At 38.4% G+C, this 144,179-nt stretch overlaps 1 protein-coding gene across 1 annotated transcript; it reads right to left on the bottom strand.

The window, feature by feature from the left end:
- Window positions 1-57,156: 57,156 nt before the first annotated feature.
- On the bottom strand, window positions 57,157-136,723 carry INSC (INSC spindle orientation adaptor protein). Its single transcript, XM_010225545.2, has 12 exons — window positions 136,640-136,723; window positions 113,846-114,191; window positions 113,327-113,379; window positions 111,493-111,616; window positions 108,913-109,026; window positions 100,604-100,729; window positions 74,311-74,482; window positions 72,417-72,595; window positions 62,359-62,425; window positions 58,929-59,084; window positions 58,384-58,460; window positions 57,157-57,285 (listed from the first exon to the last, which is right to left on the bottom strand). The coding sequence occupies exons 1-12, from the start codon at window positions 136,690-136,692 to the stop codon at window positions 57,157-57,159; spliced, it is 1,596 nt and encodes a 531-aa protein (XP_010223847.1). The 5' UTR covers window positions 136,693-136,723.
- Window positions 136,724-144,179: the final 7,456 nt, after the last annotated feature.

Below are 144,179 nucleotides of genomic sequence, written 5' to 3'. Positions count from 1 at the left end.
ATAGACAGACAGTCTCTGTCCATCAAGGAAAAACCAACAACTTTCACTGCACATCCAAAATGAAGCTTTAAATAGAAATTCAAAGAAAAGTAACTAAATTTATCAATATTCTTAACTTTAGCCACAAAAAAAGTTGCATGAACAAGCAAGAATATGCAGGATAACAGATCCCTTCAAATTAATGATCCTCAATTGTTGAAATTATTTTCCTATTAAGATTATTGGTGTTGAAACATCTAGACAGTTCAAACAGCTTTCGAAACTGCGAGTCCTCTGTGAAGAGCCATGGTGCACTCACCGTACCTCTCAAAGGCATGGAGAAGGAAGAAGCAGGCTTATTTAAGTGTTATTTTTAAACTTAAATTCAATAACTTAAATAGCAGGCTTATTTAAGTGTTATTTTGACAAAAAGAGAGACTGCAGACTACAGGGTAACAATTATTAAGAAATTCTTGAGAAACTAGTTGATGTAGATAAACACTTTGAACCCTGCTATTATGTAATATATAAATCCTGGCCTGTGTTATGACCAGCATCTAGGCTGTGATAGTGCTTGGCTTACGCCTAGTCAAAATTCATTACAGAATGAAGTGAGAGATAATATAAACAATTCAAATGATAGTATAAGATGTGTCAGTCATTTGACAGTTTTAGAAAAAGGCAGTCACAACTCACTGCTGGGAGATATTAATTAATGTTCAAGGGCTACAAGGAATGAGGATATTCCAGAGTTAGCATCTTTTGGACAGATAAAACTTCTGTAGAAAAGCCTATAGGTAGCACAATACTTCCTTGGACATTTATTTATACTTATCAGATGCTAGTTCACTGAAAATAATATCAGCCAGTAATTTGCATTCTATTACCCATGTAATTAAGACTGAATTTTGTATAAATGTATAAGCAATGCATCATAAACAATCCTTGTTGTCTTTAATGTTCACTCTCCTCCTCTCTGACAGCAAATCTAATCTCCTTTTCTAAAAACGCTAAACTAATTTCACCATTCCTGTAGGAAAGGGGCTGATGCACTTTTTTGAGGCCTCAGAAATTTGTCCTTGCAAAGTTCCCTTCACCACCAAGCTAACAGAGCCTTCTGTCAAAGGAGCCTTTAGGAAACCCTCCTGATTAAGCAGCAGAACTGTGCGATGTTCCTCACTTGTGATCTAATGATCTCACCAACATTGTAGCCTCACGCCTCACAAAGACAGAAATCTGCCCCTACCAGAAGAGTATATACAGTAACCCCAAGAAATTACATAACAGAGAAGTAAGGAGAGTTTCAAGACAAAATGAAAATCCACTTGCTGAGACTCTACTCAGCTTTCCAAGCTAAGGCTTGGAAAAGGCTAAGGTATGAAGTGTGGCCAGAACACAGGCTCTTTGGCATGGACTGAATGTAACGCTCCAGATTATTCTCTAGGCAATCTCTGAAATGTTTTATTTCATGTCTGGCTCTTGGTTGCACCTTTCCGTTTTGGAGAGCTCCCTGCTCCATGGCTTTTTTTGCCCAGAGCAGCCCATTTCCCGTAAGATGCATCTCAGATGGGCTGGGCGGAGGACCTGGCACGGGCAGCACACACGCCGACACCTCGCCTCCAGCCACTAGCCCAAGCTGGGTGGCCTTTGCCCTGGCAGCTCTTCTACGTTACGCATATTCCTCTGCGCTGCAAAAATGGCAACACCCAAGAAAACGCAGTGGCTAGGCTAGAAATAAGCCTTGTTACAAATTGCTCTTCCCCAGGGAGCACACCCTCGCTGCCAGCTTGTTTGCTCCAAGGCAGCAAACCTTGTTCCCCTGGAGCCCCAGGAGGTGTGTGTGTGTCCTCGGGGCCTGCCAGCCTCCCGATGCACGGAGTACAGCCCTGGGCCCTGGCCCCACACGGCTCTCCCGCCAGCCGGCCACGGTGCATGGCCCAGCGCCGCATCCCGTCCTCTGCAAGTCCTGTCCTCCGCAGCTGGGATGCATTTCCCACCACCTGCCTTCCTGAACAGTCTGGCCCACCACAGCCCAAAAACATGATCCTCCCTCCTTAGCCCAGGGACGAGGAGTTTCATACAGGAAAGGAAGGAAAAGAGGTGACTGCACATGCTTTTTCAGAAGCAGGTTAGGGAATACGAGCAGGGCAGGACTCAGCAAGGCCAGAGAACTTGGACAATGAGCAGAAATCAGGTAAGAACCCGGTAACAACAAGGATTCACTGACAGGGACACGGAATGACAGAGGGCACTGTAGCAATTTTAGCATTTAGTAAATAATTAATTGCACTACAGGGAAGAACGGCGCAAGAGAAACATTTTCCTGCAACAAGAGAGCTAACAAAATAGTTTAAGCTGCTTAAAAATAATTAATACATAACAAAAATCAATCCAGCAGGGCCTTTAGACTGCATGCCTTGCATTAACATGTCACATAATGCAATCATTTTGAGATCAGACCTGCATTTCAAAACTTAAATACTTACTACTGCACTCTCCGCTTGTAGAGACTACTATCATCCGATAGTCTAATGATAACATGAAAACGGATGTACAAAAGAACCATGCAATAATTTAAGGTGGAAGGTTGCCTGGTCCAAACACTCCACCAGAAGCGGCCCTCCAGCTCAGCTCTGAACTGATCCTCTCAGCCTTTGGTCCAGCCAGTTTTCCACCCACCTTAGAGTTTATCCGTTTGGTCCGTATCTCAATAAAACATAGATAAACCATTAAAAATAGAAATACATGTATAAATCAGAACCATTTCAAAACAGATTTGTCATCTTCAGGTCAAAGGAATATAAGGCACTCCTGCTAGAAGGAGGGAGAGCGAGCAGGGAGAAGGGGCAGCAGCCTGGGAGATCCTGCAATGGGGCACAGCCTTCTTCCTGTGCCAGGGCCACTGTCAGGAGCTGCTGCCGCTGCCACCCATGAGCAGTAACCACCGAGCAACATCCAGTGCCTCCAAAACAGCGGCCAGGCCCGGTCTTCTGGGGACCTGCTTGGAAATGAAGGGCAGGAGGGCTGTTTTGCTTCCTTGTCAACTGTTTCCTGTACTATGACTGCAGTCAACCTGGATATTATTCTTGGTTCAGCTTTCCAGCCAAGAAATCTCTCATTGCTCTAATATAAAACCTGAATGCATGTCAAACAAGTTCTCAAAATCTACCAGAAAAAGTGGACATCAAAATGGTGATGTGCACAAACTTTGGTTTCTTCTTTAAAGTGTATATTTAAAAATATGTTTCTATGGTTTTCCAGCTAAAACAACAGTAGTTTCTTCTTGTGACTTAGAAGAATTGTACCATTTGGGCAGATTCTTAAAATAACCAAAGCACTTGAATATATTGATCCTCCCTTTATTCCCCACAGATATTAGTTATTGCAGTGTTTGGGGCCAACCGAAAAATGTGCTTTCAGTCATTTGCCATTGAAAGCTTAAATTCTGCTTTCTAAGACATACACCAGTGGCTTTTTTTCCTTTAAGGAAAAGCATTAGAGCTCTTCCATGTCCCTGTTGTGAAATTTGTGTGCTTCTGCTTCACTTCTCAATCCAACTTAACATGTACATCTGTCCTGCTTTAGCAGTCGGTAGCTTTACTAAACAGAGAAAATAAGAGAGTAATAAATGATACTTGGTTTTAAAATAAGCTTAAGATGTGACAAAGAATACATTCTCTTCAAAGCTCAAAAGACATCCTTTCATAGCCACTCTTGACAGACCACAGAGGATGGCATCTAGGCATCTTTTAAACAAGAGGTTGTAGATGCCAACTTTATTTCTCAAGTGGCTAAGCCAGATGTATTAACTCAAATGGAACAAGAGAGAAAGATGCCTTTCCTGTCCCAACAAGCCTATTATCATGAGGGCCTGTGAATATTATGTGTTCAATGTTCTATGTGAAAGAATGAACAGTAAAAGCTTTCAAAATGAAGTCAGCTGTAAACGCACACTAGTTTTTGAACTTAAGATGAAAGCTCCCCTGAAAGTTGGCCTTTTAAAAAGTTAGAGAACAACAGTCGGAAAATGAAGGCACTGGTGAAATAAATTTGTATTTTTCTAAAAGCAGATTTAAAGATGAATACTTCATAATTACAGACCGGATTTTTCTGTATTTCCAGTTAGACTCATCTGATTTTTAAGAACGATTATGTGCAGATCACTCCTGCTGTAAATTTTATATGCTTCAAAAAATAAGGACCAGTCTCAACTCTAACAGCATTATCTTGAATTTCAAAATGTGATTTTTTTTCCCCAAAAGTACATGTTTTTTAAATCAGCATTTAATACAAAACCTTAGAAAAGGATTAAATTGCTAGTTTCACAGCTTCGACAGTTGAAACATTAACTGAACACACAAAGAAAATTTCCAAAATGTATTCCAGTTGAAATAAATTACCTTATTCACAGTAGTTATTCCAAAGCAAAGTGCTTTTGTTTCAGGGCTGCAGTTGGTGCTAAATGACACGCCACTCCACATTTTTGCAAAACCTACCTAGCACCATGCTCCCGGGGTGGGTAGGCCTAGGCCTTCCAGGCTACACCTGGAAGATACTGAGAAACAAATTTAGACCCACATTTTGTTATTTCTGCCAGGTCTATGATTCTTAAACGCATGTCATGCCTTCTTCTGCGGAGGAGGGTGCTCCGCAAGCAGGGCCAGAACTAGGCTGGCCAGAAACCAACCAGTGTGTCAAAACTGGCTCTTGTCCCAGACCCTGTTTCAGCTCTACAAGAGTCCAAGTCAAGCTGATGATTTCTACCTCCTCCATCCCCTGCAGAGATACTGGGAAGGGCAGAGCTTAATGCTGATGCCCACCCCTCGCTGCTGCAGTAAGAGCATTTGTTGCCTGCTCCTTCCCACCTTCCCCACCTGGCAGGAGCAGGAAGCCCCTGCTCTTCCCGCAGCAGTGCTCACCCCTAAACAGGGGCCTAAGCTCAGTTTGGGGTTGGTACCGCAGAGAAGTTGTGAGCTGATGCTGAGCACTCCTCCTCATGCATGGACAACTGAGGCTTGACTATTGCTGGAGCGTGTTACCCGGTAAATCTATAAAACAGAGGATCTTCCCAGCTGGACCCTAGGACTAGTTCTAGCTTCCTGTGTATGATGGGTGAATTACTGTATTTTCTCACCAGTGATAAATAATGCAGTTCTTACTGAGGCAAAACATACCCTAGGTCAAGTTTTTCCTCCTCAATTATCCTGGCAGCCTGGAGTAAATGGAAATACACCAGAGTCAAAGTGGACTGTAATAAAGTCAATGGCATTTTATCAGATACCATAGCTAGAGGCAGAATATGATCCAACATGTACATTTTGAATAGAATTCTTTTAGAAACCCTTCACAGAAATAAAACAAAAACAGTTTATTTTCCTTGATAATATTCAATCCATGCAGTACAACTCACAAGGGGCCAATAAATGATTCTTACTGGAAACTTCGAAAAATCATTGCAAAAGAAAACATTTATACAAGTTTATGAAGGCTTCTGAAGTATGGTTGATATGTTGAGTCCAAAAGGACTGTAAAGTATTAGGATATTACACAGAGAAATTCTGATGGTTCTTACTCTGTTTACATTGAATGCAGTTTAGTTTGCTTTTTGCATATGGGAAAAGTTAATTCTATATCGAACAATGTTTTGATTCCACTCTAGTGAATTTCTTATAGAAACACAAAAGACTAGTTGGGTTACTAACATGAGCAATAAAAATAGTTCCCACTTTATAATATGAAGATAGACATATGTATTTGTAACAGAAAAATAAATTTGGTGGAAAAGATATAAAATTGAGATCTTGCCAAACAGTTTTGGAGAAAGGACAAGTAGCTCTGAATACTCACCCCAAACTCTTTTTTTCACTCTAATATTTATACCAAAAGTATTTATCTTAGATCATTTTTGGTTTAAATTTGCTACTGAAGATAATTTAAATTTATTTTGGAATTATGGTGGGGTTGTAGCAGGATTTTAATGAAGATGTGATGCATCTCAGGGCAGGTTTTAATCAAGATTGGAGCCAAGTTTGCTAAGTTCATGAACCTTACAGAAAAGCTGGGTCAAGTCTAGAATGAACCCAGATTCATCTATAACACTGTACTGAAAGTACAAGTATCTTCAGAAAGTCTGAAAATTAAGTAATACCTTCACTATAGTAAATCAACAAGACATCCTCCCATGGAATAACTGATCTAAGAGTAATGATCTACAAAGATTCTAAGTGTTCTTTGACAGAGAGAATTCCAAGAGACAGGCCTGCAGAACAGAGACGGGTCTTCATTCAAGGCCTTCATTTAGGCTACTAAACACATCTCCTTTGCTTTGCAGCTATCAATTACCTCTGCAAGTAAAACATTTTTATAAACACTAGGCCAGATAATTCACATCATTCCAGCAATAATTGATCTTAATCACTGCATACCAGCAGACCAGTCTGGATACCATCTAGGGTTTCATTGAAATATTTGTATAAATCATCTTCATGAAGTCCCTTCAGGCACTTGTTGAGAATGTAGTACCCAAGATACAACAAATCTTATTCAACTGATAGGCAAGAAGCAGCAACTGACACCATTCAGCGTGTTTATAACTCTGAATTAGCCACAACATCTCTCTTCCAGAAAACTGGGTACATTAAAGTAGGCGGCCATGGAAACTAGTAGCAGCATAGAAACCATGGAAGGGAATTAAGAATGTGTTGGCTGGAGATATTATTGGGAAATGTAAAATATATGGAGGAATGCTAGAATAGTATAGATTAATCATGGGAAATTGAAGGAAATCATCACTGTTTATGCAGTCATAGAAACACTTTCTCCTTTTTTTCCATCTTCTTTCAAGGTTTCAAAGATTGACCACGGCTAGAAGGAAGATATTAGGTAAAAGTGGACAGCTCGTGGACAACACAGAACACTTATTTCCTACACAGATGACCCAGTGTAAGCGACCCAGTAAATTAAAAACCTCTGCTATTCAGAAATTTGCATTAAATCAACAAATAGTTGCTTTTCCCCTCAGATTCTGTATGGTGATCGCGCCTTTAATCACTTTTGCCTGTATGCCTTATCTGCTCTGGGTCTAGAGCAGCTTCTGGGGGCATGGAGAATGTAGGCACTTCATGCAATAGCAGCAACAAATGCTAAGAATTGGAACTTTATCTGTCATTGTACAGGTCTCATAGCACGCATGTCCTCACATAGCCTTGAATGTTATTGCAGAATAAAAGCTCATATGTGTGAAGTACGAAAATTAGAACATACAGACTTACCCAGAATGTTCTCAGAACAGGGATCTCCCATGGAAATTGGACCATGTTGTATAGTTTAACCTCCGCAGTTTGCAGTAATTTTTCCAATAACCTTATACTGCAACTGTTTCTGTCAAAAGTACTGTCCTCTGTTATGCATCAGTGTCTTTACAAACAAAGGCTGCAGAGCACCTCTTTTCATTCCTCCAAATGCAACACAGGTCTGCAACACTCTGAGCTGGAAAAAAAAAAAAAAAGGGGGCAATACTTTTAATATTTTTGAGACAATTCTTTCTGTGTGTCCCTTAAACTACTTAAATAAAAGGGGATGAACATTATCCTGGCAAATACAGACAGTATTAGACATAGACATGTCGTAGTATCACCTCTGCAGAACAGAAGGATAGCTCATCTCCCAGCTAGTAACACCTGTACATCTCTGGGGAAGGCCAGAGCACTGAGCAATCCTTCTTGTCATCTGCACTGCAAACTCCAGTCAAGCCCATAGTATTTTGCAAACATTACAAAAAAACTGGCTGTGGACATAAAAAGCTGCAGGACCTGACTGAGGCTACTGATTACAAGAGCTGGATTTTTGCAAAAATCTCTTCCTCTGCATCCTGTGCTTACTGTGGTGGACTATCCTGCCAGAGGGAGAGAAGCTCTTCTTTTAGACTGGAGTTTCTGGTGTCTGCTCAGATGAGCCACTTCAGTTACCATCTGGCAGATGGGCCAGCTCAGCTGTAGGCAGCTCGGTTGGACCACTGGGAACTTGCAGAAATGTCGCTGTGGCTTAGAATGAAACATACCCAACATCGAGATCCACACCTGTGATTTGCACGAACCCAGTAACCTGCCCAGCCACATGCATCTTGTTCCTACAAGGGGGAAAGCAGGGGGAAGACCTCAGGTTAGAAATGTGCTGGGAAAGCCATGGCCACACACTCTACCTCTGTCATCAGTTTCATCTGATAAAGCTGGTGTCACAAGAAAAAAATGTAGAAAACAATTCCCCTTCAAAATATAAAATTTAGATGAACCTTGACATTTCTAGACCAAACTCAAACTCCAAGTAATACCATATAAGCAAATGGAGTCGCTGTTAGGAAACACAAAAGCCACTAAAGCCACACGAGTCGAGAGGCCCCTTAGTCTTTTGGGCACTTACAACACACGTCCCACAGCTTGGACGTAGCTTCCACGGCTCGATGAAGTACACACAGATACCATTGTGATTTTCTATAAAATGCTGGCTGGTAGCAAGGAAATGCAAATATTCTTTAGTGCTGCGAGATCCAGATTCACGGAGTGCTGTTGTTGCTGAATTGTTTGAAAAGACATATGGCATCCCAAGTGTAACAGATAGTTGAATCTCAAGGGGCAACCATTGTTCATTCATCTGGACCAAGTGACATTCTTTATGCAAGAATAATTCCTGATTAAAGGGTGAGTTTTAATGGAAACTAATTAGGCAACCTCTTTAGCCTGGGCATAATGATCAAATGAGCTGTCACACAGTACCTGATACAATGATCTCACTTGGTACAAGATTTTATTCCTTAGCAATTACACTCCCACGTTGCACTGCATGTGTTTATTGCCTGGAGCACACATGTCAAATTAAAGAGCAGCTTATGCACCTGATATTTAATTATTGCCTAGCACTACAGACAACCGGGAAATGTCAAAGCGAGCAGTCCTGCACTGGAGCAACTAAAACTGATATCTTCTTTGGTAACGAAAAAAATAGAGGTAAAATATGTATGGACGATTCAGTTGTCTTGCAATTCACAGTAACAAAAAAATGGCCTCCCAAACCTTAAATAATTTACCATTATGCTGAATGCAGAGAATTCTGTCAAAGCAGAAGAGTATGGGAAACGGGTACAACAGCTCACAAGACTATTTTTATTAGATGCATCTTTACACGTTTAAAGTGTTTACAAGAAAATGGTAGGATTTGAGCTGTTTTATACCAACTTGAAATACCAAAGGAATCACTTATTTATTCAGGTATGGACTAATACACAGGTGTTAAAAGAAACATTCATTTCTACAACTCTGTTATCCCGCAGTTAACCTAAAATCATCCTTAGCTTACTGGAAACTTTCCTAAATTCCTTCATAGTAAAATCACCTCCTTAATCCTAGTTGTAATAAGGCTGAAATGAAAAGCCAGCAATACTAAAAAAGATGTAAGCAAAGTGTTTCCAGCAAATTGAGACATGCTAATCAAAAAGGAAAGTTTTATGGCTGCGACAGAGGTGATGACAGTAAGGTGAGGAAAAATCCATACTGCCCCAAGTTTTGACTGCAATTTTAATAAAGAAAAAATGTGCACAATACAAAAGAGTTTCTCTTAGTCATTGATCTGTAATGGAACACCCAAATAGAGATCTGATGGTATCCTGTGGCTAAGAAAGTTGTGTGTGTATCTTGGACCATTCTGCTCGAAATAAAGGAATCTAATTACCCGTAATCTTAATTGCACAGTCTAATACTAAAAAGGCTTAATAAGAGTGCTTTTGTATTTACAAAACTGCACAGCTTGTGAAAGAACCCTCAAAACATTTGGCAGGAATCCCAGCCGAGGTATGACTGACTGGAACCTCTAATGACTACAACATGTAAACAAGTGTTTTGTTTCGACTGATAATCATTAACTTCCAGTGTCAGAGTTATCCCACAAGGTTTTGTTCATTGCTTCACCAGCCTGCTTTACAAAGGCATCTGGTGCTAAGGGAAAGAGAGAAAAAAAAAAGTGCAGAGTGCTATACAGTGTTGTCACTCTTAAACTAAAGTGGCAGTAGGCAAATGAAAGGGTCATGAGGTAAATGCTTCTAACAAGGAGCAAGCTGCTGTGATAATTCCCACCATTCTTTGATGGTCCCTCTTACTGTGTGACTTAGTGACATAATGTGCTAGACCTCCTGGTTATTTTATTTTATTTTTTAATGAAGAAAGGTAATTTGAAACTGAATCTCTCCAAATTATTGTTTCGTGCTTTGGTGGCTTTTAAAATTAAACACACACACAAAAAGGGAATTTGCTTTCCCTAACTACTGCAGTACTGAAGCAATCTGCATCTGACGAGCCAGACTGAAAAAAAAGACAGAGGAACAGAGCAATACTCTCACAGAAGGACAAATGTGGCATTATAACAGACAGTAAGGATGTCAGAAATTACACAGACAGCTTTGGCTACCTCAGCTTTACAAAGGTGCTCACAATAGCAGTGATTTTACAAGTGAAACTCCAATGGTTAAATCCTCAGCTCGGGTAAATCTGCTAAAACAGAGACACGCAGCTTTCTGGCCATTCATTTATTTCAGTAATAAAGTAGTTATTGTTCAAATCATTTCATGTAGACACACTGGAGAAGTTGTAAAACATTATATCCATTATGCTCATCACTGTTTGGTGAAACCTTACAAGCTATAAAGGAAAACTTCAGTAGCCCATATTTACATTCTTAACATTTTCTTAGCTCAAGAAGTGCAACTACTTCAGTAATTTTTAATCATGCCATTGTAGATAGCCTGCCTTTTGAGCGTCTAGTGAAAAAGCAGGAGTAGCTTAAGACTTCATATCAGTACTTCTGTGGCCACCTGTACATAAAAGGTCAGCTGTAAACTCCATTTTATTATTGATACCACTGAGACTGTTTTCAAAGGTTTACACATTTCATGCCCTGGTAGGATCTTGCCTGTATAACAAGCATTTCCTGATCTCTTTTAGTAGAGCAGTGCAAAGTACCACGAATAGCTCTCATGACCGCATGAAGGAATTTATGCGGGCAGCCCTCAAACAGCTTTGATATAATACCCGGCAGAATTAGGTAGGAGCTGCATATCCGCCTGGTTAAATTTATTTTAAAACATTTGGCAAAGCAAGTTTGCAATTGTTTAATTTTCATTATAACTGCCGCCTCACAAGTAATGAGCCCTCGTCACAGTGTTTTATATAAAAGCACATTATGCCTTTACACAGCACACACAAATGGGCAGTGATTATTAACAATGTTAAAATGTCAGTAGAACCAAACCAGCATAACGGCACACATTTAGCTGCTATAAAAGCTGCAAATGCCTGCTACATTGTGTTAAAAGGAAGCATCTTTAAAAGGCACTTACCAATAGAGGAAAAGAAATATTTTTTATGAGGAATAGAAATTTGGATGAAATGCCCATCAAAATTGTCTTCATGAAAAGCATTACACAGAAGAATCAGTAAGTTCACTGCTGCTGCTAGTGGTATTCTTAGCTTTAGGATTAGAGACAAACTGCTTCATAAATAGATTTTGTTTTTACCTTTGACTAAAAAAAAAAAAAAAATGTTTTCTTGCTGTCCCAGGACTCCCATGCTTTGATATGTCCTATGCAAACATTCTCGAAGTAAAACTTGGGCAAGTCCAAATATGCACACTGGCCACTGATTTTACAGGCTGAAAAGAAGAAATTCACTTCTAAGTGAAAGTCTAGCAAAGAAAAAAATAAGGTTTGTAGAGCGTAACCACTATCTAAATCATTACCTAAATATTACCTAAATTAGTATCTAAATATTTTAGAGGCTTTTAGCCTCAAAATGTCAGTCACAGTATCATTTTAGATACAAGTAGGTCCTTACTCTTTTTCGATGAGGGGAAAATTAACATGATAAGAAGTTTGAATCACATAGGACTCATTTTATTTTGTTGTCACTATTCCCTTACAGCTTTCCTCCAAAGCCAATCTTGTGATTTTTAAATTATTCAACTCATTTAAAAGTGTTTTTTATTATTAAAAAAATTGAAATTATCAATTTTGAGGGAAGCATAAAACATAATCTAAAATATTAAACTTGTTGCATGATCACATGCTGCATGTTATTTCATACATTAATAAAAGGTGTTCAAGAGCAAAGGGGTTGCGAATAGTATTTTTTTTTCCTAAGGATATGTTTTTGTAAGAGAAAGCTTCAACTCCCATATTGAAAATGAAAATATACAAACATGTGAAATTGAGCATTTTCTTAGGCTGTCCTAGCCCGTTTAATCAGTGGTCAATGATATTTTAGAATTTCTTTTTATTCTCAACTACTACAATTTTATTTTACAGATAGTAGCCTATTCAGATGCAATATACTCCATAAACATTTGTACCTCTATTTCATTACTCACTGTTCTCATTTCTTTATGGCTATTTTAAACCAAATATTTGAGATACAGAAGAATAAATTTGTATTATTAATACAACACATTTAAAACAGGCAGACAGGAAAAATATTAAATTCGACTTTAAAACAGTAACATTTTATTCCCCTGATTGGATGCTGAATTGTATACTGAGTTCAGATAGTAGGTAAATTACTCTTCTTTAAATGTGCATTAAGCAGTTTTTTTTTTTTTTTTTTTTTTTAACATGGAAATCTATCATTGCTCTCCAGTCAGCTTTAACACTTAGCAGGTTTGTAATAAATACACAAGCAACAAAAGCTTCAGCATTAGCAGAGATGTTAAGAGAGCAATTAATTAAGCCACATTAGTACAACGTGATCAAAAACGAGGCATCAGTATCCTCGGGGCAAAAACACATTTCAGGTCAAACTTTACAAATACACACACGCATGTGTGTACGAATATAAATGCTACACACACAAAAATACAGAACATAGATCCTTATTTTAAGTATTAAAAAGCATCAAAGTAACTATTTTCAGTAGCTGCTTAGTTTATTTGCACTGTAAATTATTTGAGATCAGCTTTTAAAGCTCCTTTGATTTTTGATATGCACAAAAAGAAACCATTGTCTAACACTGCGTATGCCGAGTGCCTGGCACCACCCAATGGCAGCCATCAGAAATGCAGATGGCAGTTCACAGAGATGGAAAATTTCTCATCAGCTAGGAAGCAGTTTTCCAAAGATTATGTTCCAGTATTCCTTTCCTCAGAAAGTCACTTTATTATAAATTGTAAATAACTGTTTCTTTCCCTTCTGAGAGAAGCTGCTAAGAAGTAGCCTGGTATTGCAGCTCTCAGCTTGCTCTTCATCACCTTCTTTATGAAGGCTGGTCTTCTAATCACACCCTCAAAATGAGACAATCGGTTCGCGTTTACTCAAAACACTGCAGGAGGGTCAGCAGCACTTGGGCTTGTCCTTTTTTTGTTTCAATGTACACATATGGAACTGGAAAAAAAGAACTGGTGAAGCGTGCTCTTTAAAGCACAGCTTGCTTGCAAGAAGCTTTGCAGGGTCCTGAATGTACTGAACTTACCACTTCCTAGGATTTTACGGATTACTAGTGGCACAACCATATAGTGCCAGTGAACTCCACAAACCAGAGAGGTGTGACAGGGAAAATTAAGCCTCAAGCACCATCAACTAAAGTCTTATGGTGGTCTTATTTATTTTCAGGTAAATGCACCTTTCTAAGGTAAATAAAGTAAACAACAATACATGAAGTTTACTTTCACCTGCGTTATCTAGTTTTATTTAAATCTATTATGCCTTGCCCATATACTTCCATTCTTTCCATGTACTTCGGTGGTGAATGACCTAGGGAGCCACAGCTTGTAATACTGGATATTCCTGTCCCTAAGGATAAGACAATGATGGCAGGACAAATATGAGTTAGGTTACACATATTCCTGCCATAATTATCAATATGGTTATATGCGTCTTTATGACAAAAGCTGCGATCCTTAGGTTTGAGACTCAACAGTGCAGGTCAAATGAAGGCAAAACAGCCTGTTCTTAGAGACACTGTTTTGCATGCTTGAGTGCTATGGAAGGAAGGATTTACACGAGTATTTTTGCACAGTTGAACACTGAAGATCAAAGCCCAGATTCTGGAGCAGATGTCCATACAAGCAAATGGATTCTGCAGAGGATTTCACAGTCAGGCAAGCACAGAACACCTGAGGTTATGAGAATGACAACTTCATTTCCAGAAAAGCTTCCCCAGGAGAGATTCAACACCCTTCAACAAACTAAGCCACACAGAACAGGTGAGAAGTTACCACACGTACTTTAGAAACACAATGCAGGGACACAGGGATTCAATCATTTTCAGTGGATCAAATAACAAGTCTGAGTCATCTTGTCTTACTCACTAAAACATCCTTCCTTCCTTTTTATTTTAATTTTCCAGGCAATAACCATGTTAATGACAGAGAATTCAGTGGGAGAATGGAAAAGGCATAGAACATACTCCTGAGATGGTAAAATCTCAACTCCGAAGGCATTATTTGTCAAAAATTCCACGTCTTTAAAAGGAAAAGAAAATTAAAAGCAACAGCAAAGCTTGCAGCACTAAATATAATAGTACAATTTATATGTTATTTTCACAAGTATAAGCTGTTTTCTAAGGACAAGACAAAATAATCAACCCTATAGAAACAGCTTGAGTAGTCTAAATATGTCCCAGTTAAAATTGTTAATGAAGCTGCAGAGTGAATGCAAATCTACAAGTCCCAGAGCTGGTGTAGCACCATGTAATTTCTAAGTAACAGTGCCTGAGAAGTCCCCTAGCAGCACACCACAATCTCTGCTAAAGTACTGCGTACCCTCGTAGCACATTAGTGGTCTACACAGTGGCATTCAATCAGTTTCTTTAATCTGAGAAGTGCCTTTTTACTTGGTGTGGAATCTAACTCTACTGGGGGATTTGAACTGAGGCCCTTGGATCCAAAAACAGCAACATTACTAAGGCAAGTGAAGGCAAATCTCCCATACCTTTTAGCTATAGTCTTAAGAGGCCTGTAAAAACAGTGAGTCTCTCCCTTGAAGGAATACTAGTTATAAAGGGTAAAACATTCAGCTGAGTTTAACAGGAATGAGTGGAAAAAAAATCAAAAACAGGAAAAAGGGATGCTAAATTATAGAGGAACAGTAGCATGTATGTTGTATTCATTCCAGGTTGAAGTTCATGAGGAATTAAATCCTGGCAGAGCCTGAATGCTTTCAGCTGCCACCGGGCTAAATCCTCCCATCTTTAACATTTCCGTCTCTAATAGCCAAACTGCCAGTGATCTCCCAGATCTTTTTCCCCCCATTCAGAAGATCTTAAGTACTAAAATGAGAGGGAAACTCAAAAGGATTATTCTCAATCATTGACAGAAGTTTCTCAGTGCATCTTTTCCCCTTAGAGGGGCACAAAAATCAGACACATCAGAGAAAGCAAGCTAAGTGGAGAACAAATATTTCTAATGAAGAATAGTGGTAGAGATCGCTTCTTTTCCCACTTGGTAGCAGGTTGGAAGCTCTGAGCCCTTACAAGCACCTTCCTCTAGAGACTGCCGCATCCACCACTTCTGCTCCTCACCCCCTTGCTCTGTAGTTGGAGGTGAGATCACCAGCTCCGAACTCCAACACACCAGGCTGACGGGAAGGCAAAAGGCTTTCCCGGGGTTTTTGGCTCAAGACCTCTAACTTTCTGGGATGATGCCAACGTGCAGCTCTTTGTGCTTGTTGGCTCAGCAGCCCTAACAGACTGAACTAAAGCCAGGTCTCTAAAGGACAGTTACTCATTTATGCACAATGAGCACCCAGGCCCACAACGACTAAGTCAAATCTAGCACTTCCGTGTCAGATTCTGTTTTTGAGTAAACACTAAATGCATAGCACAGAGCACAGGTCTCCCAGACATTTCTGAGCACGTCAACAAAAAGCACGTGCTCATACAGGAAAAGAAGGCCTTGCCCTCACCTGACATGACAGGGCCAGCGCTGCCTGCGGCTGCTCTCCTCCTGCATTGCACTGGCTACAGCAAAGTGTTGCAATGCATGGCTCTCCACGAGACACGGAGGTTTGGAGAAGCGAGTTCATACAATGTCAGCAGCAGGGCTCTTCAAAACACCTCTGGAAAAGCTGCAGGATAAAATGGGAGCATTTGGATTTGTAATTTATGTGGTAATAGAAAACATTAATTCTACAGCCACATGCAGCCACATGCACAGCCTTCCCAAAGCTTGATGGGCACTAGGTGATTTTGGCAACATTGGTGACAAGGCTTACCATGGAGAGCTGGGTGACTAGGAGTTGAGTGTAAAGAAATTCTATAGACTAACATCCACCCTTAAGCCATCATGCAGCGAGGAGGTCAAACATGCAGCTGTCACTCTGAAGGCCATGTTTATGTTATGCTGTTTAAAAACAGATATGTCTAAAAACAGTTTTAAAGCTCTATCATAAAAGAAATACTGGCACAGAAGATGTCATGAAACCACTATCTGCCTAATAACTTACCTTAAAAAGCAACACTAAAGTAGTGAAAAAAAGCCAATGAAAATGGGAACCCAAGAATAAATTACATAGCATAAGGGGTTTCATCATTTCAGTTAATTTTTGTGTTCATTATTCGTCTTCATCTACTAATAAAAGGCTTTAATCTCTATACTTCAATTCCAAATCTCTGTGAATGCCAATTTAATACATTTTATTTACCCTGTATTTTTAAAAATGTGGTAATTAAAATAATCTGTTTTACACTTATTAAAAATAAATTATTGCATATTTTAATGTTTTTCTTCCCTGCAACTTTTTCTTAATTAGTTATTTAAACTGCATTGAAAATCCCAAGTCAATACATTTCAATATTCATTTTTCTATTTCAATTTTTCAAACAAGAAGAGAAGTTCCCCTCTTTAAGCTGAAAATTCAATTAAAAAAACAGATTAAATACTCATTGGTGCTATTTTACATCGTTCACAGAGGGTTGTTCTTTTCTTTTTTTCAATATTTATTAATGACGACTATCTTGCATGTACCCATTATCCTACATCTGTTAGCATCTTTCATCTGGAAAGATCTCAAAGAGCTCTGACAAATGGACACTTTTGCAACAGTGACGAGGGACTGATTCACCACTCAGAACCAACCCTCGCTGGACCAAAATATCTTTCAACTGTTTCAAAGTCCATAGACATGTTATGAAAACAAGCAGAAAGCGCCTTAACTAGCGCTAGCAGAGTCTACTACAGCGTGGCCCCTTCCCCTCTTGCTTCTATTGGATCCCAAGGTAAAATCCATAAAATAAATGAATAGGCAGAGTTGATTGGGATAGTACAACTATTAGCCCTTGCAACCCTACGTAAATGATGAGTAAATCGCACACTCCCAAATTGGAAGATGCTGGCCACAATTCACTGAACTAGCAGCACATACTTTGAACAACACTTCTGTCTTACTGTGGGACGAGCGCAGCCACAGGGCCCACCCATGGGCTACCTCAGGACTGCAAAAGAGAGAGACTCCCATGTGGTGGTTGCTGCCCACGGGCACCGCCACCGCTCGGCTCGCACACCACGGCTACCACCACCGCCACGGCCACGGCCACCACCACGGCCACCGCCACGGCCACCGCCACGGCCACACATGGAGCAGTTGAGTGCAGCAAAGCAGCACGAGCCGCACCAGCTGACACAGCACACTGCACAATCCCTATCACTGTCACACCATGAAGACGACTAGAAGAAAATTCATCTTGGCGAAAAATTAAAATGAATACCTCACAAAATAGCCATAAGGTTTTCAGTAATTTTATGGCAGGGTTGATTTTTTAATGCTCTTAAATTCACGTAAGGATGGATGAATGGCTAACATAGGAAGAGGGAAAGTTTTACTAGCATATATACAAAAGGTTAAGAAGTATAAATATGTGTGCCAGGTAGAAAATAACTTAATCTGAATAAGGTTCCACAATTAATTTAAGATGAAACCTTTCTGCAGTTAGGGAAAATATCACAGCAGGGGGCTACATATTCAAAGTGCTCTGGTTCTGATGCATCCTTCCCAAGTTTGACATGCACTTGTCAAGTAACTTCACAATTTTATACAGAAGGGACCTTCTCTAAAAAGCTGAAATAGGCCCCTATCAGACTGAAAATATTAGCAGCTCCTCATGTAAATATTATCAAAAACAGATTCCTAAGGAAATTCGTCCCTTGGTGTAGTTTTTATCCCTGTAACCTTCCTTTACTCCCTTCACATGAAATGTGACTAGTATCTGAAAGAGGAAGCAACAGTCCCAAGTCCACTTTAAAAACGCAGAGATAACACAGTAGGTGCACAGTACCCTGCATAAACATGCCAGGGCAAACCTATGTCAAACTGACATCTGAAGTTTCTGTCCCTTGAACATCACGAACGTGCTCTTCAGATGGGCAAGAACAGGAAAATTAGATCTATGCAACAATGAATACCTTGTTAGGAGTGAAAAAGGACTGTAGTCTAACCTCCCCAAAACTCATTTCCATCCCCTAGCAAATCCTATTTAATTTTGAACACACAGTACAGATGCTTCCTGATTCCAAGTGCTAAAGGTAAAAGAGGGCAGCAGAAGAGCATTGGTTAAATGCTGTCAGCATTTGACTAGGATACTCCTGGGCAATTTGCTGTAACTATACACCGCAGTAAGTTCAGACAAAAGATAAAATTTATAATGAGTTTATGATATTGCCCCATAATTGATACAATTTCCCAGGCTTTCACCCTGCTATTACCTCCCCTAAATGCATCAAATTCATGTTTACTTCTACAGTTTTTCTATATGGTTCAAGTCAAGATGTATCTACAAAGAGTAGGTTATATCCACAAAATATACTCTTAATCCTGGGAGTAAACATACTCTAATCCTGAGAGCGTGCCCAAAGCAGTATTTACTGCATGATCAACGTGAAGACTCTCCCAATAATAGTGGGTTTATCTTGAACACAATAATCTGGAAAGTATGGCAGAAAAAAGCTGGTTTGTACAAAAAAGATCAGAATTTTAATGTAATGCACCTTAACATAGCTGAAGATCTGAATTTTAGCACTCTTTCTGCACTCTTTCTGCACCCCACTGTTCTCTCTACTAATTCTATACATTTTGACAACACCGCGATGGGAGTAGACACCTGCAGATCTCAATGCCAAATCAAACCAAATATATTAGCTATCATCATAATGTCTTTATGCATGGGGGTGGGGTACACATGTGCATACAGCTACTCTGTACACTGTATGCAAATTCTCATTCTATAGAAATTATATTGCTGCAAAGTAGAGCGAAAGCTTTACACTAAGGTTACTTCCCTGTGGGAATACTGCATGAAAAGGCTTTTTATTTTTAAAGATAAATTACATTTTTTGTATAATTGAGTCACACTTTTCATGTAGCACTCAGCCTAGGGATGTCTGCAAGAGAAAAGAACAATATCTTACTAAATCCCTGTTAGGATCATTAAATTTAGATCACAAAACTGTCGCAGGCATGCAATTCCAAACATGTCACTGAAACAAAAGGAACAACAACAAAAATGACAAGCTTCTCTTACGTTATTTTCCCTCTTTACAAAGATGTTTAAGGTAGCAAAGTGTTAATGAATTCAGTACAATGTATCATGCATTGTGTTAGAACTTTCATATTGTTGAAAAATTGTCATATTTGGTTAGGCAGCTGCATGGAGAAAAAAAGCTCTGACAATACCTAATTGAGTCTATTTTTACTGTCTTTCAGATAACATTGTTAGAATTATGTACAGTACATATTTTGTATTTTTAGTTTCGTGTTCCCTTCCTCCCGCTCTTCAAAGCCCTTCACTACAACAGTGTTTCACTATTGCTCATATAAATCCAGGTCATTTTCATATAAAGAGAGTGAGTCCTACTCTGTAATATTGAAATGGAGCTGCAGGCTGTTATGTAAACCACTATTAATAACAGAGTATTCAGGACACGTGCCTCTTAAAGGCGGCTTCTTGCTTAGAACCAGCGCTGGGACACAAAAGCTGAGCTCTGTGTCCTGCTTTGTCTTACACAAACTTGAGCTAAACATTACATCCCCTTCCAGCAAAATGGGAATCACAAGAACATTTTTGTCTTTCTGGCTCTTGAAACCACAGACACTGCAAAGCAAGGCCCTTTCCCAAAGGCGGGGGAGCGCCTGCCTGGTGCTCCCCCACCTAGGGCTCTGGATCAGATTTCAGCCCGCAGCACCCAGAAAAGCCGTGTGCTGCAAGCACGCTGGGGCGACACGGCACGGGCACCAGGCTCCCGGGGCAATCGCAGTGAACATTTACTGAGGGGAACTAGAAGTGTTTCACGGACAAGGTGAAGAAGATAACGATAAGTTAAGATGACTTTCAAGGTGAGACATCAGCCACCTCACAAACATTACCCACACTGCTCCACTTGCTGCTGCTTCTTGAGTTACTGCCTATCACAAGCACTATCAATAAGCTTCTCCAGAAAAAAACAAAGAAAAAATGTCTCCTTTCCATTTTAAAAAATGTATTTTAAGTCTGGGTGCTTGGCCGCATTCACACAGAAGGGGAGAAAAACTTGCACTGCAAAGTGAAAAAGTGGGGAAAAAAAAAAGTTTTCTTCTCCTTCCCCACTTCATTTTAACAATAGAAAGCTTGCCTGTTCAGAAGAGGAATGTGGTGAGAAAAGCAAGACACGGTTTCACAGGAGACTGATGAATGAAAATACAAATTCCCTATCCCCACTCCTGTTCTCTTACCCTCCAAATCAGAGTCTTCTATAAAAACAGATTTCTACTTTTAACATCTCCCACACAACACCAAAGACCCACATTATATGAATTTCGTACTGAAATACTGTTTTGAGTGACTGTAAGCTTGCGGGTACCCAGGGGACAGTAATTATTAGGAGAACAGGAGTGGGAAAAAAAAAAAAAAAGGGATGAAAACTCAACTTTGGAAGCATGGCAATCTCAGGGAAGAGTGGCTGGGATCTCATGAGGAACTGTACCTGTGAAACCTAAAAGCCAGAGCGGAATTAGCCATTCTGGGTGACCTGCTCAAAACAGTTCTTACAGAAGCTTTAACAGCAGAAGAACTTCAAACCATTATGAAATGCAGCCGCAGACACCGGTAACAAATGCATGAGTTAGTAGGGCTGCTCCTCTGTTACAGATGCCCAGAGGCTATGGTCAGGCATCCAGGATACGAAAATGGATATACCATATAATCAAGACCATAATGCCCATGGCATTCACTTCCATTTAGCCTGCAGGCTTCTGAAAGCACAGGGAAAAGTCTAGTCGATTACGGGCACGGGCATTATATATGTGCTGCCAAAGAGAGCAAACTTCTCTAATATGATAACACCATTTTTCATTTTTCATGAGTTCCCTGATTCACCGTGCGTAACATATCGGTCTGAACAGATGGATTTGTGAATCGATTAGCTTGTGTGCAAACTCTCTTCCGTTATTAAAAATCAGTAAAATTTCCATGTGTGGATCTACACAAAGACTAAAACGGGTGTATCACCACAATAACTGTAATACAGACTGTCACCATATCTCTCTGCCTGTTATTGGTAGAGATGAGGACTCAGTTACACATGAAAAGTTTTTTTAATAACAAATTCCATCTGCTTAACTACTACTATTTATTGTCTAGAGCTATATGATAAGTGTGAATGTAAATATTCTTACTGATGTAAATGAAGGAAAATGTTTTTGGATCATTAGTTCTCCTGTTTATAGCCAAGATAATTTTCATAGTGGTTCTACAAGACACACCCTACCACAGTAAAGTCACAGAAGTAGGATTCTTTTCTCTGAAATAGATTTTTTGTGACAAATGTTGAAGAAAATACATTGCACTAGACACACCTTCATCTGCCCTGGCATGCTCCACATGTGTGGTCCTTACAACTGAATAGCAATAATGGCCCAAATCTTAAGTTGGTGAATAAATTTCTATCCTGTCAGCCCCATATCATCCTTCACTTTGAGAAATAACTTCAATTAAAATTAGCAGTGACTGATTACAGAATCTGTTTTCTCAAGTCAAAATAAAAAGTGAAAAAATCACAGTAAAGATCCAAGGACATTTGTAAAGTTTGTAAAGATCAAAGTTTCAAAGAAGTATCTGTAACTGAGTTTGAAGATCCATCACATTCCCTGTGCATATTTCAGAAAGCTAGATGGTAGGAAATCAAACACGTACTGGAAAGCAAACTCAATTTTAAACCATTAGAAACAAAGTTGAACAACATAAGCCATTGAGCAATCCATCTTGTAAATGAGGAAAAACTAAGCCTCCTATATGGTTTGAGGCTTTATCAAATTTATACCCTTACTATTTCAAATTATGCAACTGCTGCAAGATCTCCCTCTCTCTTTTGCAAAGTCTAATACAAAACTTCCTTTAAGTGAGGCAGTTAGCTTGCCTTTGGAGCCAAATCTTTTCCCTGCACCCGTTTAAGAACTGTGATTTTATAGGCTAGCTTTGCTTGCAAAGACATGGCTGTGTCACAAAGGGCCATCACTCCTGCTAGCTAGGTTAGTGGGTGAGCTGCAGTAGAATAAAAACATTATCCTGGCAAGCTGAGGGAAAGGACTATATCTGGCAGTTCCATCTGATGACTAAAACATGTACTTCACATTTTGACCCTGACTTATTTTCTCTGTCCCTTTGTGCCTAACAGCCCAATACAACCAAGCAAGCTGCTTTTCCTGTTTTTGCCCTTCCTTCTCATCACCTACCTTGCTTCCCATTTTACTTCTTCTCTTCACCCTCTGCATACACCACGTTTGTTCACCTTCCTCTTTGCGAAACACTACCTTGCCGGGGCCTCATCTCACTTGCCACGCTTCCCTACTGCACTTTCCTCTGCAGGGTCAGCCCCACAGGACCAGGTCCTCCTTCCTTGAGCCTCTCATCCCTACGCATCACGCAAAGGTGCTCTGCAGCAGGAGGGCTGCAAACCTGACACGCGCCTTTTATCACACACATGCACCACGCACAGCAACAAGTGCCCCTCCGAGTTGCCATCTGCTCCCCTCTACATACAGGCTCAGAGTAATCACAGCTGTGGGGGGCTCCTCTCTTTTCCCAGGCGAATGAGAAGCCTGCAGGCTTGCTCCTGCAGGCCGCTTCCCTCCCTGCTAGGATGGAAGAGGGAGTCATCGCTGTTTTTACCCACCACAGATTCACGGGCTGTGAGCCACAGAAGAACTCCAGCTGTGCTCTCTAACTGAGATTTTCATGGTCCTTGGCATCCCCTTGCTGGCGGCCTCACTCACGTTCAGGAAGAAGCACTGGATCCAGGGCCTGCTTCTACACCGAGAATGATTTCCAACCTGCTGATTCTGTGAGAGTTCAGGAACGTGCACAACAAAAAAAGCAAGAGACTTCCATACAGGATAGCCCCAGAAAGGATGAAGAACCAATACCTGATCATGTATCCCACTGTGCGCCCACTGAGTCTGAGCTGCCTTTAGGCTCACGCCACCTAGACTGAGGCCCCCAAAGACCATTGACCAAATGCCAATAATTTTGATTGTTTTCCCATTTCACAATTCCTCCTCTCACATTGCCACTTTTGAGACACAGGTCAAACTAGAGATTACACAAAACAGGGCCCATCTCTTCTCTCCATGTCCCTGAGGCCATACAGGTTGCTTCTGCCCTCTTTGAAGAGAGACCCTCTGCTAAAGAACAAAATAAGCGTCTTCCCATTTCCTGATTGCAGGACCCTAAAGGTTTTGAAGCAGCATCTTTGCCTTTCAAGATGAAAAGGTTGGAAGAAAGAGCATAAATAAAATTTTTTAAAAAAGAAGAAAAGGAGGGAATTGGGCTAACACAGAAAATGTCTTTCTGGAAGCATTCATTGGGCATTTCAGAATTGATCCACAAAACATGCTCCACTTGTGTTAGCTTTTCACATCCATTAGTGCGAGGAAGCTCTCCTTGCGCTCAGCGAAGGGCTGAACCGATAAGAGAGGAGCCTGGAGCACCATCTGTGCCCCAGCTCCTGATGTGGCCTCCCAAAGTTCACTTTCTACCACACTGAAATGAACCAGTTTGAATAAAAGGCTGGTCAGCTAGAGATCTAACTAGGGTAAATCAAAAATATATGAAGAGACCAGTCATTCATGGGGATAACTGCATACTGCACCACAGACAGCAATGGGTCTTCCCTCAAGCTTCCCCCCTCTGCCACCAGCACCCAGGCAGTTAATCAGTTCTGCAGACTAGCCCCAAAGCAGTGAGCCTGTCAAGCACTAAAAGCTGTAACTTGGCCTGAGGCTGACATTAAGGACTTCCTCTACGCCACAATCGTCCTTTCTCAGGTAGGAAAACATGGAAGGAAGCGTATGGATGATTGCTACATTCCTGATGTCACATCTGGCTGCACTCTTGGTAGCTGCACCACAAAAGGCTAACTCCAAGGGGCGCTCTGCCCGCAGGCGACCAACGGGATAAGGAGCTGCTTGACCTTTGCTTGACACCAACTCCCACCGCTCCGCCATCTGCGCAGCCAGCACCAAACCACTCGCAGAAAGGAAGTTATTTATCCTGATGATTGTCTGCAAATTCTACATTTTTAGTGTAATCTGGAAACACTGTCAAAACACTATCTACTTTTTAACTGAGAGGCCAGTTCAATGGACCTTTCGCAAGAGAGAGAATGATCAAGCCTCATCCCCACCATAGAGCAGGGCTGCTCTTCTGCTGGAATGCGAGAGCCCAGGCCTTTCCGGCCTATCTCCTGGGCAGTGACACAAAACAGTACAGGAAGGAGTAACTGTTTGACCTCCCATTTCACTGACAAGCAGTACAACAAGCACATGGGATGTTTCTCTGTACTGAGAAGAGCAGACAGATTCCTCATTTACTTAATACTGAGAGAGGCCTGAAGTATTCTGTGACTAAGGTCCCCTGCAGACCCAGGCTTTCATGAACAAACTATTTTATCACCAGGGAAAGAAGTACATTTAGCAAGCTGTTGGCCTGCGACTTTGGAAAGTCTCAGGTAACAGTCCTCTTCAGGAAGTGAGAGTTCAGATAAAAGGAAGATACAGTTCTAAAAAAGATTCACAAGCTGAACTTTTTCAGAATAAATTTCACCAAGATTTATACTTGAAGAGAACACCACTTACACCACTTTCTCCAACACTTTTACAGATGAAACATATACTTTAATTTAAAAAAATGCATATTCCCCTAACCAGAACTATGGGGGTCCTCACGACAGGAATACTGGCATACTGGATGACATACTCTTTCTCACCTTTTCTAGACCAAGGTTTTTGTGCTATGCCTATGCTGCGCCAGAGACCTTGCCCTGAGAGCAGCCTCTGCGCAGCAGCCGAGGGCACCGACCCGTCGCAGTCCACAGGGGTAACTTTCCCTATCTCAGGCTCAGATCACAATACCAGGGTGCATCAGGTCACATCCATGCATTCTGATGCATAGATTTTCACCCATAATCACCTCAAGTCTCTTGCAATACTGCTGAAGGTATTCCATGGATTTTAGTGAACTCATTTGCCACATTACTTCTATTTTCCTTTATGGCTATTCCCTTTGTTGGCCTTTAGAAACATTCATATATGATGATGAAGGATAAAATAATGTAAAACTTTTAGTTCTGGCATCTACTCATAAACCCGCTTATTTTTAATGAGAAACAACATTATAGTTCCTTGCACTATCCAAGCCCTTTCATAGAGCTTCAGTTGAGGAGCTGTTTTTGTCAGCTGAGCCACAAACCTAGGTCTAGGCTTTATTAACAGCTTGAAAAAAAAAAAAAAAAACAAAACTAGCATCCACTAAAACAAAACTATATGAATTTAAGTTTTCTTCCTAACAAATTGTGACCATGCATAATATTTTAATGCTTTGATGTTACTGCCATGAAGTATCACAGATACTCACAAAAGCACAACCACACAAGCGCCGTTTCCCCATGTCTGCATGAACTGCAATGAACATGGTACTCACCTCCTGGCTGCAATGCAATGCGACACCCTCCCACTTCTCTCTCCTCCCAAAAATAAAAGATGTGGGAACATCTCCTTGGGAAAAGGGCGGGAATCTCAAGTTCTAGCACTATTTATGCATGCCGCGATTATGCATAGTCTCTATAGCATGAAAAAGCCAACATGAAATATAACTATCTTCTGAAGATTCTGTGTGGGTTTCAAAAATCACTCTGCAGATTCCTGTGCTAGTAGGTACCCACACTGAGTTATGAATAACTCCTAACACACCATGTGCAAGGCAGCCTTTGGCACCACTTCAGGATATGCCTGGCAAGACAGAGTTTTCCTACAACTGTCATATTAGACCCAGGTAACACTTTGGAAAAGGATATTTTATATATTGAATTATCATTTAAAAAAAGCCCTAGATCTTTCCTCAATTGCCTTAAGATGCACAACTGTTGCTTTTAAGTCTGTCCATCGTTTTTCCCTAAAGTTTCCTATATCATCTACATCTGCAAGTAGAACCAGTATCAAAGGTATCGTGTTTAGTAAAAACAGGCAATGGCAGGAAAAGCTGCAAGCTGTGTGCTAATTGGCCCTAGAAAAGTTTATACTGGGGAGACCATAAGACTTCATAAAAGTTCCCTTTTGAAAAGCCAGGATGAGAATCACAGGAGAAAGACAACAGGAGATTCTCCCTACAGATTATACTACTAAGCACAAAATGCAATCACACACAAAACCTTCTGCAGTGGTGCCTCTGCTCCTGAAATGACTCGCTCTTACCTTTCCATTTCCTGTTACTAGCCATGTAGTTCATGGCTACTAAGCCATTAGTGCTTAGTGACCGGAACTGCCTGTTCTGGTGATGTCTGTGCATGTTTGCACACTTTTAAAACTTTACTGTTTTCCTGTAATCACTTGAAACAAGAGCTTGCACTGGATTCTTCAACAAATGACAGCTGGGCAGACGTGTGCCATACACCAACAACATCTGTTTCTGCAGGCCTTTTCGAACTTGCCTTTATATTTACACGTAAAATTCCTATAATTCCTTTATGCATACTTGTTTTTTTTTTCAGAAGGATCTATTTTTAACTAACATATCACAGTGATACGAAAAGTATAACTCCTTTTAAGGTTTCTTGCTTAGACAAAGTGGCAAGTCTTTGACTTGACCACAATGCTCGTTGCTTGGCCCACAAAAGCAAGGCCAAATCATAATTTTTTCAGAGCGTGGGGGAGGAGAAGAATCTAGAGCTTTAATTCACTCTTAAACCTAATGAAGAGCTCCGAAAGCTACATCTATATTTGCACTGTGTTCTCATTGGGTAGATAAGTGATGAAATAACTCCGTTTTCTTGATGCTTTCAGCTGATGGTGGACAGATTTTACATGGTTTTCTTTATGGATTTCTACTAAAAAAAAAAAAAAAAAAAAAAGGAATGAATGAGAACATTAGCCTCCATGCATTCTATACTTCATGCTATTTACTACTGGATAGCCCTGGAATATTTGCAGCTGGCTGCACTGTGTTTTGTACAATGTAGCTCTTTATCATGGTTTTTCATCAAAGAGCTGCGGTTTAGCACAGAATGAGGCAGTGCTGTATTGAAGTTGTAATGTGGCTCAGGTTACCAGATTGCATTTTTGATAATTTGGTACTAAAGTGCTCAACACAAAATAAAAATCAACGTTTAAGAAATGCAAGTGAGAAAAGCTCTATTTAGAGCCTGAATGAGCTATAACGTTATGGAGATTTTCCCTTACTTTCTATATTTGAACAAGTAGGTTTGAACAAATACGAGTGAATCTCTATTATTTTCTTTCTGGGACAAATTTTACACAAAACTTTTGCTAGCAGAAAGTCAGGGGTACGAGGACATGGGATTTGCAACCAACACAGCTGTGCTGGCAAAAGGCCCTTGCATAGATGTGGTTTTACCAGTAAATTTGAGCTTTTGCCAGAATAGCTGATTTCTCTCTTGGGAGTTAGTTTTGCCAGTACAGCTGTGGCCAGATTAGGAATGTTTCACTGGTGTTGCAGACAGCACCACCATCACCAGCTTTCAAGCACAGACATGGTCTCAGGATAACTGAGGTTTGACCACATTTGTGAGAGAGCTAATGAACAGCCAGATCATCCAACAACACAATAAAAAAATTACCTGGCTCCCCCAATACTGTTTCTCATGTCCTACAGTAGGTAAAGGAGTTCTACTTAAAATGTTGCTCTGCCTAAGCCACACAACACAGTTGATTGCCACTTCTGGTAATTGTTTTGATCAAAGCTGAGGCACATATGTGATCACATCACAACAAAGCTTCTCCCCCAAAAGATTAGGAATACTTCAGATCCTTCATGACTGTCTCTAGCTGTTTCACTCTTCCTTTTGCCACAGGATTCTTTCAACATCTTTGCAGCTTCTCTTCCCTTCCCTTCTTGTCCTCACTGCTTGCACAGAATACTGATTCCCCTGACCAGAAAAGCAGATTTCTCAGCTCTAGCTGTCAGCCAGGTCAAGTAGCCAAGCCCACCAAAGAGGCTGAATTGTTCCTCTGTCTCCCCTGTCTCCAAGGATTTCAGACACAAGCCTTACTGCTTCTGGCTCAGCTCTGTTTTCCAGCTGCTACCTACACTAACAACTGCTCTCAGCAGCGGTTCCATCACCTAGGCATGAACCTTATCCAGCAGTTCATTTCTCCTGAAGGACTTCTGCAGCATGCAACCTTTGCTATAACGCTTAGTTGCTAGCTACAGTGCTCATATACTTCCACCCACAGCCCCTTACCAGTTTTTCTTTCTGTAGCATCACAGCTTGCTGCCTGTACTTCCCTTTCCAAACAGAGTCTCTCTTTCCCCTGTGGGAAGCAGGCGCCACTGCCACAACAGCTATCACAGAGGACAGCTTCCCCTGCAAACCTAAGAGACTGCTCTGCTCGCTGCTGCTTTTGTGCTTAGACACTTCAGGATACAATTGCCTCCCCTGTCGCATTTCATCAGTACAATCCTGAAGCTGCTATTCTGCCTCAGTGTCTGCGGAACAGTATTTGATTTTTAATAACTCTTTTTCCTTTTAACTCAGAACGAAAAAAAATGCATAGTATTATTCCTGCTGGTAAGGGAGAAAGACAAAAAATGAGGGATTCACTTATATCAAAATAGGTCAAGAGAATAGAAACATGACATTTTCTACCATTGCTACTAAGAGCAGACTCCAGTGTTAATGAGAAACTGTCTTACACACCTAAGATAAAATTTCACCATCTCAAATATTTGGCAAGGAGACAACAATGACTCTGTGTTAAAATGCTGAATGTAAAACAGCAGCCTCTTTTTCCTTGAAGAACTGCTTTTCAGTGCTATGTTATTCTATTCATTTAAACGTTCGCATAACATACTGCCTTTTAAAGAATGTTAAGTTCTTGCTTGGTATTTTAAGTTGAACCCTCAGAACAACCTGTCATTTAGGGTGAGTTAGTTCTAATGATCAGAGTACTGTGAAATTACAACTCCCAGCACCCACTGGCGCTGGGGGAACATGCCTCTCTCTCACCTCAGTGTCACATGCCCGCTGAGCGATGCCCAGCTTAGCACATGGTCCAGGTAACGACAGCACAGTAGCTCCAACTGACAAACTCCAAAGGAATTCAAGCTCACACTTGGGAAAGACTCTCACTTCCTTCCAACTGCCAACCATACATTTCGTAAAGTACCCTAACAGTGCAGGCTGCAGATTTGACTTATCCTGAGCTTTGCATTTCTAAGCTATTGTCAATTTGCATCAAAAGCATAAAGTCATTTAATATACAAAAGCTTTAATGCTTCTTCCCCATCTTATAACAACATATGCCTATCTGAGTGCTAAATAAAAGCTTTCAGAACTTTAAAGTGACTTTATGAATTGTATGCACCATAAAATAAACATTAGAGTATAATAATATTCTATAATTTGGAAAACAGCAACAGAAACCAGTGAAAGACAAAAGAACAAATGCTTGAATAATCTGCTGCATGTCAGAAACATTAAATTAATTTATGCAATAATGTAAGCACAGTGATGTTAAGGTAATATGAAGGACATAAATTATACATTATTATTGTCAGTTCTAGCACTTATCTTACTGGTATGTCAAAATAAATCCTGATATGTTAATATTTATAGAAATGAACAACAAGTGTTACATCTCAGGGATTCATTTGTGATATTTTTATATATAATTTGCATTTGCACATATGGTCGTCATTGTCTTTGCTGTAATTTGAGAAGTAAGCATCATGCAATTCATTTCTAATGCATTTTACATTACCATGAAAGCACATTATGCTTCCTCCACTAACGCTTTGCAAATAGATGGCCTGCAATGATTTAGAGAGTGCATGAAACGATTCAGCAAATGCGCAACACTCTACCTGCAGTGACAATAGGCTTCTGGCGAGGGAAGTGCCTAGTTTGCTTGTGACAGATTGTCTCCACGGTGTAAGTGCATCCAGAAGTTCATGCAGTGATGCACCCCGTGCTTCTAAAAGATTTAAACCTCGGAAGTATACTCCTCCTCATTCTTTATGTTTTCACACAAAATGAGGGAACAATTTACATTCCTCCCCGTAAGATCTGAGGATCTGTATCTTTCTGCCTTTACCCCTCATTTTCATGCAACAAATCATGTTCTAGATGAAGATAAGTGGTCATAACAGAAGTTGTTTCCAGAAAAATCATGATTTTTTTCCCTTCCCCTTCCAAGAACCAAGCACCCTCACAGCTGTTGCTACCTCTGAAGCAAGAGACATATATTCTTTCTTCAGCAAGGAACTGTAATTCCTCCCCTGAGTAAGGGGAGTTAGGTTTTTGGCCATGGGCCATATCTTCTGGGGTCTGGGAACCAATGCTTCGGATAAGAAGGTAGCCACAGAGTTGATATATTGCTGAACCTACAAGTAAGGTTACTGTTTTTAATAACTCAAGACCATTTCACCATTTTCCAGAAAAGTGTGAAAATGCTTACCCTCCCTGATTCAGCAGTAAAAGAGTTGGCCTGTGCCCTGCCCTTGTGTCCTGCTTACAGAAGGACTGCCATCTCAAAATGATTTGGCTATGTCTGTATCTTTTTTCAACTGTCTGATATACAGCTGAAGTTTGTTGCCCCAGAGTTCATCTGTCAAGAGAGCCGGTGCAGAAGTTCACTTATGTATCTTTATTAATGCAGATGTGTTTTGTTTCAAAAATTCAACCAAGAATCACCAATACCAACTTCAGAGTTTTGTGTTATCTTCTGAAAGAGCTTGCTTGGACAAACAGCTTCACATTTTTCTTTTAATTCTGTACTTTAATTCTGGTTTACTTATAATCCTGTAAAAGTAAACCACCATAAGCACTGAATCCAGAGGACAAATAAGAAAATCCAAAAAATAATTAAGAACAGGTGTATCCTCCACTTGACCACTGTGCATTGTGGCCTAGTGTGCTGCAAAACTCCACTTAGCACTGCATGAGCATACAGTGAGTTACAAGAGAAAACACTGGGAGTTTTCAGAGAGCAGTTTCTCAAGAGCATACTCTAAAATTTATCCTAGTACCTAAAAGAAAAGAATGGCCTGTACAGTCCAAAATTGACAGTATAAATTATCTTATAAGCTCTTTGTTAGACATGACAACATGGAAGAAAAACCCTACTTGATTTGCTCTTTCATCAACAGAGAAAATAATACCCAACGGCTACATTTTCACTGAGTTGAAGTACAACACAGGAAACTGAAAAATTGCACAAAGGATACAATCTCTTCTCAGAGCAAAAGCATACTTGAAAGAATTGAATACTACTACAACTAGCAAGCCATCTACCTTGAAATATATATAAATAAAGTACAGTATGTGTGTCTGATTTATCACTTGCCTTTTGTTTATAACATTTTATGCTCCACAGCAGTACACGATTCTCTTCCATCATTGAAATTAAACTCTTGTCATCACTGCAGTAAAATGAAATGTTATAAAAGGCTTCTTGAAAGTTCTGGGAAAAGAGAGGAAACAGAGTTTGTGGAAGTCAGGAAAAATTATCTAGGCATGCAACTTTGCAATAGCCTTTAGTCCTTATGGAATAGCTCTTGAGTTGCCATAAATGTTATCACCTTACTGAAATCAGTGGAAGGAGAGTAACTGATACCAACAGAAGATCTGTCCCACTGACTTCAAAGGATGTGCTTACAGAGCACGTTAAGTATAAAATGTATAAACCTTTCCAACACTGGGGACTTTATTGTAAGCAGACCAAATTCTGAAGTCCTTACTTAATATTTTACACTACTCTTATTCAATAATCTCTCATTGAAATCAGTTGGGCTCTGCAATAAACAGAGTAATAAAATGCATATTCAGACTCAGATGCTACATATGAGAGTCTTGCATGTCAAAGCTGATTAACATTTATAGGCTGAATGTTGTGCTTAAAAATATTGGGAAATGGTCTTTAAAAATGTGGTGTTTGGTTTTAGATAAATTTGTATTCTGGAATTGAAATCTTTTAACTTGTGGGCTTAATTTTTTTATTTGCAATTTTTCTGATGTAATTAAGGCAGTGAAAAGAGTGAAAACAAGAGGAAAGGTCTAAATAAACATGCACAGACATAATGTCTTTTACCTAATTCTGTACAAAAATGAAAAAATAAGGAAAACAAAGGATTTTGATTAATGAGTATGTTTTCCAAATATTAATGAGTATGTTTTCCAAATATTGATCTTTTTTCAACTTTACAAAACAGAAAAGGGCAAATATTTAAAAGTTTTCCATAAATTCTTTTTCCATTTTCCGGCAACCTCTCATACATGAGTTCTTTGATTTTATATATGTTTTTTGAGCATAATTTTAGCAAAATATAAGATAATGCTAAGGGTGTTTACTTGGGTGCCCATTCTGTTTGAGCACTAATAAACCCTGCTAAGGGAAATGGGAGTATGAAGTATAAAAGGATATTGAATATTCCCTCAAATTTGTCCCTCACTTGGTCTCATTTTCACTTCTATTCTATGTATTTGTATAAACTGTGCCAAAATGCTGGAAATTTCCAATAATGCATATACAGAAAATTATAGTAACTGGCACTTGTCAAACTATAAGGGAGAAAAAATGTGCAACTTTATACTGTCCTGACTGGTCTATTCAAGATTTTGTCTCCCAAAATTTTGTCAAGTGCCAGCTATGTCTTTTCCAGACAAACAAGGTCAATGCTACTATATCTCTATCACGGCACATGCTGGAGAAGCGCTCAGGTGGCTATAAGGAAGGAACAGAATGGAGAGGGAACCAAAAGAGGTCTAATCCTCAGCAACAAACCAGGCTCCTAATTTTATCCCCCATGCCGTGTTTGTTACCCTGCCTCTACACAGGCAGGATCCAACAGAGTTCCTGCTCTGTTAATGACTCTCAAAGTGACATATCTCATCGTGAGGGTCAACAACGACATGTTTCTCAGACTTTGGGATCTATTTGCACATTTCCTGCCACATTCACCATTCTCACCTGGGGTTATGTTGAGCCAAACTGGCTTGCCATATTGCTTCATAGTCTCTTATTTACTTTTATCTCCTTTTTGACCTCTTTGGCATAAATATGTAGCATCTCAAAAGACACTGTTTAAAAAAAAAAAAAAAAAAAACTCTAAAAATATAACAGAAGTTCATCAAGAGATAATTTTATTCCAGCTAGAGAAGCAGCACTCCTAGTTCTGTGCAGTGCACCTGTAGCTCTCTCTTTCCTGTCTCTTCCCTGTCTTTCGTAGGTATCATGCTTTGGTAGTAACCACACAGCCCATAGTTTCTTAGGGTGGCATAGAGCTGAAATAGCCTGTGGGTCTTGACAGCAGCCAGGCAGGGCTGTGTATGTCAGCAGCAGCTGCTCTCTGCAAAGAATGCGTGTTATCATGCTAAACAGGGTGCATCTTTTCTGCATCAAGCTGGTAAAGCTTTGCAACTTTGTCAACCTTCTTAGCATTCAACAATTCTTTTAAACATATGACTTTTAGTAAGTTAATCCATTCATTGTCTGGAACTGTGCAAAGTGACATAAAAGCACAATGAAGCCTAATTAAACTTGTTCTGTGAAAGCTAATTTGTCAAACCCAGAAGCATAGTTCATAGATAAATGCTAATATTTGAAAGTCAAATTAAAGTTGAAAAGGTTTGTAATAACAGTTAATTAACTCTTGTTTTGTTTTCCTCTCACAAACTTGAACCAGCTGAAATATTGCTCAGTTCATCTTTAACATTTTGGACCACAAAGATAAAATTCAAAGCTTTGAGATAAGCCTTTGATGTTGGTATTCTCTACAGATTATATATTATTTTAAGATCTCTTTGTTTAAAAATTCATTTTTATTATCCCTGCATGAAATGCATGGCAATTCCCCAAATAACTAACCATCAGGGCAATTAACATCTTCGATCGACACCATATTCCTGATAATTAATACAGACTTTGTACCTCCCCTGTGATAGCTGCAAGGGTTTGATTTTTCAGAGCAACTGTTCATTTACAGAATCAGTTTCATCCTAATGAAAATGGATTGTGAAACTTTAATGAACAAGACTTTGCTGTCATAATAATAAAGACTTTGAAACAACACGAAGACCTACATAACAAGCATCTGACTATGCTCATGTTGCTACACTATATCAAACCAATTAAGCCATACAATGAATATTTACACCAGTGTTTCTCTAAACTCTATGTCATCAGGCAAATTCATAAAAGTGAGTGTAATCTTGCTTCGACAACTTCTGACATTATAACTTAATAAACTATCATCTGTAGAGCAAGATGGCTTGATCGGTCCTTCTCCCTTGGCTTAGCAAAGGTAAGCAAAAACCTGAGAAGCCAATTTACGCGCAGCACCAGCGTGTGTCTTCAGGAAGACAAGGGGCTGCTCTCTGCGTTCAGCGCTTCCTCTGCAATGGGAAGTATTTATAAAAGCAAACGACTACTGCAAAGGGCAGCCAGGAATGCTGTCTCTGCTAGGCATGTAAGGGCTTGTACCTGCAGAATATTTCATCTACTAACAGGAAAGCTACCCTGGGAGGTGTTTGCTGTTTCATCCACTAATCTCGGATTGATTTGGCTCATGTAGGATTCCCAGCCAGTGAAGAGCTAGAGGTTTTTCAGACAGGTAAGGAAAGCAAAAGAAAAGCTTGGGCTAGGTCACAGGGGCACCCCACTGCTCAGGTGCCGAGCTGCACAGGTAGACACAGCCCCCAGCTGGCCCCGTCACCTGCCTTGTCCCCACGGGCTCATCAGGAGCTCCGCACGCCTGGGCGGCCCCAGCGGGCAGGGGGCACCCGCTGTGGGGGACAGGGCCCCCCTCAGCCCTGCCAGCAGGCACGTTACCCGCCACATTCCTCGCTTCGGTCTCTCACCAGCGCGCAAAATGGAAAGGACACTTCAGGAGTTGACCAACTTAAAAAAGAATCTCTTTTGTGATAAGTAAAATCATTTGGGTACAGGATTACTTAAAATTTCAAGCTGCTAAACCAAGACATCAGCCTTCTCGCACAACCCATCTCAAAGCCTGCACAGAGGTCCCTCTAAAGTTCAGACAGGAATTTTACTCTGCCTTTAATGCCTTGACGAAAAGTCTTTCAAAGTTGTAACCTAGGCTCTCATACGCTCATCGTTTTTATTTGGCTAATTCCCCTCAGACATGGAAATGGCTGATCGTTCCCATCAAAAAAATAGCATATGGGAGGGAAAGGGTAGAATCATTAGTAAATAAATGAATGGGATGATTTTTAAAAAGAATAATTTGCTCAATCAAGAATAATTTGAACAGCATCTAAGTAGTCATGGAAAATCATAAACTATTACCCTATATAGTGCTCTGTTGACTATTAAATGTCTCCTTTTTCACACCGCTGGCCTGAATGAATAACTTGGCAGCACAAAATTAGCCAGGTGGCAAAATGTGCTTGTGTCAGCTATTGGCCAAACAAAACAGCAAAAAGCAAAGCTCATTTTGCAATGTCACATTAACCCCTTCAACACCATGGATACATATTTGCAAGTGTTAGAATTTCTGCAGAGCTTGAGGTGATGACTTTGTAACCAAAAGCTCCAACCATGATGAACACAGAGCTCACGGCAAAATGTGCCCACTACAGCTCATTTGCCACTGGCCTCTTCTGCTGTTTAGAAATACCTGGGATCGGGCCAACAGAGACGGGCCTGGTGCAGTGCAGGTGTCTGCTCCTTCTCAGCTTGTCACAGCCGCAGGTTGAGATGCTTGGGCTTGTTTTCCTGTGTGGCATCCGCTGTAATATCGAATGCACTGCTCTGTAACACCTATGTCATCTTAACAACCCAGTTTGCAAAAACTGTATTTTTAGATGCTTTTTAACAGAGTGAATCTTCATATTATCTTAATTATCATATTATCTTTATATTATCTTCATATTTTCATAATACTTACCGATTTTTCTGTTCTCATATCGCATTATCTTATGATCAGCTTAAGCTTCCTAGAGATCTTTGGGAATGGATGTAAAGGACCTGAAGGAGTAGGACAAATGTTAGAGCACCACACTTAACCATAATAAAATCCTAGTAGCTTCAGTGGAATTACCTCAGAAATTAATCTAGAGTTTTACTCGCACAGTGTTCCTACAAGTTTGTATATGACAAAAAAACATTTATCACCTTGATGTCAGTGGGATCCTTTTGATGGATTTCACAGAGCTTAGCAAGAGCTGTGAATGACATTTTTCTTTCTAGAGGTTAACACAGGGGAACAAAATATCTTCTTTTATAATTAGTGGCATTTGCCAGCTGTAGAAAATCACCTTCTCATAGAAGAACTAATAGCAGATCCCCCGAAGCTCATATTGGGCCCGTTTTTTGTTAAAAGAGAATTTATTTAACCTTAGTATGAAATATTTCCCTGAAGTACTATGGAATTTTATAAAGAAAATGAAAACAATATTTCATAGTTAAGTTGCATGTTTAATTTTTTCTTACATGAGACGTATTTTACTGATAAAACTGACCATTGCATTCACTAAAACACCAGATCAGAAAGGATATTGGCAGCTGTGTTTTGTATGAAGGAAGGTCATAGTTTTTTGGTCAGTAATACATATATGACATTCACTTTACCAGAATCTTTCACCAGATTCACTTTACCTCTGAAAATGATACCGACATAGCCAAGGATGGTGTCCTTATTTTATCCACGCCGTCTCTTTTCTACTGAGTTGCTTCATATGCTGTAGGCAAAGGACATGGGTGAATACTTTCCATTAAAAACAGCAGGAGTGGGAGGAGGGAATCACCAGTCCTGTAAGTTAATGAGATGGGGGGCTTTAAATACACTTAATAAACAGTCACTTAGGCTGAACATAATAAGTCATGGAAATTTATAAACTATTACCTACTATAGTACTTCATTGACTATTAAACATCTATTTTTCACACCACAAGTCTGAATGAATAGCTTGGCAGGAAAAAATTTGGCCAGGTGGAAAAATGTGCACAGTACAACCGATGTCAAATATTGGCCAAACAAAATAGTCCAATAGAAGCTGATTTCAAAATTCTTCTTTAACCCTTGATATCCTACAGTGAAGCATACACACTATTATTCCTGAGAAAAGTACAATGCATCAACACTGTAAGTGCACATTTTCTTAAATACGGTGGCACTCTCTATCCTGCAGACCACGTATCTGTGATCTGCACTTCTGCTGAAAGTCACAGGCTGGAAAGAGAGGTGCTGTCTCTCAGCTGAGGTGTGAAAGAAAGCCTGACATGACAAAGTTTCCACTGCAGACTATTAACCCTGGGTTTTGGACACTGCTCTAATTTGGGAACCTCAGTCACCCTTATACAAAAATAACTCCAAGAAGGAAGACTTGGGAGATTTCTAGACTATTTAAACATATACTGTTCCTTATTCACTCTTCCATGAATGAAAGGACTTGATTTATTCTTGTTCTGGTCTAAATAAACCTGGGTTTGTCCATGGATTTAAAACTACAGCATGCCTGGAGTTATATAATACAGGGAATGTCCATGAGAAAATCTCTAATCTTGTTGCTTGACCCTCTATTATCTCCTGTTGATCTCTGGAGAGACCAAGAAAACAGATTTCTAGTAGTTCATCAAACCTCATTCACTGCAAGGCTGTTTGAGCACCTCAGCGTGTCTCATGTCTGTCTGAAGAGCTCCTAGATAACACAGGGCAGAAGACAAGTAGCAGACAGTACTTCAGAAGCTATTCAAAATCTAGAGAAAAAAAAATAGAGGTTTGTATTGCATGTGACCTTCATCTGTCATCCTTTATATTTTCAGTTAGGCACAGCAGCAGAAGACAGGAACCTTGTTTTCCATTTTGTCCTCCTCTTTTGTCAGAGCAAAGGACACATCATTTTGATTCTACTCCTTACCCCAACTTCAATTTTCTTTTTTTCTCACAGGTTGAATACGTTAAAGAAACAAGCAGTTTACCACCTCTCTTTCTGACAAATCCTGGTAGCACTTTACCAGATTACATACAGAGACAGAATTAGTTTTAGGTATTGCCGAAACCAGCCATCACTGCAAACTGAACTGCGTGGCACACAGCGGGTTACACCTCCCGCCACACGCTGACTTGACACTGTGCCCGGGTGCCATTACTGGGCTCAAAATCATTGTGCCACAAGGAGGACTCGGCCCCCAACTTCCACTCCTTTCCCTCCCTAACATCCAGTCCATCCGCTTTTGGGTCCTTACTGAATACTCCCATCCAGAGATGTCCCCTTGCCATCTGCTGTTGCAGGGACACTACAGAGGTACCCCTGAAAGCACAACATCTGGTGCAGCTGTCTCAAGCGTTAGTGATGTCCTTGGGACAACAGGGACAGGAAAGGAGGGTTTAGGGCCCTAGGGCCTGTTGATACCAGACTAACTAAGAGAAGGGGACAAGGGGCACTGCTGAACTGGGCCCAACACACACAGCCAAATGAAACCGCTGAAGGAATGTGTGTAGGTTAAAAAAAAATCCCATTACCAGAGCTGGAATCAGGCCAGAACACCTTCACCAACACCTCTATTCATGAAAAAAGAAAAAAAAAAAAAAAAGTGATCCATAATGACCAGAAATGATCACAAACTCTGTTTTACGTCTCTTACAAAAGCCAGCACATTCAGCTGCATTATGTTTCCCACAGCTACACGGATAAAGGGGCAGAAAAGTCACTGATGTCTTTCCCCAATAAATTCATGATAGTGTTTGTGCTAATTTCAACAGTGCTGAGATATTTTCAAAAGGTGAATCATCAGTCCTGTTTAACCTGGAAGCGAACAGCATTTAAAACCTAAGCTGCCCCACTGCTTTCTTTTGCACAGGCAATCAGGATCTGCTTCTTTTCAGCCAATAGGTGTAAAAAGCCTGGCAGACATTAGACTGTAACACTGTTACCTGCAGAGACAGAAACAATCAGCCTCTCTGGAGGTTCATTGTCACATTCACTCCAAGGGGCAATTACCAGTCTGCTCCCAAACTCACTGGAGTCAGTGGAAAGGCCTCTGCGGGCCTCACTAGGTGTTACATTACTGGACAGGTGCACAAAGAGGGCACTTTGGATTCTTGTTTTTCACTCGTGATGAGCTATCATTTTATATGAAAATTAACTGCTTTTAAGAACTATGCCTTCATATGCATTTTTGATATACAGCTTTCCATCTCAAAAACTTCCTGCATTATACTCAAATTATCTATTAATCCACTGTTTCTTCATCACCAGAACTTTGTTCTTCATTATCATCTCTTATTAAGCTATTTTGTCCAAGTTGACCACTTTAAGTTGCAAAAGACAGACTCTGCCCCAAGCTAAACTCTGACTGCCTGGACTTGAACTACACAAGAAACTCAGAAGTCTCAGAGAATTAACAACAGCTTGTCATGTACAATAGCACAACTGAGAACCTTGCCACTGGACACTTAATGCTAAAAAGTATATATGTAAAAGCAAACAAATGCATGCCAAACTCTCTTTAATACCCACATGCACATGGCTGTTACGTGGCACTGCACTGTTCCTCATAGTACCTTCTAATTTTTGCCACCACATTATGTAAACAAATTGGCATGATTAGTAGCAGCATGTGGCACAATTAAAATCTGAAGAAATGGATATTTAGTGATCCCTGACTTTGGGACAGGTGGATTTCACCAAGGAATGAGTTTATCATTCCTGCTCTTTTTTAGGATGATAAATATATTCTAAGACACCAAGAAAAGGATGGCAACAAAGTTTACACAAAGTTATTGTCCTAGATGCCTACATAGCACTTTAAAAATAATCTCTGAGACATCACTCATTATTTCAACTAACAGGACCACTGAAGTCTGCCCCTTCATGTCTGATTTTATACTCCTAGGTTAGTGAAAGGCTTTATGTTGAAAAAGCAAGTCATTTTATCCGTGAGGAAGAGGACAAGAGAACTTCTTACTAACAGGCACTACATCCTGCATTTCCATTCCTTCCTGAAAGGTTTATTCATTAGTAGAATAAAATTCTGTTTTGAAGTGTATCTATAGATATCTCAGGTTACTCTCTGGTTTGAATTGGATAGTGATGAGGTTCTTCCTTTTTTTTCTACGCACACAAATAGAAATATCTTTCCCTTCTCCATATCCTTATTTATTTAGTTCCATGCTCCTGAAGTTTGGACAGCCAAGAGAAAGGAGGATTAACTTGCCTATACTTCCCCATCTTCTCCTCAAAGGAAGAGGTAAGAGGAATTAGGAGATACATTTTTCCCCTCACATACTAGCTTGTCATTGCTTCTCATTGGAATTCAATCTCTTTCAGGAAAGTTATTTGTGTATTCTTTTTCCCAATAATTTGCTCGTGCTATTCTTGTGCTATTTTCTACTAAAATCTCACCTTCACTTAGCATGAAAATTCTGAATTGCAACTAAAAGAACAGTACATATAGATCTTCACATATTCTTCACATCATTGTTCAAAAGGACAGCTATATTTCTGCTGTCAAACTTACAACTGGCTTAACATAACCTGGAGCCTCTAGCGTTGCTCCAACATGTGCTACTGGTAAAATCTGCTCTTTCCAAAATGTTATTTTTCACTGCCAAAGCATACAAAAATCCTGTGCTTGGCTATGGAAACATAATGAGTGAAAGAGGTCTGTTTCTGAACTCCTAAGAATTTATTTCCTATTCTTTTTTGTATCGATGCTCTGAACTACTTCAGATGCTTTAATGGGCAATGAAAAATGGCCCCAAATGTTGCTGCGCTCAGACCTTGCAGCGTTCAATGCAACACAGCGATATTCCAGCATACTGTTAAAAAGGAACACATAGCCCCTCTTCATTTTCAAAACAACCTGGCATTTTGTTTATGTTCAGGCAAAGGAAAGGTTTTGCACTAGTCTTGCTGAACCTGCTCACATTTTTAAAGTTGCCATTTTTGAGAAAAATTCCTACATAACATCCCGGGCTGACACGAGTAGCAAGAAGCACTTTGGCTGCTGCTTAGCTGTGAAGGAAGGTGGCTGTTCTGCTGGGGCCCCTGGGATGGATCTGAGCCAAGCAGGGAGGGATTTTCAAAGGGAAGCTCACTCAGTCTCCCCTAGCCAAGAAGGAGAAGCTCTAAAGTAGAGGTTTTCCTTCATATTTATCTACTACTATTTCATCTTTTGTTCAGGGAACTCATTATTGGCACTAACCAGATATTTTTGGCTCTGGTAACATGATCTTTTCCTAATCCTTTATTTTCTTTCATACTACAACCCTCTGAATTTTCAGTTTCATCAAGCTAGAATTCAGAGGTTTTACGCTTAACTCTAAGATGCTCGTGTTGTTGCTATTTCCTTATTGTGTTCCATTCATTACATCTACACAAGCTTGCTGTTTCAGCTATGGAACAGACCTGTAAGACACCACTGTGGATGCAAACCATGTACCCATATGAGTTGATTTTGGCACCCAGATTGCTAATGAAATTTATGCTTCATTAACAGATGCCTAACATGCATAATGCTCATATTTTAGAATTGACCTCAGCCAGCCAGAGAGGTTGGCTGACCCCATGAAAATAGAATTACCTAATGAGAGATTAGAGAGTTTTGCTTATTGTATTTACCATTTCTAGGAAACTACTTTGTGTCTGTGTAGCTGTGTCAGCCTTCTTGTTTAAAGTATATTTTAATGTTATTAGAGCTTTCAAGTTAAACTAGTGGAAAGACAGGGAAAGGCAGCACAATTTCCTTTTAGATCAGAGCCAATGTTTCTCCAAAACCTTAACAGGCTGCGTTTGCCACAAGATCAATGCAGCTGAACACTCCACCTGCAGAATGAGCTCACTGTCTGTGCATGACGCTAGTCCTCTGCCAGTCCAAGTAGTAAGACTCCTGGGGTTGGTCTTGAACCTGCTACTCCCCACACTGGAGCACTAAGCTTTGCTGCCAAGACACCAGGCCAGGTATTAAATGTGTTCTTGTTTCTGTTACTTTCCAGCACTCAGAGGACCACATTAGAAAGCCCAGAAAACTTAATTGGAAAGCAAGAAGAATGCAAAATGCCTAAAGACCTTTTTCAGACAGGAATATTATTCCCCAAACTGCAAGGATTTAAATACTCAACTCCTTGAACTCCCAGAGGTATCAAAATGATTGTGCCTTCCTGAAACAAATAAACAAAGTGATCAGGACAGAATACTCATCTCCATCCCAGTTTTACATGGACTGCTCACTCCAGCATCATATGGCTTCCGTCTTCTAGAGACAGGGACTTTGTGGAACCTGGAGCTCAAAGCCCTGCAGAAACCCTGGGGTATGGATCCACCAAGGGTCTTCAGTTCAGTCTCACTCATGACTTTGGACTGGACACATGCCCTCCCGTGAATACCTTGAAAACCACAGCTAAGGACACGAGTGCTGCTTTTAATTAACTGGAGTAAAACTAGTGAACAGGAAAGTGAGGTTCCCATTAAAGCAATTTGGTACGAGGGTTTACCTTAGATTTTATAGCTCTTGCAAGGAAAAATGAAAGAGCTATTTGTGGTTTTCTAGTTGTGATTCTTAGAGGTAACAGCTCAAGCACCACGTGTTTATCATTTTGTAGATAGCTGGGATATGCACAGTACAGTAGAACTCTACCACTATGTTCGGTCAAGCCATGTTTGAGGGGGATTAGTCAAATAAAAACTATGAGCAGCTAAAGGATTCTGAGATGCAGCGAGGAACTCAGAAGCAATACAGGCACTACAATCCATTCTGGCAAATATGGCTGTTGGATAAAAATCATTAGTAATTTACTCTTTTTTGAATTAGAAATAAATTCCAGTCTTTCATTGCTCCACAAGACTCCTATTTTTTTCCATTTATTGTTCCATTACAAGGATCTCTACTATAAACTATGCTCCTTATTGTGTACATTTTGCTAACTAAACTCCGATGGAGAATAAAGAAATAAAGAAAAAACAAAGAAAAGAAAGAATAAAATGAAAGCCTTCCATTAGTAATTTCATGCAAAGAGAAATATTTTTATGTTATTTTAAGATACCCTACATATAAATACCACACTGCCTTCAAGCCAGTCAGGTAAGGCAGGAAATACGAGGGGAATAAATAAATAGTAGTTGTATAAGTTTGCATAGCTCCACTGTTACTTATCACTGTTACTGTTACTCCACAGTGACTTATCTAAGCTCTTTAAAACTTAATTGTGCCGTTAGGTATCTAGGAAGGGGCTTCCAGTTAAAAAGATTTTGCAAGTAGGTAAAAAAACCTTTGAGAAATTCATAACCCCTCATGAAATACATGTCTCCTGCTGCACACACCAGTCCAAAGTTTTTGGCCCTTTGATTTGGAAGGGCTCTCCAGCTACAACAAGAAATGGTTAATGAACAATAATTCATTTGATGGTTTTAACAGCTGCTATTTTTGTTGAACTTTGATACATCACCCAACCACAGTCACCTTTGTTGGTGGCTCCACAATAAGGTAACTGATATGAATCCAGACCAAAAAGCAACCATGTTTAAGCACAGCACAGCACTGTCAGTCCTCAGTGCAGACAGCAGTGGAAACTTAAGACTATTAACGCTTATGGCACTTACAAAGAAAATGCATGTTGATAAAGCTTTGCTTTGAACCCTAGCATATTCGTAAGTTTTCATTTGTTCAAGAATAACAAATATGCTAGAAAATAACACCAAAGCTAGTAGTATTCACACACTAGTGAATTTAGGGGGATGCTAAGTAGAGATAAACAAGTTTATTTACATAGAACAGTCTGGAGCACCTGGTAAACCAAGTTCATGTGAATCACATGCGCAGTTAATCCTCATCTCAAAAAAGGTATGTGCTATGTTCAATTGATTTTAATGGGACAAGGTTTTCAGACCATGCCTAGTCATACATTTCAGAATGGGAGTTGCACGTTGCTCTTAGATATTTGGAGTTATTTCATGTAAAGGAATAGTCATGAATAGGATTCTAAAGCCCATGATTACATATGTAAGCAAGGAAATACCAGACAGAAAGCATTAAGGTGGTGTTAGCTGCATATATACCATTAATGAGGTCTTTACACCTCAAAAAGGGGGAAAAAAAAAAAAAAAAAACCCCGACCCCTAAATCCCATAAGAAAGGATTAGAAATAAGGTATAAAGATGTAAGACCAAGAGGAACAGCCACACAATGTGAAGTATCACAAATTCTACTTGTTTAACTCGAATGTCTTGATCACGACCCATTCATACTTACATAGGTGAAGGAAAAGTCTGTGTTAATACAAGGTTCTTTGATGTAGCACTACAAGATTCCATAGCTGAGGATTAATTTCAGCTGAAAGCTCAAGTTATAGAAAGTCACATTAGAAATAGTCTTTTTCAAGCATGAAGGTCATTAACTACTGCAGCAGTATAAGAAGGCAATCAATTTACTGTTAATTTATGGCATTTGGGGATTTGCAGTCAGACTGGGAAGATATCTCTCTCAGATATATACTCACTCAGCACATACACGATAGATGCAAGGTTGCTTATAGTCTTCAAGGGGCAAACCAGACTAGGTCATCCTGAAGCATTCCTCCAAACTACATGATGCAAAGCAAGAAAAAAATAATTTCATATCAGTGGAGTTGCTGTGGATGATATCCTGTTTAAAAATGAGGGAGAAAAATTTAGATCCACTGTTTTTGACTGTTTGAAGATTAATGAGTACTTGTGTAAAACTATACCGAGAAAAATTGTTAAGCCTACATCCTAGGCAAGGGACCTCCCCTCCTATTCTGAGTGTAATAGTGTTTGGATGCTGACAAATAAATTACATTAATTGCATTCATTCTAGCAACCACTTAAACACCATTAAGGCTTATGCATACAATAACTGTGCCATTAGTCAAATGTGGATACCTCACTGCTGGTAATCAACATTCTGTCTTCTTCTAGTGTAACTATCTTAATCTCTTTCTGTGAGCCCCCTTCAGCACCACTCAGTTTCTGAGCATGAAATTAAGAATATTATAATTTTGCCTAATAACATTACATGGTATTCTCTACGAGGCATTTTCCACTGGGCTACTTGCAATTACTTGTAGGGATAAACTGAGTAGGTATGTTGCCTATGCTGCCAGTTTTTGTGATGCTGCAACCACTTGCTGCAATACCGCCCTGAGTTTATTGTTGCTCTGCTTCCTCCTTAATCTGGGGTAAACAACAGGAATTCTCTCTCTCATCCCTCTCTAAAGAGGCTGACAACTGAATCCAGAAGGGACAGAGAACACAAGTTACACAGAAGTAAACATGGAAGAGTCTGTTCCTTGTTCTCCCTTTGAAAAAGAAGGAAGTAGTGAGTGGCATGGGTAGCTTCTAGGAATGCTTTCATCCCTTGCCCTCAGCTAGAGCACACTAAGCACAGAGTCCTGGGTTTAAGAAGCAAATTGCTTTCAACACCTGCAGATATCTTCTATCCCACAGGTCAATCCAGCTGTGAGGCCTGTGCTCCGAGCTCACCAGAGACCATCTTTAGGACTGCCCATCATTCTCACAAAGCAGAGTTTCTTTGGGGCATGAGGAGTCCAGCACTACAAGGTTTCTTCAAAAAGTAGCTTGAAAACACTTCTGGAATTACATCAGTCCTAAGTCACCCTGTATTAATGATAGTGATTTACTTTTCATATTGACACCAAAAAATTATGTAGCATTTATGTAGCAGGGAAAAGTTCTTTAACTATTTGAGACAGAATTCTCCTTTTATATAATTGAAGTGGGGAGGGGGGGATTAAAAGGCAGGGTTGGAGGTTTTAGAAATGATTATTCAGGAAGATTTCTATTTTTGCCATTTCATCAGCATTTACCTGTTTGATCAGAGCAATAAGGAAAGGGATAAACACATTCAGAATCATATATTATAACTCTGGAAGCATGGTTTGTCCACTGAATTAAGTGCAGTTCAGTGATAGACATGCAAACCCGGAAGAAAATAATAATAAAAAAATAAAAGAGAGTCCCAGGAACAGCAGCTCCTCACTAAAGGAAACTGCAGTCCACAGACAACACCTCGTCAGGACACTCGACTTTGGCATTAATACGACCTTATCCTAACTGCAGCAATTCTTCAGTGAAATCAAGGCCTTTCATTTATGTTCATTCTCCCCCCTCTTGTGGTTCATTATAAAATCACAATTGTTACTTTCAGAAATGCTCCACATTTGGGCTTTCATGCAGAAAACATAGAAAAGGATTCACCAACAGAACCAGGCAGTGATACTAATAAGCTTAACAAAATGCAAATAATTTAAATAATTAACTTGTTATTCAGGCTAATTCTCATTGCTAATTTAAATGTTCTCTCATTTCTGATTGAAAGCAAGTCTTGCCACAAATGCAATGGAACACATTTTTGGAAGACAGATTTACAGTAACTATTCATCGGCTATCATGTGCTATTGTCTGGGAAAGATTCAGCACTTGTGTTCTCATCATTTCTTGTATTATTAGCTACAGTCTCTTTGGCCAGATCTTCAGTGTCTGTAAGTTGAAATATCACCAAAATACTGTGAACTTACCCCAGATGGTATGTCAGCTCCCTTATACAGCCAACTTCTTGCACTTGTTACTTACAGATACGATTCCCCACCAGACTGAGCAATCCGACCTGAGTCAGCAAAGTGTAGTTATGAAAAACACTGACTGAAAACACACAAAGACTTTGTGCATAGATCTTGGATATTCAAAGAGGTGCAGTAAGAGCTAGTGTTAGTCATGAAAATATTCAGGAAATGGATATACATAAAGAATGGGGGAATCTTTGCTAAATAAAAATGCACTATTTATATCAGAATAAGTCTAGAGCAGCTTGTGATCAGCATATCAGCTAAACAGTATTGATAGCTTGACAGAAACCTGTCAGTCCAAAAAATCAGACAATGCGAGAAAGAGAAGATGTGCTAACAAAATTAGTTTGCAGGATTAAAACTTATTAATAAGTCAGAAAAACCATGATGTCAGAGTTTCTCACCATAATGCTGACGCTCAAACAGCTCCAATTCTGTAGATAGGTTAGACTACCACATTTAAAGTCTCTTTAGCCAGACAGTCTCATAATGAGAGCACACAATTTAAAAAAAAATACTTGCATTTCTGGAAAAGTTGTGGTGGTAGGAATCTACTTTTCTTCACAGGACTTATTTGAAGACTGTAGAAATGGGATATTAAAACAGGTCATGTGTTCACAGGTGCAAAAATCAACATCAAATTTCCACACATCAGCAATTTTCAGACTCGGAGGTAAGAGTGGTGACAGATTTGCACTTTGATGAATGACAGCAGATGGTTTCCTTTTGTCATATCCCAACAGCAGGATCTCCTTAACTGCAGGGAATCCTTACAGACAACTTTATGAAAGGCACTACAGAAAGTTTCTCCCAGATGGGATGACTTTCAACACGAGGAGCAAAAAAGCAGGCAATGTGAGCCACCAACACATAACATTTGAAAGAATTCTTAGTAAGAATAAGAAGTGGTGGTGAGACTTCAAGATGCATCACGTTCCATTTTCCCCCAGGCATTTCCTATGCCTGCTAGTCCAAATATTGCACAAAGATCTCATTTGACAACATCTTCCAGTGAGGTATGGTTTTCTAACCAATACCTGAGTTCCAGGATGAAGATGAGTTTGACCTCACTGCATAATTACAAATCAGACACCAAACAGTCATTTAACAGCATTACCCACTGGAAATCATGTGTTGTGTGTTGTATGCAAAGGCCAAAAGTATAAAATGTGCTCTGCCAGGTAAAAGAGAATGACACTGAGAGTCAAAAGAATGACTTCAGACATAGGTAATTCGGCTTTTGGACTAAGGTGAGAAGAAAACTCCCTATCTCTACTTCCTAAGATTAAGAGCATTAGCCAGGTCTGAAGCTTCAGAGAAAAACCAGATGCTATTTGGATTTTAAGACTTAAGTAATACCATCAGGCACAGACTCAAGGGAGAATGTAGGTAAGTTGCAACGGTGCCCTGATAACATTAGAAGACATGTTTCAAGGATATATTTCGAAGGCCAATTCATTACCTATGTCTTCCTTGTCTCAGAAGGAATTATTCAATCCTGGTTTACAGTAGTAAAGTTTTTGGAAGCCTTGACTCCCAGTCAAAATTGCATTTGTTGTGCCAAAAGGCATTGAAGAATCTTCTGCAAAGCAACCCCCTTTTCCTTCCCCTCTACATATTCCCTCCATGGGGAAGGAGGGAGCACATGCACAACCCTGCTGCTCCTGCAGGCCCAGTCCCAAGGTCCAAGTAATCTACACGAGGATGCAAAAAAAGCTTTTACTTGGATGCAAAAAAAGCTTTTACTTATTGGACATGCAGTACACATCACAATCTAGCCCCAAGAAATCAAGAGATTAAAGTTAGAAGACAGTTTAAATGGATCTGACTGAATAATTTTTAATGAATGCATTTAATGATGGATGAGTTTCCTTCCTTTTTTCCATAGATTGTGGTGAGCGGGTTGCAATTTGCTCCACATATTTCTTCCTCTTTTAAAATTACTCACTGAAATTGTGTTTTTTTTTTCTTTTAAAGTAAAGGGCTGCCATTCAAAGCACAAACTCACAGCTCAGTTGCAATTGGTCTCATAAATCACTTAATGTTGTTTCCATCCTTCAGTTTAATGAACATAACTCACAGATTCAGCTTTGTGGTACATAGGCTCATAGAACTCACATTTGAAATTCACTTTTCATAGTATTCCACTGTGTGAGCTTAACATTTATTTTCTGCCAACAGTCATACTATTAAAATTTATTAATTCTATGAGTGTGTGCAGGAAATAACACCAAAGAAACACCAAGATGGCTGAATATTTGCTTCTAAATTTGCACAAATATCAGTAGAAATTATTTCTGCATTATTCATCCAAGCTTAGTCCTAAACCAAATACCTCTTGCTAGGAGCCTTAGTAACATATGATGAAATGTTTTAGAATTCCAGTAGATGTCAGCACTTCTCCCCCCAGCAAGTCTGTAAGTACATCTAAAAGAAGCCTTTAAAAACGTAGTTGGCACTACGTCATGAGATGAGGAAGTTAAAAGATGCATTTTGCATTGGGTTACACCTACGTGTTGTGACAGGAAAAGTAAACAAACATTCTGCTAATTTGTGTCAATGGATTAATGAGTTTATATAATTCAAGCCACTATTGTAAACCAAACCTTATGCAGATGAGCTATCATCTTCAAAGCAAGTGACAGTCACAAACACAAACCATTTTCCAGTGCGGCACTCGTTTTTCCCAGCTGATACTTCACAAATAACATAGTTTTCAAAAATGAATCAATTATAACTACAGTACTGACTGTGACTACAGCTGGCTTTCCCACTGTAGTTCTAATGAGTTTAAACTCATGTGCAATAATGCCATTATTCATATTCCTACATCCCCTGAAGGGGTTAAAAACTATCAAGCACTGTTTAAACATTTAAAACATTATCCTTTCAGTTTATCTCCCACACAGCTACAAGAGACCTCTAAATTACAGCATTGTCAATGGATTGTAGAATAGCAGCCAGAACTAACATGAGACTGAACAATAGCAACACTGTACTCCTTCTCCAAGGAAAAAAAAAAGGTAGGAAAATAAAAAGGGAGGGGGGGAGTAAAACCTTGATCCCTTTTACAAAATTCCTCTGAATGCTTTCTATTAAAAGAGAAAAAAATCAAAACACACTGAGTTTTTGACATTGTTCCTCTGCTTTGAACTAAGTTAAAATTTAAAAAGATTTGTTACTCCAACTGTCAAGCAATTTATCAACCTGACTAGAAGTACGGGATTGCAGAACACGAGCAACTAGCCCTCATGACCTTCCTTAATTATTAACATTACAACTTCCTGGAAGATGTTTCAGTTTCAACCCAATGGTCTCTGTATGTAGAAGAATAAATGTCTTCAGTGGGTTTGATGGCGGCTTTCTAGATTTCAGAAGAGCCTGTTGTGAGCACATGAACAGCGAAGAAGATGGCTCTTCAGTGTGCAGGAATAAAGCAGAATAAAGTGGAATAAAAGAGCTATGCAGAAAAATCAGAATCATTCAGAGGGCTGCAGCTCTCAGCTGCTCTGAAGGGAAGAGCAAGAGAGCTCCTCTCCAGAAATTTCTGAAAAAAGTAAACAAGTCCACAAGGAGACTGAATAAAGGTGAGAGCTACCTGAACTTGAACCAGGGAGCAACTCTGGAAATAAAGTGGATGTGGGTGAATCTTCAACACAAGAAAAGTGCTGTCAGCAAAATCAAGCCTCTTCCTTGTGCTTCGTGGATTTCATTACACAGAAAATGCTAGATTTCTCATTTATGTTAATTATTTTAGATACGCCAGCAAATAACAAGGCTGCACTGCTAGTAACTGCTTAACAAGCTCCAAAGAAATTTTCCCATGTGGGATATCACAGGGTCAAAACACAAACAACGTACTGTTCCCTCCAAAGAGATGGTCTTTCTATAAATATTTTTAATACATTAACTTTAAGCATTAAATGAAATGAGGAGTCTTTTGGACATAGTATCATCAGAACCTTTGCCACAACCATTCGAAAAAAAAGGACCTTTGTGGCATTATGCATCCTGTCTACCTGGGGCAGACATGCTCAAAGAGAATGAATTTCCAGCTTCTCTCTGTGGTCTACAGAGGAACCTAAGGGATTGGCCTAAACTACACCTACAGAATTGAACTTCAAAAAAGACCTAAATCCCCCTAGAGTCAAACACGTGGTAGATTTCTTCTACTCCAAACTCCAGATTATTTTATCTCCTTCCACAAAGCCAGTGTCTTTTTAAGGATAAGACCCTCATATAAATGATCAGCTGTGTTTTGAGGTATCTTCTCACTTCCTGCTGCATCCACATCTACATATAGGTTGAACTTCTGAAATCTCTAATTTGTAGTAATTACTACTCAACAATAGTAAAGCCTTTTTAATCATTAAGCAGTAATAAAGTACAGAGTCATGCCAAAGCACACTGCATTTTTTTCTGCAAGTCACAATAAACATGTGAATAAACATGCTAGTGTGTACAAAGCACACTCCCTAAATGTCCGTGTTTATCAGAGATTTTTTTCAAGTTATTAATTCTTAGTTCAGCATTGTGAGGTTTCACTCAGGTATATTACCTCTACAACTCTAATTCTAACCAGACTCTTGAAACCTGGGGTTTAGCTCGCTCTCTACTGCAATGCAGGCACATTGACTTACCACAGCTTCAAAGGCGGCTTCCCTAGGTGATTCAGTCCACTCCATAATTATTCTTTTGAAGCAGGTGAAAATGCACATGGTTGTTCCTGGATCTTTTTAGATGCATCTTCTTGATTTATCATAAACTTTGCCTTACCTAATGAGCATACATAATGGATATATCTTGTTAGATACATCCTTCCGGAACTACTCAAAATGAAGATTTTTACGTGATACTGATAAAAAATAATAATAATAAATCAGACTTTGGATCAGCTGTTCCTGCACTGAAACTACTGAACTACTTTGAATGAAAAACTAAGCGAAACATTTATATTGTTAGGTCAGAACCAGACGCATACTAAGGTTATGGAGGACACTGACGTGTCTACTTAAAAGACACTGGCAATATATGAAAACCTTCAAGAAATGAGTGTAAGTAATTTATCTTTCAATTGGACATCTGTGTGACACCGGGGTTAGCAAGAATAAGAAATGGTAGTGCGTTAGACACATCTTCTTCACTCAAGTCATTTGGTCCATTTTATTTTCCTCTCTAAAGCAAATTAGCAGTACTACTCACTCCACATTTGTTTTTCCACTGCTTTCCCAAGGGCTCCCTTGGCCTATAGGCTCATTTGAACTATTAAAACAAAAAGTCACTCACAGACAGTTGGGGAAAAAGAAAGGAGAAAGAAAAAAAAAAGAAAATCTTTGATTTGCTAGTGCTTTGTCTAAACTTCTTAGGGTATTTCCATCGTTAATTTTTTGCCATGCTTTTTCGAGAGAGGACTGATCAATTAATTCATTAGTGCTTAGTTACCAAGTCTACTTGCGAAAGTTCCAATACCCGCATTTGTTTACTCTGGCAAGTTTTCTGGAGAATATACATTTCTTTTGTTCGAAGCAATCCAGAACACCCTTATTTAACAAGCTATTCTTCTTACTTAGTCTCTCAGAAAATTCTTACGCATAATTAGTGGGACCAGGCCTTAAAATTTAACTCTCTCATCTGACAACCAGCATACAGAGAAGTAATGCAATATAAAAAATAAAACCTCTGAACAGAATTTCAAGTGGCAGAACTTTGTCACACTCAGCACCACTTATATGAAAGAGAAACTCAGACCAAAGAGCAAGCTAGAAAGTAGAGATAAGGATGTCTACAAAACACACGAGTTTCGACAATATATGACCCTGTGTTCTCCTTGTTTCTGGCTCTCTAAAACTGTTCAGCCACCCTACCACCAGCTAGGCACATCCAATTCAGATGAACAAAATCACACTGAAACTACCTTTTAATGCTCAACGAGACTGTGTAATTTTATACTCAGTGGCATCTTCCCTGTCCCAGAAATGAGAATACTAGTGCACAGCTTACATGAGCTACAGTGTCAATTTAAATGCATTTAATTTAATGTAAACGAAGACTGAAAACAAAAGATTGCTCACAATACCAAAGACAATGTTATTCTGATAGCTCATTACTGCTACTTTAAAGGACAGAGTTTAAAAGCCTGACATTGAAAATACATATTCGGAACAAGTCACATTAGAAACCAAAATTGATCTTGTCATACTAAAGCGGAATCTTCAAAATACATAAGACAGGCAAACTGCCCAAACAACTTTGTAGAAATTTTAAACTGTATTTTAAGCTGAACAGATCAAACAACATTCCACATAAATTCCATCTACTAAACACACAACAAACTGAGACAAAAAAAAAATTTATTCCAAGAATAAAATATTTGGGGCAAACTATTTAAAGGCAGTTGAAACAAAAGCTCAAATGTGAACACATTTTCCAAAGTCATCAGAGTTAAATCAGAATTACAAAGGATCCTGCAGTTCACTGCATGTTTGTCCAACATTTCAAAACAAGGAAAAACAATCAAAAGCACACTCCCAATCTAGGATTTTTAGAATGATTTAAATGAAATTACTACGCTCCTGGCAAACATAATATTCAGTTTCCAAAATGATTAAGCTAGTATCTACCTCGCTTATACAAAATCTCTACAGACCAGTAAGTCCACATATCTGGACTCCTACGTATATTGCACAAACTCTCTACCTCACTCAACTATGTACAGAGTTCTAACTTTGATCCACCAAATCAAGTTGTGATACTACTTGGATATAAAATATTTTGTTTCATCACAGACTGAAATTACACATTTTGTGTTAATCTGTTGTTTTTTTGGCTTAAAAAATGGTCAGTTTCAAATCAAACATTGCTAATCTAAAATTCACTTAGAAGTCATGAAAAAAAATCAATACTTCCTACCAAGTTTTTTATTCTAAATGATTCAGGAGTAAAGAGGAATATTTATTTTCTCACGAGCATTAATGTATGCAAAAATTAAGTACATAACTTTGGGTGAAAAATTTAGACCTCGCATAAGTGGTTTCAATGACACTCAAGCTATAGTAGGTCTGAGCTGGCTGTTTCAATATATATTTTTTCTTCTACAAACATGAGTTCCATCTAGATTTATTTTGTTTCTATAATGTAAACAGCCATATTTATAACATGAACACATATAAATCGACTGTATGGGCCCAGACTTATGGTTACATATACACAGATTGAAAGTATATGTATTAAAATATGTATTAAAATCAATTCAGCTGAATTCACAGACCTGTATTGGAGAGAAAATTAGACTATTCATTGCACTGGGCTGCTCACTGTTTGGCCTGTACCAAAAGGCTTTAAAATGTTACGGGTCATAGTATTTGGGGTTTATTTAATAGCTGCTCTAATTGAATCCGCACATGACCACTGTGCCTTGCATGATGCGTTACAATATGGAAAAAGATAATTTTCTTTACTTGTAGCAATTTATCTCATTAAGAAGTTTACAAAATATAATCTTATATAATTACTTCTTTTCCTTGAGTTCTAGTTGTGCTTTGAGGGGAGTAAGCATTTACTGCCTTGGTAAGGATACCACTGCAAATAATCCTACAGGTATCCCAGAAACCATCATGAGCTTGTGGCAGAGTTCATACATGAGGGCTGTTAACTGCAGGATGAACTGGCACTGGAATCAGTATCAGGCTTCTGCCATACACATTAATTTTTAGTTTTCTGTTTTTAAAGATTGGTGGACAGTACTGAGAGAAAAATCTCCTAAGAAGCACAATACCCTGATTCCCCGGTGAAGACAAATGATGTCTTTCTGATTTGGTTATGCTCTAAAATTATACATATTTTTATTCCTGCTATCATCTCACAGTTAAATTGCACTTTTAAGGACACAGTAATTAACCTTTGTGCCTTGGGAGGCCTGTAATTGCCCTGGATTTACTTATTATTCTGATCTGTAAGCAGCAATACAGTCTTATGCACTTCATGCTCCCTTTCCACAACTGAAGTGCTTGTGTCAAAACAGTAGCCCAGTGACATTTTATCTAGAAATATCAGTGTAAATTGGTTTTGGGAATATCTGCCTTTTATATGCAACTATTTTCAGTGTAGTCATATATGTTCCATTGCCTTGATCATTCAACAATCTCTGCTCTTTTCTGTGTGTACATCAAATGCTCATATTTCTTCCTTTTTCCTTTTTTTTTTCTCCTTTTAGCAGATCCATTTTACATAATTTGTAATATTGCTGTTTCCTTGGGATGAATTCCATCTCTGTCTAAGAATGACTAGTTTCTGGTGTTGGTCAAGACTAACAGAACACAATTCAGCACAGCCCAGTCAGCAACAGAATGTGCTGTGTTGTATACTATTCTGAATAAACATATCATCAGGATGACAGCAATATAACCTTGTCGAGTTTACTATAATTTATTTCTATACAAAATATTTTATATCAGGAAAGTTTATTTCACGATTTAAGGCATGCAAGGTTCATACATGCATTTCTGCTCAGTGACAGATCAGTCACACGTTTCATATTTTGAAATCTGTACAGTGCGACACACCTACTTCTTCAGCACTTGCGAGGAACTGCCTTAAAGTATGTAAACAAAGCAGAATTCATCTCTGCTCTTACTAGAAAACCATATCTGTAAAAAATCTGAGCTCATGCTTATCTTTGAGGGGTTGCTTATGACAGAAGATGTATGTTTTCTAATGTTTTAAAATTTTCATTCAAAATATAGTTCATAATTTAATAAAAAGATTACAAGGAAGATGCATTAAAACAAAATCTTCTTGACCCATATACTCAAGGTAAGAAAAAAAGCGGCCACTATTTGTCACTGCTTGATGCAGGCCAAAATTCTCAAGAGAGAACAAATCATGGAAGACAATCATATCTCAACAATTATCCACTGCCTTTCATCTAAGCCTCATATAATACTAAATAAACATAAATGGATTAAGACGCTTAACATACCTACAAAATCTATAGACAAAGTATTAACTATAGTCAAGAAAAATCATACTTACTCTTTTGGCAGATGTCCTAGTAGCCTAAAGTTGCCTGATAATAAAGTGATCCACAGAAATAGTTGCAAACCATCAAGAAACAAACTACAAACACAAATCCCAAGACTTCAAGTCTTGAAAATCAGCTCTTGAAAAATCTCTCTCATTTCACATTTTTAGACTAGTTAGAAAAACAGAAAATTGGAAATTTAAGTCATAATCAATTTATCTGCTCTGATTATTTAACATATGCACACACATTTTTTTCACAGAAATAGTACTTTGAATATTAAGAACATATTTGGACATAAACACTTCCAGGGAGTAAGTTATTAACGAGTGAGAAATTTACATCTTATTTTGATATCTTCACACTCATAATCTATGTTTGATTTCAGGAAGATTTTTCCAGAAACCTCTTAATTTGTTCAGGAAATTTGAATTACATGCATATTAAAGAAAAGAGCTGTCTGCAATTATGTATCCTATGATGAATCATTGTCTACAGTTAAGAATGTCCTCTTAGCATTAAAAGCCAGTATTTGAAAATTTCTTAGGATATTACCTTAGCTAATGACAATTAGGCTTTTTCATAATTCTATTAAAACACAACAACAACAGTCATTAAGTGGACTGAGACTGTAACACCTCTTTCATTTTAAAGTATATTCTTGAAGCTCTAAAAATAGTTCTTGCCTAATGAAATGAATGCATAAGATTAATATATTTCTTCCAAAGAATGTAAAATGCTCTAATCAGAGTAAAATAACAGCAAGAAAACATTATTAAAAGCATATAAAATTAGAGCACCAAATGCTTGGCTTCATTACCTTGAATCAACTCTGTTACACAAGACAACTTTTTGTTAGAATGCACTGATACGGTCTGCTGACATGTTCAGATATGGCAGGAAAACAAGCTGAAGTTACCTTTGTAAACCCTTGAAACAAATTTACTTATTCTGTTTCTTTGTTACTACAAACCACATGTTTGTGGTTTTAAAATAAATAAGTCATAAATAATAGGCTAAAACTACATAAGATTGTATACTATTATAGTTTTTCAGAAGGTATCTTCCTTTGAGGTTTTTGGCTCATGTTTATACAAAGCTCTCTTCCATATTTGTGCATAGCAGAAAGGAATCCACAAGTCTGGGCTTTACCAGCTGCTGAAAATCTGAATCTTCAAGTCTATCAGGACTCATAATTGCTAGTCGTCGTAAGGCTGCCTGCAAAAGCAAAACAACACAACAGTAAGAGCTACAGACTGACAAACTCTTCATTGCAGGAATTTCTAAATAATAGCTGAGACTTGAAAATGACCTCCTTTGCAGGTCCATGGACTCTAACCTGGCTACTCTCTCACTACTGGGTTCATGTATCACATAAATCTTCCCTCAAATGCAGCTCTTAAACGGCAACTCTTACTGAGCACATTGCTTTTAGACAGGAGCAACAGAGACAGTGGCATCTTAAAATTTAACGAACAAAAACATCCCAAAAAACTGGGGTGACAGTCAAAGAACTTAGGTTATAAACCCATCTCTGATTTGCTGCATGTCTCACACTACATCTTTGTGCTTCAATCAGCCTTCTCAGCTTTTGTCTTATCTACGAAAACTGTGAGCTGTCTGGCTCAGAAAACACCTCTTACTGATGTTTTATGAAATGCCCATAGCAGAAGCCTTTTGGACACTAGTACAAAAGAAAGAAACCTTACATTTCAAACCATCGGGGAACAAACATTCAGATTATGAGACTGCAGAATAGAAAATGTGGCAATACATTAGCCTTCTTTTGACCACTCTTTGGCTGGACTCTATTATGTCTTAAAGTACAGTAAAGAAATGTACTCTAAGAAAAGAAGTAGAGGTAAGTAGAAAAATGGATTGTAATGAAAAACAGAAAATTCTTTTCCCTCCTCTCCCCCCATTTCACATAAATATTTCTGTGTGTGTGTGTGTGTGTGTGAGAATGTTCACACATGTACAGAAAACGGCTGGAAATTCTGTGATTCAAGGCTTAGCAAAGAACAAAGAGCATTAGAGAATGGAACTTGAGAACTATCGAAACCTTATAGTCTGAAACGCTCCAGTGAATTTTTGATTCCTCTGTATTGTGAAGATGAAGCCATTTTTGCTAAAGTGCCTGCCTAAATCTCTAATTAGAAGAGAAACAATTGACAAAAATATGCATAAGGGTTGCAAGATACCATGGCCTATATTTGAAATGTTACTGCAATACTTCAGCATTTTGAAATCTTTTGGGCTGGGGTTTCAGCATTTTTCATGATAAATAATGAAGGATGATAAAAAAAATGTACCTACCAGACATGCCACTAAAACAGAATCACTGTTATTTCTTTCTGTTGGTGATCTGCAGAGTTTGATTAGGCGAGGAATACCTGAGTGACCAGAAGAGTTTGGGGAGAAATAATTTAGAAAATTTAGAAAAACAATCTCCTTATTTTGTTTTGTTTTTTAGGTATCTTATATTTATCTTCATAATTTGATATGGTTTCTAAAGCAAAGATTATATGCAAATACTTTCGGACTGTCCATGGAGATATGCAGTTCAGAATTGTCTTGATTAATAACAGCAAAGCATAAACAAATGCAATGTTTTTACCCTGCATTGCTCTTCCACAAAGAAAATAATGACCTCCTTTCCTTCCCTATCAATCATTCCACAGTCCCATAAAAAGCTTAAAAAGCTCTGGCCAAAAGAATGTGTCACTTCCTACTAGTTTCACTATATTGGAAACTGCAGGTTTCCAACTGAGGTACAGTTTATAAAGAAGAAAAAGAACTTCCTTGACTGGCAGTTCCTCCCTCTTTTTCAGTCTTCCATTAAGCAAGTGATACATCCTTACAGCTGAGTTTTACAGCTGCATCTGCCACCTCAGGATCTCGGCTGAGTCGCGCCAGTGTAACTGCAGATTTCTGCTGGACTCGCTCACAAGCAGCAACTTCTGCTGAATTTCCTGAAGATGATTTCTCAAAGAGCATTTCCAATAAAAGCTGAACACCTACAAGGATGTCAAAGCCAGAGTTAGTCGCTCTCCTACTAAAATTTCACTCCAAAAGAGTAAAGGGAAAAGTGAACTAGGTAAATACAGATCAATCATTGCCTGAATAATCCATGAAAAAATGCCTAACAGGGGCTTGCAAGGCTGCCATGAGGATTTAGGTACATCTGATCTGGGTAAACTTCATTTTCACGGGGAAACTATAAAGCTTCTGAAACTAAAAAAATGCTCAAGCTCTCTTCCACTTCTGTTCAACCTGCCTTGAAGCACACTGACCAAAATCTAGCAGTTAGCATTTTAAATGGACCCAGTAAATTTTTGAAACATAAAAGCAATTCTTTAATTGATTCTAAACTAACCCAAGGGGATTACTAACTTTAAAATGTGTAGTCATAAATCTGAGGTCTCTATATGAAGCTCTTTTTACTGAACTACAGGAAAATAACCCTTTTTTCAGTTTATGGTTTTTTTTAAGCAAGTCTTTAAAAAGGTCCCCTTCAAACAGTTCAAATACATAAAGCAATCACCATTCTAAATACCCTTCATGAAGGAAAAGAGAAAGCTCTGGCCTCGAGTTTACTGTGTTGCAGTTCTCCAGAAAAAATCATTTCGCTCATGGTAAAATGATTTTATTTACTTAATGTTGCCTGTAGGAGCTGATATTGCAACAGGACAAAAACAGATGAGACTGTGCTGATTTATATTTTCTAAATTATTTTAAATGTAAGGACAATTATGTGCTATTAGGCTCCATATGCCATCAGATATTCAGATTACTTTAGCTAGCATCAGAGGATTCTAACTATTAGAACATTTGCATAAATAATTAACAAAATTAACATCAGAATTACACAACTAAATAATAATCAATTGACATACAAAAATATCAAGTCAAAGTTGAGAAGAAAAACCATTTAAACTCTTTCACATCTAAACAGCCTCCTCAACAGTGTATTTGTGAATCTGGCTTCTAAGCAGCAGTTCATTACTGTAGCATTTAACCAGACACAAGGGCTTTTACACACAAGATGAGTGTCAAACCTCATAAGCCTGAGGGCAAATGCTTCTGTGTGAATTTCCACTAAAAGGTGTGTAAACAAATCCACTTTGCCATATACATACTCTGGTTAATTATGTATTTCACTGAGGGAAGACTTGAGCAAACACTCCTGCTTTCTTCTGGGAAACAGAATGGGTTATTTTGGCACTGTTGTTGGGTTTTCTAATCATTTTGGGTCCAAGTCATACTTACAACTCCCAAATGGTGCACATGTGCATGATGAATATGCAATGACTAGCCCAAGTTCTTTTACAGTTACTTGCAAAAGGTAATCAGTAGGATCCTGTTCCTGTAAAGTACTTCATGCCTGAGTATTGTCTTAGAATCTTTCTCCACTTTTGAAACTCCAGAGACGTAACAGGGATTTTCTCCTGATTTATACAGCTTGAGAATGAACCAGCTCCTAGTCCTGATTGAGAGCAGAACTACTGCAGCTCTTCCCAGGGCTTGGCACTCTCATGAGCTGAATCACAGTGGACCCACATTGGTCTATCTACTCTTCGGGCTGAGCTTCATAATTCACATATACATCTCCACCTACTGCAGCAGCTGGCAAGACCTAGGCCTAGTTAGCAAAGCTGTTAGCAGAAGCCCACGAGCTTTAACTGACTCCCTGCTGCAGCAGAATTAAACAAAATACAGCTAACCACCTGTCCCGAACAGAACAGTTTTTGGTGTGCTCCAGGAAATACAGGCAACCTGCCAAGCATCAAGGAGTACAAGAGTCCAGTACATGTCCAGAACAAATTCCAAGTGCAGTCCAATGGCAACAGCAAATCAGAAGACAACAGCTCAAATCAAACAGACAAGTCACCAACCATGTATTCTGTACCCTATCCTATAATTAAGGACATCTAGGAATGCTGGGACCTTACCAAGTTTCTGAAAAGATCCCAGGGCATCCCACATCCTGTGTGGGAAGCACACACTGCACAGCAGAGGCCACCACCAGCCTGAGGGATCTCTCTCCAGAATTGCCCCACCTCTCCCACGGAACAGCGAGGTCAGGTTAGAAACCACAAGGCCAGCCTGACCGGCTTCTCCTCACTGCACCAGCTCCCTCACAGGACAGGAAACCTGTGTAATTCATAAAATTGCATACATCTGTGACTGACATACTTTAGTACCCAAATCTGTTCAGCCTCCACACTCCTCTGGTCTCAAATATTCAGTGCACAGTAACTATGGGCACACATGGATTCCATGAAGCAAACTGGTTGTGTTTGGTCCTTACCAGTCACAGTTATATGCACAGAGCTCAAATTTTCCACTGAAATGCAAGAAATGGCTAAATCCAATACTATATAGAAAATGGTCAATTCTATTTCAAGAACCACTGCTAAAAAGGGCCTTTTTGAAACCCCTTCTCTCACCTACAATCAGTAATCTCTCAGATTCAAATGGAGCAAAATTCAAACCATTCCTACCGAAATATTAATTAAAAAAAAGGGGGGTGGTGGTGCTGGGGGGAGAGGAAGGAGTATTCCTAGGACAGAAGCAGCAATAGATGTGATGCTTCACACTTACTGAATATCCCAACTAGTAAAAAGCTGTCGTAGTATATCACCTGCCCACAAATTTGCTGGAAAGTGTGATATTAAGTCAGTTATATCCTCCTATATCATCATCCACAGAATTATTAACCTAACTTCTCAGCCTTCTGGTGGCCCTATAATGCCCAGGTTCTTTTCTAAATAATGAACTTCTCAAAACATTATATTTAAAGGAGTGTGGAAAAAATGCAGTAACTGCTTTACAATAATAAAAACATTACGTCTCAAAATTTATAGTACTTTTGAATACTTGTGAACAAAGTGACATAAAGCGCAGGTATTTGTAGCTCAGAATCAGATGATGTCTTTCAATATGTAAGAACTGCCACCTTACACAGTGTAATTCATAAGAACAAAGGTTTTGGGAACGCTTCACACTAGTCTGCATTTCATCTGTGGGTACATAACACAAACTAAACAAAATTAGCAGTATGTTCAAAGGTGCAACATTATCTAAAGCAGTGGTAATTTATTTGAAGTGCATAGAACCACCCCACAGACTCATTCTGCATTCTGCACCAACATGTACTATCCAGCTGACACAGGCTTCACTAATAACAGTTAATTTTGCAACCTTTCTCCTTTACTTTGTATTGCTCCTTTGTCATTTACCCCCATTCTCTGCAAACAAATACAGATATAATTCAGCTAAAATACGTACCATTTCCTTGAATGATTTCTGATGCACACTGGTCCAACACAGACATGTTTGCCAATATTGTTACCACCTGTTATTAAAAAGAGAAGGAAATATGAAGTATTACCTTGTATTTCAGTAATGCCACTGTGGTTTCTAAAACCAGCACGGCAGAACTATGGCAAACACAGTAAAATGAAAGAGCATTCTTGTAGGCAGTCAACCATCCCCTACCTCTGTGATTCCTCAGGAGTCTTTATCTTATATATGGTTGCTAACTGAAATTTGGACAACCAGAAACGGAAAAGCCTCCTTTTCCTTACACTCCCACACCACTGCATAAAGGCTTGCCATACAGAGATCTATGCAGCAGATTTCTTAAACAGTCACATCAGTAGAAAGAAGATAAACATATGAAAAAACCACCGAGCAACCAAGCAAACAAAGCTGCAGACCTATAAAGAGTTCAGCCAAAAGCTGCTGTCTGTCAAGAATAAATTTTGCAGTCACACACCAACTCAGGCAGAGCTCAAAGTGAAGGCTAAGAATTGGTACATAGCATACACTCAGTAAAAGTGAATAATTGCTATGCTTCTGTTTCAGCTGAAATGTGAAGGAACCCTCACAAAAGATTTGAGCTTTGAGCCCTGATTCAAGGGGGATTTAAAAAAAAAAGTCTCCATCTTTCTGCAGCCATGTATCATGTGCACGTCAAAGAGCTGCCCCAAACTGAGCTAGACTCAGGCATCTGTTTGTGCTTTTCCTGAGCTAAGACCAAAGTTAGCTTTTGTACCAATGGAAGCGCTCTTTGAAACCCTGACCTACAGAATATCTGACCATCCAAAACAGCACTGTTTTTAAGATCAGGCACAAAGCAACTAGCTTAAGGTAATTCAGCAAGCCTTGGACAGAGACTGGATCATGTGAAGCTGTTGGCTTTCAATCACCTACTCCATTCACTGTTATCATAGGCTTTCTCTCTGGCATCCCACAACATATTCTTTCATTTTTTTAGTGCTCAAATAACTTGCTTCCTGCATGCAAATACATGTCAGTGTTAACAGTAAATGGAAGAATAAATATTATATATAACTAGAACACAAAACAGAAGTAATACTCTTTCTTAAAATGTTCTTTATTTTCTTTCCATTCTAATTGAGTAATGCTTATCTGCTTCAAAAATAAAGGTAAGTCTGAGAACTGGCTATCACATTTTAACTGTAGAGCATTAGTTCACAAACAAGCAAACTTCTTAGATACATGAAGGTAGGCATGAGATCAAATCACCATTCTGATCTCACTTTGCCATTTTAGTAACAAGGATGACTCATATCTGATGCTGTGACATAAAGGTCTTCCACTTTTGGAGGTAGTGTTATAGTGTCATCTCTCTGAATAAATATACTTACTTAAGATGCAAATGAGTTGCTGAAACTCTAAAGAGTGACAGGTAAAAATATGGTAACTCAGTATATGTCTATGTATTTATTCCATATTAATTATTAACAGTGTATCAGGCAGAGTGTATATGTTTCTCATTCTAAATTATATCCTGTTAATGAAAATTACTTCCTCTATGAAGAATCTATACCCCATGTGGCTCTCTCAGCCACAGATGAAGAATTCAATTAACCACAGTTTGAATACGTGCCAATTATTTCACTGCTCAAGTTATTTTGTCTAATAAGCATTTTCATATGTAAAAATATTTTGTGCATTTCTTATGACACAAAAAATTGAGTGATGGTTATAGCTAAACCTCAGACACCTTTGCTTTCTTTGATCATGCAGCCCCCTATACTTTATCAGATGCCCATGTTCTAGCCTGAGGGGTTTATATTTAACTTTGTTCAGAGGGGTTCATATATGGTCTGTTTACCATATATGGTCCTATCAATAACTGTCAAGTTCAATTATAGATTAACCCACTCCATATAAATAGGCTTTTTTTTTTTCGCCCGAGCAAGACACATTTTCCTGAGATGTGACCAATACAGACATAAACATGAAACAGGATCATGTAAACATGTAATAGGTGAGCAGGATCAAGAGTTTACTTAAAATATTATACCTCTCCTATACTTGCCTGCTTTATAGTTGAGTATATAGGCAGCTTACATGAAAATTTCCCTTTGTAGCAGAGACCAAAATTCAAGAAAGTTTATTACTAAAGATGAACTCTCTGGAGAAAAACACAAAGTTACATGTAGCCTCAATTTGCTTTGAAATTCAACACTTTGGGGAGCACTAGTATTAATGAAGCCTGATTTCTTTTGGATATACATTTGATCACACACCATAATCAGAACATTTCTAATGGTATGTCTTCCACAGTAGATTATTTTTGTCTAATGATGCATGGGCTCATGCTGCAATCTTTAGCTCAACCTCTCTCTTTCCATTACATGTCCCATCAAAGGGCAAACAGATAGACATTTAAAGACATGGAGCACAAACAAGCACACATACATACAGGTGACTGTCGAAGCCTCATTTGCACCGAGAAAATAGATGAAAACTATTGGAAAAAAAAAATAGGTAAGGAAGCCTCTTTCAGAATTAAAGAAATAGGTATTTTAGAGTCATAAGATTAAATTTATAATACTCAACATACATCTCTAGCATACAACTGCAATATTTAGCATCAGTTTAATTATGCTTATAAAAAACATCTTGAAGAAGCTGTTGATTCATCATATCTGGAATTTCTTTAATGAAATCATTTGCCAAACCTACGGGAGGATTCTTAAGAGTGCTGCCTTAGAAACCATGTGCTACAACTGAAGACCCAACGAAGGATAATTTCCCACCTTGGTGCCTGCATTTCTACTACAATATTTCTCTCAGCATTTTTCCTTCGGTGTTGGTCTTATTTTGAGTATCTAATTCCCACAGTGATTGGGGGATATTTTTGGATTTATTTCACGGCCAATTAAGAACGCAGCTTATTCACTAGAGTTTGGTGTCTACTCAGTTACCTCTTGATCTTCTTTTTTGGTAAATTAAACTGATTTATTTCAGATCTGCACAGCTATTTCTGAGACTTGTTACTGCTAGTTTTCCAGTTATTCAACATGCATTTTATGGGAACACATATTCAAAAGAATTTGCAATACCAGGCCTAACTAACAAAGGAATTACAGTACTCAAACACTGTAATAACGAAAACCAGAGACAAATGGACTTGATCAACAAATAACAAACTGCCTAATAGATTTGCTTGACACGAGAGGAAAACTGAACTATTCAGGTCAATGTCACGTAATACACACTACAAAAAGCCAACAGTGTAACAGGCCTCTGGCCTTTCTGTGTGCTCCCCACGTAGCCACTGATGTGTGCTGAGCACTACCACCCAAACCATGTAATAGGGAGACACGCTAAAATATTACACGCCACAGCAAGAATTTTCAGAACTCATTTTTAAGCATCTCCTATAGAGGCACCGATTCATCAAAATATTTAACATGCAGATACTGCCAATGGGAATAATATGTTTTTTCACCAAGTTGAACTGAGACCAATAGTTAATTTTCAGAGCTTAAAAAAGCTCCCCAAATCAGAACACTTTGAAAATTCACCTTTTAACCACTCATTGGTAAATGAGGCATGCAAAATTTTTGTGTTTCCACCCACCCTTTAAGTATACAGCAAATTTTTCTATTTAATAAATAAGGCATTGTTGGCACTGCTGGTGACTAATAAACAAAACCTACTTTTATCATATGAAAAGAGCTTTTAGTTCCACACAATATCCCTCCATCCTCCCAGTCTTTCACATCTACTGAATTTAGGAAATATGAAACTTCCTTTTGATTTCTGTGGCCTGATTTTCACTGAACCATAGGAATTACAGTTCTGGAGACCGATTCAAATTTGAGAAACCATACGGTAAAATAAGAACTTTTAAAATAGTTTTGTTCAAAATGTCTTCAAAGAAAAAAAGTCAGCTTAAGGAAGTGCTTATGATAACAAAACGCAATCACAAATACTACCATCATTTTTCCTTTTAAACAATTAATGCTCATGTTCATTAACCGGTGCACAAAGACGCTAAATGTTTATTACAAAAGTAAAACTAGAAGAAAATGCTCCATTATAAGCCAGGGAAGTACAGCCACTGAGAGCATAAATTTTTCAGTAGCAGAGAGGTTTAAACCTAAAGCACATGTAAGAAAAAACAGGCTTCTTTACTGCTTGAGATAATTCATCCTTAACAGGGGAGATTTAAGATGCCCTAGAAGTGCCTCTCATTAGTGTGAAACCAGCTACTTGGGGAGAAAGGTGCAGCAGCATGTGGAAGATGAAAGCACACATTTTGGGCTGTTAAAGAGGCAGCATCTCCCACTTTTCATGCCCCCATGCCTCGCCTGGAGAGCTCTACCGAGGTGAAAGGTATGATGGCAATGTATTTTTATTGATAATAAAGGCACACTGTTTAGTAGTCCCAACATAAATAGACATAAATGAGAATTACCAAGTAATTTATTGGAGTGGCAAAGCAGATCAATACAGAATTGCTAATCTTATTTACTCCTTTAAGGCTGATTCATCACTAAGCAAAATTAATTTTTCCTACATATTATAAGTCTGTGTGGTAATTCATTCAAATTAATGCCACAAGGTTAAGCCAGAGTATGACTGCAAAATTCCAGATACCCACCTTCAGGGAGAAAGGGGCATGAGCCAACTAATCAGAAGCAAGATGGAGTTCTTGTTTCTGAATGAATATTAAAAATACATAAACTGATGATTCAAGATCAGCCCACCTAGAAACAGTAGAACAGTATACACAGCAGGAACAGGAACTTCTAGGAATTTTCTCTGATATATAATATAGCTTAAAAAAGAAAACTTAAATCCCTATGGATCTGCTGACCATTTCTTTATGGGAAGAATTCAGTTTCCTTCCTAAAAGTAGGGAAAGAAAGGTACCTAGGTATGCAGATCAGTGGGTCTTTCTGACACCTGACTGATAAGAAGCAAACATCCCCATTAAATAGTAACAGAAGTTACAGGCAGGATCTGCTGGCATATTTGTCTAGGTCCAGCTATCGAGGTGCCAGGGAGCTACATCCTTGGAACTCAGAGGCAGAGCAATGGAAACTAAAACTAAACTGATCTTGCCTTTGGCATGAGACACATCCTTATTACATTTTAATTTACTTGATAATATTGACTAAGCTAGTTAATTAGAAAATAGGGCAACCTTATTCTCTCTTTTCTTTTTTAAAGACACCCAAAGGAATGCATCTTGTATGGGGCATGTTCCTTAAGCCAAGTTACACAACTCAAACTACTCAAACAAGCCAGAGCTTGTGTCTCGCAGCTCTGATAAATTCTGGGGGCCACAGTATCTCATGTTTCAGATGAAAATCCAGGATATTATCCATCAGACTTCCTTCTTGGTACTGGAAAGCATCCTTACTTAGGAACTGACTCAGTCAACCCAAGACACCTGGTCTCCCTAGAGTAAAATAGAATTTGGTCTAAGCACCAGCACACAGTTAGAGGAAACAATTTTGCTTGTTTATCTGGATTTATCTGGATCTGCATTGAGGCCTGCGTATGCAGGAATAAGCTTAACTACTCCCAGGGCAGGAATCTACTTCAACTGCTGCTAACCAAAGAAGAGTGGTCAAGAAGTCATTTCTGCTGCCTCTCCTTGAAGTTTCTTACTGGAGAAGAAAAAAGAATGGGGTAAGTAATGGGAATCTGTAGAAATGTTGTTTAGGTAAGCTCACCTCCTGAGAACTGAGATTGAAATCATAACCTCCTAGATAGTGACTCTCTTTTGAAAAAAAAGTACAGTGACAAAACTCAGAATATTCAAATGTTGCTATCTCATCTCCTGATGGATTGAGGACGAAAAGACATCAAAAGCACCAAATGCATACACAACCATCTCTTTCTTACAGCTTTATGTTGGCTACAGCCTGCAGGAAATTCTCCTGCTTCTAGTATTTGCAGTAAACAGATAACCCTGCTTTAGCACAGCCTGATTGCACTGTGAATCTGGCAAGCAGGTAGAAAATAAAAATTGCAATGAATCGTGCTGACATAGTGGGCTTCCTCTAGAGAGGCTTTACACTGAGTAAGCACACTGACTGCCCAACTTTACAGATGATTAAACAGAAATGTACAGAAGTTAAATTATTGCTTCAAAACCAGAGCAGCAGCAAAATTAGGAATTGATCCCAGGAATTAGGAATAAATCCCACCACACAGAACTATGAAAGAATATCAAAGAGTTCTTCAACTGACCTGAAACTTCCCTCTTCCAACTGAGTCTCTCATTTCGCATGTTGGAGCACTTTGCCTACATCATATCTAATCCAAAGCACAGAATTTTAACTAAACAGTCATTTCGTCTCAATCAGTAAGATTTGGTGTTTGAGAGATTTAATGTTGGACCTCTGACATGTAATAATGTAACACTATGTTCACATGTAAAGACTGTGCTGCATTTTTATCCACAGTATGTAAATATGAAAAAGAGTGTTGAACTACAAAGAGGATGTGCAAACATGCACTTCAATCATTTGGGATTATTAAAAAACTGCTTGAAGGACTGCTCACCTTCTTGCAGATGATCAAAGTAATTTTAAGAATGAGACAAGAAGCTTAGGTCTACTGATACCTACGAGGGACAGAACTATCAACCTCCGTCCAACGGTACCACACGCATTTCTTTTCCGGGAAAGACCAGCTGACTGTGCCACATTGGAAGGAGTATTTCTCTTCTGATCCAACTGGGAAAGGAAGCTCCCTCCCATCCTTGTTTGGTTCCAAGAAGAGAGCTATAAGGGCAGGAGCAAGGACTCTTCCAAGAATCCCTTTCCTCCAGTGAGCAGCAATTTTGTTTCATACTTCTTGTCAGATGTGAAAAAGAAGGGCATCTAACATGGACCACAATGCTCAAACTCTTGCATATCTCATATTCTTAATACACGCTTGAATATCCTCAGCCCACACTGGCTTCCATACATACGGGAAAATCTGGACAGCACTTCAACAAAATGAGTCAGGAATTCCAGAGTCTGTATGACCACAAACAGAAACAAAGCACACATAGCAAGGAGAAATAAATTGTCCAGTATTCAAGAAACTCAGCCTGAGAAGCAGGACTGTTACCTCCTCCTGTAATTCAGGCTGAAATTTGGAAAAAGAAACCAAAGGAAGCTGTTAATACACTTGTGTCTTTAGAAAACATTGCTCTCTGTCTTTCACTAGGACCTAGGCAACATTTTACAAAATCAAGATTTCTCCATCCTGAAGTAACATCTGTCTCCACCTACTTTTTGACCCTTCAATCTCCAACATGACAGAAAAAAAAGGGGAAGACATAAATGTCTTGAACAAATGGAGGAATGAAAGAAAGGATGTGAACCTAGAGGAAGAACAGTATTAACAGCTTCAAATATTTATCAGAGCAGGTCTTAGCTTAAAAGCCAGCACATCTCTCAGAAACAGGAAATATTTTAGAAGTCCACTTCCATCTCAAATCTCTTTGGAACAAAATTCACCGATTTTGAAACTAGAAATAGGAATAACTACTTCAGAACTGATATGTTCACTGCACGTTAATTCTTTGTCTGCCTGAATAGCAGACCAGAAACTGTTAGACTGCACCTCCACAACTTCACAGGTAAGGTGAGAATACTTGCTGCACTGAGGAGACAAGTGAGAATGTATAGGGAAAAAATTTATTATTCATAAATATATTGCACAAACATGTATTTCACATTTTTTCTAGGTATGGTCTAGGTAAAGCAGTCCCTGAATGATGAAGCTTTTGGTTAAACCCTTCTTCTGACAGTGCTTAATCTCCATTGAGACATCTGACTGTATACATTACCCAGATTCAGTAGGGTGCCAACCCTTCTCTAACAAGAATAATTTGATGTTCCTTTAAGGTGAAAAACCTGCTATCCAGTAAAAAAAAGTATCCACAGTGAGAAAGAGTAACACATTCATACCAATCCTGATCTAAAACCAGACACTAAACATTCTGGAAATTACGGCTTTGCCCAAGAATTAAAAATAAGAAGTTTTTTGTTATAAAACTAAGCGATTCTAATGTGATAGTACTGGTCATAGATACAATACAGGCAGCCATACACAGATGAACATGTTTATGATTAAGACCAACACTCATCTCCTGGATTCTCACTTGATCCAATCTAACACAGCATGAAGAGTAGAGGAAGAAGTTGTTTTTCAAATAGTGAAGGCTGAAAAGTTTATTACCACTTTCACTCAAAACCTCTCAGAAGTAAGACAGCAACACTGGCAGAGGTACGTGAGCAGGAAAACATTTTCTGCAGGCAGCAAAATGTTACCTATTTATACCATCATGTAGGTGGCAACTAATCAGTTCCAGCTTCCTTAAAAAGGCTATACAGGGTGAGGATAGTGTGACTTGTTTAAGAAGTTTAAAGAAGTTTAAGCAAAACAAAATAAAAAAGAATAAAAAATAAAAAGAGAATAAAAAATGTTCTTTCATTTCAGCCATCCTTCTCCTATTTTTGGCTTAAGGATGACCACGCTTCAGGCTGTTTCAGTAAATTACTTTTTTTATTATTATTATCATCAGTAATGCCAAAGCAGTGATGTACTTGGAAGAAGTGGGTATATTTCTGCAGGATAATTGTGTCACTTAAAGCTTTCTATTGAAAATTGGGAAGTTTAAGTTTGAGAGGCTCTATTACAGTATTTTATCAAGGAAGGAATAGGAAGAGGTGCTGGGGATTAGGATGCCATACTTCATGAAAGGATGCCATTTACAAGTTTTCTGATACTCTAGCTAATGAGATGTCCTGCAGGCTGGAAGTTGCAATACACTGTCAAGCAGTCTACTACCAAGGAAGTGGTATCTATTCCTTTAAAAAACTGCCTTTCTCATATGAAGAAAGAGCTTTCTACGCTCAGCACAGAGCAAACTGAAAATTCAAAACTGGAAATCAAAATTATGAGAAGGCATAGAAGGAACAAAAGATCATGAAGGATTGTACATATGAAATAATAATATACAGCAAATCAAACAGCTGAGATACCTGGTAGCCCCCAAAGACTAATAGGGTGGTTATGGTCTACACCATCTTTTCATCAACATTCCTGAGCTGGAAACATACCGTGTGTTCTTAATACAAGCTAAAATAGCCCTAGTAACTCCTTCTTACAATAGTAAGAAGTGCTTCAATAATCAATCCTATCCAGTAAGAGTCTCTAAGGTGCTTTCATTTCCACAGCCTGGTTCTTGCTGAAGGGTGCACAGAGTTTTCTATGGTCATACACATCCTCAGCTCACTATAAACTAGTCCTGGACTAATTCAGAAGTGGTAAGAGGATAGACTGGTCCGGATTGAGTTCCAGGCATATATTCTGAGATATATTCTGAGTTATATCTGCAATGTCTCATAAATCAGACAAGGTTGGCAGAGCTGACTAGCAAACTCCGTTTAAGTGTGGTAGTTGCTGAAACCCTCAAGCAGCAGAGAGGGATGTTTCTCTGCTGAGCACATCACTAAGAAGCCAAAGAAGCCATATAAGCCATGCTCCTCTGCTAAACCCCACTGCATGACAGTGCCTGACTGGCAGAGAGGAAAGAAGAATCCTCTCTGACTTCATCTGTGCATTAACACATACCTTAAATTTTACGCAGCTGTTTAAAGAAAAAGCTGGAATGTGTAAAAGGGAAACACAAAACTATCTCAGTGGTGTTTGCCAGGAAAATTTGCAAACCAGCTGTCATTTAGGTCATGATCCAAACCTAAACAACGTCAATAGACTGAAGATCAGATCCTTGTTCAGCTTTTGGAGCTGATCCATCCTTGAAACGACTGTATATTTAGGTACCAGCCTCCAAACATGTACACATCTATCTTGTTTGCCTCAGAGCCTTCTCTGTCAAGGTTTGAACATCTCCTTGTGGAATAACACTTTTACACTGATCATTTCATTCAGTGTTTGGCTCTCTGACAGATTTTACTATATTATAGCAGACACGGAACTGAAAACGAATGCACTTTAACAGTGATATTGACTGCTCAGACATGGCACCTTCCTGAGAAACTGCTCACCTGATCCCGGGAATATGGAGTATCCACTATCTGTTTGTCTGAACACGCTGCTAGAAGAATCTTCATTGCATTTAACTGGAGCAACATCTCACAAGCCACAGTGTCAAAGAAAGTAATATTGGCAAGGGCTGCTGAAGCTAGCAGGAAAACTTCACCAGATGAGGCTTCTTGGCACAGTTCTAGGAATGCAGAAAGTTGAGAAAAAAAAAAACAGCCATTCCTTCTCTGCAAAAGTCATGCTTGTGTGTTTCAAAGCATTATTTCTCCGTCTTGTGCTTCTGAGATTTGTACCACAGGCAGCAAATACAGTGAATACGAACCTAGAACACTGAATCCTCCTAAGCATTCATCTAATTAATGAAATGACAGTCTCAGCGTACCATTCTACAGCAAATAAGCCACTGAATGTTGCTCAACATAAAATTTTATACATCTAAACAAAATCAGAGACAGGAGGCAGATGTCTAACAGTAATTGACTCATAAGATAATAATTCTGTTATGCATCTCGATCCTTAGAGCAAGATATACATACGCTGCATGTTTCAATCTATTCCTCCAAAGTAGGAGACTGCCTAGCATATTTTCCAGCTTCTGTAAGAAGTGCTGAGGACAAAGCCATCTTTTAGTTCCTTGCACAAATGTATTTTAACTCAGATCTGAATTACCTAGGAGATGGATTTCAGCATGCTTTAAAAATTAAACATATTACGGTAATTCAATTCCTGAGTTATAAATATTATAAAGAAACCAGTGTCATATTACTGAAAGGGCTTTCCCAAAGTTACACACATTCCATTTTTAGCATGTACATTTCTTGGGCAGAATGCATGTTACTAAAAAGCATGTGCAGCTTGGACAGTGACAGTTGGGGAAATGCTCCATTTGCTAATCTTTCTTGGAGGAACTGTTCAGATTGTCCCTTGAAGCAGACTAGGTGCGCTGTAATGACTGGTACATAACAACAGAAGAAGAACAGGTCAGGTCAAATGCCTCTAGCAGTTTACTGGCAGCAAAACCAATCTCAGCATGAGTTAATTCCACCCACTGGATTCAGGACAGGACTGTAAATATTTGTGCTTGTCACTCTGGCCACTGGAAATAAAAGTGTTTCCTTGACTGCAGCCCTAGCTACGTTGGACATATCTAAGGCTGCCTGAGCACATCTCAGATAATGAATTTGGCAGTCACTGCAGCAGCGCACTCTTGCTCTAGCTACAAGAACACAAACATGCATGAAAATTGAGCTGCTTTAGTTTAAGTGTAGGCACCGGGCTCAGCAGAGACACATGCAGGTAAAATGCATTGATCTGCTGCACACAAGAAATCAAATCAGACTGACAAGCTACTTTCTGACATGGAAGGAAACTTTCGGGGTTATACCTGCTCAGAAAGAATACTTTTGTGATAGCTTCTGATTTGTGAGAGGGATAGAGTACAGTGCTAGAAATAAGGTATCAATCTCTGTGTCAAGAAATATAATCTTATGTTTTCTTAAATATTCTCACTGAGACAAGTTATGGAAAAGCTTGCCCCATTGCACCATGGGTCAGAAGCCTGGGAAGAAACCCAGAGTCTTTTCCTTGCGTTAGTGCACACAGCTTATGCTATACTTTTCTTCAGGGTCAGGAGGATATTTTGTTGAGTCCTGTCTCTGACGCTGAAGTTAGAATTCTACATGGAGATTATTTTGACAAATGTGCATAAGCTCTATTCAAATTTGGACTAGAGTAAAAAACATACAGTTGCAGAATACCTCAATTCTGCATGTTGAATATTTGAGTTCCTTTATCTGGAGTAGATAGGGTAAATGTTCTTTTCAGAATATTGCTAATGAAAGTCCTGCCTCAACCTATCATCCTAGTCAAGACTCAGAAATCCCATAAAGAACTTACTGACAAGCGCTGTTACGATTTCCTCCATATTTTCCAGGAAGCTGCTGAGATGCTGAGTGAACGTGAGATGTGGGGATGTGATCTGTGCAACAACTGCTGCCGCTTCTGCACGAGTGGCTTCAGAGTGGCTGCTATCAGTAAGAATGTCAGCCAAGCACAGGATGCCATCAACCTGCAGCAAACCAAGAGGTAAAAGTTAGGCTGCACGAAATACTCTTGCAATCAAAGCAAGGTTCACTCTTTTCTCTGCTTGGCTGGGTAGCTTATTTACAAAAATTGGACAAAACTTGATGGCATTTCTAACATAAGAACTTCAACTTAGTAAATAAAAATGAGTTCAATGTTGATTAGCTCAACACCATCCATTCAAATTAAAGCTGTGTCTACATATTTCTTATTTATTTAAAAAATTAACAGAAAAAATAGGTAAAATTTATGTAGGTTTGTGCTGTTAGACTGACTGAGGTCTTCTGCATTCACTCCTTTCACAACCTGGACAAGCACATCACGCCTTGCTCTGGATTACAGTAAACACAACAAAAGGCTGCAACAGGGTTTTAGTCAGTGCGATAGCTTAAATTGCAGAAAAGTGACATCTGTTAACAACCACAATCAGCAAATGAGGGTTCTCAGTGGATAAGGACATGAATCTGTCAACTTTAAAGTTAACAGAACTGTATTTCTTCCACTGTTTACACATTCCTGAACAATTCATCATATTGCCAAGAAGGTAGGTAGATGTGCTTAACGGGGACAGGAACAGCATGAAAATGCAGGTAATAAATTAACAATGTGTTTATGTCCAGTTCACATAAATTTACTAACATCTTCATATGGATGAAGCTAATATAATTGTGGGGACAGACTTTGACTCACCACTTTACAAATTATAAAGAGCTTTTACAAACTGCACTGAGTAGCTTTTTAAAAAAATGATCCTTTTTCCTTATTTGAAATCCTGAAAAGATGTGGGATCAATTACCCTATTGGTAGTTAGACATTTTATAGGTACAAAGACAAGTTATGCAGGCTTACCACTAAAACACATTTTAACAGGCAGGTAAGAAGCCAGCTCATTTGTCTTATAGACTTATACGGCCTTTAAGTCAGTTTAAATTGTTTTCTCTGTTTAAAGTTTCCGTAGGGGGATGCATTTTTTTTTCCAAAAAAAAAAAAAAAAAAAAAAAAGTAGTTCTCTTATTCACGTATTTGTAATTTATTACCAGAGAATGCTGAGTTATCTTAATTAGATATTCTGCAATAGGCACTAGATAAATTGTTTGATTAGCACTGGCAGTTATTGTATTTTACAAGAAAAGCCCTCAGATTGAGAAGTGCAAAAATCACCCTTGGGAAGATAATTCACTGGGATGCACATTTCAGTAGGCAACAGACTAAACTACTGGAACCCTAATAACACGAAACAATACAAAGGGAATTATATTGCTGTTTTTCCTGCAGATTACAAATGGGATTTAGTACAGAAGCCAAACACTGACAAGAAGAAGAAGAAGAAATTTTCAACATTAAACTTTTTTTTTGACCAGCTTTCAACATTAATTTACCCCTAGCAAAATATTTCCTCCTAGTTATGGCAGAAATCTACAGCTCGAAACAGCAGATTCACATAACTCATTTGGGCTCAAGGTATATTAATAGACCTCACTGTCAAGATTTAATATATGTCCTCACAGGCTGATTTAGTAGCCAGAGTGTGCTAGACACTATCATATGCAAAAATACCCAGTTTGTCACCTTTAAACCTTGCTAGATCACACCTTGTCTGAGGCCCACAGGATACTAATAACAACAGTCAGCATAGCAACTTAAATATTTTCCAAGGCATTAGCAAAATATTTCAAGACAAACTTGTTCATAGATCTGGTAATAGGATATATCACTCTTCAGCGGCAAAGTAGTTGCTGTAAATTCATTTGGCCAACTCTTATTCAGTGACTTATGCAGAGTGACTTCAGGGTAGTGTTTCATGCTATTTCAGAACTAGTAATGGCCTACGAAAGACAAGTACTTGCACTTGGTTAGATTTTTCCATCACCAGATTGTGATGGGTCCAAATTATGTAAATTTACACTGTAAAACACAAGCTACTAACAATGTAAAGGTTGTCCTCAGCTTTTAAATGACCTTTTTTATTTGCTAAGGAACTGGTTTGGAAATGGGGAGTCACTGATTTATTGGCAGTAGGTAGATATTTCTGTTTATCATAAATGTAAAAATTCATGTTTCTAAATGCCATGAAAGCCAGCACTAGTTTCAGTCCAGTCCCCATTCCTGTTCAGATAAATATTCAGAATATCCTGTTCAGATATTCCTGTTTAAAATACAAACAGCCTAAAACTTGTTCTATACTCCTTTGGCTCCCATCTTAAATACAGAAAATAATTCTGTTCCAGCAGGCCACCCCCTTTATAAGTGTCCAGCAATAAATCTTAAAATGACAGGAGAACAATCTAATAAAAGCACTTTAACATCCAAAAAGAAATTGCTGCTCAAAGCATTTTTATAATTAGCTTTCACACTGAAAGGAACTTTGGATGGCTGCCCTGTTTTCTGTTTAATTTTGGTGAAGTAATCAGCTAAATGTCAAATCTGTTCATCACCTTGGCAATACGAAAGAACCAGTTAGCAGGATAATGCAAACAAATGAATTCCATGAATGCAACAAGATGCTGTGGAGACCCTGCATTTGAGGAATGGCATTCAGTAAATGCTTGATCATTAATATTTCAGTATCGATAACTGGAAGAATGCCAGCTTACCTTCTTAGGAGCACAGCCCTGTTTGTTATATAAACTTAACGTGACAAAATAAAGACACAACAAGACTACTGTGTAGATCAAGTCTTTTGGAAGGATATTATTTCTTTTATTTGTGACAGAAATTAATCAGTTCTAGGGCAGCCCTCTTCTTTTTTCAGTAAATCTGTCCCTTCATAAACATTAAATAAACCAAGGCTTCTGTTAAAGCAATTTAACCTGCTGCCACTGAACTCCAGCAGTTATTAATAAAGCAACCAATACAGAACTTGTGATGAACTGCATTAACGACTTTCTAATTTTAAATATCACATACAATGAACATTTTAACTCATTGCTTTCCACCAAGCAGTTTAAGTTAGGCTTTCCAGATTTTGGAATCAAGACTTTTCTTTCTTTCCTTTCCCTTTTTTTTTTTTTTTTTTAATAATTGCTGTTTTCACCCATATAAAATGCTGCTGAGGGCCTTTCCTCATGGAAAGGGAATGGCCTCCTCCCACATTCCTGCTTATCCTCTCTTAACTCTCAAATAATCTGCAGATACGGAGAAACTTTCTCAATGGTTTCTTCACATGCTCTGGTTAGACCTCTCATGTCACCTTCCTGAGACAGGAAAGCCCAGCTGGCTATTAGCTGATTTTCCCACTACCAAATCCATGGATAACACTGTCAGCCTTCAGATGGATGCTGCTGGTGAGCAGCACTAGCAGGTTACAAAACAGATTTGTTTATATCACATGTGCTATGAATTAATAGTTCTATGTTAAAGCCAGAACAGGGCTGTGGGTGAGGAGATGAACACGGATACTTGAACAATTAAAGAGTACTGAATTCAGTACCAAGGCAGAACAGACGGAAACGGCATAGCTCAATACCAACCCAAACACACTAAAACTGCAGGAAGAAGGCAAGGAGGAAGAGAAGAAGAAAGCAAAAAAAAAAAAAAAAAAAAAAAAAAATCAGAAAATGCTGCAGTCTCTGATTCTACAGTCTCTCAATACAACATAGTTCACTCCCCAGGTCACTGCATGGAACATGAGCTGACATCACTCTTCTGTGACTCCATTTAAAATGGCACCCAGCAGTATACATATACCTTTATTCTTGGTGATGTTCTAATCATTAAATCAATTTCTTATCATCAAGGCTCAGAGATACACCATATCAAGTTTTAGACTTACTCTGAAGAAAACAGCCTACTTTTTAATGGAATTTTTACATTAGGTAAAGGAAGTTAAGGACAAAAAGGAGTGCACTTTGCACACAATGCTTTTTCGTATTTCAGTAGACACTGCCAAGTGCTCTGCAGATAAAAACCCTTTGTGGCACTAAGAACTGTGCTGATTTATACCAGCTGAAGATTTGGTCAGCTATTTTTGAAGTGAGATGATACATTAATAGATTGATGCCATTAAAATATCCAAAAATATTATCCCAAGTAATCAAAGCTACTGCAGTAATTCCATGGCAGCAGTATTGACCAGTGAACAAAATTGCAATGATTTTTATAGCTACAGCTATAACAACGGCCACAGGACCTAATATGTAAGCCATTCTTTCATATTCTACAGAATGGTATGGGGCCAAATAAAGGTTGAATTAACTCAGTAACTTTATAACCACTGGCAATCATCATTGCTTTGTATTTAAACTGAGTGGGTGCTTTGGTTCACAGCAACTTGGACCAAAGCTTCACTCTTAAACTTCCCTCCTTCAGAACGTGATTGTGCTAAAGAAGATATATTTGACTTAGCTATTGAGAGGCAATGTTAAAGAAGGTCTGGTGCATATAGGGAATATTGTTACTTGGCAAGGATCCTTTTAGAGGATCCCTTCTAAAAGAAGAGACTGTTAACTGTACAGTTAACTGTATCAGATTGAAGGATGCATTGAAAATGGCGGTATCCAAGCATCAACCTTGCAGCTATGCTGCAGGAAGAAATAAACTCCAGAGCAAGATGAAACAAGAAGTTCCTTAGTTTGAACAGACTAGAAATGAAAAGGATAAATAATATATAAACCTTTTCTCCCTAGGAAACGTGGGGAAGGCAGTCACCCCACAGTGCCTGTCCTTTGGCACTCATATTTGGTCTAAGCTTGTTGCAGATAAACAGTCCAATTGTTCATCAAACACATATTAGAGAATAAGGTATTTTAGAGAAAGAAAAGGATGGGGAAAAACCATAATTAAGACTGACATCCAAACTTCTTCCTTTTTTTCCCTTCAAGTATAAGGCGAATAGCTGGTTTTGATGTGAAGGAGAACACAATCTTTTAAAGTATTACATCTGTGGAGCCTGGTAAAAGAAACAAGGACTACACTGCTACTGGCCAAACAACTCACATCTGCTCAATCCCAACCTTGTACCGCTCAGAACTACCCTCTATGAATATACACAAATGCCCCAAGGATACATCTATCTTTCTGGGTATCCCATGCCTCCAGTTTTATAGGGTTATCACTGAGTGGCCATACAGGAAGGAGGACAAGAAATTGCAATGCATCTCTCTCACATTTATGCAAAATTCATCTAAAGTACCAGCACCTTCTGCTCAACCTATGTTGGTATTAATTGTTTTCTAGAATTAGCACATGTCTGTAAAACAAAAGAAATCTACAGAGAACAGCTGAGTACAGTAACAAAAAAAAAAAAAAAAAAAACTACCATTGCCACCAAAAACAAACAAAAAACACAAAGAAAATAGAAAATCACTGCTCTTTGCAGTCAGCATTAGTTACATTCTCATTTTATTTCCCTGACAGCCAAAAGACAACAGTGACAACAGTGTTATCTGTAATCTCAGGAACCTGTAAGAATAGAGCAGAACTATTTATGTTTATATACGATTTAATTAGAAATGAAATTCTTCAAGTTAAGCGACACATGACAGAAGCCAAAAGTTTTGCTGATTCTTTTGCCCTACTTTAAGAGGGCTGGACATACTGGCTCATTTTTAGGTTGCGGAAGTCCATTCCTATTTGTAGAGATCTGTTGATATCTGCATTACAAATCCCAGAAAGGATCGGCTTGTTTCTTTTAAATAATGCATAGGACTTATACTTTGGAGTCTGAATTCCATTTCAATGAAGCTACACATATACAAAAAGAATTGAGCAACAAGATGAGAGGAACTGTCATGTACTATATAATAATGCTGAACAAGATACTGGGACCTGAAGTCTGAATTAGGGATACATTAGTGGTTTTCACACAGCCCTCATTTTTTTTTTTGCCTTGGGCCATCACAGTCTGAGAAGAGGAAAAAAAAAGGAAAAAAAAAAACACTCCTATAAACAAACAGGGGCTCCAGGGTTATGCATAGCAGGACACTACTGGAAATGAGATGTGCTCGCTGAGAAAACATGTTCCCATCACCTAGTTTTAAATAAATAATGTCACAGACACTTCACTGCATGAGGGCATATTTTCAAACACCTGGTGGCTGGTGCTATCTTTCAATACGGTTTATTACTTTGTATCTTTTTTGTGTGCAACATCATGGATTATATTTTCAGGAAGTGTCTGTTAGAGCACCTCTTCATGAGGGAAAACAAACAAAAAAAAAATCACATGGAGGCCACATTTGTAGAGAACCCTCTTCATCATTTAGAATAATGAGAAAGTGCCCCTACCTGAAATGAGCAGCGCACAGGCCACAGCCAGAAAAGGAGTCATTATCAGCTAATCTAGCTCTGCACAGCATCTGTCTTCCCTCAGCAAAAACATCCCACAATGTTCTTGCCAGGAGTCCAGATGTGTCCAGATTAGTATTATAAAAACTTAACATGCTATACTGGAGACGTTATAAAAGTGGTGGTTATTATTACTGTGACTTCATATACAACTTTGCGCATCTTAAAAGGTTCTTGCACGGGTCAGTAGAACACTGCACCGGGGAGTTAGAAATAAGTGTAAATCTGCCCTTTGCTCGGAGTATGGCAAAGAAAGTGCCACAGCAGAAATGAAAGCACAGGGTTACATTAAAATAGGTAGAGGGATGGCGGGCAATTGAAATAGCACACGGGCAATTGAAAATGCCCATGCCTTTTATTTTTTTTGAACAGTTACGTTAGATACTAAAGTCTGCAAATGCATCCACAAACAGACTTTGGGAAACCATTTTCAAGAAAAATTAATGAAAAAATCCATGCAAGCCTGATTTTTTTGTAATAAATTCAGGGGAATAAAAAAGTATTTCCTAAATGTTTCTTGCATTCTGCATTTCAAGAGCTTAATTAGTTCAGTCTAAAAATATGTTTTAAAAAAATGCAAGGAAGGCCTCTACAGTTTTTGAATCATATGTACACTTAAGTAAGTCCACCAAAACAATAGAGCACTTAACTAATAAAATTTACTAAATATATAGAGGAGCTTGTTTAAAATTAGAATTTTTAATGTCTAAAATACACATAATTGCCAAAAAAGCACTCAATGCTTTACCAGTGCTCTTTTTAGAGTTTCATTGTTTTTCTTAAAAAAAGCACTATGAGGCACCAAGTATTAATAAGATTGTTTGCCACTTTTATTGTTTCACAATGGCTGTGGAATTATCTTAGTAAATTAATTTAAAGACCAAACCTTGTATGTGCCAGACATCCATTGGCAGGGAAATCTTGCAGCTAAGTTATAAAGCTTTAAGATAATCATTTACAGTGGAAACAGTACTATTATTAATTTGCTTAATAAGACTCTCCACATTGTAATAACAACAAAGGAAATGGCTAGCTCTATTCTAGCAACAATTTCAAAAAGTAAAAAAGTTTTCATCTGGCAAAAACTGATGAAACTTGACTGGCTTCATCAGCAACAAGCTATTTGGTCTTAACATTATTCTCCCTCTCCAATGAGTAATTCCTTGGGTCTCCTATAAACTTTGATTTATTTGTATAACTGCAGTGGCAATAAAATAATTTTGTAATTACTTTATGCATAAGAAATTCAAGTTTAAGGTCAGCTGTTTGCATGCAATCTTTATAAGCAGTCAGGGGTCTGATATGAGCCATCAGAAAAAAAGACTTCAGAGCCTTTCTCATACTGAGCATACTGGTGAGGAAAGTTGCAAGTGCTACTCCAACTCTGTCATCCAATCACTGCCTGAGCATCTCTAAATTATGTGCCAGTTTGCTCATTCTTAGAATAATGCTCACAATGGTGTTAGAACGAATCTAATAACTAGCATGTACTAAATACTACAGTTCACCAGTAATAACTGAGCTTCAGTTCAAATAAGACAGCAAAAATTCTAGTTCCATCCTGCTTCAGATCTGTAAAGACCAAATCTGGGATAGATTAGCTGCAGCTCTCCAGAGACCAGGATTCTCTGGTACCACGAGAAGCTCTCAGGATGAGGATATACTCACTTCTGTTTTACAGAGAAGCACAGAAAACAGGAAGAGGCATCTAGAGGAGATACGAGATAGGTGTAATAACTGAAAAACAGGGATACAAACATGTAATACTAATCAGAGTTACTGTCTCCTTGCATTCAAGAAATTTAAGTTTAGATCAAAGTATACTAAACTACCAGCACAAGTTCAAATCCTATTAAAGACTGGGGTGCCTGGATGAAAGAAGATGTTATTTTGAAGGATGGTGCCTTGTTAGACAGCAGAACAACTGGTACAGGAGTGAAATGGTGGCTCACTGGATTCTCTGCTGAAACTTACTTGCAGTGCAGATTACCTCTCCAGCAGGGCTAATAAATAGTACAAGCCTCCTTTTCTTAGGAATGAACTCAAGAACGTATCAGATTGTGAACAAAATTTTTAAAATATTATTTTTACAATTCAGCTATACCCCTGGTGAAGGACAAAAGGAAAAAATATTTGTGAAAATGTTTCTATTTCCACTGGGGTTGGCAGCCCTTTCAGTCACCTCTCCACACAGCTGTGATCTTCATGAGGCAGCAGGTGGAAGTAGATCCCTGGTCACATCCCCTTGCTCCTGGGAGAAGCATTGCAACAAGGCTGAGCAAGCACTGCCAAGGACAGGTGGGACTGCTAGGGGAAACCCAGCAGTATTTGTTATATCAATTCCACCTTGTTTTTTTTTATTATTATTTATTTTATTTTATTTTTTTTACCAGAGCATATTCAGTATCTTTTTAAAATATGCTCTTTAATATAATCGGATGTCTAAAGAAGACCGTAAGTGGTACAAAACAAGCTACACAAAACCACCAACAACAAAAAGCTTGCACATCTTATTATGTTTTATCACTAGGAGGAGCTTCCAAACAAAGTAAAGTCAAGGCCAATGTCTCCTGCACATTTTCTTTCAATCTCTCTCTCTCCAGGATAAAAGATGCTATGGTTGTATGTCCTTCAAAACTTTGTGTTGATCCAAGTCTCTGTCATGCTAAGAACCACGTAAGACTCACGCTTTCTCCTTTTCCATGACCAAAAATCATGCACTTCAGGCACATTAATCGTTTAATGAACAGAAACCTATTTTTTCCCAATGAATTTCGGAGTAGACAAAACTTTTTGGACAAGACGAAGACCTAGTTGAGCTAAAAAAATATTCCATACATCTTATTGTCCAAAATTTCACTTAACAACTTCCTCCAGAGCTGTTTGTCTCATAGCAACTTCTATAAAATTCTGTTAACTAACCCAACTATGTTGTCTTCAAAATAGATTTACAGAGGGAAAAGTGGGAAAGACACTATCTTACCAAACATTAAAGTGCAATCATGGTCCTTTTCAGAATGGATGGCCATAAACCATTCTTTTGGGAAAGGGGAAAAAAGGCCTAACCAGTCATCTTTTAATAAGCTTAAGCAACTGATATTTTTAAATTCAATTTTAAATCTTAATCCATTTTACCAAAAAGGTCTTTGATTGTTACACCCTTTCCATTTAGTTTCCTGCACTTATGCAATAACCCTTACTAGTATAGGCTTATCCTGCCTGGCTTTTTTCAGGATTAGAAGTCACCACTCTTAACTCGTTTTCAAAACTAAGAGAGAAAGCGAAAGAAAGAGAAAAAAAGTGTCATCTCTATGTAAAATTACTTCACTTCCCAATAGCAGCCTCAGCAGCTGCCATAGTTTGTCCTCTTTTTTTTCTCTCTCTCCTTGTGATAAAAATCAATTGTAATTACACGAAAATTACATGGTATGTCTCAATTATTTCCTCTTTCTTCGGGTTCAAGTCTTCCTCTAACTAATCGGATCCATTCTAATGCGCTCTCCAATGCTGTGGGTGTCTTACCTTTTCCATACGACATTTGGTTCAGTTTGATTAACTTGCACTAGAGAGAAAACCTTCTTTAAAAAAAAAAAAAAGTGGTAAGACTGAAAGAAATTGCAATGAAAACGAGTTATTTCATGTTCAAAGGAGCTTGAAGCTTCATTGCAGTGAAGGCAGAGGTACTGAAGGGGAACAGCACACAGAATTTTACTCAGAGTAGCTGCTTTGACATCACTTGCAATACAATTTAGATGGCGAAGTCAGTATGCTAAAGGTGTAGTGTGTGCTTCCCACCTTAGCCTGCAGCGGCAGCACATGGGGATGGGGAATCCAAACACTTCCAGCTCCCTGGGGCACAGTTCTTCAAAATCCTCTTCTGGGCAAGGAGAATACAATTTGCTACAGCCTTCAAATATATGCAAGAAATTCCTCTAACAAGAGCAGGAAGTGAGGAGACATACAGCTTCATCTGTATTTCCCAGGTGGCATCATCTACCTTGCAACCCAGTTCTCCTTACAGGATACAGGATGAGATGGGAGGAATCTTAATAGTCACAAAAAAAAGAGTATTTTTGGATTTTATCTTAAAATGTTTGTGTCCAGAACAAATTGAATGTCTAGCTCTAAAAATAAATCCTAGATCTATTCAAAAGTCTCTGACTTGCCTTCCCTTTCATTATAATACTTTTTTCACTTTAGAGGGTAGTGTAACATAATGGTTGGATTGGCCGTGAGGTCCCTGTCACACTTTTGAGGTAACTTTTTATTCTCCAGTGATTTATTTTGCTCTCACACCCTGTGCTATAAAATAAAGATAAAATCTACTTACCTACCTCCACATAATGCTTGGATAAATGCCACTGTATTGATGCTACCTATAATCATTAAAATAAGCAGCCATTTCTCCAGAAATTATGAGTGTATGTCTTACATTGAGTGGTAACGTAAGATACAGAAAGTTCCAGTGATTTAATGGGATCACTTGCAAAATAAAGTACTGTAACAGGAGAATATGTACTTAATAAGCAGCCTCTTCTGCCTCTAATGCCTCTTGCTCCTTAATACTCACTGTATGTCCAACACGTCATCCATAAATTGCTCCAGCTTGTCATCCTTTCTTTCCTAAACTCATTTTGACTGCAAAGTAGCACCTACTTGTACATGCTTTCCTACATCCACCTTCTTGTACATTTAAATAAGGTCAGCATGCCCCAAAAGCTAAGACAACCAGCATTTGGAAGGAAATGTAAAAAATAAATGGAAAAAATAAAAGCATGTTTGTGCTAGACTACTAAAAGAAATAAATTTTCTACTCAAATTTTCACTCACGGCACCATCCTCCTCCTCAATCAAGTTTTCCTGATATTATTAGACAATGTGAAGGCAGGCAACCTGGAAATTAAATTTGAGCTCCACAGCATCAAGCACACAGACATTATTGCAATTCATTCAGTTTTCTTTGGTACTAAGAGACAGGTACTGGTAAATCCCTATTCACTTCCACTATTCAGAACACAAAACTCTTGAGAAGATCTAATACTTTACATTAGCCTCACTTTGCCCTGGAGCAACTTGCTGGCCCACCTAGAAAAACTGGCATTCCCTGCACATCCCTAGAGACTTGGTTCCTATAAAACTGACTAGGCAGCAGTAGGCAAATTACTTTTGCATTCTATAGTCTTCTTTACAGGAAGCAAAATGATTTTTCATTAAGGACACAGACCAACAATACTAGATTTTCTCCTGGTAAAATAAACTAGAATAGACCTAAAATACTTTAAGTTTATGGTTTGCTTTAGGGAGACAAAGGGACTTTTATTTCACATTCAGTGAAGTCATTCAGAGTCTGTTCTGAATAAATAGATAAATGCCCAGACAGCCTAGACTTCTCAGAGGAAAAGACAGGTTGACAAATAAGACAGGAGTGCTTGGTTTAGGAGAAGACTGTGCTCAACTTTGGTTCTCACAGACCTTCCCAAATCAGCAACTGCAGGGCTAAGCTCTCAGCAAATTTGAGCAAAAGTCTTAACAAGCAGCTAGCAGCAGAAGCCTTGCTGTAATTTCAGGCTCCACTGGGTGCCACTGTTGTATAATATAATGTGTACCACATGAGTCAACAAATTGGGAGAAACTTTTCACATGCATTTTGTACCCCTGGAGTTTTAAAACTAGTTGGAGAGTTATCACTCACTTCTTGTGACTTAAAATTCCACAAGATAATTGTTTAAGAGACAGAAACACATGGAAGATTTATCTTCTCCTAGAGCACTCCAGGCAGAAGACTCAATCCCAGACTTAGGCAGACCCTCTCCCAGTCTGGTACTGGATAGGCCTTCCAGCCCCGAGTGGAACTGCTCCTCCATATTGACTGATGCTCAGCTTACCATCTAGTTTGAGACATCTCCTCTAACCTTGGAAGAGATCATTACTATCCCGTCTGCTAATAAGCTTCAATGTAAGCTTAAATATCACAATAGTAAAATCTTGCTACAGGCGACTATCAACACTCATTTTACCAACATTCTCAAACTGTGCAAAATACAGAAAATACAGAATCAGCCTACCTTTGAATTTAAGGGCAACTAAGTATTAGTTTTATGGAATTAATGAAATTTATGAATTTATTTATGAATTTATGAATCTATCCATTCAGATAGAAATTAATTAAATTTCTATCTGATGGATACCCCTGACTTGCTAGATACCAAGTTTCAGGTCAGTCAAGTTGGAATCCAAGAATACTGAGCTAATATTCTGAGTAACTTTTGAAAATCCTGGCCAGAAGATGTAGTCACCTTAAGCAAAACAAGTTGTCTAACTCAGAAAGTCCCTGTTCTTCGCGGTATTATCTTCATTTTTATGGTATTTCTTTCTTTCGGGTCTTTGATAAATAAATAGCAAGATTAAGTTTTCTGTCTTACCAAACGGGAGATTTTGAGAGCTTACCTTAAGCATAAGAATTCTCACAAGTAACAAAAGGCTGTTATCAGGTGAAGTCACATTATCCTTCCCTATCGTAATCATTTGTCAAACTATTCATTAAATTGAACTGATATACCCACAATTGTTTCCAGTTTCTGAAAACACAGAGAGCAAAGCCTAAATGAAGTCTATTTTTTTTACAACTTTTCATCTTTTATCTCATTTTTCTCAATAAAATGACTCACCCTTATCTGGTAAACAAATATTGGCATTGGTAAATACTGAAATTCTTATAGCTATTGATCTTTGAAAGGATCTCACCTTTCTTCTAGCAGAAATCCAAAATATTTGAAATTCTGCCATATTCTGACACAGATTTTCCTATAAGCAGAAGCATGTATGACTGTCAACACTGCCTGTACAATCCCAGAGATAGGGGGGAAAAAAAGGAAAAGAAAAGAAAAAAAAGTTTAAGAATTTGTCTGCAGATACAAGCTACTCTAAGGCAAACAAGCTATAGCAGGAAGAGAGAAAGGTAGGAACTATGCAGCAAACAGGGAAATCAGAGGCAAAACCAACAAGGAAAAATACACTCTATCTTAACCTGATTTTCAACTTGCATCTGAATTGATCTTCCTGCATCTCTGTGGCTCTTTGTGGCTAAGGAGGAGCATGAAATGATTTGTTAAGGTAAATGGCTCAGTTCAAGAAATATCCCTGATAGGAAATAAAAGTATTTTCAAAAGAAAATTGAGATATGACTAGCAAGTCACATTATTGCAACACCTCTGCTAAGGCTTTCAGCACACAGGTCGTTGTTCATCAGAAATGGCAAACTGTGCAGGAATGACTATCACCTACGTATTTGCTCCCTTTACGTCTGTTTATTAAATCATATTAAAAACAGCAACAGGGTAAAACAACTATTTACCTGCTACTTAAATTGATATGTGGCTGTTAGACGCATATGTGGACGCAAAGGGAACGTCACAGATGGGAAGAAGATAGGGTTTACAGATCAATCTGCGTTTTTATAAAACTGAAAAATCCCTCTCCTTCCATTAACAGCTGATCTGAGATGTTTTATTTTAATGAAGCAAGAAAAAGGCTCAGTCCTGCCTTCAGGAATCTGGAACATGCATATTCTTTTCTATCTCACCAAGGGCTAGAGAAACTGCCCAGTCACAGACACCTGTAATACTCTCCAAATTCTGCCTTCAGAGTTCTTTAGAGCAGTGGTCTGGCTACCCGAGAATCAGAGCAGTACAGCGCTGCTGCCACCTGTTTTACTTGTTAGGGATTCCTTCTCCATTTTTTCTGCTTTATTCCCTCATCTTATTTCATAAACCCTTTATAATTAATTAGGGATAGTTAGGGATAATTTGGGACTCTGGTGAGAAATCAAAAAATATGTAAGGTGTTCTGTTTTCACCTAGACATTACAGACTGCAGTAAAAGCCAGTATAGATGAAGATTTGTAAGCAACAGACTAATGATTACTCTTACCCAGAGGGCCCATCACGTGCAGAACTTTCCTGGCCATACTTGCACCTCTTCATGTGACAAGTCGTCTGGTTGACACAGGATGTCACTTAACCTCATAAACACCCAGCTCCCCACTGCCCTCTGTCAGATCAAGATTGACCCCTAAGCCACCCACCCTTCTCAAGAAAGAGCCTCTTGGAGAGTGAAAGTTTACACGAAAGATGCATATTTCCCTGTTAAAAACATACGCATAAAGAGGTGGGATGAAAGGCTATAAAGTCCTAAAGGACAGACATAAAGCTTTTGGTTAGCATCTTGACCACTCAGTTGCAAGAACCGAAGTCTAGGGACTAGCAAAACCATTAAGACATTTCTGCTCTACAAAAGTACCTGTTCACAGCCTCCAAGGTTAACAAGTAGGTAATGCCCCAACTCTGCCTTCTAGAGGTGCCCTATCCTGCCTTTGGGGAAACCAAGAAAGAGCAAGGCGGGAAGGAACCTTTCCCACACCTTCTTTGGTGTGGGAAAGAACAAAGTGAGAAGATGAGCTCTTACAACCTGGAATGACTTCTGCCTTCCTACTTCCACCTGCTGGTCCCATGGGGATCCCTCATACTGATATCCTTCTCAGGACAATTTTCTATTGGAAGACTGCAAGCTGGTAGATTTAAACAAAAACACCTACACACAGCAAGCCAACACGCTGTCTTCAGCACTCTGGATTACTTCCAAAATAAAGTATAACACTCAACAGTTGGATAAAGTTTCCAGCTCAGTTTATGCCAGTTCTAATTAATCTCCAGACTTTCTCTACTGAAACACGGTGGAGGAGGAAGTCTGCCATTCTATAATATGTAGCAAAATATCTCTGAAAACTGAGACTCATTTTGCAATCAGTATGCCCCGTCCATTTTCTGGGCTGTCAAAATAAACACCCCTGAAAAGGCGGGGCGCCCTGAAAAAGCTACAGACAGTACTGGAAAGAGAAGGAATAGTCAGCTGCAAAGCAATTACTGGGATCTTAATAGTCCCAGTAGCAAAAGTAGTATGATACAGTTGAAATATGAGAAATATTGTTAGACATTCAGCTTTTCAAAACAAGATTATTATCTTGAAGCGATGGGACTGTTTTTTTCCAATAGCTCTTTAAAGGTTTTTGAAAAGCTTTCTGAAACATGAAAGTTTTAGTATAAATCAGGCAGAATGCCAGATCTAAGTGGTTTCCTGCAAACAAGCCTAAGCATGAAAACAACATTATACTGAAGCAGAAAACAGGCCTCTACATCACCTGCCATTATTTATTAATTAACCTTCACTGTTTTAAGAAATATGACTCATACATACCATTGGTGAGCTTCAGCTGACCCACATAGTAACTCTATGTTCATTGAAAATGTGAGATAAAAAAGGCAAATTAAACAATTAATTTCTGTTTTTCTAAGAGTACATGCAGGATATATTACTCCAGTAATTCAATACTTTCAGCCCTGACTTTAAACGCATATCACAAAGAAAGGATATAGAGTTTGAACAACTGGTTAATTTGCTGGCATTACCACAACAAGCTCTGAGAAACTCATCTCCTTGGGGGCAATAGCATTTAGCCCACAGAAGACAGACAAAAATCTACTGACACTAACAGCAGGAAACATTGTGATAACATTGCATTTATGTATTTCTGCTTGTCCAAGAATGTTAAAGTACTAAGCACTCATCATTTAAGCTGAGCAAACAAAGTCTAAGCAGGAAGTTCAAGAAAGTGTGGCCTATAGTAGAACTGGTTAAAGTAATTATGGCAAAAGTTTCTGGCATGTACTTTTCCCCTATTTTGTAAAGCACTCAGTTTTTTTCTAGTAATAAATACTGGAGATGGGAAAAGACAAAGAAAGAAGCTTTCTTTTTTTTAACTACATAGTTTGATTTTAGAAAACACTGGATGAAACAAAAGAAAAAAAAAAAAAGAGGTTTCAGAAAAATACAAAGCTGTGAATTTCCCTCTCAGTAATAAGATCCAGAGTCTGTCTTTCTGTCTTTTTGGAGGACCTTTGATTTGGAAGGGATGGAGGGAAAGGATGATGGAAGGTGGGAATCTGGTCATTCAGTACATGTTTAAGTCCAGTTTTATCCTAATGAGGAAATCTATAGTGTTTAGTGAAGCTTAAGCTAAATAAATAAGCAAAGGATTTCTCCTTTTGTTTTTTCAGCAGTGTGCAATGATGAAAACCGATTCTTCAAAATTAAATCTCTGTATAAAATCTCTGAAGGTCACTTATGCAGGCAGGAATTGATTACTAAGAAAGTATATACAGCACTGGGAAACTCCAAGTTCCAGTTAAGGTCAGAGAGGAAAATAAGCGTGGCAGCAGCCTTAGAAGATAAAGTAAGGCCAATACTGAATTCCCAGGCTGCAAAGACCTTTAAACTGCATTCTGTTGCCAAATTATGTAGGTGAACCTTTCTTCCTGCACAAAGTCTAGTGACGGGGGAGTTAGGCAAGCTGAAGGGTTGGCCCCCACATGAAATGGAGGCTCTGAGCAGTAAACTCTCCCTGGACCTTTCTAATGAGTCACCAAAAATATCATGAACAGTGAGTCATGAAGTTTGTAGCAGGACAGGTCAGTCAGTTTAGTTAGTACATCTAATTTCAGCACAGACGCTGTTAAAGGCTATCTCCTGTCTGTCTGCATGACTAAGTACTCCTATCTCTGTTCACACTTCGTTCTGGCTACAGCTAGCCTATTTAATGTGTACAAATAAGTGTACCCAATATATGCTTACACACGTATTTGTGTTATAACATTTGTGTTATCACAAATGCAGATATGAGATGCAGCAACTTCCTGTTGAGTGAGAAGAACAGAAGAATTAAGAAAGATGTTCTTCTGATACGTCTTTTCTTAGGGCCACTTCTTTCCCGTTTCTTCTCTGCCTCTATCAGGGACAGGAAGAGTATCTGAAGGTCCAAAATAGCTCTCTCCCTGCACTCTTCTTAAATGCTTCCATTGATTCTCATTAATCTCTGTCTTCAGTTTAGGAGCTGACTAAGCTTTTGCTTTCACCTTAAAATTAAACTTGCTTGATAGATTATTATTATTATTATTATTAGTTAGGGAAAACCCACCTGTCATTAGATATGTCGGCTTCTAGTCCCTCAAACATAATTCATGGATCATTTGTTGCCCTCAATATCTCACTGCTTTAAGGATTATTTTAAATCCTTACCAAAAAATCCTCATCCAGTGATTTCCAAACTATTTTTCATTTATAAAATTATTTTAACATCCTGACTTTTGAAACATAAATCTAGAGCTATTTGATGTGCTTTAAATATAATACTTAGTGCAATATAAAATCAATAGATAGCATAAAATACTAACATAGCTGACTGCAAAACCATGTGTAAATTATACGGGAGCCAAACAAGTGTAGAGTGGGAGCCTGGCAGCAGCTCAAATCCTCAAAATGAAGTTGGAGGGAATGGCAATCTACTGGCACTGCTCCAATGTGATCTTGCACAGCAAAGTGAACACCTTGGTAAGCTGGCACAGAGTGAGGACTTTCCTTTTCAATTTTCAAAACCTACTGCAGAGAAGCATATCTTTCAAAACAAGCAAAAAGAAAGGACTGTCTTTTCTGCACCTCAGGTTAAAAAAAAATGCCAGTTTATAAAATAATAAAGCTATAAAGTTGTACAATAGATAAGAAAGTAGGTGTTGCTCCACCTAGAATAGCTGCACCCTATGGGGAAACCAATGCTGGAATGCACCTATCTTATCAGCTCACAGCCTGCAAGAACACTGCACTGGGCTGTGATACCATGCAACAGAAGGAGTAAGATTTACTCTGCATGCATCACTGATAACACTGCAGTACCACTCAGTGCCCTCTCCTGACTTGGTGTTACTGAAACATGACCAAGCCTCAATCAAGCAGCATTCATTTGACTGTTAAAAAAAATTTGCACACAAAATACTGCAGCAGGCATGTTATTATAGACCTGTGCTTAAGAAATTTGTCTTGTGAAGCACAGGACATGGGGAAACAAATTCTGAGTGACACAAAAGGACTCCAAGACTTTTCAAATGTTCGCTGTTGGATTAAAAGACAGCTTGACCTTTTGTTATCTGTTTTATAGACTGTCTCTGTATCTACACTGAGGAGATAGATATGGTTTGTCAAAAGGATTTTATATTTATTTGACTTGGCTCCTCAGCACATTGTGAGATATGTTCAGTGATGGCCAAAGGATTATCTACTCCAGGAAAGTCTCAATCCAGAACAACCAACAACCTGTTGCCTTCTTTAAACAGGTAGGGGTTCAACTGCTTTCAGTGAGAAAGTACAGAGAGGCTTGAGGCTAAGCACATATGCAAGTGTGTATGTTTGCAGAATCTGGGCCAAGACCTGTTATCTAATGATGATCTCCCGATAAACAACAGAATTTGCCTTCTCTAAACAGCAGCTATTTGCAAACTCCTTAGGCAAGTCTCACATTGTCCTACTTTACTAGTATTATCAAAATGTTTATCTTCAGTGGTATGCTTGCTGGCTCTTTTGTCTCTCTTCTAAAATCAGTAATGTGATTACAACGAAGCAAAGTTTGTAGGAAGAGGTATTATCTTTTATTAGAGCAACTGATAGATATCTACTTCGACCAATGCGGCCACAACAGCACAACCACAAGAATTCAATTAGTCATTTTAACAGAATTGGAATAATGGCAGTGACCTCAGTCAAAGCATTTAGTGTATACTTCTTCCAACAGAGACCTGGCAATGCCCCACAACTCTGCACTAACCTGTCTTTATTTGATTCCCTGTCTTTTGAGCAAGACTGTCAAAAGCAAACAAACAAACAAATTCCTCTCTTTGCATGATAAAATGGGTACTAGCATAAGGCGAATTAATTTTCAACTGCTCTGTGACTAGCAGTAGGTTTCGAACAGACCGAATGACACTGCATGAATCAGATGCCAGTTTTTTAAACATCATGCTTTCACACAGGGTTTCAGCATCCAGAATCACGTTCTTTTCAAGACTTCCAGAGTGATCTGCCCTAGAACTTCAGGCTAGAGCATCTAAAGATTTCCCTCGAGGTTCATCAGGAACAGTCAGACTGTGACTCCCCATAAAGCCTTGCTATTCTTGCTGGGATCGTGCTGAAATGAGCTGCATTTTCTAATTATGTATATATAGCTGTGTAACCAGGAGGTAAAACTGGAAACACGACCTAATATATATGAAGCCAGCAGTTGAGGAAGAGCAGTTCCTGCACTCTCAGACATGATTTAATGAATCTTGCGGGGGCTTTGACCGAAACATAGTTTGCCAAACCCGGCACATTTTTCACTGCCAATTAATTAAACAGCTTTACCGAGACAAGGTGTCCAGTAAATTAAAGAGATGCAAGCCTAGAACTTTACATTATCTAATTGTGCCACAAACTCAGCTACCGAAACAGATTTGTCTGGTTATTGAAAAGGCTATGTAGAAAGCAGCTTCTGAATGTGTTTTCCCCAGAGAGGGGGAAACCTCTGCCCAGAGAGGTTGTGGAGTCTCCTTCCCTGGAGATCTTCAAAACCCGCTTGGACGCAGTCCTGTGCCATGTGCTCTAGGTGACCCTGCGTGTGCAGAGGGGGTTGGACTAGATGACCCCTAGAGGTCCCTTCCAACCTTAAGCATTCTATGATTCTATGTTATTTCTTACTATTCACTATTTTTCTTGTCTCAGTGTAACTCTTCATTCTCCTGTGATCTACACAACTACTCATGGAAAATCACAATACACAGTTACTAGCTCTGGATGTCAGTGGCACAAGGCATCACTGTGTTGCGTGTTGAAAGGTGCCTCTCTCAAGATTGAGAAGAATAAAAATTCTCTAGTGGTTTCTCATTACTTAGAACTTCACCAGCACTACTTCAAAGCCTGACTACAACAGGCTAATCCAAAAGTAATGTTGCTGGATGCAGAAAAGGGCATTATACAAACCAAAAGAGGTAACTTTTCAGTCAAAGGGTTTTAAAAAAAGAATTCATGACTTAAGCTCTCTCTACTCTAGATCATCTTACATGTCCTTAGTAGATAAGCCAGTGCTCTCCAGGGCACAAATTTTAAAGTTTATGCTCATTCACAGCATATTTTAAAGTATTTTCTTTTTTAAAAAAAATAAGCTCTTGAATTCAATTTCATTTTAGAATACCACAAATATCTATGTAATTCTAGCTATTGTTTAGACCCATCTCATTTCTTGTTTTGAAACAAACCAGGTGCAAAAATGCTGAAATACACCGTAATTTTTTTTCATACACTATTCAGGGCAAAAAAAAAAAAAAAAAAAAAGAAAAAAAGAAAAAAAGAAAGCTCTCTTCTCCAGACAGATACAGGGTAGTAGGCTGAGGTAAACTTACGAACTTTCTGAGACGACCTCGCTGTGCAAGTCTGATAGGAGGCCACTTTGCCATGATAAAAATATTAACATTTCACCGCTTATGAGAGGGCTGCACATTCCTTCTTGAATGTACAAATCACCTGCAGACACGCTTCACAATCTAGTCGCCTATGGGTGACTAATCACTGGGAATATTCCTTCTCCTCTTCTTAGAGATCATTTCTAAAGTATGACTTTCATGGTATTTTACATTTGGAATATTCAAGGACAGTTACACGGTTCATACAGAGTTGGTACCTCTTACCTGGTATGAGAATATTTACATACCATAACAGGTAGCACAAGAATAAATATCTTAAAGATTGTTGAGCATTCACATCCTACACCAACAACAACTCCCCCCCATATGTGGGCCAATAGCTAACTTTTATTTTTAAGAACTGGTGATTATACTCTCATATCTGTCTATAAAGTGCTCAAAACCAAAGCCTGAAACTATTCTCACTTCTATCTCAGCCTGCAGCTACAGGAAATTCAGTGGTTTCAGCAATCAAGAATTAATGCAACACAACTTCAGTCAGCGCCAAGTGCCTCGAACTTCTAGTTTCAGATGTTGAGTCTGAACTCAACCTCAGTCAAACCAGAGCATTACCTGGTTTCAAACCTGGTTTCAGGTTTCAAACTCAAAGCATCAGCTCATAGTCACCCAAAAGTGATGAACAAATTGTAGTTTCAGGTTCTCTAAGAAATATTTTACTCAATACAGAGAGGTTACCATAAACATCTCTAGCATCTCATCTGTGCCTGGCAGATTGCACCCCAATCAGATAGATATTATTATTGTGTGTAAAATTACAGTTGTGTTTAAAAATCAGACTAGGTTCATAATAATCAACAGATTTTAGGTGACTCTGATGTTTCAGAGGTCTTTGCAAGACTTCTGCAGTTTCCCAAATTCAAAAATTGTGCAGTTTAAACTTGCTTTTCATGTCCTCAGAATCTTTTTTTTTTTTTTTTTGGACTTAAGTCATTTGATATAACATGCTTTAAATTAGGGATTCAAAGCAATTTACAACTCATACCTAGGCAATTTTGTTTAAAGCACAGTGATTTTTCTTTTTCAAAAATGGAATAGCATGTATTAAAGTATTCAGCAGTCACCAGTCTTTTCTTGAAATAATTCTTAATGAGTTAACACCAGGTATCTGGCTCTTTGGACTATTTTTAATACATTAAGTAAATATACACAGCGTTAGTATTTAGGCAGTTGCTTAAATGAATACCTGTATAAATCATTTTATTTCTGTGGCAGCTCAGTAGGCAGAATTTTGCCTCAGTAAAATTATGCAAGTGAGCTCCAGCATAGCACAAAAATTGGAAAGCTGTGCTTTCTGGAACTGATGGACAACTAGCTTTGTATAGATAGATCTGAAACAGAGAAACAAGGACTTCAGGTTTTAATAAAGCTGCATGTCAGCATATGTCCTGGCATCCCTGAGACACAGAAATCCCAGAGCTGGGAGACTGTGTAGGGAGCTCTGCCAAACAAGGACATGACACCATTTTTCTAAGTGAAGGGACTAAAGAACTGTTTCGGGCAAACAGCGTGCCAAGATGTACAAGAATATTCAAAGAGTAGACCCTTTTCCAGCATGTTGAAGACAAATCCGTTTAGATGCTACATATCTTCATAATGAACATGGTATTTTGAGTATGGTAAACGTGAAGATAATCATTTCTAGACAATCAGAGATCACAGTTTTTTTGCCTTAAGTTTCATGAAATGTACATGTTAATCTAGCGCAGATCTCTGCTTTCCTATATGGAAATCCTTACAGTAAATTGATTTGAATTTTCAAAGCACAATGATTGTGAACAATCCAGATATTCTTCCATCTACAACCCTCATCATGTGTCTGCATCCAGAGCTAATCTCCCACTACATCACTGTATTTCTGTTCTGAGCATCCCAGAAACAGAGAAATCCCAGAGACTGCATATACAAACAGACCTTCACCTGCAGTATTGTTCTAGGTACTGTTCCTTCACTTTATACTCAGGCTCACTTCCATCATATTCTCTTTTAGTTCTTCTGTTTTCAGGGACTGACTTTATTATTTCTTTGCTTAAAGTCTGGACTACCAAGAGCATGAATAACCATCTTTTCTGATTCTATAGGCTTTTCCCCAGAAACTTTGCATGCTCAGGGGTCATAGACATAGACAACATAGCTCTGACTTGCAGGAAACAGGCCACTACAGGAGCAAGGCACAAGAGGAAAATTCAGGTTGCTTTTTTAGGATCTCACTCCACTCTGAAATTGGATTGCTTAGACAGTTGAGAAACCTGAGGGATCTAAAGCCCCTGCCTGCTGGTGTGGATGTGGATTATGAAGTTAAAGTATCCTGAATTTACCACTTGCAGAGCGCAGGTTACATAGAAGAACATTAATTCATGCACAGTCCTCAGTCACACATTGAGGTAACTTCCACTACCTTTGTATATTAAAAGCCTGACTAATTTGTAACTGATAATTTCCTGTAGTGTGTAGGTCAATGCACAGTGATGCAACAGTACTTCTTCTAAAGTCATTAAAGCACAAGTAAATTAAGTGTAACTGACATTTTAGCCAACTGATTTTGCATTTATTGTAAATGCAGTCAACTAGACTCACCTAAAAGTGTAGAAACTAAACACTGTAATAACTACATTTTTACTGCAATGATTGCACAGGCAAACCTGCTTATCAAATATAATAATGGCTTAGCAGAAGAGAGCTTTTACAAGCTCTCCAGCTTGTGCTGGAAAGCAAAAGACAGGAAAGAACAGGAATTATTCTTCAAAAAAAAAAAAAAGGAAAATATTTCTGCTTAAAATAAGAGATTTTCTGTATCTTTAGAAATGAGAAATCAATTGCTAATTCCCTCACTAGTAACCAGAATATTTCCACATTACAATCCAAAATCTTAGTCAGGACAAATAGTTTAAATGCAGTATAGCATCACTCAAATTAAATTTGAACTAACTCTAAAGAAAGTCTAACATTCAGGTATCTTAAAATCCAAGAAAAAAATGTTAATCTACTCTCCTTGCATTGCCTCCTATGGACATCCCACTGACTTGCTTGCTTTATATATAATCATCTGTATCAGTACAGATGTTCTTGATTTACTACTGATTTGCAAGACTAAAAAGCAATGGATAAATTAACAATATTCTTAACATCTTCAGTAATTAAGCACTGCAATCACTGCTGAAAGTATACCAGCCACTTTTAGCTCATCTCCCAAATAAATGTTCCATTAGAAATGACATTTCTTGCTATTCTCTTTTAAGCAGTCTTTTTAATGGCTGCAAAATCTAACTGAAATAGAGAGGAGCTTTTTAAATCTTGAATTACCTGATCTGAATTGTTTGGGACCCAAGCTTCATCTGTTTGAATGCAATTTAAAAAAATGTACTAAAAATACAGTATGAATTGCACTGTTGTTTTAATGCACTAGGTGGCATAATGATATTCACATTACAGCAAATTAAATGCTTCATGACTACCCTGGCACTTAACTGGACAGCAGAAGAAGCCCTTTCTGTCAGGGAAGAGGTCCTATGATAACTGCTGCAATAACAAGAATGCTAATATTGTTAACTCTCTTTTTGGTTCTTTGCGAGAGTACTTTAATTTAAAACAAACAAAAAGAAAACACACACACACCAACCAACAGTATAATTTAAAGAAGGCAGTATCAAAAAGTGGTGTGGTGTCCAGATCAATCCTCTGACCTGATGCACTTTCCATTGATTGCCTGTAACTGAAAAACTGTTTGCCTCTAAATCGATGTACATGAAAGTGCGAGAAGAGGGTTCAGAGGCCAGCAAAAAAGTCCTCTTTACTATCTCCCAGTAATACCTCCAGAAGAAAGTTACAGCAAGTATTGCTTTCATTCAACTAACCTCCTTCTGTCAGCTATACAGATTGGCAAACCTGGCTGAAAAATATTTGCAAGATGACACGGCATTGCAATGGCCTGTGTAGTTCAACCTCTGCTAGCACATAGAAGAACATTAACCTCCTTGAAGGGAAAATTTCTTTGCTTCTTTTGCTATATTAAATATTCCCTCCTTCCCACCCCCCTACTCTCTTCCTCTTACTCCTCAAAAAGCAAACAAATAACACACCAATGTAATGAAACCACATAACATATGCATCACCAATCATAAATTTTGCTGAAGTAGTTACTAAAGTGATATCCAAATACTCCCATAAATCTTTGCCTGTTCTGTTATGTGAGTACGATTACATTCCAACCAGTCACACTGCAGATGCAGATTTTGCCCAGATACTGATTTAAGAATTGAAGGTCCAGGTAAAAATGGGTGCAGTTGTAATAATTTCCATTAAAAATCCTTTAAAATCTAACCCAATTCCAATTTTGACAAAACTGAGCAACTTTGCTTTTGATCAACATTAAAGCAGATCAGAGACATATGAGCTTGAGATTTCCTGCTTTTTCTAGGACTCGTTTCCATCAGCTTTGATATGGGCCACACAAAGTGTATGGTGATACTGCCAGGAATTGGACCAGGTGCGTTTAATGAATCTTTTCCATCTCTAACTCTATTAATTCCACTATTATGATGGACATAATGAAAGATCCTTTGGGACGGATTCCGGTGTCAATCTGAACTAGCATTATGTCAAAAAAAATTTAAGTCATCTTCATTTACTGTAAGCTCAGAGACTTGCTTTTTGCTGATGTTCTGTCATGGTTTGCTCAATTCTGGGCAGTAAATTACAAAGTACGTCAGTGTAAAGTGGCAGTGAAATCATTTATCATTAACTTGAAGGGGTTATTATTCAACTGTGAAAGATGACTGTTTTATGAAATTCGAAGGATGAGATCATGATTTAGTGACCAGGAGAAGTGTTCATTTTCCCAAACACAACAGTATATAGCAAGAGAGGGGAACAAAGCCTGACCAGCTGATACAATTTTATCAGGATAACGTTTTGATATTATTCATCCCAGTTAAAATTGGCTTGTATGAGACTTGTTGCTGATTAACAGATGCACTTAGCTACTGGTTAGAACTGTTCCAGTTCCATTCTTTTTGTGCAATTACAACTCCAACAGCTCTCTCCAGTACCACAAGCAAGTGCCCTGTTTAAGTGTTCAGGAAAAGGATCTAAAAAGGTTCAAAGCTTCCTGTGTTTTAAGGTGTTTGTATATTTAAAATATTGGAGTTTCTAAACAAAGACTTCAGAAATTATTTCACTAACTTCTTGATGCAGCCACTAACATACCCACTTATGAAAATTATCCTTGTTTAGAGAGACTTTTTTGCAAACAACTGAACAGGATAATGTAATTACTGCAACTAAATCTGTGAAGACAAAGTCTGTTCAGCACAAAAAGCACTGTACAGAGCATGGTACAAATGTCACCACTTCACCAAACTCAGGAAAAGATTAAAGACAAGACTCCTGCAAGTTACGAGGCGGGCAGGATAGAAGGTTGCAGCGCCTACCTTCTCCAGCTGGTGCATGCCTTCCTCTACACAGCAAACAGATGCCAACGTTCTCAGTGTCTGTGGGTAAAGGCACCGGAAACAATCCTGGCGGCAGATCTTAAAGAGAGCAACTACACCTCCTTCCTGCAAAATCAAGAGAGCAGCACTGAGTGCTTCCTTTGTACTAGATGTGGATTTTGAGGATGCAAGGACAAGGAACACTCCCTTAAATAATTAATTTCATTTAAGTATCATCACAATAAAGAAATGTTAAGCTCAAAACAGAATTCACGTTGATTAATGGTAACACACTAAATGATGAAAAAGTAATACAGCCTCAGTGGGAGGTGTGCTTAAGCTATTGACTTTTACCACTTAACAGACACAATTTAAACTAAACTTGACATTCATGTGAAAATTACAAGGAATTATCAATGGGCTGCAATTGGAGTGACAGGTCAAACAACCTGTTAGTTTAAAATAGATCTTTGTTAGCAAGAATCTCCCATTTATCTAGATTTCTGAGCTCCATAAGGTGTTTGCTTAATGCTAACATATGAAGGAGGAAAAAGTTTTATAACTGAGGAACAACAAAAAATAATGTGGAAATAGGCATCAGGTTCTATACAGATACAGTCTATAATATCTTTGTCACAGAATCACAGAATGGTTAAGGTTGAAAGGGACCTCTAGAGATCACCTACTCCAACTCCACTGCTCCAGCAGGGACACCTAGAGCACATGGAACAGGGTGGCATCCAGGCAGGTTTTGAAGATCTCCAGAGAAGGAGACTCCACAGCCTCTCTGGGCAGCTTGTTCCAGGGCTCTGTCACCCTCACAGTTAAAGAAGTTCTTCCTCATATGGAGATGGAACTTCCTGTATCTCAACTTGCATCCACTACCCCTTGTCCTGTCACTGGCCACCACGGAGAAGAGTTTAGCCCCATCCTCCCCACATTCACCCATCAGGTACTCGCACACGTTTATCAGATCCCCTCTCAATCTCCTCTTCTCCAGGCTAAACAGACCCAGCTCGCTTAGTCCTTCCTCATACGACAAATGCTCCAGTCCCTTAATCATCTTCATGGCTCTCCACTGGACCCTCTTTAGAAGCTCAGTGTCTACTGAGGAGCCCAGAACTGCACCCAATACTCCAGGTGTGGCCTCACCAGAGCTGAGTAGAGGGGCAGGAGTACCTCCCTCGACCTGCTGGCAATGCTCCTCCTGATGCAGCCAGGATCCCATTGGCCTTCTTGGCCACGAGGGCGTATTTCTGCTTCATGGTTAACTTGGTGTCAACTAGGACTCCCAAATCCCTCTCTACGGAACTGCTTTCCAGCAGGTCAACCCCTAATCTGTCCTGGTGCCTGGGGTTAATCCTCCCCAGGTGCAGGACCCTGTACTTGCCCTTGCTGAACCTCATGAGGTTCCTCTCTGCCCAACTCTCCATCCTGTCTAGGTCTCTCTGAATGGCAGCGCAGCCCTTGGGAGTGTTGGCCACTCCTCCCAGTTTGGTGTCATCTGCAAACTTGCCGAGGGTGCCCTCTGTGCCCTCACCAAGTCACTGATGAACAAGTTGAATAGCACTGGGCCCAGTACTGACTCCTGCAGGGCACCACTGGCCACAGGCCTCCAACCAGACTCAGCTTCATTTATCACCACCCTCTGGGCTCTGCCATCCAGCCAGGCACCCTCTCCATTCAGCAGCGGACTAACATTTTCCCTGGCCTTCCTCTTGCTGCTGATGTATTTACGGAAGCCCCTCCTGTTGTACCCGACATCTCTCGCTAACTCTAATTCCAAAGGGGCCTTGGCCTCCTCATTACATCCCTGCATTCTCTGACAGTGTTCCTATATTCTTCCCATGTGGCCTAGCCCTTCTTCCACATGCTGTACATACTCTTTTTTCTCATTAAGTTTACCCAACAGCTCCTTGCCCATCCACGCAGGTCTCCTGCCCGCCTTGCTCGACTTCTTTCTTAGAGGAATGCACCGATCCTGGACCTCCTTTCCTTCTAGGACCCTTGCCCAAGGGATTCCTCTAAGGAGCTCCCTGAAGAGGCCAAAGCTGGCCGTCTTGAAGTCCAGGGTTGCAATCCTACTTCTTGTCCATCTTCGTCCTCACAGGATCGTGAATTCCAGTATCTCGTGGTCATTGCAGCCAAGACTGCCCTAATCCTTCACATTTCCCACTGGACCATCTCTGTGTTCTCTGATACATACATATTTCTACAGATGTGGCAATTAATGGTAGAGATTTGAATATACACACATCCCACATAATGAAGAAGCATTTGAAATATTCCTGGTGAAAGATTAAAAAAAAAAAATCACATTACAGTAGCCAATTGAAAATAATAGGAAACAAGGACCAAGAGATAACCAGGAGTACTCTTAGATGTAGATGTATGTCTTATTTCTATGAGGTTAATGGAAACAAGAGGTTTATATCTAAAAGTAAAATTTGGTTCTGGTATTGTAAGAAGTGTAGAATTATTTTATATCTAGTACTGCTATATATAGCCTACTGCAGCAAGACATTTCTGAGCCTTTAAAATAAACGAAGATGGAACAACAGTTTTTTTCAGTCATAATTTTCTTCCACAAAAGGATATTAATATTTCACCCAATTAGTAATGAAGTAGCCAGCTTAGCACAGAGTTTTTCCCAAATTTCACCTAATTGCCCTTTTTTCCCCTCCAAATTCTCTTTTAAAGCCTCCATAATTCAACAGGATCAGAGACATTCTGCTTCTCTACTTGGATCATCATAAGTACAAGTTTACAGATGACAGCACTAAATCTCAAGTGATGGTAGTAAATTTTCTGCAAGCTTTCTGTATGACAAATAGATGTCCTGCTTTTGCCTGATGGACGGGTAATAATTTATTATATATTTATTATGCATTTTTCAGGAGGAGATCCAAACCGTTTATTTTGCACCTTTGTGCCATTACCAAGCTGTAAAAGGTTGATAACAAGTAATGAATCTAGAAAGCTGCAGTGAAATATGCGATTGTGTTTGAAATATGGGAAAAATGGAAAATGGGCAACATAGAGCCCAACTTTGCAGCATGTCAAAAGCACTCGGTTGCCCTGAGTTTCACTGCAATTTCACAGTATACCCCAGAACTTACTCATCTTTTCCCAAATTTGTCCCCTGCAGCTTTATCAGTGATGACAAAACTATTCTTTCTGACAGGAATCAACATAAGTTGATTACATGGGTGAACAGTGCCATTCAGACAAAGAAACCTAACAGTACTGGGCTTTGCCCGCTTTGGAAATTAAAGAATACCTTTCCAAACTCTTCTAGAACATGTAAGCATGCTATTGTTGATACCTTGTAGGTCTTTGGTCCAAAACTGAGAAGGCCAGATATCACATGCTTGCTGTAATTCAAGTTGCATCAAGGAGGGACTTCACATACTCTGTACAATCACAGATGATAAGAACTTACATGATGACCTATTTCTCTCCTTTTTTGAATTAATGTGAATTAAATATCCTGCAGACATCCCTAAGATGCTGTTCTGAAGGTTTAGCACCAGACAGCACAAACTATCCAAAAGATAATCACAAAAAGAGTGTGCAGAAGAAGAGTAATAATTCCTCTGCCACACTGCTCACTGATGCAAATAACTGAGGCAATACAGAAGGTGAAGGAGGATAGCAAGTCAGAACAAAAGTGCTTCAGTGCACACAGGTCCACTGATAGAATCACCACCATAATTGGGAATCAAACACCACTTTCGGCTCTTTTTGTAGGGGAATCCATTTCCTCGCTTAGAAACCTTTTAGAGGACCCTGTGACAGACCAATGTAGTATTAGCAATAAATCAAGAAGTTGATGTAAATTAAACTATTTTGGAACTCTCACAATGATAAAGAGCACAAGATCTTTGTTACTTTTGCATTTCCTTCATACTCAACATTTTAACACTGTTTTTGGATACCACTGAGTGGAGCTCAAATACCAATTTAGAAAAAATTAAACCTCTCAACATGCTGCCAAGATCCACTGCACATTTCTAAGTTGACCTCTTTCACAGCCTTGGGAACAGAGCAGTACTTTTTATGGTCAAACATCTATCCAAATCCAAATCATAAATAAATTAGTTAGGTGGTGCTACTTAACCTTGTCTTTGATTAGAACACAGGACTGGAGCATCACTCCACAAGCAGAAGCTTAAAAACATGGTTTCTGGGCAAGTACAAGAGATGACTTTGCAGGGATTTTTATTATCAGAAATAAAGTTGTTTCTTTGAAAGAATAAGGATACGTTATTCACCTGAGGTTGCATCTGCAGTTGCTGTTTGTTTGTTTTTTTTTTTGTTTTTTTTTTGTTTTTTTTTTTTAATGAAAACATGGGGGTCATCATATGACTACATTATTTACCCTTATGAACTCCAAAACATAGTTCTCGCTTTTTTCTTATATGTTGTTCATTCTAACAATCCCTATAAAGGGAAAATGATGGTTGCAAGGTATCTCTAATGTTACATCTTTAATATCAAATTGTACATTAATAATATCAACCTGTATACAAAGCTCAAGATGTATTTTTTCTCCCTTTTTGAAGTGGTTCATAATTAAGTACTGTCAGGAAAGATGCTAAAAGAAACACCAGTGGAGCTGAGGAGAATAGGAAAGCATCAGGATTTGAGGGAATGTTCAGAAGCCTTTGGAAGCTATCATGTCCCTGCCGAACCCCTGAGCTTTATTTAAATTGAAGATTTGGTGTTTGAGGCTTTCTCTCCTCCCCTCTTCTAATGAGATGACTGTAGCAACAAACTTCCCATTTCCTTTTTATGTAGAGGATCAGGTAGTGTATTATGAAAACACTTCTACGTTTTACCTAGCTAGAGCTGCAAGACAGTTCTTACATACATGACATGCTTGCAGACATGAGCTTCTGCTTCTGCAGACAAGCAGATTTTCCAGTTCCAGGAGATGCTGTAGTTGTCTCTTGGGAGTTTTGCAAACAGGAAGGCCTGCCAGTGGCCACTCTGGAGCATTATACTGCATCTCAAAATTTCTTTTCACTGTTAGCCTGAAGAAAGGCATTCCTCTGAAATACTTCTACTTCCTGGCAGGCTGAAAAAACGCCAAAAATCAAATGACAGGAACTGTATCTCTCCATCTCTTCTTAGTCAAATAATTCATGCAAATTTTTGTAAAAATACTATGCACTCAATTCCCACATGCTTTCAGGAAACTAGATCACTCATGCTTTCAGAAAACTGGATTTTCTTGGCATGTTTAAATATAAAATTGTTTGTTATGTTTCTTTTTAAGCGAATGTTTACCTTTCATTCATATAACTCAAATGGAATTATAAGTAACTGATAAAACTGAGAGTACTAAAGACTGATGAAAGTGAGAGCTGTTCACTACATTTTTAAAAACAATGCAACAAGGCCTAACTTCTGTTCAGTATATAAATCATTTTCACCAATTGTGGATGCAAAATGGCAATTATCTGACTGCACCTATTCAGAACTATTTGGCCTCTGCAAATAGAGACTTAGCGCTATGGAAATCCTCAGCTGCTTCTGTAGTGCAGCTTTCAGAGATTGTCCTGGGTTTTGTGGTTTCAATGTCTCTGCCTTCATAAAAATATTTTTATTCCGTTTTGTATGAAATTGGTATTTTTGCTCTCAATTAGGTTCTACCTAGATAGTACCTGGCTGATTTCTGAATACTATCAGAATTGTACTTTTAGGTAGAGGTGCTCCTGTGTATGTTGATTAGCTCCTTTTATATTACGAACGTGTCTAGCATTGAAATCAAGCATTTTAAGGACCTTAATTGTACAAAGATATAATATTATAAAGTTAAAAGGGAAAATCAAATGCAGCAAAGCTAAGAAACAAAACTGGAACGGGGAAGGAATGAAAGGAGAACAGGGAAGGAATATGAGAGGAAAACACTGTTCAAATGTTGAAATTATTAGCACCCATTGTGCCAGAAATATTCTTATTTGTATCAGTGGATTTTGAATCATGCTTCAAAATTACTTATGTTCATCATCTGCCAGATCATTCAGATTGTATATTGGTCTTGAAAAGATAAAGAGAACATCAGTTAATATCATGTTCAGGGTACAACATGAACACACACAGTATATTTTTTTCAGGTTTGGCAGTAATAAAGTCTTTTTACTTCTTTCAATAGTAAAGTTTGAGTGTTTGAGTTATACTGAAATCAGTCAAATTCTGAACTATTAACCAGTTAACCATAAATTTTTAAAAATGTTTCTTAATCTCTTTTGCCACTATTTTAATCTCTTTTTTAAATGCCCTCTCAAGAGAATTAACAATAAGTTAATTCCATTCCTGCTGTAATCATTAAGTAATGATTTCTCTTGATGTTTCTCTCGGGTTTAAATAGTATCCTAATGGGTATATTTTAGATACATCTTCAATTTTAAAAACGCTGAAGTCTTTTTCATTGGCAGCAAGTATTTCCAAAAACTGCTAAAATGACTGATCAATTTAAATAATTTATCTATTGCCCTTTTCAGTGAAAAATGGTTAAAAATAAATAAATAAATAAAGGAAATGAACAACATTCCAGAAATTCAGTCAATATGTCATAAAGAATTAAGTGTATTTTTGTATTCTGTGTATTTTTCAAACTCATCAGAAAAAATAAAGCAGATGTTATTCTCAAGCTGTAAACATACTATAAAATGTAGCTGTATGGGAATATGAAAGTCACAGTTCTGCTAGTTCTACCCAGCTGTCATGCCCCCATAACAGTGTAATGACATAAAATAAATATTCCTTGGGCAAATCTGCTGGCCTTGGGGTCTGCTCAGCAGTCTGGAATGTTTTACTTCATGACGAAACCATAATTATATAGCTCCTCTGGTGACGGCAGCAACAAAATACTGATATTTATTTTAGTCTGAACAACACTTTGAACTTTTGAGGCATATCATAATGTTATCTCAGCATTTTGACCAGTTTGGCCCACAGAAAAATAAAACTAATAAAGACAGGCAGGTTATACTTACTCCTTTAACTCTTGCTGAAAATTTTGAGAGAATCAGCAGAAGTCCGCCAAAGATAAATACCCTTGACTAATGATGCCACCCTGTGCCATGTGCTCTGGATGCCCCTGCTGCAGCAGGGGGGTTGGACTAGATGATCTCTAGAGGTCCCTTCCAACCTCAACCATTCTGTGATTCTGTGATGTATTTTAGGACTAAACTCAGAGCTGTGCTGCAAACCAAGAAACTGCAACCAAATCTTTTGCTTCACATGTCTTGATGTCGGAATAACCCCCCACTTCCCTTTCATAAGTGCAAAATAACTGCTTGAACAAGGAACTGAGATGTTAATAGAAGGAATTTGTGTTTTAAAGCATACAGCCACTAAGAATTTGGCTCATTGCTTTTCCAGTCCAATGTACAATCCGCAGCAAAGAAGTTTTAAGTTCTGATTCAACAGATTTATTTTGGGAAAATGGTGTTGTATATGCCAGTAGACTTCAAAAACTGACATCTGAAAATGTTAATCAGGAATGAAGTTTTATTTTAAGCTTAGCAATTGATCATGTTTGAAAGACTTAAGACAGCTATATATCACAAGGACTTAAAAGCTTCCTGTTCCTCTGCTTGCCCATGCAACTTTACTTTAAATCTCTTATCTACAGGCTATTGAATTAGCAATACTACATGAGCCAGCTAAACCTGTGCGGAAATTCTTACCATTTTACTTATATTCTGGCAACTGAAAAAATAATTCCACAATTGCGCAAGTGCAAGAAGAAGCAATTCATCTCTAGTAAGCAGGAATTTTGGAGAGTGCAGGAGGGGCAGAGGTGGGGAAAATAAAACAACAGCCTTCAAATGTCTAAGGTCATGAGTAAGACAGAATCAGACCGTTTACAACAACAGCCAACAAAAGGGCAAGAAAAAAAAAATTAAACAGAGGTTCTACCTGGAATTGGGACTGTATGGGAAGGAGTGGGAAGAGCAGTCAAAATCAGCATCAGGTCCAAGACACTGGACCTGATGACTCCTGAGGTCCGTTCAAATCTAAATTATTCTATGAAATAACATCACGAAGAATCGTTAACTGAAAGGAGGTCTATTGTCTGCTGTTTATCTCCTCACTGTTGCATACTTGTTTTATTTTTAAAACCAGAAAAGCAAGAGTAGTTTCTCAGAGTAAACTGTTTGAACTCCTCCACCTCCTACAATACAAAATTCCATCTAATTACTGTATGTTTGAAAGCTCACAACCAGTACTAAGTAAAATGATTAATTCACTACCACCATGAGTTTTACTTTGAATTAATGTATATACATCCTTACCTTAGCTATGATGCGGCACAGATGAGCACCTTCCTGGGTAAGGCTGAATAAACTACTAAGAGCCGACTCAGTGATGTACACATTGTCTGACAATTCTATTTGTCTCAGCAGATTCTATGTGAAATAAGATAATACAAACAAGTTATTTCCAGTGGAGAAAAAAAATCATATTGTATTTAAACTTGAGATGGAGGACAAAATCTAGTTCATCAATGTCATGTTCTTCTCACCCAAAGAAAAGGGGAATACACATAATATAGGAAGGAGTCTGACTCTGACAAGACTTTATCATATTTACTTATATTTGAATAATGTACCTAAAAGTGATCTTCACGAATTCTTTCAAACTCATACCTGTTTTCCTATTCCATTCATATTTTAGAGAGCTCTGCAGCTATTTTGTAAGTTCTTATTTGTTTTGACCTAGAATTAAACTAAAATTTTCAGAAATTCTCAGGGTAGAATTTGTGTAACACAAGGCGATATAAAATTTCCACCTTGGTACTGCTCTAATTTAAAACTACTTTCTAAGGCTCCATATCCATATCCATCACTGTTTTCAAACTACATAGGAAAAAAAAACCTCTCATTAACCAGTGCAGACAACCCTTGGTTTAAGGAGAAAATACATTTCATATATTGGAGAATTAAACTAAATACACTATCTTCCTAAAGAGTTTACATACTTTTTGCATACAAATCATTGCAGCTGCACAGATTAACAGAGCATTAGAAGAATATGAAGTTTGTTGAATTTTACTCTCTGCAAGTGCATATAATCATTGCAGGAAGAACGAATTACACTACAGAAGGAAAAGAGCGAACATTTTCATTTTCAGTGCAACTTTGAAAGAAGTGCAAAGAAACAGCTCACACTTTACACTGTAATTGATACAAAATTCTGTTAGTATCCCTTAAAAAGGCTTTGTTCTCCTTTCTCCCACTTTTAGTATTTCTGCTTAGAAAAGTGTTCTGAAAAATGAGATAATTTATTGGTTTATACATTGAAATTAATCCTCTCCTAAATAAAAACTTGATAAACTACTTGGAAAAAAACTCTAGGGTAAAAAAAATAAGCTATGAGTTCTGGCCTCTGGCAGAAAGCTTCAGACTAGCAGACTACCCGCTGACAGTATGGTTTTATGTCAGAAGTCAGTTACACATGACTGAAAAGCTCTGAAAACTGCTCCTAAAATCTTTTCTATTAACGACTTCTCTTATAAGTCTTCAGCTGTTTAAATGCAGTATGGTGTAAAGTAATTAATTCTACTTCCTTAAAAGAGCAGAATTTAATACACATCATTAAGTGTCAAAGTGTCCAACACATAACTACTGGCAATGAAGAACTATTCCAGAATAATCAGATTAAAAAGATGAGGCATCAAAACAATTACAACCTACTCACCAAATTTGCCGTATAGAACCCTTTGGTGATGTGCAATTATTTACGTACTTGGACTTATACATAGCATTTCATGTAGTTCTCATAAATCCTAGCCAAAATCCATTAGCAAGAAGCTTGTTAGTTTGACCGTAGGTCTGAGAATATATTCTGGGGATTCTTATTTCCCAGCCGTAATCTCTTAAAACTATGAAGGATGATGATGAGAGAGACACACAACAGGGTTTGCTACCTTAAAGCACCAAGGTATATTATAATTTAAGCAATATCATGCAGTAATTTTGTTTTACAATGCAGTAAATTTCTTTTTCTTTAGCTCAATTTCCCCCCCCCCCACAGGTACAGCATAAAATTTCAGCATGACAGCTGTTCTGAAAGTACAAAGGAATTGAGCATAACTGCATTTGATGGGGCTTTTTTGTTTTTTGTTTTTTTTTTTTTGAGGAAGATCAAAGGGTAGAAAGGGATTAAGAGATTACTAATGGAATGTAAAGAAAGAAATCAATTTTAGTCAAGACAGGTTGGTTAGTTAGAAGTTGCTATGATCTCAAGAATGCTTTAACTTAAAAAAAAATCTGCAGTCTTAATCTAACTACTCAATGTATTTTCCTACTTTTTAATCAGCACTGGAATTTGCATATCATGTCTGTAAAGATGCATCATTAATTCTGAAGAAATATACATATATGAAAGACTTCGATAGCGTAGATTCTCACACCTTCAGGTGTTTATTTTCTTGTTTGCCATATAAGAAGTTATATTCTCTTCTGATGCAGAAAGAATGCTGATAGTTGCAAATACTTCGCACATAATGTGACATTTTATCACTACTTCTTAGAAACTATAATATACACTGCTTAAAAAAGCAAGTGCCATGTAATAATATACTTTATTCATAACACATTATAAAAGTTTAGTTTTTAATGAGAATCACTGAGAGCAGGATGGACTTTTTTTTAAGGTTTGTAAAGAAAGGCATTGACTAACTAAGGGGACAGTAAATGGGTTCAGAGTGTTAATAAGACACTGGGCAGAGATGAGCTTGTATTCTGGAAAAAACAGATAAATGCATATGGAATAACAGTAAGGCCACAGTAAAAAATAAAATACTTTTTTTTTTTTTTTAATTCTTTCTTTCTTTTCTTAAAAGCAAACAAACAGAAAAAAAAAACACTGACCTGTGCTTCATTTGTTAAAATCAGCTCTATCAACTGGCCAAAATACTGAGCAACAGTAGTGAGTGTTTCATTAATACAAGACTTCATGGATCTCAGTATCTGCTCATCCTCAGTTTGTATGCATCTGAAAAGCAGAAAGAGGAAAGTTGGAAAAGATGAAGGAAAAGCAATAGGCAACAATTGTTTTATCAAGTTAACTGTCACACACTCGAGCTTTTCAGCCCTCTATGCAAAAAGATTATACAGAGCAGCTTTACAGAGTTAATATAATTCTGTAATCAGTGACACTCAGCCATAGCTGAATATGCAAAAATACAAGATAAAGATAGAAAAGATATACAATTCAAATAAAATAACTAATATTTCCTCTCAGAAATGCATTCACATCAATGGAAGATATGCCTGGTTGGCTTGAGCAGCGTCTCAGTTTACACAGTAGTTCGCTTATCAGTTGTATCCATTTCTTATCCATGACCTGTATCAACTTATTGACCAACACTCAAGGAGCGCAAGGAATGATCTGGGACAGACACTGAACAGAGCTCTCATTAAAGTCAGTATGTCCTAAGGGAGCATACACGAGTTTCTAAGCTATGTGGGTTTGCCACAAACAAACAAACAAACAAACAAACAAACAACAACAACAAAAAACACAGCAGCATTCAGGAAATCTTATTTCCTGATAATTAGCTGGTGTCTTTTTCCCGGTGATGTCCAGAGCATAATGACCTGCACAATATTTAAAGAAATCACAAAGAAACTGTTGACTGAACTATGCTACAGAATAACTTCTCTCAGTCAGTGGAAAACATCATAAGAACTAAAGGAAAATCTTATTTTTTGGTCTCTTATGCAAACAGCATTCTAAAGCATGTAGAGCTGAGTAAACCTACAATTTAAAACAATATATATTTATTCATGTTTGAGTTACTAATATGTGGATATGCACAAGAGGGACGCGGAACCATTGGAGAGTCCAACGCAGGGCTACGAGGATGATCAGAGGCCTGGAACACCTGCCCTATGAGGAGAGGCTGAGGGAGCTGGGCCTGTTCAGCCTGGAGAAGAGAAGGCTGAGAGGGGATCTGATCAGTGTCTATAAGTACCTCAAGGGAGGCAGTGAGGAGGATGCGGCCGGCCTCTTCTCACTGGTGGCCAGTGTCAGGACAAGAGGAAATGGTGAAAAACCAAAGCACTAAAAGTTCCACAGGAACTTAAGGAAAAATTTCTTGACAGTGAGGGTAACAGAGCACTGGAAGGGGTTGCCAAGAGAGGCTGTGGAGTCTCCTTCTCTGGCGATCTTCAAAACTCGCCTGGATGTCACCCTGTGCCACTTGCTCTAAGTGACCATGCGTGGTAATGGGGGGTTGGACTAGATGACCTCCAGAGGTCCCTTCCAATCTTAACAATTCTGTGATTCTATGATTCTGTATACATGCATGAACACATTGCACCCCAAATCGTCAACGTAAGTTTTCACACACAGACTGAAATCTCATCTCTCGAAAACTCAATGGGAGTTTCACCGATTATATCATTAGAGACAGACTTTCTCACTTGATGTCCAAAAAGCCCTGAAAAATCTACTTGGACACAGCTTTGTGTCTACGCGAGGGTCTTTGGGCAACAACAGCTTCCCATCTTTCATTAGGATGTACTTTAGATAAAAGCAAGTCACAATGCCCACAACAGGGGCTAAACATTTAGGAAGCTTTTCAGAGCTACAGGGGCTCAGTTCAAACATTTGAGAGTGTCAGTGGCTTTGCACTTCTCATTACAAATTCTGCAATATAAAACAGCAAAACAAATATTTGAGACAGAAAATTTGATTTACCTTTCTGTGAACGCTGTAAACTCTGAACATTTGTCTAGTAAGAGTTTTTCAAACTGCAGAGAGAGAGAGAGAGAGAAAGAGACTTTAAAGTAACATGCCATATACATGATTGCTCATAAAAATAAATAATGGTTGTTTATTATAGTTAGGTAAAAACCCTTCAGAAACTTAATATTTTGTACAAATGACCTTTTCCCACTTTTTAAGCAATGCGTACAAGTAAAACTGAAGATAAAGAAAGTGAAACTTTTAAAATCTTAATAAAAAAAGAGAACTTACAGATGGCGGGGTCTAATCGTTTCAGTTCAGCAGTCCTTAAAAACTATTTTTTTCAACATAATTTGTCACCATTTTCAACATTCAGAACCATATAATAAAAAAGACAAAATGTTTCAACAACAAAAAAAGGTTCTAGAAAAACTAAGCACCAGCAATGGGATCCAAATATTTATTACAAATTACTTAAAATAAATAGTAATTATTACAATAAAAATAAGGTATCTGGAAAGGTACTCCTACCTTGTGCATTTCTTCTGAAGAATTCCTGGTGAACATATTGTGTTCATTTATCATTGAACGTACATGGCAGTTGACGCGCACTGTCATGCTGTGGACTCTTTGCCATCTGTTCTTCTCCAGTTTTTGAGCAATCCTGGTAAACTCTGTGCTTACAATCCAGGCTCTTTTTAATAGCAACTGCAAGTTATCACATGTACTATGTTGTGAGGAAAGCATAAGTTCATTTTCTTCATCCTTCTCAATGCTGATTGGTTTGGACTGGAGAATACACATACATTCACAATCCGTCATCAACTTCAGATCTTCCATCCATCGCTGAACAGAGTCCACCTGAATTAAGTGCATGCTAGAAGACAGAAAAAGAGGAAAGAATAAGGTGAAATCTTAAGTAATTTAGATTAGCCGTCAGAAATACCCTATTTAAGCTACATCCACCTACTAGGTGGCAACTGATTGAACAAATAACATACTGTAGTAATGCAGCAACATGTTTCCTATTCCAAAGGTGGATTTTTTTTTAATATACTTACACCATATCACATGTTATGAAATTATCTGTGTAAAATCTGAAGAGACAATAGCTAGGTAAACTGGAACAGTTCAGACAAGGTTCTGGCAGAACTGGCCCTATAGTTCCCTGTAAATTCAGTGTTTAATATGACAGGGAAGTAGTGCTTGCTTGTTCTCTGTGGGAATGCAGTCTCAGCTTCTCCTAAGCATTATTTGCTAGTTAGTCACTAAACAGAAAAATTTTTTACTTTGCAGCAACCTTACATCCATACTGACAGACAAACCATGGCTAATGATAGTCTGAAACATCACTTTCTCCTGCATCATAACACCATAACTTCAGATGTGTTATCTTCCTGATAAAGTTCTTTATCTTTCCTGTTCTTTCATACCACACTCTGTATGATTTTGACAAATCATTTGCAAAACACGTTTTCTGCACTACTGCAAAGGTTCTGTGATCTGGTCAAGCCAACATAACTTGTTCATGAAATATGCCCCAATACAAAGCCAGCAGGTAATAAGCCTGCATTTCACACCCTTTGGCAGTGATACAGCTAATAAATAAAACAAGACAGCAGTTGCACATCTCTGGGCTGTTCTGAGCTTGCTTTCATGAGGGAAAAGATGAATTAGCACTGGAAGAATCCAAATAAATGAACATGGAAGACAATTAAGAAATTCAATGAAAGGAAGCACAGCCGTGTTTAGTTATGACTTTATTCAAACCTCCGTCAGCATCATACAGCTACTCTGACAGTGGAGTTGACTGCAGGTGACCTGGCTATGTGGTACAGCAGTTTGTATTCATTTTTTCCAAGATGCTATCTGTAACAGAAAGTTTGTATTACATTCCCTTTCCTTCTACATCAGATATTGACTTATTGCATTCTGCACCACAGTAATAATGCTCTGTACTGTCCTATAAAACCTTCTGCAAAAACAGATTCTGCAATTGCATTAGCCAAGCTAAAGATGATTGGCAGATGGCCTTGTTAATTCCTGTGCTTCCATATATACTAAGAACCAGCTGAATTCAAGGAATTCTCTCCTAAAATTCATAAACAAACAAAAATTATTTCATACATACAAAGAGTAAATTCACCTCAAAAGTCTTTTAATATAATCCAGTACTGTTTAAGATACAAGAAACTGCTTTCATTGATCCAATTCCTTTTTTCACCACGCTGGATGAACCTACATTTAATTTTAAACTTTACAGGCTATTGTTATTTAAGGTCCTTATTGCACTCAGCTTTGAATACTGTGTAATTGCATTTCATGAACAACTGGGGCTATTTTGGCTATATGTAATCTCCTTACAGCTTTTTTTTGATCTGAAACAAGTTTCCCTAGCAGACAAAAACAACAACTTTAGACGTCTGAGACCATGATTTATAACGACATGCGCAATTTGCATGTTTTACAGGATAAACTCATTTGACATAGAATAATGTATTTTTCCTTTCTAATGTGCTCTGTGATAACTGACCAAATTAAGAAGGTACAAATAAACATCCTAACATTACACACCTGCATGGAAAAACCCTAGAATTAAAGCTTAGTCACATAAAACGAAGAACTGCTGATGTTGCTTTCAATCCCAAAAAGCTGGCTTTCACTCAGGTGAGGAAAAAAAAAAAAGACGACGACAAACTTGCATCCCCCCCCCCCACACACAAAAAAAAAAAAAAAAAAAAAAAAAAAAAAGAGAGATTTTCAAGAAATTCTCCTTGTTAGCCTGTGTTCCCAGTAGTCACTGACATAAGCCCAACTGTCCAATCTGGAATGTTCTGTTGTTTCACATAACTCACAACTATTGGTAACTCCCAACAGCGTCAGAAATAATATAATTCTCCCTCTTTCAGAAGAAAAGAGTTGCAGAAAACTCTCCCATTCACCATGTCAGTGTTTCTGTGACATTGCTCTTTCTGGGGGAAAAAGTAATATTAGTCAAGAAAAATACATAAATGATTTTCCTGCATCTCCATTTCCCTCTACTTGGAAAGAAAAATCTTCCTGAACATTTGGCAGATAAATCTGCAGACTAAGTTTTTATATATTAAACCAAGTAAAGTAAAAAAAGAGAACATTTGTAACTAGCTTTTAAAAATCATACTCCAGACAGCATTTACTGAACTCTGAAAACAAGCTGAAAATTTCCATCTTACCTCCCATTACTGAAAAGATACTACAGATATAAAATAAAAACAACCATAATGGGTCAAACCGAAAATCTGTCTAGCCCATTATCCTGCTCCCAACATGGCCATTAGCAGATGCATAAGGGAAGATTATAAGAGACATGGCAAGAGCTGAGCAACCCCTCCTTTCCATCTTCTAGCAATTAGCGCTTTAGGGAGTTCCTAAGCCAGAAGTTGTGTCTGAGCAGGATGTTTACACAATTCATGGAACAAAAGTAGCCATTAATCCCTTTTTGAACTCACTGGGGCTTCTGGCCTTTAAAACAACTAGTGGTATTGTCTCACATTGTTTATGTTTTGTATGAAAAAGTATTTATTTTGTTTGCTTTAAACCTGCTGGTGGAATGTATTAACATTAGTAAGATAAGGCATACTGAAATGTTAGTTACATGTTCCTTTTGAGTAATTATTTTATTTCCTTTGTCATATCCTCTCACTTATCTCTTTTCCAAGTTACCAAAACTCAATCAATTAGTCTGTCCTCATGCAGCAGTGATTTCACACCTCTGATCATACCTGTGCCCTTCTTTTAACCTTCTCTAGTTCTCTTGAGTCTTTCCAAGATGAGAAGGTAAGAACAGTACACAATATCCAAGATTCAGGCATGTTATGGATTTATATAACTCCATTATTTTCACTGCTGTCCCTATTTTTAAAAGGATTTCCCAAATTACATTCCCTTTACTTGTTTTTCAAATATCAAATAATGTGTGTGATAATTTATAATTTAGAATCCATAGTTCTATATATATGATTAGAGAGACTCTTGCTTTCAGCTCCCATCTCCTCCTCCCATGTACTACTCTGCATTCATTGACATTCAGTTTCATCCAATATTTTATCTTTAAGAGAATCTATTTGAGAGACATTTCAGTGACTTTTTGTGGCTGTTTTATTTTGAATTATTCTGAGTAATTTTGTATCAGCTGTGTGATTTGTTATCCTGCTATTGCAACTGTTTTCAAGGAATTTAGCAACTATATTGAGCAACACAATACTACCACATGGGGCTTTACCGTGTGATTTGGCTTAGTGCTAATGGAGTAACAGTTGTGGGGCAGTTGGTCAGGTATATGCATAATAATTCCTCACCAGTCAGAATTTCTGAATTTAGTATTTCAGGGTATACTGACAAAAGAAAAGCAATTTATCTAGACTTTGCACTATAAAAGTAGCATTTCATGTAAAAACTGCAGTAAAAATAATTCAGCGCAAAATAAAATTTCTGTCTGGTTGGTGTGCCAAAAGCAGAGTCTTCTCTAAATTGCTGCATATTGACAAAGTCATTTGGTATCACTGGCTGAAGCCAAGAGCACATTAAAAGCATATAGCCTCAACAGATGCACGAGATCCTGTTCCATACAGACATTCCTACACTACGTGACACATTGCAGGCAGACTTCATCCTCTAAAAGTGGACCCAAGGATCACTAGATCTGTCTCAAAACTTTTCCAGCTCGGAGCTCTCTACCTCAGTTTAACTGGCAGCTCATACAAATAAACGTTAACAATGAAAAAGAGTTATGCCTCCATTGCAACACTATATTTCACTAAGTGCAAAAATCTCATGTTTTGTAACACCATGTGGAAATCTGAACTGATCCATCCATATGAATAATTCCAGTGGCCATTATATTTAAAAAGTGTTCTCCTTTATAAAGAGTTCAGCTCAGCAGAATTATGGTTGAAATGGTTTTATCCATTTGCACCCATTATGACAGATTTATTACAATACTTAAAGATAACATTTAGTAGAACTTCCAGATAAGCCTGGGGTTAAAAGTCAATGTCAGGTCTCAGAACGACACTCAAATTTATTATTCTAATCAGCAGCAGGTAATTAACTGGCAACAAACAACTTCTTGAATGGATTTAGCCCTTTTTTTGTACATAAGTCACCTGCAATATCTTCTTAACTCATCTGTTCAAGATTATTTACAGGCACCTGATATACCCTGGATCAGTTTCTACATCAATAAAATGGACAGCAGAATTCAATTTTCAGTGGAAAGATTCAGTGACAAGGCTTAGAGAGGACTCCTATTTATCCTGAAGTTGCTTTAGGTGGTATTAATTGCACAAAAGACCATGATACTGTATTTCCATTGACTCTGGCAAAACTCTACATAGCTAGAGAAACAGAATAGTAGGAGGGTAACTGAGAATCAGGTCCCTGATTTAAGCAAACACAGTGGCTTTACAGGTTACCCACAAAGCAATTAAGAGGTCTATGAATATTGTTGTTTGTAATTGGTGTGGCAAGTGGAAAAAACAATGTATGACTAGCACACTATTCTTTGATTTCCTCATTTTCCAATACAACTTCAACAACCCAACTTCACTCGGACAAAAAATGAATTTAGTAAGCACTATATAAACCGTAAGAAAATACTGATAAAAACAAGGTAACTGCTTGTTTTCAGGGAAGTTACAAGGCAATTTTAAATGGTATTTTTACTTGCTCAATGATTACTTACTCCTTACAGTCAACCCATTTCCCTGAATGAAGCCTATAAAACAAAATGAAGGCTAAAGCCACTGAACATTTCTCAAGACAACAAAACTTAATGATAGGTATTGGAACGCTGCAATCAGCCAAGTATTCTCATGAGGTGTATTCTAAAAGACTTCGATAGTCAAAAATGGTATCTGACACCCTTTAACATATAGGCTTCGTTTCAGAGTCAGCTTAGACCACAAACAAATGCAGCAGAAGTAATAAAGGTTTTACAGCTGGTTCAGAAAGCAGGATGCCACAGAGCCAAGCGTAGGTAAACACAGGTAACAAAACCAGGTGACATTAAAGGTGACAGATAAAAGACAAATTTGTTGTAATAAGTAAATTAACTCTTTTGTGAGTTTTTTTGAGAACATCCCAACAGAGCCATTTTTCACAAGACCAGCACTCACGATTCTCTCTTCATCTGACTTTAAATCAGAGATTGTCTCCCTGCTATTTGTAGGGACTTCACAGGACGCATATTCAGTTTGGCATCTGCACTCTGAAACAAGCGGATTATTCAAACCACCAGCATCCTCAGAGCACTACTGCAGACAAAACATGTCAAAAGCACCAACAGCTTGTAGGCATGTTTTCTGTTAGGCGTCCATCCAGCTTCTGCAGGGAGACCAGCCCGTGGAACTTAGCACTTAATATCTGTCGTCAGCCTCCTGCATTCTGTGAAATTCTTTGCACTCACAAGTATAAAAGAAATACCTGTAAGGAATGTAAAAAAACCCACTATAAACACTTTTCATCTATATGATATGGTATGAAAATTTACTACAACTTCATCACACCTATCCAAAAGGCCATGTAAATCATTCAGTGTTAAGTGCTACACCAAAGTCTTTCTCAGATCATTATGTTTTTCTGAGAAATCTTCACTGTAAGTTGTCCCTCTAAAAACGTCTGGAGTATTACACCATCTCAGAATTACTGGCACGCCAGAGAACATATAAAATCACAGACTAATTCATCTGGCTGATGAAGTTATGTAAAATTTAGGTTAAGTTTTATCATGTATTAAACAATACCCATGCAAGAAAAATTTAGTAGGACCTGATACTTTCAACCATTGCCAATTCGTCTAGTCAAAAAGCAAGAGAACTAGTTCAATCTCTTTTTTGTGTGGAATTTTACTCATTAAATTGATAAAACAGTAGCTGTCCAGACCACAGCAGAAGCCGCTGAATTCACAGAAAAAAACAGCAATAAAAAGGAATACTATTTCCTGATAGAATGAGGGAGAAAATGCGAAATAAGCCCTGCTATCAGCAAATTATGACAGTATAAGGCTACTACTTGGCATGCTTGCTGGCAAAGCTGAAAAAGTATGTTAATGTTGCCAAAGCGATGACAAGCCAGACAGATACAACAGTTTGGTTGTTTGGTAAGTTTTGTTTGTGAGTTTGGTAAACTCTGTCATATTGACTAATTCAGACTTGAATGAACAGTTACAGGCTCAGGCCAGACATGTTTGATCTGACTTTAGGAAGACACCAAACTTGCAACCAGGCAATTTTAGCCACTCTACAATTTCAACAACAGAAAACACAGATGAGGAAAAAATGCTCTGCCATTCACTCTTCCTGAGAACCATTCATCTAGAACTGGGAATAGGAGACTGCTAGTATAGATCCCATCTGCTGCTAGAACCCATGACCCAATCTCTTATTAAAGTAAATGCCTTCCCTCTAAGAAAGTGATCTGCACAGGGAACTTTATGATGGAGCACTTCCCCCGCGCCCCGAATACTGGACTTATTTATTCTTATTTGTAGAGGGTATGTCTTAATCCTTGAAAGTTAAGCAGTTTACAAGTCACTGCAAACATTAATCTAAGCCCCGCTTTGCTCTTCAAGTTCATTTCAGCAGTAATACATATACCTGATATATTCACCTGATGTTCTCTGGTCTAAGTTTTCCCAGATAGCTAAATACTGCTAAACCATATGGATAAGACCATCTAACAAATTCTCACTTGGACTATAAGTCTAGCTTGGGTTCATTTCTGATGATACAGAGCATCAGTGTGAAGCAGATTAAAAGTTTAATACACAGTATAAAAATAATATCTTTCACAAATCTCAGCAGGTATTTCCTTTGTCCAAAATGCTGCTGTTTAATCATTTGTTCTACAATGAGCAGTTTCCTTTCATTCCTGCGGCAAATTGCTCTTTGAGGGGCTCTATAAGGTAGCCTTTCTGCTAAAGTTAGGTCCTTAAATTAGGACTGCTTCTCCAGTGTGCAAATAAATCACTGATGAAGTAGCAGGATGCTATCACTTTTTCGATTTGCAAATAGCAGCCTGGGTCTTGCAAAACATGAAACACTGAGTTGCAGCTCTCCTAAAACATGAGACAATAGAGGTGAGGTATCTTAGTTTTGTAGATGAAGACAAAACACAACAAAAGCATAAATGCAGAGTGTGAAGAAATGTCACAGGGCAGCTCTACTGAAAACATTTCTGCAGCTTCTTTCAGAATTCTCAGGAGGTAGATCCAGTTACTGAAGAATGCTGATAATCTTAAAAGGATGTTGAAGTCTTTTGCTGCTTATTGTCTGAATTCCCACTCACATAAATAGCTGGGAGGGGGTTCCTATACTGTGAAAGGGGAGAATCAGGACTATCAGCAGAAGAAAACATGCACAGGATATTAAGCAAAGAGTCCACCCCAGTTCATTGCTTCCAGGTGCTCAGGCAACACTTGTAATTACAGAAGACAATGTTGTCCATAGCCTTGTAAGAACAATGTGCTTTACTAGGAAAATCCTTGCATATGTCTGGCGGGGAGAGAGAAATAGAATTAAGAGTAAGGGAGAGAAACAACACTGGAAATAATTTGGGGCCATGGACCATAGGAATGCTTAGACATAATCACAAGCAAGTACCAGTTTGGAGAGGAATATAAGGGTCCATGAAAATGGTGCCTGTGCCTCACTGAACAATTTTTTTTTCCTTTTTTTTTTTTTTTTTTTTTTTTTTTTAAAAAAAATCTGCCCTAATCTGTGCTTCGATAATAAACAGTACCACCCTCTGCCTTTTTCAAAGGAGTTATGACATGCATTATGAGCAACACCATTAACTTTTCACCTTTTTCTATTTACTCATTTAAGGTCCTAACCCTACTGATTAAGTAAAGCCTGGATTACTTAATGAGAGAAGCAACAACCATTTCACAGGGAGTTATGAGATCAGTATCATCCAGGAGACTGCAGAAATTTGGGGAGGCTCAATCACATCTGTTGCATAGCAGCCATTACCAGGAGTGTCTAATAAAAAACAAACAAACAAAAAAGTAATAAAAAGATAGCCTTGCTCTGACTTTAAGAGCCACATTAGAACGTTCACCTTCCAAAAGAAAATAAAAAGGTTAAAGTGAGCAGCACAAAGCACTACATGTGTTGGATTGTGTTTGTAGAAATACCTTAATTAAGCATTCTCATTAAAAGAAAGTAGATTATCAATAAAATCTGGTGTTTTAAGCACATATGCATATGCTTCTTTAGGAAGAGAAAATAGAAAATGGAATTCTAGGTCAGTAAATCCACTCTTTGGATAGCAACTATGTCAAAAGGTTCTTTCATAAGTGGTTTAAAATCATCTCTAAAAATAAGTTATTGAGGGCTCAAGAGCATGCTATTTCTAAGTGGGTATTCTAGAATCTCATTGTCCTGATGGTTGGAAATTTCTTATTTCAATTCCAATTTCTTGATGGGGGGGGGGGTTAATTTCCATTTGTTTTTGTCTTTCTTCTCAAACAGGAATTTATCTTGAAATTTATTTCTAGAAAGCAAGAATCCTCCCAGCTTCTGTTTTGTGAGGCTTACACTAAATCCTTTAATTTCTTCTTATGAGGCAGTCTCTCTTTATTCCTCCCAAACATCTTAGTAAGCTTTACCCATAGCTATTAGATTTTTTTTTTTACTAGAAATTTATTTCACATTTAATATCAAATGAAATCTTATTGCCAGAAGTTTAAAACTCATGTTGTCAACCAGTAAAAATATTTTTCTTGTTTTTTTCTCCTCCATCCAATGATTTCCAAATTGTTGCAGACTTGTTTGTTCTCAGCCCTTAAACACAAAACCTTGAGATTTCTACTAATCATTCTATTATTCTTCTCATCAAGAACACCTTACTTTTCTGACACAATTGGCCAATCTATATTAATCATCTGTGTTAGCTGTGGCCTGAAATTCAACACACGGCAAACTGGCAGTCATAAAATAAATCATTTTAACGAGATAGGTCTCTAGGCTGATATTTGAAGTCCACTTCTAACCCTATCTTTTCAAAAAATAATCCTTGCAAACTCCTTTTCCCATTTCACCCTTTCTGTAACAGTTACATTTCATCTATCTTTACTAATAATCACCATGTGCATATGGCTACTCCATTTCCTTCACCAAAGGGAAAAAAATGAAATACAGAGTTACACTATGAGAATGGTAACAGGTTAATTTAACGCAATCTATTTTGGGCAAGTTCAAGCTTTGGCATCCCATTTGCAACTACCTCCAAATCTTTAGCTATTCTCTCCTAGAATTTTGCTTTAATTTCCCTCTCCCTTTTCACTTCCAGTTAGCTCTTATCCCATCCTCTCTGTACTTAAGTGTTAGGTTCTGTGAGTTACCACACCCTACAATAGTCACTCTCCTGCCTTTAGTGGACTGAGTTCTTTCCTCCTCAGACATAACTTATTTTTATTTCCAAGCATCTGACATGGAGTCAAGACTAGATGGTTAATGTTTCTGTCTTTACTGAAAATTGTATCTGTCTTCAGTAGTGAGCGGAATGCTCAAGTTTCTGCATTCATCAATAAGGGGGTTTCTCCACAGTTTGGCTGAAGAGCAGGACAAAGGGAGGGGAGACTGAGTGGAGCCATGAGCCCAGAAGGACAAAAAGAGCCATCTGCAAGGAGATGGGGCCTTTACAAAGGAGGGAAATAGGGCAATTGCCCCACATTCTTCAGCAAGGGGGACAAAGGAGTTGGTGAGCTCAGGTGAGAACAGATGGCGGGAGGCCGGAGTTCGGTGTAGGCGGGCCGGGAAGGCTGTAACTTCTGAGTACCTTGGCCAATGGGGAAAAGGAGAGGGCGTCCCTCGGGCGGGAAATTAGGATAAAAGGGGGGCTGCGTCCCCCAGCAATTTGAGAGACCCCACAGGGATATGCCCGGTGGACTCTCCCTTTATTCGAATAAAGTTTTAGGACTCCTCTGTCTCCTTTTGGACATTCAGTTCTTGACAGCGAGATTTTCCGCACAGTAGGGACACAACTTCTACACTGTGTTTAGAATCAACCTTTGTTTACATAAAATAAGCATTTGTTACCTTCTCTTTCAATCTATAGAGTTGTTGAATTGAAACCGTGTTAACAAATAATGCATTTTCCTGAACAAAAGTCTCACTGGAAACAGTCTAATTGGCAGAAGTTCAAATACTCAAATTACCTCTTAAATAGCTATTTAATAAATACAGAGCTGCTGTGCTAGTCTCCCTTCCTAGGCTCTACCTTATACTCACTGTAAGGACACAGTAATGCAAATAACTGTGTGCATGTGACATTTTCCCTTTTTCACACCCTACCTTCCTCCCAAACAACAGAGTAAGTTTCAGGTTCCAATATAATCAGAAGGATCATTTTATTCTTGTGAATGCACCTAAAAATTCTGATTTTTCTTCCATTTCCCTCCTGCTGATACTGTCTTTGTCTTCCTCTCCCCGCCCTTTCCCCTCACGCATCCACTTCTGCCAAAGAGAGACTCCCCACTCTTAGGAAGCCAGATCAGGGCATATTTTCGTTCCCTCTGCTGTACACAGCCAGACTTGTATTTTTCTGAATTACTTAACACTTATATGGCTCTCCAGTCATAGTAAGTTAACACATAGCAGCAGAGAGATCAAGCAGACAGACTACTTGAGGAAGAACTGTAAACACTGGCCTCTACTCCTTGCTCTCCTACTGATCTGCTGGCAAGCTCTGCCACCTCTTGCCATCATTTTCTCCTGTCAGACTGACTATTGTCCATTTATCCTATAAAGGAAAAGACATTTCTGTACTTTTGTGCTGAGTGTCGTGCACAGAGTTCTGATCCTGATTGCAGCTTCCAGACAGTATCATTATTATAACATGCACGAAAGAGACAGGCAAAATCTCTAAGTTTTTCAAAGCAATCTTGAGAGGAGTTCTGAAGGTAAATGGCAATAGAAGAGAGATAGTTATTTTTACTACCAGAAGGTGGCTATTGAGCACAAGACAACAGCTGAAGTGTGAAGAACACCTGAGCTAGAACAGTCTCATTAAAATACAAAATCCAAAACAACTGAAATCTAGGACTTGAAAAAGATGTTCTGGAGGGTTCCTCAGAATGCTGAGCAAGGAACAACCGAGGTGAGGAAACAACCACCGCCTAGTTTCCCAGTGAAAGCAAAGATCAACAGGTTAGGAGTCCCACAGATTGTTCACTCCTTGGACATAATTCATTAGCGAGAAGACTTTTCACCTTACTGCTGTTAGCAGCAGCTCTACTAATCTCAGATGTAGAAGAGGAGCAAAGAGAGAGCAAATCTTGCTGACAAGAGCACCACAGCAATCTCCATCTTCACAGAACGGAGCTGATGAAGAGCATTATGCACCACAGAGGAGAGAGCAAGTTGGATTTTGCAAGGAGTCAAAACATTACAAATGATGACAAGAAACAATGACAGACAAAAAAAAACGATCGCCCCCCCGCCCCCGCCACCTTAGTGATTAGGATGAAATAGCCTATCTATTTATTCCTCTTCATTTAGAGAGAGCAGGGTTTGGGTCACTCTCAGTGAATTTCTGGCACAAACGAGTTATCTATGATTCATAAGGGTTTGCAGGATCCACAATCTGCAGTGCATTAAAAACAGAACAATCATGTTTTCCAGAAAAAAAAATCATATTATTGCACAAAAATGTCAGTCTTCTCTTCTTAATTACTTATTTAGCATTAATAAACTTTTATTGGCCATGAAAGAAACTGGAAAGTGGCTAACAGGAGAAGAAACTGTAGTAAACACCATTGTTTTGCAATAACATATCCCAGGCCAGGTTCAACAAATTGATCTCTGGCACCAAATACAAATAAATGAGCATTTTATGTTAGTACAGCATTTTGCATTAAAAACAATTAAAGGGTAAGTGGAACTAGGTTTTCATCCTACTATAAGGTTTTATGATACCTCACAGAGGAGCAAACAAATTAGACGAGAAAAAGTATCAGAATTGAAAGCAAAGCAATGTTCCATAGCATCAAGTCTGTTCTATTTGCCAGTTTTTGCTAAAGAAATTTGTTTCATTTAAATTGCTATGAAAATTGTAACTTCTTCATAAATGCAAAATACATATCTGATACACAAAAAATTACTTTTTAATTTTCCTTTGTCAGTATCTCCTTATTATGAGTAAAGTGTTCTCAAGAAAGAAAAAAAGCTTACTATGCATTTGTGAAGTGCCTGATTAATAGTCTTTTATGTCAACACCATATAACCAAAAAATAAAATGACTGCTTTACATAGAGAAGTAAATGCAAGTAGACCCAGCTCTCTGTGTGATTACCTACATTCCACTGTTTTCCTGAGTGCGTTAATAAATTCATCATTTACACGATTACATGATTTCATTACTTCATAAAGACTTTTTTCACAGTATTTGCTCAATGCTTTCTCCAGAAAGTCCAACAGTTTTCAAGTAGGATGTGTTTATCTATAACTACCACTCATACAAAATCAGGCTGGCATCTCAAAGCTAACACTCCATATTACTGACTGCAAGCAAAAGGCTGAGTAATTCAGATTCTGTCTTTCATTCTGACACCTACTTCTAGCATGAATCAAACAATGCTCCCAAATCCTGAATTTGAGAATGTATGAAACAGGATTAAAGCTGTACATTTTGAATCAATCTCTAATTGTGAAGGGAGATGGATTCCTCTTTTCCCCAAAAAAGTTTTTTTAACTAAATTCATCAATGGACTGTACTATAAAAAATGTCTAAAAAGTAAAGCTACTACTGAAATCAGGAGACAAGAAGTAGTTATGCAATTCATTTTGTGTTAAGAACACCGTATTTCTCTCAGAAATACCCTAGATATTAATCAATCATTTGAACAGATGCATTCTTCAATAGGCACTGACAGATGTCAATACTTCTGTTCACTAGCACTGATAGAATAGGCATTAAAAAAGACCCTTGCTTTCCTACTTCTCACTGTCACTATGGCACAACAGGACAGAAACATCAATGAACCTTTTTAAGGCTGGTCACAAAAGGAGTAATCAAACAGCATGATAGAAGCACCAAGACAGTAATATCTCACCATGGCTTTGCACCTTCAAATTGCACTAGATTCTCTATGAAGAAATAGTCAATAAATGAAGGTCACATGCTTCAAGCATATTGCTTTAACTCAGTCGGAGAAATCAACATCAAATATCTTCTGCCTGTAATTTCTAAGACATGCATCAAGAGAAGTAGTTGGCTCCTTTCTTTGTTTTCTCTTTCTTGCATACTACCTCAACCTTTCAGACATCTGACCTAAAATAAAAAAACTTCTGAAGGTTTGAGACATTCCAGACTGCTCTATTTAGATCAAACTTTGATAATGTAAGACTTTGGAGAGTAACACCAACAGCAGTGTCACTGGTCCTACTGAGAATTGAGCGAGAAAAGTGTTCTTTTCCTGCATCCAGGAAGTACCATCTTTATCTCACTCCACTGCTTGTTCACTAAATGCATGCTTGGATTTTTCATGAAGCTAGCTGAAACTAGTTATCAGGTCCTGATTCAGATCATGAAGCTGATTGTTTGTTTCACACATTTTAATTCTATGTCCCAAGGGGAGTATTCACTATTCCAACATTAGTCTCATGCAACAGATTCTGCTGGTGCCATTTGCGTATCAATGGATATATAGTTATTGATCTAAAAAACTGGAGCATTTACCTCAGGCTTCAAGACTCTGCTCCAATGAATATTTGTAGGACACACTAACTCTCCAGTACAGAAGATCTTCCTGGCCTTTTTCAAATACGTAAGTGAAAAACAAGAAAAGCGTTAACTTTATGCAGAAGTAAAACAGAAATACATTTAAAGGTTCAAGTATTCTCTAAATAGGAGAATGATTTCTCAGCCAACTGCTCTCAGAAACCCCGTTTATTGTATAACTTGAACTCTGAGAAGAACAAATGCAGAAATTTTATAAACATTCACAATACATTGTCATTTCCCTTCATTTTATTCACAGTTTTAAAGATAAATATTTGTTCAAATCTCTTGCCCAGGTGTTGTGAAATAATCACCTTATCCCCGCTTAGAAGATTCACTCAACTGTTCTGCAGTCATTTTTTCTTGAGAAGACTACAAAACAGGTTCCCAAAGGAATTCTTCAGGCCATGCTAAATAATCTCTGGGTCACACTATTATTAGCCAGCATACTCTTTAACAGCCTCTTCACTAGTATGTGACTCAGTGTACCACCTGCCTACCCCTTTCACAGATGCCTAATGGTGACTGTAATCTGGGTACCACTGTTTCACAGACATTCAGTTATGGTATTATAGCAGAAGACTCTGCTGCCTATTAGCAAAAAGTTAGACCATTTCAGACATAAAAGAACGCCTGAAATCCTAACATGTCTTCTCTGATGTACCCATAATAAAATAACTGATCTGTATCACATTTATCTGCTTGAAGTAGGAAAACTTTTTCTAACAAGCTGCAGGGATGTATACAGACCTCTGATGATAATGGGCTGTTTTCACTGTTAAAGCTCTTTGAGATAGGAAACATAACTATCTCACCTCTCCTGCTTACATGACTTAAGGACCCATTCTGAGTGCTCCTGCACTCAGCAGAAGTCTGAGTGGAGGCTATATATAGGTTCAAATAAAGGTAAGCTTGATATATCTGTAACAAACAGATAGGATTTAATAAACGTAATCCAGAAATGATATGCATAATTCAGCTTAACAGTTTAATCTTTCATGATTTAATGTCTAGGCATCTCATTTTTTGCCAAAGACAATTCCTTAGAACATGAAACAGGTAATCAGTTGAGAAGGAAATGAAAAACATAAAGGGTGGCTCCACCCTTCCACTATATGGAAAGCTCAGTGAGGCAAAACCATTCTTGAGACACTGGGGACAGGCAAACAGAGAGTTATGTACAAAAGAAATGACCATCTTGGAGAATTACCACTCAATATTATATTGGGGGGAAAGAAAAAAGCCCAGAAAAAAGTAGAAAAGACACAGACAGGCAATTAAGTTTCTGGACAATATGGAGCCCTTCTATTTCCTTCATATGCAGGTTAGCAAGCTGCTGTGGAAAACTCCTGCATAGATTTGCTAGAAGAATAGACTGAACAAGCTTCCTGTGCTACAGTAATATGCACAGTCATGTATATCTTATACATCCCTACATACTTTCAAATTAGAAAGTGGAGACCAAAACACCCTCAAATCTCATTTATTTGGAAAGATTGTCACAACTGTCCAAAGATTTTCCCTTTCTTTCTCTCTCACACTCATCCTCAAATTTCATTTGTAAGCAGGGAGTAGTACCATTTGTAGATGCTGCAAAGTTCACAAAGAAAACAGTAGAAATGGCTTGAACTCTTGTCTACCATAAAGAGAGTAATAAAGCTTTATGACTCCAGCTTCTCATCCATGAAGACATGGACCCTGATTCACTCTATCTGGCACTGGCAAAGGATAAGAGTGGATGAAAATGCAGGGTAGTTCTTACCCTACTGCAGACAAAAGCAATAGTAAGTCTGCCTTAGATTGTGCCTCTATTACAAGAGACCTTGTAGCATACATAGTGTTGGTCCTGTGTGCTTGCAAACTTCTCCCACTTGCAGCCTCATGGCATAGCTGCTCTGAGATGTTGCACTGCACTTACAGTCCTAGCAACAGATTCACACTGTTCAAACCAGGGAGTTGGAGCAATTCACAAGTGAGGCCAATTACATCTGCTTTTTATTTCTCAATGTGAGTTAAAAGTCCAAATTGAAATTTCTGGGTTCCAATGGGAGAAAAATGCTTGGACTGAGCATTTGCTGAGGGACTTGTATTTGCAGCAACCTGCAGTATAACAGAGCAATGCTGTATCCAAAGCACATGGTGCACAAACACAATCTTTCTCACTCTTATGGGAGCACAGCTGTATAGGAGTTCACTCAGTTGGACTCTGTCTTCATATTTGACAGCATAAGACCAAGAAAAAACTACTTTTTTAATATTATTGAGGTCATCCTCTCACCTGACAGCTGAACCACAAAGAACATTCAGTGTGATCCCAGCCCTTTGGAGCAGTACAAACGTTTGGGGACCAAATCTCTTATTTCCTTTGGCAGCAGCACACTGGTTTTTTTTCCAGGTCATTTCTGGTATTTTAGCCAAGAGCAATATAGGGCTAGACTGCACAGCAAAACCAGGGCTGCTGGTTCTAATCATTTCCCAGGTCATTCTCACAGGACAAGCACTGCCAGTTGACCTCCACACCAGGGTTGTGCCACTGGTACTTCTGACAGACTTAAGAGAAGTTTGAGTGCATGGGAAAGGGAAATCACCTTTGTGCCTCAACTATCAGGAGAGAATTCTGTCAAAAAAATGTCAAAACAGCATTTATTATGGAATATTCCCTGCTACATTTCTCCTTTCTGATCTCCAGTGGGGGCACTGGACTACAAGAAAAAGTTAAACAGCAGTTGTTGTTAAGCATTAATATATGAAATCTGTAAGTCTGAGGACTTCAACAATATTTGCTGGGAATAAAGGACTTCTGACTCTGCAGCTAAATAATTGTAATATTCACTAAGTCACATGCAAGGTGATAGGCTGGCCAGCATTTAAGATTTTACAGTTGACTGAAAATTTTAGCCTTAGCAATTGTATTTAGGTCAATTTGTTCTGCAAGCGGTGTTTGTCTTTTTTTTTAATCAAAAAAAAAAAAAACTGGAGAAATTTCCATTTTCCATCACTGGGATAAAATCCCATCAGGAAAATCTATTCTTCATCTCGTTTGTGGAAGTAACGAGCCCAGAATTCACGCCTGCTGCAGCAACCAGCCTGCACAAGCCTTAGAAATCAGAAAAACCAATAGGTATCACTGCTGGAATCAGGAAGCGATAAAAGTAGCTATTTAATTTTTCTGTGCTTTGCTTTTTCTTTCCACATTTGACCCAAAAGAGAAATGGCTAACATACAGCATGTCAAAAACCAAGATTTACCAAAAATATCCTATAAATATTCAAAAGGTGTCAACATAAAAAAGAGAGACAGGCAGAAAAATATAGCCTGCTGCAAGCAGGAGATCAGACTATATTTCATACCTGAACTATTCCTTGATACTATGACTTATTCAAATCTCAGATATCAAAGGTGACTTACTAAACAGAGTCATTGAAAAAGTAATTTTGTACTCCATGAATAATGATTCTCTTCACACACACAAAAAAACTCCTCTTTCTCTCCTCAGTGAAAATGATATAAACTTAACTCCAATGATAATCACACAACTAAAAAAAAAAAAAAGAAGCCATTACAAAGGTAACATCCTGTCTGCTTTTCCAAACCTGCTCAGCTATGGCACAAGGACAAAGAAAGTAAAAAATTGTTGTGATGAGATCAGCTGGCCCTAAGACATTGCACTCTAATGAAAGGGTTGTCAGAGATTGCTCTATTCATTGCCTGTATAGAGACTCCCCTGCCTGGCCTGGGCGTTAGGAAGAAACAGATCCGGTTAAAAGCTATCTTCAATTCTCACAGCCACAATACACTTTGTGCAGAATATTAAAAACAGAACAAAAGTTTGTTGGACCATCACACTGCATATTTGCTTCATGACTAAGTAGAAACCAGTAACTGTTCATAATCATAGGAAGTCCCCTACCTTTCATTATATCTTCATTATATCTATTTTTTAAACTATAAATAGATCAAGTGTGAGTTTTTCTTTCTAAGACAGGAAATGACTATCAAGTCTTCATCACTGTAGTAATTTACTCCCTGCATTATGTGTTTCAAAATAAATCTACATAATTTATTCTAAACAATAAAGTAGATATATGCACAGCAACTCCAAAATAAAGCACTTAAACCTATGCGCAGCAGATACATTAAAAAAAAAAAATCACTATCCAGCACTTCCTGAAAGGCTTTCAACAATCTTGTCATCAACTGAATAACTCCAATCTAGTTTGCTACCTTTTCCTAGTCTTCCTAGTTTTCCCTTTACATTTTCTACGCTTTCTTTGGTTGTTCCTATCTGCTTAACCTACATTTCAGCTTGGCCCTGCTGACATTTAAGGTAGTGAAGACAAAAAATAAAAAACAAAAATAACTTCCATCAACCATAATTGGGCAGACTAAATACTTAATCATCTGCACATTCTTCTTATTTTCATTGCAATCTTTCACAGGAGGAGAGAAACAAATGAAGTAACTGAAGCAATATGCACTCAGAAATCCAACCACTAACAGACACTAGCAAATTTAATGAGGGTAGAAATGGGGTCAGACTATCATATTTCTTAAGACTGCTATACTATTTGTCAGAAAGGAAAAAAAGCAAAAAATCATTTATGAGGTTGTGTCATTGTTCTGCAAGCTTTCTTAAATTTGCTCGTTACAGGTTAGTGAACAACTGATTACATGGTCCTCCCACCATCCCTAGGCAGCAATGAACCAAATTAATAGAGAGGAGGCAATTGAGTAAAGAAGACATTCCCAGGAAATGTGAACTGAAGTGACAAATATTGTATTTAACACAATATGGTACAAGTATTTCTAACAAATAGCTGAGAAGGTAAGTATGACAAGTCATAGTATGATCATTAAAATATCCTTAAGTGAAAAGAGTTATTTTTAAAATCAGACTGGATGAACAACAACTCAAAAATGACAAGGTACAGGTGATTATTCATCATCCTCTGTTATAGACAGTGTGGAAAAAAGTTCAGTGAACTAGCTTGCTAGGCAACAACATTGTAAAAATCTTGGTAAAACATGTTGCATGAAAGGAACAAGTTTTTTTTTTTTTTTTTTTGAACAAAAACCACATTTCACATTTATGTAAAGCAGCTGTTAGGCAGCATTCAACATTATCAACCTGCAGCAGTGCAGCAGGATGCTGCATGCATAATGTCAGGCATAACAAGGCAGACAGGGTCATAACACACTGACTGCTATATAAACATAATTAAAATAGCAACATGTGAAGATAGGTTAATAAGGGTTTCCACTGCATCTCCCCATGAAAGAGGGCGTATATATCTTAATTTATATAACAGGATACCTAAGCAAATCCTCTATAGAATTATTAGAGAAGCTGCTGATGCACAGTAGATTTTAAAGAGCAATGCAAAGTTGTAAATATGCATGGAGTAGTGACCTCACCCATATTGTTTTTTTGTAGGGCTCAGATCTTTAGCTTAACAGAAAAAGGAAGAAAGTAACAAAAGGCAGAAGGAATGTCTTTTCTCGAGACACAGAATTGGAATACAGGAAATCCTGATTATATTTTTGACTCTGCCACAGCAACCACTCATGGCAAACTTTTCCAACTTTGGGGATAAAAACAAGGAAGGTAAAATTCTGCAGCCAAAGGACTTGGCTGAAAGCACTTATATTTGAAAGGTTTACCTACTTTCTCTGCCTCACCTTCTTCATCTGAAACAGTGATAAATATTTTCACCTAAGCCCACTGGTGATTTTGACGATGGTGATTTGGTGCTTTGAGATCCTATGGAAACTTCCACCAGGAAACAACGTAATAACAGTATGGCGGGTGGCAGGGGAGAGAGGCGGAGATCAATCTAATGGTTTTATCTTCCAGGTACTAATACTCAAAGTCTCAATAACTAATATTCAAGCCTTCAACAGAAGAAAGAAAAAAAAAACACTGCCCTTTGATTGCACATAAATTGAAATTATAATCTCTATTTTTTAAAATATAAGGATGTTCAAACTGTGTATCTAGTAGTCTTGCATCACTGCATTTCTGAAGACCAAGAAGATATCTGCTCTTTACCCCTTCATTTTCCAGGAGTACCTCACAATTTTAACTGTAAGTTGAATCTTTAATCTGAAAAAGAAAACCAGTGTTCTATTTTATTCTGTTTTATTTAGCTGAATGACTTCAAATTCAGTGCTCCAGACTCTAATCTTAATTTATTATCCAATATGGAAAGTGCAAGAAATCATGACTACCAGGAGAAATCTGGCTATGTCATATGCTTTAGCTTAAAGTAAACACAAAAGCTGATAACTTTTGTTATGCAGGAGGAAAAGCGGGGGGGGACCAGAAGAAAACTTCTATCTTCTTTTATGTGAGTCCTCCCACCTAGAAATATTCTCCTCCTGGAAACAGAGAGAAAGAAAAAAAAACACACACACACACCTCAAATAGAAAGATGTAAGAAAAAGGTCATTTTTCAAAAGCCACACTAAAATAGCTCTACTAAAGAATTGGACTATATATATCTCTAAGGAAAATACGCTGACTTAATATGCTATAGTGAACTTGCCATTACTGATAGCAACCTATGCTTGAAATGGATTATCTTTATGATCATATGAAGTGTTTTACATAAGTTTTGGAGATTAACTAATTGAATTCTTTAAAAGAGAGAATTTAAATCAATTTCCTTTTTTTTTCCTCTCCTGTTTGTTGCTCTTTTTAGGTTCCTAATTCAGTGAAATGGGAAAAAAAAATTCTGTAACAATAATTTTGTTTTTCCTCAGGATACCTTATGTGTTTCAATACTGTCCAGATGTCATTAGACATGGTGGTTATGGCAGCACATTTGAAAACCACCAGCACAATGATTCAATACTCTGGGGACTATTATTATACAAGCTGTGATTTCCCACAAAATCAGAGAGAAGAGAAAACAATGTAAACAACAAATCAGCCTGCACAGGGGCTCATCTTAAGGCCTCAGTTCCAAATTCCTTATACAGTCAGAGTAACTTTTCACTTTGAAGGGACTAATGGCACTCCATAAAATTGCCTATCTGTGCAAAGCAATTTGCTATGACACAGAATTTGCTATATAGGGCTGCTATACAAATCACTTCCTGCAGTAAGATTCAATGTTGCAGCAAGGTTTCAGATGACATAACAGAGCCTGTCTGCCTAAGCACAGCAGGCTAGACCTTGCAGACAGTTCTCTCCCAGAAATCCCTTGCCTGCAACTCCTGTGCTTTGCAGTTCTCTGTTATTGTACCTTTGAGTTTCACATGCATTACTCCCACACTGCATTTTTTCTTATCGGCATATGGAGTCTACAGCCAATATCCTCATGCATTTACAACCAAAACTTTCCATCAGCAACCCAGAACAGCCCTAGCCATCTACAGGACCTATTGCCTTTGGCAGTTAACATCACTGTTTGCAACCAGCTTTCTACTACAGTAACAGACTTCATTAACCTTTTTGCAAGCTGAGTTCTTGGCACAGCAGTTAGCTTTGATAAGTTCTTTGACTTTTGATCCAAGACTCAGCTGCTGGAAGCCATTAGTTTTCACTGAGCAATTAACCTGGGATTCTGGCAATTTGTCTGATCTTTGGGGTAGCCTGAGCACTTCTACAGCAAAGTCAATAGTCTGTCTTTATTGTTGCATACATCTGAGGATGTATTCCATGGCTCTGTGTATTAAGATAGCAAATTTCAGCATGAATCCTATCCAGAATTTCTGGGAGTCACTGACTACGACGGCAATTTTTGGCTAGAATGGAGGGAACAGTACCAATTACCAAAGGCCTTGTACAGTATCTTTCCCAGAGAAAAATACCTGCTTGAAGAGTTAGACAGCAAGGTAGAGAAAATGCCAAATTTCTACTGAAAAAAAAACCTTCACAGTTTGAAATAGAGCATCAGGAAGCTGCTGTTACAGTAAAGATTCATAATCTGGCCTGAAGAAAAAAAGGAGTATGCGAATAATATTTAATGAAATTTAAATGCCTTTTGTTTCTGATTTCATTCCTCCAAACAATCATGCCATGTGTCACTCTAGCTCAACAAGAATGTGGAAGCTAATTTTTTTCATTTGTCTTCCTTCATGGAACCTACGTTATGTTAGTGGTCAATCTATACCCTGGATAAAAAGCTACCATCAGCCAGATTCTAAATATTTATTAATTAGTAGGCTCTCCAGCATCAACAACTGGAGAAATCATGCTATTTATCATTGCTACACCTGGAAAATGTCCATCAGGGTAAAGAAATTTTTAATTATAGTTCTCAGTAGTATTCATGGAGTTACAGGAATTTCAGGTATTTTCATCTCGGTGAATCACTGATCCAGTAAATACAATCACATCTCTACTGCAAACATGTTTGTCTATTTAAAACGGTGCTTGCACACTCACTGTCATGACTGACCAGCCCGTATGTATACAAACTTACAAATGCCTTGACAAATGAATCCCAGACTTCCACATTCTTAATAGGTTGTATGAACACTATCTAAAAACAAGTTTATAATGAGTTTTTAAATCTGATCTTCAAGGGAGTCTGTGTGACCAAGTATATCACTTACCGCTGAACAGGTAACTGAAGGGAATCTAAGTAGTTCTCACCCTTAACAGCCATATTTATCCTATTCCTTAAGGGCACTTCTCCATGGGCTGGAATCTAGAGAGAAACAGTTATTTAGAAAAATTAGGGAAATTCAGGATACTTCAATCTAGGGTGGCATGACATTCTCCCATTAAGATGTGAGGCTAACTCACTAAAGGCAATCAAAAGGTCTTCTTCTACCTCAGGCCACCACAAACCTCTAGCAAAATATCAGGGCCAGCAAGTACATTTCATGGTATTAGCAACATACGATTCTGCACATTCCTGAAAGTCTTGGATTACTGAACATATTGCAGGGCTAATATAGGGTTGTTGTTTAGCCTTATTTCTAGACCATTTTGAAGTAACTTGCAATCCAGAGGAAACAGCTTTAGTAAGACCAGAATTCTTGACGTTATTGTCACAAAGACTGATTGCAAGATAGAAAGTGTATGTTTGTATGATTTTAGGATCATATAGAACATTTAAAGAAAGGCCTAATGTCTAAGTTACTGAAGTACTGGCTCCTTCTGTATTACATTTTTTCATTTTTCTGTCAGTTTGAAACTGATGGGGGGGAAGGGAAGGCTATATCCCTCCCTCCTCCATTAATTTGCTTCATCTTGCATCATTAGGGCATTGCCCATCACGAATCAATACATGCTCTCAACAAAAGCCAGAAAGAAAATTTATTTTTACCACCAAAAGTGAAAGCATTCCCAGATATCCACATAGCTAGAGGAAGAACTAATGAGCAATACTTGAAGGAGAATGATCCACAACTCAAGAACAAGAAGGAGACGGTTTAATTTGCAGGAAGAGGAGACAAGAACAGCAGGAACTTATGCTTTCTTAAATGTGAAGAAAAAAATGGGATCAATAGATTTCAGTCTTGGAAATAATACTTTACACAGGAAATGTAAGTGACTTGTGTCACCAACTGAGGGAGTAAGTTTTTGATGTAGCCACTTGTGAAATTCTGCCATTTGATTATTGGCTACATTCTGCAAGCTGAGTCAGGCAGCATTTAAGGAAACTGCCTCTCCAAATTGTTCCTAATTGACACTGAGAGTGGCCCTCACCATCTTCCCTAGCAAACTGATCTCATTGCTAATGCATTTCCTTGGGTTTCTTTTTGGCCAAGATCTTTATAGCAGAACCCACAAACATTGTCCTGAATACATAAAAGTATTACAACCTAAGTAATGCATTCACATGGTCTGCCCACTGCTAGCAGCAGATTGCTTGGGATTTTTTTTTTTCATGAATTTTCCTGGAAATAATGAATTTAACAGATGAATGCATATACTGATAATGGGAAAAGAAACTGATTTTTTACGCTGAATTATGATTTAGAAAAGATTGTAACAGTGTCCAGTATTTGACAGGCTATGCCCAAATAGCTTGTATGTCCAAATATGAAAATATGAACACATACACTTCAGTGCCCAAAACACTGCCTGATTTGAAAGAGAAGTTTATGGGGTCTTATTTTTTGGTGGTGGTGGCTGTTGTGCGCTTTAGCAGTTTACATATATTGCACATACAGCACTAATAACAACAACAAAAAAAATCCTCATTTCTTTTTGCTAGCACATTTTTTGACTCTTTGTGAAAGAAATTTAAAATTACCAAATACAAATAACCATATAATCAAATTTACTGGGAATACCTCATTACCACTATTTTCTAGTGGTAAAGAGACCCTTAATCAAAGATGGACACATCTGCACAAAATCAGGATGAAATTGTGAATCTTCAGGATGAAATTTCATCTTCTAAATCCTAACATGTGAAGAACTGAAAATATATTCTTTCACCAGTCACTAAAAGTACAGACATCAGGAGCACTAGCCAACTCTTGTTCAGCATCAAGCACAAGATTTATCTTTCTAAGCTCCCAACACAAAAATCATATACTTCCCTCTCGCAAGCTAAAGCTGTTTTGCTGTTAGCTCAGCCCACTAAAATCTCTACATACACAAACCAGAGCATCTGATGTACTCTATAAGTTGTGTGCAGCGACATAACGTACCCAGACCTAAATTAGATTACTGTATCTCATTGTTCTCTAGAAATCAGGAACATGACAAAAAACACATCTTTTTGTATCCTCTCTTCCCACAAAATACACAGTTACATTATGGCTAAGAGCCTCTAAAACCACGATCAGCTCCTACACAGTAAGGTATTTTGTTATTGTTCCTGGAGCATAAGTGTCTTCTAATACCTTAACCAAACAGTCTGCCTCAAGATTGCAATTAGCTCAAGTCTTTAAGCTCATGTTAATGCTGCAAGTGAAGAAACTGTCTCTCTTCGGCAGGTGTGCCGTCCCCAGGCAAATGGCAACCTGCCAGTAGACTGACTGTGCCTCCAACATCACAGCATCTCACACTACAGTCTGCCCGCAGTTTTACCCGCAACTAGAAGACTAATTAAAGACCCAGTGAATAACACAGCAAAAATACTGATATCTGCCCAGGGTCTCATTTATGGTGGGAGACATTCAGCTTCAGGTCTTCTCACTCTCCCTCTGGGGAAGGTCACGACATACAAATTGTATTTCCCAGCAAAGTCTATTACACAACTGATGGAATCCCTCTGTTCAGTTGTTGCTGCTTTTTTGTCAAAAGCCACAATAATGCTGAGATCTAATTAGCATTCCTGAAATAACACCTCAGACTACAGTGGCCCATGCAAATGACCCCTAGCATCATCTCAAGTCAGAGGAAAATAGAATCTACATTCTTGGGCTTTTCTAAAGACATTTTTTTAATACCTTAAACAGGCTTTTACACATATAAATGTGTGGATACGGATTCACATCATAATCCTAAGTAAAGACTTACAGTTGGCTTATTTCTTTTGGTAGGTAATGGTGTGTACACACAGAATTAGATGCATTCAAGCCAGCAGTCTCTCCTTATGTCCTGTATCATCCTCGTTGTCAACACCAAACTAGATTTTAAGATAAAATTTCCTCATGTTTACTAGATAGATGCAGATAAGTGGATCCGCAAACCACATTTCATTTCCAGTGAAGACCGTCTGCCAAAATATTATTTTAGAAAGAACTACTACACAAGAAAACAACACACCTGCAGTAGCCTGCAAGAATTGCTCACAGAAACAACATCAACAGAGAACATGATCACTGTGGCAGGGCTGGGGGAGACAAACAAACATATATACATACACGAGAAAAGCCTAACTTCCTCACAGAGCAGCATCAGGACTCAACATTGACAATTGGTGTAGAGAAATAAAAGCAGCTTGAAAATCTGACTAGGTAGCCCTCCCATAAATTAGAGTTTTAATCCTAATTTACACTAAGCACCATAGCACAGAAGTTCACCTGTGAAATCTGTGTGATGGCTCATTAGCACAGTGGAGTAGCAGGAAACCCTCAAACTGCTCGTTTCACCTGCGTTATAGAAACTCCTGGCTGGGAACCTCTGCTTAAGTCTACTTTAGCATTTGATAGCAAGTTCTGAAATGCCACGTTGCTTTTAGCATCCTGGAAAAGTGTGTGTGTGTTTTTTTTTTTTCTCTCTGTTAGGACAAAAGACTGCACCTTGACAAACCTCCCAATTTAAATTTCTTCTCCATCACTCTACATATTAACTCATATTTAACCAACAAGAAATTATGATATTTCTGTATCTATGATATTTAGCAGACAATTCTAAAGGCAACCATGTCCTAAAACCTCACAGCTACAGCACATATTCTTCAAAGTGAAATAGATGCAACTCATTTACTCCTATTCTTGATGGCCCTACAGAAGTTCTCCATCGAAAAAAAATTGTCCTGAACAATAATGTTTTAGAATTCTCACAATTAAATCCATTTTTTTTTGAACTCACTCATTGCTAGCTCTCCCACTGTTGTAAAGGGTTAAGTCAAAAGGCTAATCAATGAATTTTTGCCATCTCGTTTCTAACACTTAACATCATAATTTCAGTGCTAAAAAGATTATCTTAAAATAAGGTCAATCAAGAGCATCACATCTCTTTGTGAAGGAGGGACAACTGCATATTTAAGAACTTGATTACTAATGATCATCAGAATGAGAAGACCATGCTATCTGTAAGTACTTTGGCTAACCTGAGAATAACAAGTCATTAACTAGAAGTCATTTTAGACTAGATAAGATTTGATTAATGCAAGCAGTTCCTCCGCCATAATAAAGTACCGTTTCTCCTCTGCCAAATACTGCCTGTCCTATTTTACAACTCTGGAAGTCTGGGAATCGTTATTCTCCCGGTACATAGAATAACTGTTAATGGAATGCTACAAATCAAATTAAAAGGAAAATGCTGACAGCCTTTATGCGATAGGTCAGAAAGTAAATACATACACTCCTTCCTTCAGCAACATGCCTGGTCCATTAGAAATTTTTCACACTAACCGTTTAAGGAATCCCATGCTGCTTTTGCTTTATGCCAGTTTTATACAGGAAAGCATGAATTATAATAGTAAAAGTTTCACAAATCTAAATAATAATAACAAAAATTAAAACAGAAACAAGAAACAGTCCTTCAAACAATGCATTAAAATTGATCGTATTAATATGAGTCCATATTCACCAATGTATGTATCCATACTCCTAGAATGCAAAATTAAGAGAGACAGAGATACGAAAAGGGGCTGAGGCATTCACTCATAGAAACTGCTTTTGCAGATTAAACTGAAATAACTACTGAACAGTTTATGCTTTACCTGTCAAGCATCATCAGAAAAACAAATCCATTTTCAGTCATACAAGATTTTATTTTTAAGGCATACTTCTTACCATCTGAGCTCTCTTTATGTTCTACAGAGAGAGGATCCCATTTTAAGTGATTCTGTGTTTATCTTCGACAAGGCCCATCATATATGTGCGAATTATTTGAAATTGTGCTTCTGTCTACTGTCTATGCTACTTCCGTTCTGGAACCTGAAGAAAGGATCATTAATTTGCAGATCTTAAGTTAGCATGAGAAATGAAAAGCACAATATTGCCAACTGCAGATATCGAGCAAGGAAATAAAAAAAAAAAAAAGAAAAAAAAAAAAGAAAAAGAAATCTCAAGTCAGGCTCTTAGGACAAGATTTCACTCATCTTCATACAAAGCTTTTTGAGTCCTTTATTCACTCTCACTGGCTTTGGAACCTTCAGGACATCCTTCAACATTTATAATTTTCTCTGAGCCCTGTGAAAAACACCCTGCTTTTAAAACAAAAGATATGTACTTGTTTGTGTCACTTACTGTAGCGGGAGAAACACTGAATACCTGCAACACAACTAGGAAATTAAGAAAACAGACACCCAAACCATTACACATCTGATCCTTGTAAAGCATACATATCACTTCAGATACCAGAGACAGAAAAGCTCTCTATATCTCTCTGACAAACTATAGTCAGTTCTCTTGCATGATTTTTTCATTTAGTAAATCTTTAGCAAATTTTCCAGTTTGGACATAAAACCTCTGGGAATATGGAATTCCCATGAGCACAGCCTACTTGTAAAAATGTTTAAAATTAAAATAGAGAAGAGCATAACATTCTTGACTTCTATTTTCCTTTTCACCTTTAAGAAAATTATTTTGGGCAAAAAGCCACTGGCCTAATCACTTACTTGGCATCTTTTTTCCCCTGTCTTTTCATTGAAGTCTCTATAGTCTCCCTACTAGGAGGGGCACACCAATTATAGAGATGGCAGTATTATGGGAACAAACTGATTAGTGGTCACATTTCTGGTTATTATAAATTCAGAAGCAATTTGCCTCCGAAAGAATTTGCTTTTGACACACAGGAATTGAAGAGGTGGCAAGATGGAGCACTTTGGAGCTGTATTTTTTCTTTTTATATAACGCAGAAAACCATATAAAAATGTTTATTGGTTCTCAGAGCAACATTAAGACACGTTGCTACCATAAAACGCCAAAAAGTACAACTTCCCAGTATTTATGCTCCTCTTGCTTCCCCTTCCACCCCCCCCACCCCATCTTAATGAAAATTTCTAATTGGTCACCACCACCTCCCAGCCACATGTGCCTCAGCTCTAGCACACACAGCAGCTGCGAGCCCCTTCTCAGCAACGGCTTCGTGGCTTCTCTCCTCACTGCGGCCACCTCAGCGCCCACTGCACTGGTCCACCCATGGTGAGGTACATCTTTTAGGAGGCAGCTTCAACCTGACCAAAACCCCAGGGTTTTTTTATTTATTTTCTAAGACTACATACATATCAAGATGCCTTGCCTTAAAGCAGTAATAGAACCAGCAATCGACCAGCTCAGTCCCTCACAGCCACGCACCTCACAGAAGCACTAACGCTTGGCTGAAGTGAGCAAGGCGCACGCAGCAACGGCCGCCAACCGCTGCCAGCCGGTTAGAACCGGTTCCCTCTGGTCCTGAGGTAACGGCCAATGGCTGCGGCTCACATGACAAGGGGGAGAAGGCAGGTTCCAACCGCCGCCAGCCGGTCAAAACCGGTTCCAGCCGGTCCTGAGGTAACGGCCAACAGCTGCAGCACAGTCTGGTTGGGGGGGTGCCTCACGCAGCTGCCAGGTGGGCTGGATGGCTGCACTTGAGGAGTGCTTTGCCTGCTCACGATGAGGTGTAGCGCTTGCCACGACACAGCCACCCTCAGCCCCCTGTCCTGGCTGCCTCCTTGGTGGGGGAGACCCTCTGGCACAAAGGAGATGAGGTGAGGCAGATGCGGGTCGGGGCTGATGGCAGCTGTTGTTTGTCTCACTCCCTGCCCCTTTGTTGTTGCTGTATTTGTCTCACTCCCTGCCCCTAATTCCTAAAGGGTGGAGGCTTGCCTTGGCTGGCAATAAATTAAGTACAGTTTCCTCACTTTAATCTGTTTTGCCTGTGGCACAGTAGCTACTGGCTAGTCGAGGGGTGTAGGGGGTCAGAAATGCATCATCTCGTCTCCTCCATTTTTTCAGTTTGAAGGAGGTGAGACCTTGTATTCCCCTCACTCTTCTTGTAAAGAAGTAAGAAATAAGGGGCCTGATACTTTAATTAGCCATTGTGGAGGACATAAAAGGAAATTTTGCTCCCCTACCCTGTACAAAACATTTTGAAAAGATTACAATCCCTGCAAAAGAACAGTATGTCAGCACCGCTGCAGATCCAGAAAGAAAGTGGGGACCTTTACCTCACATACTATGTATATGTGTATACGCATAGCATATTCACATCAAAGTACAGAAAACTATAATACATTTTTCTGGCTAGCTCAAAACATGCTGGGTAATAAGGGAATTGCTCGACTGAACTGAATATGTAATGTAGAGTATTCTATGGCAACTTCATGCTGGGTTGTAGCTTTTTGTGAACAAAAGTGAACAAAAAGAACCAGAAAACAGGCCCTGAGTGCTGTAAAGGAGCTACAGCTCACCAGTGCTGGTGAAGTGGTCTTAACTAATGCTATGAGGAAGATAACACAGAAGCTTTAGGCTACATTCAGCAGGGTTATGGGGCAAGTGCTAGTTCAAGGCAAACATCAGAATAAACAATATTTTC

This window comes from Tinamus guttatus, unplaced genomic scaffold (assembly GCF_059628265.1).
Source record: "Tinamus guttatus ecotype Peru unplaced genomic scaffold, ASM5962826v1 Tinamus_guttatus_pri_ptg000240l, whole genome shotgun sequence".
NCBI classification, from domain to species: domain Eukaryota; kingdom Metazoa; phylum Chordata; class Aves; order Tinamiformes; family Tinamidae; genus Tinamus; species Tinamus guttatus.
The sequence above is the reverse complement of the archived record's forward strand: the minus strand, read 5'-3'. Positions and strand labels throughout refer to the sequence as shown.

Coding starts and splice junctions, on each gene's coding strand:
- INSC (XM_010225545.2), bottom strand. CDS start 136,692: ATGGCTGTTAAGGGTGAGAACTACTTAGATTCCCTTCAGTTACCTGTT. Junction 113,380..113,845: donor CTTCAGAAGAAATGCACAAG/GTAGGAGTACCT, acceptor CTCTCTCTGCAG/TTTGAAAAACTCTTACTAGA. Junction 100,730..108,912: donor TGTGCCGCATCATAGCTAAG/GTAAGGATGTAT, acceptor TTGATTTTGCAG/GAAGGAGGTGTAGTTGCTCT.